Raw genomic sequence first — 144,179 nt, forward strand, 5'->3', positions numbered from 1 at the left:
GCAATGTATAACAGGCTTCAGTGTCATGATATAATGTGCTGTTGTAACTTGAGTGTTAGGTGTTAGGACATGTGTTGAGGGGCTTTTGTTTATAGAAAATGGGTTTTGCATTCCCATACAAGTCTATGGAAATGAAACACCTACATGAGGCAGGTCAAATTTAGGTCAGAAGGAGGTCAATTGCAAGTCAGCTGCACGTGTCAATTAATTCTGATCTCAGAATCGTCTCAAACTGATGTCAGACTGCTGCTATAGACAAAAGCATAACCCTCAGTGACTCTAAGGGCTCATTCATATCATGGTGCAGAGCCATCAGATTTTCTGCATTTTAGTGCTTTTCCTGTAGAAGAAACTACTGTTATCCTAGGTGCAGGGGCGGACTGACCATTTGGAAACTCGGGCACTGCCCGAGGGCCCGGGGTCAGTAGGGGGCCACATGAGATGTCCCTGGTACCTTTTTCATAGACTTTTTTGAGTTTGGGCAAGGACACAGGGGCCCCATGATCCCCTATTGCCCGGGGGCCCCATGAGCTGTCAGTTCGCCCCTGCCTAGGTGTCCATGCGCAATAGGTAGTTTAGAGGCAAAGTTTAAGCTCAGTGTTTAGAAACAGAAAAAAAACTTGTGCTTTTGAAAGCAGTTTTCTGGCAGAAAATAAATGCTAAATACTGCTAAAAGCTCTTAACTAGCACAAAAATTGCACAAAATTAGCATGTTTTTTTCTGCTAAGAGCACTGGCATTTATTTTTAAGCCAGTGTGCATGGACCCTTTTAGTGTCATGATTTAGAGTAAAAAATCAAAGTGGGATGCATTGCTACTTTTAAAGACTCAAACACAAGATTATATCTGTTAAAAAGGTTAATTTTATTAATAAGTGTTACAATATAAACCATATAAAAAGATAACATTATCACAGGAAAATGTTACAGTGTGGTACAATAATATTACAAGATATGCACCAATATACCTTCCCCTGACTTCTCCCCTATACAACTTCTATATTCTGTAAAGATACACTAATGCTATACTACCTTTTACACTAATGAGTGTCATGATATACTTTGAAAACGTATAATGTGAAGACCTGTCAACACCAAACCATATCCCTAAAAGTAGCAAATCCACGCCTATTTATGCCTGCGCAGGCCACAGATTATGACACACATTTTATTTTTAGATCAACCTGTCTATTGCTATTTAATATGTCCCTATGGGACTATTTAACCCTTGACGCCGACGTAACACAAATATGCGACCTCACAGAACTGGGCGTTTTTCATGGGGCCGCATATTTGCGTACCCGTCTTTCTGCTGGGAGAGCAGTTTCACTGAGAGCCCCAGGTCCCGTTCTAACGATCAGGGCCCGGGACTCCCAATTCCAGGTCACATAATCGCTGTGATAGCCTCTGATTGGCTATCACAGTGATCAGTCACTGTACAGCCCGGCCCCGTTATGTTTTTTTTTTCTCTATGAATGGAGGAGAGAGATACATTGTATTTAACTCCTGGCATAGAGTGAAAAATGTTTGTAAAAAAAAGATAAAGAAATATTAAAAAAGAAAAGAAAAAAAAAGAAAAAAATAGCTAGATAAAGGTTTGATCTAGTTCAGTGCCAGAGTAAGTGTTTGGGTCAAGGTCAAAAGGTCAGGGTCAAAGATCAAGATTTAAAAAAAAAAATGGTATCAGTGTCAGTTAGTGTCAGTGTGTTTTAAGTATATTAAAACAAAACAAAAAATGCGCACTAGGGTTTCTGGGCTGTACTACACGTGTACAAACAACAAATAACATACACATATATGGTATTGCTGCAATCTTCAAGAGCTGGAAACACAGCTAAATTTAAAAAAATATATTTTTTTACTATTTTGGGCCAGTTTTCCTTTGATAATAAATAAAAATCAAGAGATATCCATTACCATTTACCACCAAATGAAAGCCCAATTTGTCCTGAAAAAAAAACAAGGTATAATTCACCTGGATGTACTAAGTAGTTGTGATGATATGTATGGTTTTACTAACACATGTCAACGTTGCAAATGTGTGCTTAGGCATTTAAATTTGTTTTACCCTTAGGCATGAAGGGGTTAAGGAACATGGAGAAAAAATAAAATGCAGCTGCTGAACACAGCACTTGACCAGGTCTGAAGACTGAACTTTTTCAAAATGCCCTGAGAAAAAGGACCATGGAATTTGAACAGCTGTTCTGAACATCAGCTCCCCGTCTTTTTAACAGGATCCTGTAATTTGAATGAGCTCTAAAAACAAGTACTAAAGACTATCTTAGTCCACTAGCGTATATTTGACTCTTCTTCTGTAATACCTCAACTATGAAATGACTCAGAGGACTGTCAGGATGTCTCAGAGCCAGAACATAAATGAGCAAATGTTTTATGGGGATTTCCACAAAGAAAATTGGCTTGCTTTGGAAAATAGTTGGGCTGGTCAGCACTGTTCTCCATTGACAAAGTGGAGATAACAGTGACAACACAGGTTACGCAATATACGTGGACTTTGACACTCAGAGCATACCAGTAAACAGTATGTGACTAAGCCCCCGGTCACATCAAAGCCGATTTTGAAATCTTGCGACTTACAGTGAAGTTGCACGATTTCAAAATCGGGTGACCTGCTGATTTCAGTTGCGATTTGCAAGATATCTGGCACAGATGTTTATGCAAATCGCAACAAAAGTAGTCCATGCACTTCTTTAGAAATCGGTGTGGCTCCAACCAAGTTGGTACTGCACAGATATAACTGCTCTAATAGCAGACAATAGGGTGCGACTTGGCATGCGATTTGCAAGTCGCAGGGTATGCAAATCGCATGCCAAGTCGCACTCGAGAGTGTGAAGGGAAAAGAGATCAGCAAACATATCTTCTCCTATTGCCTAATCCTGGCTTATGTCTACAATCTGGTTCACTACCATGTGAAACACAGCTTTTCTATTGGTGTTTAACTTTGTACAGTCAAACCAACTTATCAAATCAGCAAATGCTCTGCTGTACCATTTTTTTCTTGTAAAACATCAAGATATTCTGAGGAAACTGAGCATCTCCCTTTGAGTGTAGCTTTGAAACAAGACTCATTTCAGGGATGTTAATTCTTCCCGCTCATTAGGGATGAGCTTGGGTTCAGTCTGAAACCCGAAAGGAAGCTGCAGGCCGGGCCAATCAGTTGCAGTTGAGGATTCGCAACCAAGCTGCACATAAACAAGGGCAGGGATGCTCATGACCTCATTGACCCAATATGGTCATGTGATATTTTTTGCAATATTGTACACAGGTAGTTATCACATTTGCGGTATTTAGTGCAAATACCGTATTCATGGGTAGTAAATTGAGATATATGAAACACAAATATTTCATGAGATAAACATTAGTGAATTGGCCTTATCATCTTTAAATAATGTTCCATATATTGTCTATATATATTAGCTGTAAATACCTTATTTTGGATTTGTTGTAACTTGGTCACGTGACCTTTCTCTAATTCTTCAGTGATCAATGATAAATATGTAGGTGGAGCAAATTTTGAGCATGCCATGTGTCATGCATACATCACCAGAGTGTGTTGTTACCTTTGCCCAGGTCATTCTAGCTGATTGCTGCTTTGGTGGTCACATGACGGATCCTAAAATATACATAACATTTTTTTTTAAAGTAACACATAAAATAAGTGTCCCATTTAATTAATCCACTTAAAAAAACTCTACAGTCTTCTGGCCACCTCATATGACTCTCCAACACGTCATGTGGGGCGGCCCAATGATCATGACTGACAGAGAATCCCTTTCTCTTTGCTCCGATGTATTTTCCAACCACATGACGATCGTCAGCAATCCCACATGACTTACAGAAATGCCATGAGGGGCAGATAGCTAGGAAAATTGTAGAAGTTCACAGCTTCATGTTGTTATGATTGTAGCATGAGTAGTCTGAGTGACAACACACAAGACCAGGATCGCATGCAATATTGTTGCCAATCTGCTTAGGGGGACACTGTTGAGCTGGGAGGATCACTGGGAAGTTACCAACTAATAACAGACTTTGTAAGTAAAAGAACAGCACACATAGTGAGTAGAGATGAGCTTGGGTTAGTTCCAACACCTGAAGTTAGGTGCTACTGCAGCGCAGGGGTGGACTGACAACTCATGGGGCCCCCGGGCAAGAGGGAATCATGAGGCCCCTGTGTCCTTGCCCAAACTCAAAAAAGCCTATGAAAAAAGTACCAGGGGCAACTCATGGGGCCCCCTACTGACCCCGGGCTCTCAGGCAGTGCCCGAGTTTCCATATGGTAAGTCCGCCCCTGACTGCTAGGTATTTCCCACTCTGCAGCTGTTGTATGGGAAGTGCAACATTAGATCAATGTCATAGACCTAATAAGGTCATTTGGCCAAAATAGATCAATGATGTCACCGGCATCTCTGCCCCATTGAATATACTGAACTATATGCAGCTGTGAGTCAGGGAATCTCGCACCTGCAGCTCATTTGCCCAATGATGACAGCTATCTTCTTGGTTCAAACCAAACCCAAGCTCATACTTAAAAGATAATATACTCTTAATAAAAGAAAGGTGCTGAGCTGGCCCTTTAACAGTGCAATACCAAAATCATATGTGATCTGGAGGCCTGAGCTGTGTATAAACTTTTGGAATTACATCCTAGAGGCCACATTCTTGGGGTTGCCTTTTAATTCTTGACTACCTATTAGTAATACCTCTGATATCTTGGATGGCCCCCGTTTTTGGGGTCCTTGCTATCTTTTCTAGCTTATCTCTTTTGCCCCTTGATCTTTGGGATGTTTTGTCCTTGGATTGTTTATTTCCAAAGTACTGATTAGTATGCAGCATCATTTTTAGACATTTTTCACCATGTTTCAATATTTCTCAAGGTCTCCTAAAGAAGCACTATACTGCGAAACATGTTGGGAGCAATAGGAACATCTTTTCATATTCCCTAATAGACAGAGAAGCTTCAGGCTCCATGCATACTTGGAGCAGAGAAAAATGGTGGAAAATCGCTGTATAAAAAAACACTTGTCATCCTGCCCCCAGATGATGTCAATTGTGTTGAAACATGTTGCCCGTATGCCAAACTATGCTGTGCTGCTTTGGTTTGTCTCAACCCTCTAACTGCTACATCTGCAGGAGAGCTTTTTCTGTTAAAAAACAATAGAATTACTAGCAGAATCACCAGGTGAAATTAAAAAAAGAGAGTGTATGAAAGAAAACATGCAGCCACCATGTCGAAGGATTCATATACACTGCAACTGATAAACTCACGTTCAGGAGCTTTTCTGCATTTTGTTTAGAAGCCTCTGAACTCTCTCTAATGTTTTCCTATGTATCCATGTACACATAGTCGTTTACAGTCGTTTACAGGCAGTTGAGTTTACAGTCGTCTTTTTGAACACACCAAACTAGCGTTCAGGAGTAGATTTTTATCAGCGTTTCAAATTCCAAATGCTTGTAAATGTGGCTAACCACGTTTATAAGCATTTTTTAACTTCCATATGCAGATGCTGTCCAGGGCCTTTTTTCATCATCAGAAATGCATGCACAGTGTTCTCCATGTATTCAAATGGACCCGTAACACCAGTGCAGTCAGTTCCAGGTTTTGCATGAAGGAAAAAATGGTAGAACGTGCCGCATTATGCTCATGATGGGATCCATAGTGAATACAACCAGAAAAGACAGGTAATCTCAACACATACTGCTCTCCCTGCTTCTGCTCTATTTCTCTCAAAATGTCTGAAATAGTTAAGTTTTTACTGTTTTTTAGTGCATTCTGGGCATTTTGGAAGGTCTCCTGAGGTTATCTTAAAAAACCCGCTTCTAAAGAAAATGCAAACATGGTATGCAAACGGTGCTAAACAAACTTTTTTTAACCTACGTTTTCCAGCGGTCAGTTTCCATCGTTCAGAAGAGTTTTCCAAACGTCCTGTGTACATGAACCTTAAGCAGGAGTGGACTGACAACTCATGGGGCCCCCGGGCAATAGGGAATCATGGGGCCCCTGTGTCCTCGCCCACGCCCAAAAAAACCTATGAAAAAGACAATAAAAAGGTACCAGGGGCATCTCATGGGGCCCACTACTGACCCCGGGCCCTCAGGCAGTGCCCGAGTGCTCGAATGGTCAGTCTGCCCCTGACCCTAAGAATTGGTAAATTGCAATATAATAAATGTTTGTAGGTTTAATATCGTGTTAAGAATGTTTACTGTTTTGGGGGCTAGGCAGCATTAAGTTCCTCTTTAATCATTAGAAGCACAAATGAACGTTTCGAAACCAAACATCTTCTAATAAGATTTTGATCAGACTTTCTGTGCAACTTGGACGCAGCTTTGATAAGGTTTGCATATTCTATAGGGCCAAAATCATGCTGGAATCAGACCAAAGTAGAACTGGAACCTTTTTCAAAATTGTACTGTGCTGAGTTGCATTGATGTAAACAGGCACCATTGAAAATTATGTGATTTCTATTCTCTTGCGATTCTGAGTGACTCAATTCACATCTAAAATCATACCAGTGTGAACAGGACCGTATCCAGCTCCTTTTGGCTGCCCCTGGGCCCCTGTTTGCTCCCCCCCCCTCTCTTCCCACAGCACTGTTGGGTTCCCCATTCCCCTGTACTGCCAGCTGCTGTGGGGGATGCTGTCAGGATGGAGAGCGGGGAAGGGGCCTGTAAATTTGTCTTTTACCAGCCCCTTCTTTGTCTGAATAGATTGGCACCAATCACTGACTCTGTCCATTCATTATTGAATCATAGTAAACTGTGAGAAGCAGAGAAATACACAGCAGTATGTTTCCCTAGTAAAACACACACAGCACACACAGTAAAACAGCACAGTTAACCCTTTGATCACCCCAGATGTTAACCCCTTCCTGCCCAGTGTCATTAGTACAGTGTTGGCGCTTTTTATTAGCACTGATCACTGTATTAGTGTCATTGGGATGTCATTGGCAGTTAGTCAGTTCCCCCCCAGTGTCAGAATGCCCGCCGCAGTTCCACTATAAGTCGCTGATCACCGCCATTACTAGTATAAATTTTTTTTTTATACATTCCAGTATATATACCACCATTTGTAGACGCTATAACTTTCACATAAACCCATAAATTTACACTTATTGGGATTTTCTTTAGCAAAGACATGTAATAGAAAACATTTTGGCCTAAATTTATGACATTTGATTTTTAAAATGTTTGTACTGGACATGATTTATAGCAAAAAGTAAAAAATATTGTTTTTTTTTCAAAATTGTCAGTCTTTTTTTGTTTATAGCGCAAAAAAAATAAAAAAACACACAGGTGATCAAATACCACCGAAAGAAAGCTCTGTTTGTGGGGAAAAAAGGATGTAAATTTATGTACAGTGTTGCATAACCGGGCAAATGTCAGTTAAAGTAACACAGTGCCGTATCGCAAAGAATGGCCTGGTCAGGAAGAGGGGGAAATCCTCTGGAGGCCAAGTGGTTAAAGTGTTACTAAACCCACAACAGTAAAATCACTGTGGAACTTAAAGGGTTAATCCTTTGCATTGTGTAAAAAGGCTGTTCGATTCTGTCCTCTATGATCCTCTCCTTCTTCTACTGTCCCCGACTCATGTCCTGATAGAACAAAGACTTGGGGGCAAGCTGCGCATGCTCAGTTTGGTGTGTATTGATAGTTTTTTTTCTTGGGAAAGTGCATGTGATCAGCACAGGGCCAATCAGCACTGTCCGGACATAGGGTCAGGGATTCTGCAGTCTCACGGGACAGTGAGAAGAGAATGAAAATTCCTCCTAAAAGCTTTAACCATTGCTCAGCTGAAGTCACAAGACTGTTCTAACTGCTGACGAGAAAAGATATTTAGCAGTTTATATTTACTAAAATAATTGCCCTTCCACGTTGTGTGTACTGTGGGAGACCAGATATAGTGAGCGCAGGGTCCTGGGTTTAGTTACACTTTAAGGTACAGGTATCAAACCGACGGCCCTCCAGCTGTTGTCAAACTACAAGTCCCATGAAGCATTGCAAGATTGACAGTTACAAGCAAAGGCAGAGGCATGATGGGACTTGTAGTTTCACAGCAGCTGGAGGGCCGCCAATTTGACACCCCAGCTTTAAGGCAATGATATCACCCAGCCTGAATGTTTCAATCAGCTTTGCTTCTTTTTTTAATTCTAATACATTTTGGGTTTCTCTTTCTCTGATATATATGACCCGCTCCAATATGCAATATCTGGACCTGTGTACATACTTGTTTCGTTTGCTGATTATTCTATGTATAATATACACATTCCCCCGTAGGATGTAAGATATACGATCCCATAAAATATGAAGAGTAATAATTTGATTTATTTTTGTGCATGTTATGATTTTAGTTGAAAGCATCCTATTATTAGATTAGCTTCCCTTCTTTTTTTGTTTGCTGTAAACCCCATTTATGTGGCTTCTTGTTTATGTATGTTGTCTATATTATAGTACAGGTATTATGTTGGGCAGCACAGTGGCTAAATGGTTAGCACTTTTGCATGGCAGTACTGAGGTCCTTGGTTCGAATCCCAACCATGGCACCACCTGCCTGGAGTTTGCATGTTCTCCCTGTGTGGGTTTCCTCTGGGTACTCCGGTTTCCTCCCACACTCCAAAGACACGCTGGTAGGTTAATTGGCTCCTGTCTACAAAAAACCCTAGTATATGTATGTATGAATGTGAGTTAGGGAACTTAGATTGTACGCCCCTTAAGGGTTAGGGACTGATGTGAATGTACAATATATATGTAAATTGATGGCGCTATATAAGTACCTGAAATAAATAAATATGCCATCAGTCCATGTCCCCTTTTCTCAGCAGTTACCCCTAAGCCCCCTTGTCTGGGGAGTGATATTTATTTTATTATTTATTACAGGTACATATAAAGGATACAAATGGAGAAACAGAAAAAGGGCGCACTGACCTAGTGCATTATCGTTTAAAATAATTTATTAAAGAAGCAAAAATAGGTATCATACTCACAATGGACATAATAACACAGGCATGTCAAACTGAACAAGATGTATGATCCAAACAACATCTGAGTCCATACGATGGAACCCTGGATGACCAACTTTCTAACGCGTTTCGAGGACACAACCTCTTCCTCATATAAAGCACCATCAATTTTACACAGCACTTTACATATATATTGTAGATTCACATCTGTCCACAACCCTCAAGGGGCGTACAATCTAAGGTCCCTAACTTTGGAGTGTGGGAGGAAACTGGAGTACACAGAGGCACACTGGCACAGGGAGAACATGCAAACTCTAGGCAGGTGGTGTCATGGTTGGGATTTGAACCAATGACCCTAGTACTGCCAGGCGGAAGTGCTAACCATTCAGCCACTGTGCTGCCAATGATGACAATAAAAATACACAGTGATGGCTATGTAGAGTGGAGTGATCAAGTATTCATATTGTTGAAGGCTCCTAAATTGCATTTCCATGTTGTGTGTACTGTGGGAGACCGGTTATAGTGAATGCTGGGTCCTGGGTATAGTAACACATTAAAGTAGCCTCTGGACCTGAGTAATTAATACATGTTCAGGTTTAAGGGCTGAGGTGACAACCCCATGGCAGTGTAGGTGAAAAGAAATGACTAAACTTCAGCTGTAATCATTATGGCAGCTCAGATAAGCAGACTTATCTCTTCTAATGAATTCTCAGTGACCAGCTCCTCCTGTCTTGTAAACAGTTCTGCAGAACAGGAAACACAGTTACCATTTCCTACAGGCGTGGTGGTGACACAAATAAGTGGTGACTCATACCCTGCATTGCTCAGCCTGTGCTGAAGAACCTGCTGGGACTTGTAGTTCTCCTCCAGCCTGTGGTAGTGCCCAGGAATGAGCTATTACCACTCCTGCCTGTGAGAAGAATGAGTATTGTGTACACAGCTAGCAGGACACACCCACCCACTCCTCCAATAAAGTAGAGGTCTGCGGACAACACAGGAAGAAGGACACTCTCCCTCAGCCTTTACCTATCTGCAGGCGGGGCAGCTCTGCACACTCAGCACACCTCCACTGCAGACTTGTCTCCTGGGCGGGACCTTCACTGCGCTCTCTATTGGCTACAGATCTGCGAGGTGCGGGCTCTGATTGGCTGACATCTTTCTTTTGTTCACTATGACTGCTGAGCCGCAGGACGTTTAAGTTGAGAGAAGCAGAAGTGTACGAGAGCTGACAGCTGCGGAAGGAGCAGGCGGCCGGGACACCACAGTGCACACTCATCACCGGGCGGGGCAGCCGGACTCCAGCACTCATGGATCTGGAGAATAAAGTGAAAAAGGTGAGCTCATGTCCTGTCAATGTCTTCTCTGTGACCCTGACTTCACCCTGCCTGCATGGTGCCACCCTTCACACGTGTCCTGTCAGCGGAGGAGAGCAGTCCCTGCTCTGGGGATTATTTACTATTCACTTCTGGCTGTTTTTGTCTTCATATATTTTCTGGTTTCCTTTTCAGTGGTAACAGGTCATAACAATAATATCAGTGTAAGTGTTTACATCCTGACACCTGTCTTTTGGGTTTTTATTTATTTAGAAATTTAATACAGTCGATCTCATAGAAGTTACACAGATTACAAATATATTTTTCATGAGGCTTTGAAAAAAAACTATTGTTCCCCCTTGTCTACTTATCCTACAAGTGACCTTTTTTTGTGTTTTTTTTTTTTTGTTTTGTTTCTAACACAAAAAAGGAAAAAAAAAACTTAAATTTCCTGGGATAGAGGAGACAAGGGGTTAAAAAGTGTTTCTTTTTGTTCTCTGGCAGCCTGTACTCCCTTCATTTCCTGTCTCAGAAATGCAACAGGAAGTAAGAGGAATCTCCAAAGCTAGCCATAGATCAAAATTTAATTTCCTGCTGCATTTTGATCCATCTATGGGCAGGATCCATTGATTGACTTCAGTACATCCTGCCTGGTGTGTGTGTGTGGTGTTTTTTTTTTTTTTTGATCCATGTTGCTGGCTGTAGCTGCCAGCACTGATTTATTGTATTCTGACGGTGGGGAAACCTCTTGCTGTGAACACAATAGTGCAGGAGGAGGGATTCCCCCATCAAAACTGACTGTGTTGATGGGGGAATCAAGCAATCTTCTTTACTTCAACCCATGGATGAAGCAACAAAAGTGGTGAAAGGTCTGAGGGTTAAACCGTGTCGGGGGGGAGCCTTGAGCGGTAAACCCGTATCGGGGGGGGGGGAGCCTTGAGCGGTAAACCCGTATCAGGGGGGGGGGGAGCCTTGAGCGGTAAACCCGTATCAGGGGGGGGGGGGAGCCTTGAGCGGTAAACCCGTATCAGGGGGGGGGGAGCCTTGAGCGGTAAACCCGTATCAGGGGGGGGGGAGCCTTGAGCGGTAAACCCGTATCAGGGGGGGGGGGAGCCTTGAGCGGTAAACCCGTATCGGGGGGGGGGAGCCTTGAGGGGTAAACCGTATCGGGGGGGGAGCCTTGAGGGGTAAACCGTATCGGGGGGGGAGCCTTGAGGGGTAAACCGTATCGGGGGGGGGAGCCTTGAGGGGTAAACCCGTATCGGGGGGGGAGCCTTGAGGGGTAAACCCGTATCGGGGGGGGAGCCTTGAGGGGTAAACCCGTATCGGGGGGGGAGCCTTGAGGGGTAAACCCGTATCGGGGGGGGAGCCTTAAGGGGTAAACCCGTATCGGGGGGGGGAGCCTTGAGGGGTAAACCCGTATCGGGGGGGGGAGCCTTGAGGGGTAAACCCGTATCGGGGGGGGGGGAGCCTTGAGGGGTAAACCCGTATCGGGGGGGGGGAGCCTTGAGGGGTAAACCCGTATCGGGGGGGGGGGAGCCTTGAGGGGTAAACCCGTATCGGGGGGGGGGGGGGGAGCCTTCAGGAACTTAATATGTGCAGTCTAGAGGAAAGAGAAAGGGTAGACTTGACTGAAACCTTTAAATACATCAGGGGGGTGGATAAGGTACTAGAGGGTATTTAATATGAAGCCTATATCAAGAACACGGGGACATGATCTCCAGCTAACTGGAGGGAAGTTCAAAACTAATTTTAGAAAGTATTATTGTACTGAAAGGGCAGTTGATGTGTGGTATAGACTTCTAGTAGAGGTAGTGAGTTAGTCCACAGGAAGTGGTTTCAAACATGCTTTGGAGAAACATAGATCTATATTCAGACAAAAAAGTTACCAGAAAAAACAAACAACACAAAGAAATACAAAATAGGCAGACTCGTTGGACCACTTGATCTGTCTTTTGCTATCACCTTTCTATGTTTCTATAATGTATGGGCAGCCTAACTGAGGAGTAGAAATGAGTTTGAGTGTACTTCAAACTCTTTTCCTTTTGAAATTCAAAGTTGCACTTCTTCTGCAAACACAGCCCACATGGGAACCTCGGTTGCGATTTCCAGTGCGGGCGGCGTGCCATTAGAATTAATAGCACATGCCCACGGGTACACCTTCTTCTGTGCGGGTGATGCGGCTGCACTGATTTTTGTGTGCACCACCCGCATATATGTGAACCTAGCTTTAGGGATATAGGGAAGGGATATAAGGATATCCCCTTCCTCCTTGCATACATGTGCTGTGGACTGGTGAATGATCCAGTCTGCAAATGAGTGGGCTTCTGGCATGATCTGAGTATCCTGTTGCTTTTTGGGCTGTTTTGGAACATTTTTTTCAGGCATTCTTGCATGTAATATATATATATATAATTTTTAACAATGGAAACGCTTGCTATACCCATTTTTAGGTACTCCCATTGAAGTCTTATTGGGGCCAAAACCCGCAACTCTGCCCACAAAGATGCTCCTGTACTTTTTTTGAGCTACTAGCTTCATGCAACACTATGCTTAGGTGTGAATGGGCACACTGAAAGTATTAGAAATCTTAGTGTAGTGTTGAATGTGGAAGAACTTTTTGGTGAAGCTTTAAATTGTTATTTAAATCCCTTAGGAGGCACCCCTTGATCTGGTGACTGTGGTAAAATATTCCATTTCCCATTACTGTCTGTATCTCGGTGGTAATGGTCACCAGGACACATAGTGAATCTACAAAATGGAAACATGGCCATAACATTCAGTAAGTGTGTGTGGGGGTTTTTTTTTTTTTTTTTTTTTTGTTCTTCTATGGGTCCATGCACACAGTTGTGTAAAGATCTATAAACTGAAAAATTTGCATCTGAGGTCCTCTGCTTGGACCATATTTTAGGCTGTGTGCATATAAAAGTTTGTACTAATATTTACATGTACTCTGAGTACAAGAGCTGCCTGAGTTCTAGCAATGGATAATGCTAGGGCGCAATGGCCACCTGGGTCTTCAAATAGGCTTTATTACCAGTATACATCTGTATGTATGTAAGTATTGCATGTCTACAGCATGCAGAGCACTTTTTACACAGGATCTAGCTTCTGCCAACAAGTTCTTGTGTACTAGCTGCTATATTTCCTTATGACTATGTGCATGTATCCTTAAATGAGAAGTCTGTAAGAGAAGGCACTTACTAAAGGTAACCATTTAATTAAAAAAAACAAAAGAAAAATATTTATATTCTCCTTTTTCCGTGGTCCCCTGCCGGCGATCTTGGCTCCTCATCTCCATGTGCCCCCATAGCAAGTGCTTGCTATGGGGGCACACGTGCGTGCTCACTCCTGAGCTGTATGTGTGTGTGTCTATAGACATACATAGCACAACTTGGCACCACCCCCTGTTTTCTAATCACTGCATTTGATTGACAGCTGCAGCAATGGCACCCACTACTGCCACATCCTGTGTGAAGAGAGAAAAGATCAGCCGTGCACAGTGCTGAATTGATTGAGGACTTGGGTAAGTATTTAGGGAGGTGGGAGAGGGCAGAAAGCTGTAAAACCCTTTTTACCTTAATTTGCATGAAGGTAAATACTACCTGCATTTAGGTAAAAAAAGGTGTTTGCTTTGACTGGCCATAGATGGATTTAAATTCATCCAGTTCAGCAGAGACTGGCCAATTCCACGTGTGGTCACGCCCTCTTGACATCGATCAATCTAATGATCGACTTCTTTCAGACTGGCTTGATGAAGACTTTTCTTGATCAGTGGCTGTCCTCACTGTTAGAATAAAATGACTCATCGGGGAGGATAACTTTATCCACCTTGATTGTGTGGATCTATGTCTCTCTGTATTCTGTGGCAAGGGGGCAAGTTCTATCCTTTTGGACAATCATCCACGTGTGTCAGATGCTTGGTCCTATGCTGTGAGCTGTGTTTCCAGTCTCTGGCCACCACGTCATTACTTTGTCCTGTAAAGTCCAATGGCAGGAACCGCAGTGCATGGCATGGGGCACAGGTAACTGAAATTCCTGGAAGTGTCAGATGCTGATGATTCGCCAGAAAGCCCTGGGTCTTTTGAATGTGTTTCAGAAGTAATGAAGCAGAACAGCGATCTTTCTCTGACAGCATGCTGATGCGGGATACACGATCTGAAATTGCAGCTGATTGGATGCAGCCGCTGTTCAGCCAACAGTTTCCACCCGGCTCTTTCATTTCCAGATCGAAGTATGTCATGCAGGAGGATGCCAGCAGGCTTGCCCACAGCTGGAATTTAATCAAAAACTGGACGAAATTTTGAACTGTTCATGCGTTGCCATTTGCACTTTGAATATTTCAAGTTGCTGAGCAGAAATGTGCATTACCTGTCACTTCTTGGTATACACAGTTTCAGCTCAAATAACTGGCTTGACTGATCAAGCAGCTGCACCTTTCTAGCGGTTAGGTATAGAAGTTTATTACATTTTCTAATAAAGTGTAACTAAAGGCAAAACTCTTTATTTTTCTTAATTTTGGATAGTGTAAGGTAGGGTTATAGCCCCTGTCAGTTTTTTTTGCAATCTTTCTCCTACTGGGGAGATTTCCCTTCACTTCCTGTCCAATACAGGATGGAAGGAGATGGGATTCCCTCTCTTTGGAGGGATTTCCTAGTGTGTCATCTGAACTAGTGTTGCCAATGATAACGGTTAACAGAACAGATGAGGAGAGGGTGACTCTACCTAATGGGGGCACAGACAGCCATAAAAACTGACAGGTGTTATAATCTGTCTCCACTCTATGGAAAATTAAACAAAAAGGGTTTGCCTTTAGTTACACTTTAAAACGGAGCTCCACCCAAAAGGGAAGGTTCCGCTTTAAGGCCTCATCCCCATTCTCCGTTAGACAGGTACCCGCTCCCACTTCCGCTGCGATCGCCTAGGCGATCAAAAGTGGAAGTTGTGTCGTCGCCCTCACCGTAGTCTTCTGGGACACGTTACAACTCTCAGAAAACTACAGGACCATTCACGTGCAGTGGGCACCCGGCAGTGAAGCTTCAAGCTGTCACAGCTAAGTGCCTACACTTAAAATGCCCATGCTGGGGAAAGAGGACGGCTGCACTGAAGATCCCGCTGGATTAAGGGACAGGTGAGCGTCTGTTTTTTTTTTTTTTTTTTTTTTGTTTGTTTTTAAAGCCAGCAGCTACAGTTTTTGTAGCTGCTGTGTTTTTATATTTTGATTGGGCTCAAGTTTAAGTAAAGGGAACCCAGTGCTTCCAGAGCAGTGCCATGTTGTTAGAGGGGTCTCCAGCTTCTGTAATGCCCATATTTATCAGAATATGTACATTTCTAGCTCTGATTTTCATTGTATTTAAGACACTGTAACAGTGCTGATTCAGGGTAAAGTGACCATGTCTATTGTTAGCCACCCCTATCAAGGTATACTTGCTAATCTGTGCTCCTTTTAACAAAGTGGGGTTCATGGGTATGGGGGAGCATGTTGTTCTTCCATGTGACAGTGTTTACCTAGCATAGACTCCAGTAGAAGGGAGGCAGCGAGGGAGCATGGATCAGTAAGTATACCTTTCTGGGGGATGGGCTAGGCTATCAGGTGTTGCTTTGTACTGAACTGGCAAAGTGGTACTGGGGGTTCTTTACTAAAACTGGAGCGTGTAAAATCTGGTGCAACTCTGTATAGAAACCAATCCACTTCCAGGTTTTATTGCCAAAGCTTGACTGAACAAGCTGAAGTTAGAAGCTGATTGGCTACCATGTATAGCTGTACCGGATTCGGAGTGCTCCAATTTTACTAAATCTACCCCAGTGTCTCTTTAAGAGTGTTATGCACATGTCATGGTAATGTTTTCAAAGGCTATGACATTTATTACTGTAGAGTACCATTGTCAAGTGTTTACACCACTCAACTACAAAAATAGAATCCTAAAAATGGAGAGTGAGAGAGAACAGTGGCATTACAAGAAATATGTTGACATTCAGAAATTATAATTTTTTTTAATTTTTTTTTTTTTTTACCAGGGCAAGTCTCTAGATGTATGTTTGTCCCTAGCATACAGGAACACTCCCTGCAGCTTTATATGTGGTACACATTGAACTTGAATATTACCACCTAATGCTTGTAATGTTTTAGGTGGAAGTAGTGCTGTAATTACTTATAGAAACTCTCTCCATATATTCCTTAAATCTGATCTCCAGCATTTAGTGAAGTTTAAATAGGTCATTTGTAACAAGCTGGTCCAAAAAAAGTTATCCCTTCACTACTAGATGTGCCTGTTGTGTGTGCTGTATAAGTCAAATCAACCTACCGGAAATAAATCGAGTCAGGCTGAGCACTGCTCAGCTATTCCCAAAGAGCTTTGTGTTCTATAAACGAATACAAAGCTTCATCTGAATGGCAGAATTGGAGTTTGTGATGTCATCCACTCGCTTCTCCACCTCCGCCAATCAAAGCAAGCTTTGTATTCATTCATAGAGTACAAAGCTCCCAGTGAATGGCTGAGCAGCATTTAGCCTTGATGTTGTTTCGGGAATGAGATGGGAAGTTCAAACAGAGCAACACTGACCTGCTGGAGAACATATCCATTTGTCAGAGTACATCAAACATTTGAAAAAAGATTTGACAGGCACTTTAAAAAAACGTCTGCTTAAGAGAAGCTGGTGGCAGGTTTAGGATGATGTTTTTGTTGTAGAAGGTGAGCAGGCATGTTAGAATAACATTTCTTGGCATGCTCATGTAGAAATCGCAAAGAGCTCCCGGATAGCTGTAATTATCTACAAAGGTCCTGTGTCATCGAGCTTTGGGTTTATGTTGATCGCATCAATTTGAGACACTTCTGACATAATTCAGAATTGATTGACAGGTGCATTTGGGCTGCAGTTGACCTCCTGACCTGCATTTAACTAGCTCCAGGTAGGTTTTGCAATTCCATAGACTTGATCATTATAGATGTCCAAACCCGGTCTTACACAAGCACAAATGGGCAAACCTGTCTTGGAAGTTTCCTAGAAGTATTACTGAGACCCTTACATGAGAGAATCACATTAAGTGTCCCAACTACCAACCGAGAAAGAAGTACAGGTGAAACTTGAAAAATTAGAATGTCGTGCAAAAGTTCATTTATTTCAGTAATGCAACTTAAAAGGTGAAACTAATATATGCGATAGACTCATTACATGCACACACTGCAAGATGCTTGAAGTCCAGTGTGAAGTTTCCACAGTCTGTGTTGATTTGGGGAGCCATGTCATCTGCTGGTGTTGGTCCACTGTGCTTCATTAAGTCCAGGGTCAATGCAGCCGTCAACCAGGAGATTTTCGAGCACTTCATGCTTCCTTCCGCAGATGAGCTTTATGGGGATGCTGACTTCATTTTCCAGCAGGACTTGGCACCTGCCCACACTGCCAAAAGCACCAAAACCTGGTTCAATGAACGTGGGATTACTGTACTTTTTTGGCCAGCAAACGCACCTGACCTTGGTATTGCCAAGAGAAAGATGAGACCGAACAATGCAGAAGAGCTGAAGGCCGCTATTGAAGCATCCTGGTCTTCCATAACACCTCAGCAGTGCCACAGGCTGATAGCTTCCATGCAACGCCGTATTGAGGCAGTAATTGCTGCAAAAGGGGCCCAAACCAAGTACTGAGTACATATGCATGCTTATACTTTTCAGAGGTCTGATATTGTTCTATGTACAATCCTTGTTTTATTGATTGCATGTAATCTTCTAATTTTCTGAGATTGTGGATTTGGGGTTTTCATGAGCTGTAAGCCATAATCATCACAATTATGACATCACGGCTTGAACTATCTTGCTTTGCATGTAATCAGTCTATCTCATATATTAGTTTCACCTTTTTTTTTTAAGTTGCATTCCTGAAATTAACTTTTGCATGATATTCTAATTTTTCGAGTTTCACCTGCAGTGTTTAAAAATTTTGTGGATCCTGAGCTTGGAGTTGGCCTTTAAAATCTAACTGTTGCCAAAAAAAAAATTATATTTTGGCTTGGTATGGAAGAGTTAGAACATCTATTGAGTTTCTACTGTGGCTTATGACCCTTTTTTTTTTTTTCTTTGAGATTTTCCCTCAATTTCTGCCCCTCTGATGTAAGGGAGATCCTCCAGCGATGGGATTTCCCACCTTTGAAACTTTTTTTTTTTTTCTCAATTGACAGAAAAAATATTTCCAATGAAGAACAGATGATAGATGTAGACTGGGGGTCCAACCCTTCCCCCTCTATATCCAACAAGTTCTGACTGATATTTCTTGCCCTCTAAAGCAATGCTAAGAAAAACCCTTTTTGGCTGTGAGAAGGTATTACAGTATCTCACAGAAGTGAGCACACCCCTCACATTTTTGTAAATATTTTATTATACCTTTTCATGTGACAACACTGAAGAAACGACACTTTGCTACAATGTGACGTAGTGAGTGTACAGCTTGTATAACAGTGTAAATTTGTTGCCCCCTCAAAATAACTCAACACACAGCCATTAATGTCTAAACAGCTTGCAACAAAAGTGAGTACAATCCAAAGTGAAAATGTCCAAATTGGGCCCAATTAGCAATTTATTTATTTATTTTTTTCCCTCCCCTCCCTGATATCATGTGACTCGTTATTGTTACAAGATCTCAAGTGTGAATGGGGAGCAGGTGTGTTAAATTTGGTGTTATCGCTCTCATTCTCTCATACTGGTCACTGGAAGTTCAACATGGCACCTCATGGCAAAGAACTCTCTGAGGATCTGAAAAATAGTTGTTGCTCTACAAAAATATGGCTTTGGCTACAAGAAGATTGCTAACACCCTGAAACTGAGCAGGGTGACCAAGAACATACAGCAGTTTAACAGGACAGGTTCCACTCAGAACAGGCCTCACCATGGTCGATCAATGAAGTTGCGTGCAGGTGCTCAGCGTCACTTTTGTACACTGTTATACAAGCTGTACACTCACTACTTTACATTGTCGCAAAGTGTCATTTCTTCAGTGTTGTCACATGAAAAGATATAATAAAAATATTTACAAAAATGTGAGGGGTGTACTCACTTCTGTGAAATACTGTATATGCATTACGAAGTTTCCTAAAAGATTGACTGATTTTCCATGACAGTGTGTATCATCATATAGTCGAAATGGTATTGACTTGTAAGAGAATTCTCAGCCGACAAAGACAAACGTACTAGTGTAGTAGAAGAGGAAGTATAGGGTCGGTCAGTGCTTCTGATCATGTGTTTTTTATTTTCTGTTCCATTATTTCCTTATGATAACTGTATACATTAAATGAAAATTGGATGTTGTGTTCACGACCGATACATTTTCTGGCTTGCACCCCTGGTTTTTGTCGTTCCCAAAAGTCAGAACCGGCTGTCAATAGTACTATACTAGCGATCAGATAATTATCGGCTGATTGTTCCTCATATGGAACTTTTACGTATGATTTCTTATTATACAGTATTTATATAGCGCCAATAGTTTGCTCAGCGCTGTACATTATAATGGGAGACAGTACAGTAACAATTCAATACACGAGGGGTTCAAGGGCCCTGCTCCTTGGAGCTTACAATCTAGGAGTCTCGGCACACCTTGATGTCCTGAACAAAAATACCAAGTTCACATGAAAATTTGTTGGTTTGTTAATCAAGTTTAATTGTTTGAAATTAAAGCATAGCCTCCCCCTCATTGTGGGACATGAAGCACAGAAATTTCAGGCACCTTGTCAACAGTTCCAGGTCTGTGTCTGCCTTCTCTGGCTCTCTCACTTTAGGGCTCATGCATGTGGCTGATTAAGGCTGTTCACCATCCAGATCAATGTATTTCAGAAGTGGGTATGGCCAAGTGTTTTCGATCAACCACAGACTGGAAGCCTGTACAAATAAGGAGAGGCTAATGCTGTCCATGGATGCGCACCCTAAATGAAAACTGTCTACGTCCAGGGGTGCACATTCTCCATAAAGGAGAGGTACGGCCGAAGCTCTTTTAACCAAAACCTGTGGGTTATAGGAGTGCAGATAGAACTGTACTCCTGTGACCCATAGTGAGCTAAAGCCTGCTGTCAGCTGACATCACAGAACCAGTTCAGGCTCTGTATGAATCCAAACAATGTCAGGATCCTCTCAGATGTCTGACCAGCAGCTGGCTCAGCCTCTCAGCAGCATGCTAAGAGCCTGAGCCAGCCACTCCCACCCCCTCCACAGCCCAATGCTCCAGTGAGCATTGGAGGGGCAGAGTACAGAGCGGTAACTGACAGTCACCGCTCTGTACACAGAGTGGAAGAGAGAACTGAGAGATCAGTGGTCTTTGATTGCTCAGGTCTAGGTGAATATGTAGGTTTGTTTGTAAAATACCCACGCTTCTCTGTTAACTACAGGTAATTGCCTAAATAATTTGTACAGGCTTCTTTCAGTAGCTTATCAGTTGTGTACAACAGCCGTTACAGCACTGCTTCCAAAACAAAGGGAGCTTCCCATTTAGTCAGGCACAAGTATGTTTGTGTATACCTAAAGGACTAGTGCTACAACTATTAAAATATACAGTTGTGTTCAAAATAATAGCAGTCAGACATCACTAACCTGATCAATCACTGTTTTTGGTAGAAATGATATTTCTACATGGCAAATAATTTACTAGCAGGTGTAATAGAGTAATAGAAATCCAACAGACCCAACAGTCATGACATGCATGCTGCTGATTCTGTGTAATTGAATCACTAATTGAAAGGGACATGTTCAAAATAATAGCAGTGTGAAATTCTATTAGTGAGGTCATTCATTCTTTGATAAACAGGTGGTAATTATTGCCCTTATTTAAGGAAGGAAGGCAGAAAATGTTGTACATGCTGGTTACAGTGCATTTCTCTCAGAAATTCTGAGGAAAATGGGTCGTTCCAGACCTTGTTCAGAAGAACAGCATACCTTGATTAAAAAGTTGATTGGAGATAGGAAAACGTATAAAGAAGTGCAGAACATGAGCTGCTCAGCTAAAATGATCGTAAATGCTTTAAAATGGCAACCAAAACCTGAAAGAAGTGGAAAAAAGCGAAAAACTACCATTCGAATGGATAGAAGAATAGGCAAAATAGCAAGGACTCAGCCAACAATCAGCTCCAGGAAGATCAAAGAAGGTCTGTTACCTGTGAGTACTGTTACAATTAGAAGACACCTATGTGAAGCCAAGCTATCTGCGAGAAGCCCCCGCAAAGTCCCACTGTTGAAAAAAAGACATGTGCTGAAGAGATTACAATTTGCCAAAGAGCACATTGACTGGCCTAAAGAGAAATGGCGCAACGTTTTGTGGACTGATGAAAGTAAGATTGTTCTTTTTGGGTCTAGTGGCCGGAGACAGTTTGTCAGACGACCCCCAAACACTGAATTCAAGCCACAGTACACTGTGAAGACAGTGAAGCATGGTTGTGCAAGCATTATGATATGGGGATGTTTCTCATACTACGGTGTTGGGCCTATTTATCGCATACCAGGAATCATGGATCAGTTTGAATACATCAAAATACTTGAAGAGGTCATGCTGCCTTATGCTGAAGAGGAAATGCCCTTGAAATGGGTGTTCCAACAAGACAACAACCCCAAATACAGCAGTAAACGTGCAACATCTTGGTTCCAGACCAACAAGATTGACGTTATGGAGTCGCCAGCCCAATTCCCGGATCTTAATCCAATAGAAAACTTGTGGGGTGACATCAAAAATGCAGTTTCTGAGGCAAAACCAAGAAATAGAGAAGAACTGTGGAATGTAGTCCAATCATCCTGGGCTGGAATACCTGTTCACAGGTGCCAGAAGTTGGTTGAATCCATGCAACACAGATGTACAGCAGTTCTCAGAAACAGTGCTTATACAACTAAATATTCAGTGATTCAAAGGAAAGCAAAATCTTCAAACATTTTTCAGTTTATATAGTGAATGTTTGAGTTTGTAAAGAAGAATACAAACACTGCTATTTTTTTGAACAGTCTAATATTCACTTCAATATTTTTTTTTTTTTTTTTTTTTTTTTTTTTTTTTTTTTTTTTTAGAGGAACACAAATTTTGATATATTTTTCTTCATGTTTTGATTTGGAATAGAATGTGTAGTGTTTCCAATGCATTTGTGTGTATGGAAATAAAAGCTATTAGAAGGATTTTGAACTTTATTCACTTTTTTCACCACACTGCTATTATTTTGAACACAAGTGTGTGTGTGTGTGTATGTGTATGTGTGTAAAATATATATATATATATATATATATCTCACACACAGCAGACTCATGTGAAAATAAACATTCCAAATCCTGCATTTATGCCCTGGTCCATGAGAGCATAGTTAATGGTTTTAAAGCTTGATATAGTACAGTATTTGTACATACCAGACTCTAACTCCATGGTAATCTATAAATACAACCAGTTATCTTGTAGCAAAGTGGCATTTCCTTTCACATATTAGAGTGAACTGTATATCATGAATTCTGTTCTCATGTATAATCCACTGTACACAAAATATGCTTGCTGTAATACACTGAACCAAAGTGATGTCTTGTAATCAATTCTGCATGTCTGGTCCGATATCAAACCTTGTGAAAGTGTTTGGGGGAAGACTTGTATAAGACAAAAAATCATATTCTCCCTGCAGTGGTAGGCTTGACCATATTGATATGTCCCATAAAGAAACCGGTGCAAAGAGAAAAATACAGGCTACGATTTCTGAGCTCTCCTTGCTAGAAGGACATTTGCACGCAGTGGTTACACGCAGGTGTGATTAACAACAATGCAAGGCTCTTTAAGCTGCACTCCGGGCAGATATAAAATGGGCAAATTAATGTTAGCTCTGTATTCATAAATACATTTTTGTAATACAGGCATTGTGAGCTCCTAAATTTTACTTGGGAATAGCATGGGAGAACGTGGGGTGGCACAATAATCCAGTCAGTTCTGCAAAGCAATGAGCACGATGATAGGAGAAGGAAGCAGAGTGACAAATTTGAGCTGCTGCTTTTTGTTTTACTGCCCAGTCACAGGCTGTGGTAGGGACAAGGCCTTTAAGGGTGGTATAGCAACAGCTGGCAGGTGTTCAGGAGGTGCGACTTGCTGCCTCTTGGCAGCTTTTTTTTTTTTTTTTAAATGTATTTCAGGACCTCTATGCAACTGCACGCAACGCATTTGGCTAACAGTTGTGTTGCGGCCTCATTTTCACAGACAGTGCCACCTGTCTATCTCTGCAGCCAAAACTGGGTGGACAGAAATACAAATCCTTTAGTAGGAAAAACTGGTCCCTTCTATTTATTTCATCTGTGTATTTAGCGGTTTGCCTGGGCTTGAGCTCAAAACAGCAATAATGGTTTCAAGCCACTGTAATTTGTATCTGTAGTGTCAGACTAATTTTAAAGCAGAGCTCCACCCAAAAAGGGGAAGTTCTGCTTTAAGGACTGCTCCCCATTAAGGATTGGCACCTTTTGGGGGCGGGAACCCGAATTTGACGGGTACCAGCTCCCAATTGCGGTTGGACTGCCTAGGCGATCGGAAACGGAAGGTGTCCTCCCTCCTTCCTTCCCCCGTAGTCTGGGACACGTGACAGGTCCCAGAAGACTACAGGACCATTCATGAAGCGCAGTGCTACTCGTGCATGCGCAGTGGGTGCCCGGCTGTGAAGCCGCAAGCAGTCACAGCCGGGTGCCCACACTGAAGATGCCGACCTCCAGGAATCCAGGACGGCAGGTGAAATGGGCTGCGGGGGACACTAGGGGAGTGCTAGAACGTATTATTTGTTTCCTTGTTGCAGATTTTTGCTCAGTTCTTGTCTGCTAAACCATTTTCCCCAGAACACTAAGGCCTAGTTCACTCCATACATACAGAAAAACGGATGGATACTGATGTGCAGATTTCACTTGCAGAGACATCCGTATTCATGCACAGTTCAATTTATTTATTTATTTTTTACACATTGCAGATTCCTCTGCAGAAAAAAAATCTGCATGTAGTACTAGTGTTTGTGTGAACAGGACAAATGGAGAGCAATTGGTTTTGTTGTGCCCTTGCAGAACACATGCAAAAAAACTATTGTCTCTGCACCATGGTGTGAACAAACCCAAAGTGAGGGGAAATCTCTAACGGAACCCTGGATACTGGTAACACCTGACACGGTGTCTAGTTTTCCCCACTCTGTCCAAAGTCCAAAAAAATTTTGCAGTAAAGCGAGCTTGCATTTTATTCAAAATCCGTGCAGGCTAGTATAGTGTCTTTATGATGAAAGTTTGATTTTTATATTCCATATATGGAAATATTATATTGCTTAAGCATCTAAATATTTTTCCATTAATGTTTAACTCAACTGATGTCATTGTTTGCATATTTGCAGTTGTTTTGACATGTAAATGTCATCTGTGGATGTAAATGACCTGATTTATGACCTTTCTAGAATAAATCTCTACTGTTCCTAGCCATTCACAAACCTTTTAGTAACAAGTCATCTAAAAATACATTAGCTGTCAAACTGGTTTTGAATTTAGTTACTCCAAGATTGTGTGTGTGTGTGTGTGTGTGTGTGTGTGTGTGTGTGTGTGTGTGTCAAAAAGTAGCAGATGTTTTGCAGTGTGTCCATTGGATAACCTGTTTTTGAAGTCAAGTCAACAACCTTACTTTTCTCAAGACCGTATATCCAGGAAAGTCTGCAGACATGACACAAAAGGCTAGAGACTGAGCATTTTACAAGAGAACATTAGAGACTACAGACATGATTCAAAGGATGGTCACTTTATAAGAGACTATAGGCATGATACAAATTGGTGAGAGGCAGCAGGGGAGTGTGAACATGATATGAATTGTTGGAGACTGGTTATCTGATAGTCATAGAATAGAGATCAGGGCAATAAGAAAACACAGATTAGTGTATGTAGGGGTCCCCAGTGATACAGGTTTGGCACACAGGTTGGCTTCAGTTCCTGTATCAAACTTATTTTGACCACCTGCCTACTGTTGACTTTGTGATTGGCAATGGAATGAGTAGGGATGAATTTGGGTTTAGTCCAAACTTCTGTTTTGGACCAAACCCAGAAGTAAACTGACACTGTTACCCCCCCCCCCCTTCCACTGACGCCCAATCAACTGCAACTAGGGCATTTCCCACCCAGCAGCTGCATGTATACAAGGGTGGGGGGGGGGTTGCATGGGACATCAATGTTGGTTAACAATGTCAATGACTTAATGTCATAATGGGGTTTATTTACTAAAGCTAGATAGTGCAAAATCAGGCTCTTTTCTGCATAGAAACAATCAGTTTCTTCCTCAGCTTGTCCAATTACGCTTTAGCAATAAAACCTGGAAGCTGATTGGAGAGTGCACAATCAGGCTAGTTTGTGCATAATAACCAGCTTTTAGAAAATAAACCCCATTGGGTCAATGATATCACAAATCTAACCACCCATTTTTGTGTATTTGCAGCTGTGGGATGAGAATAGTCCTGGCCACAGTTGATTTGGGTGGAAGTGCAGCTTCCTTCTGGGTTTTGTCAGAACCTAAGTTCAGGCCTAACCTGAGTTCATCAATATTGGGGAGCATGTATTATATATTTTATATTTTTCTATTTCTGTAGTTTTATAGTATCCTTTTTCTTTTAAGCAGAGAAATAAAGATGAACTTTCTATTATTTATATTTAAGCGCCCCCCCCCCCCCCCCCCCCCAAAAAAAAATTACAAAATTAGAATCTGTTTAAATTGGGTTCACGCTACTGCAATCTGATTTTCATGTAATTATATATTGCAGCTTGGATGTGGTTTGCATATTCTTTGAGGCCAAATTCGTACTGGAATCACTACAACATAGCACAGTATGATTTTAAAAAAAGTTCCTGGGCTAAGTTGCATCAATGTGATTTCCATTGTTGTGCAACTTGAATTGCATCTTAAATCACACCATTTGTAATGGAGCTTTAAACTTTGAAGGGGATCTACTAAAACTGCAGCACAGGGAATGTGATATAGCTGACCATAGTAACTAATTAGTCTCTAGGTTTTTTTTGTCAAAGCTAAATTGTACACTAAAAAAGTTAGACTCTGGCTACTATGCACAGCTGCACCAGAGTCTGTGTGCACCAATTTTACCAAATCCACCCCACCCCCCACCCCAAGATGTATACGCATATATGGCCTAAGTTTGCAAGAAACCCTTTCTTCATTTCACAGTCTTCTGATTAGAAGCTATTTTATGACTTGCTGTTTTGGTACAACATAGTAGTTTACTTGCAGACACTGTGGCTCCTTCTTTAGGAATGAATTTTGAAGTAATTGATGTTCATTGATTTCACTTAACAAGAAAATAAAGGCTAGCTATAAAGGAAATGGAGACGGTCAGGATAGCTGCTGTAGGTTCAAAGGGTTATTGTAGAGATGCAAGTTTGGGAATTGGGCATATTCTGTTTCAACACAGGAGAGCATTTGCTTTAAGTGTGGGCAAAAGGTTAGCATGGAGTTTAGCTTCTTTCCCCCTCTGTTTGCTGTTCAGAGCTCCTCACTTCATCCAAATGTACAGTTTTGTAGAACCTTGTTAGTGTGCAAAATTTTGTATCCTAGAATCCTGAGACAGGCTTCTTCACCAAGTCACAATAATTAACCCCGTCATGCAAACATATTGTCAGTCATTTATGGGAGATGTTTAGTGTAGTGCTTCCCCAAGAGGAGCCACTTGGTATGATGGGTACTCTGCCACAAAACTTTAAGATGCTTGGTCCCCACTGACACACATAGTTATACAGTAGGTTGAAGGATGCTCACACCTGTGTAACTTCAACATTGGTATGCTACCACTTTATATTCGTGCACAGAAAATGGGTCACAAGCAGCTTGATGGCAGGTTAAACAGATGTATTATAGCAAGGCATTTGAAAAGGCCAGACAAAGTAGTATGAACACCACCCTATGATATGGCATTAACTAACTGCAATAAAGTTAAATAACATTTAAGCCAGTGTAAACATTTAAGCAATATAATATTAATCCAAATTGTGTGTGTGTGTGTGTATTCCTAACAAAGGGTACCCCTGTAGGTGACTATAAAGTACTTGGTGCCTATTCGGCAGTTCTAAGCTGGCTATCGTTGGGGCCTGTATGTAAAGTGGTGCACACGATGCTGTTCTTTTTACAATTGTACACAATGGCTGATGGGCTGCTAAGTAAGGAGCAGTCTTTATTGGCATTAAGTTTGGTTGTTCTGCTCACCACTCATGGTATGCAGTGGATCCAGTTCCATACGCTTGGCAGTCAGTTGTCTCAGAAGGCTCAGTTATCACAATCAGACTCTCATTGGCTGTAGGCGCACATGGCTTGGCCTACACATGGATCCTTCAGCTCTGGTCCCAAGACCCAGCTGTGTGCAATTTAGCCATAACCCCTCTGCACCCCCCGGACCCCCCCCCCCCCCCCGTTCCCTCACAGGACGTGACAGCCTATGGCTCCTTCTGTTCTCATTGGTAAGATGAAGAGGGAAAAGAGCTGTAGCCAGGCATAGTGCTGGATAAATAGGGGTGTGTTTTGTTTTTGTTTTTTTGGGGGGGGGGTTAATGCAGGGAATGCATGAAGGTTAAAAAACACCTAGACTGTTGAACCTCTGAAGCTTTAACCACCAGGGGCTTCCTGTAGGCAGCCCACAACACGTGTGCAGGTAAGCGGGTCAGATGCAGACAGTGTGTGTTTTTGGAGCCGCTAACCAGAATACCTGTCAATGTAGGATGAGCAGATGTCTGTGCAGTTGCTGCTTCCCCATAGACCTATATGGACTGCCCACATGCAGCAGTTGACTGTAGCTGCTTAAACAAACAGCCAATTCTGGCCTACGGGCCTCAGCACCTGTGTGAATGAGACCTTCAAAATGAGTGTTTGCAGTCTGCAAGAAAAATGTTTTTTTTAATACCAGCCTGTATTGCCCTTTGTTACCAGGTCATTTTCCGTTCCAGTGCTGTGATCATTTGACTGACCATTCCGTCATCATACAACACTGTACCCATTTTGTGAGACAAATGCAGCTTAATGTGTAGATGTGAAGGGTAAATACTGTACATAGGTTTACACAGAGACCCCTTAGATCAGTTGTGTAAGAGATGGGGAGGATGAAAGTTTCTGCCGATTCGTTTATTCCCCATTTAGAAATGATTGAGGGCCGCTTCACACTATAGAAATTTAGTCTGGATGCATTTCTGCATGTGCGTTGACAGGTTTTGATCTGTTTGTGTTTTTGTTGTGTTTTTTTTTTTTTTTTTTTTTTTTTTTTGTTCACAATTCTGCTGTTCTGTTTTAGGAATTCTTGATATGAAAGAAACAAGCTGATTGCAGTTCCTGTTGTGTTACAATGTATGTACTGTATGTAGTACTGGCCTTGCTTAGCCCTAGTTGTCGTACCGTTGCAGAGAGCAATGGTGTATATACAGCCATACAAACAGACCCTTGTGTCATTTAATAACATATGTCTTTAGTACATCATATCAGCATGACAATCAGCAGATAGTTTGCCAAGATAAACCAAGCACAGCCAGACACATTAATGTTACGTTGTATGTAACTCTGCTAGAAGTTACTAAGTTGCAGATAAGCACCCCTGTGTCACTATACTACATGCACAGCAGAATTCTTTTTGTACTTTGATACATCCCAAGTACAAAACTAACTTTTTTTTTTTTTAAATTCTTTCCCCCCCCTCCCATTTTTGGTTAGCGTAAGGGAGGGCCATAATCCCTGCAAGGTTTATTTTTGCCATTTGTGTCCCACTAGGTAGATTTCCCTTGTCACCAGAACTAGTGTACTCACTGGAAGATTGGGAATATCTTTCTTTTCTCTGGTGTGAATCTCCCATGCGTTCTGACAACTATTTTAAATAGTTTAATGTATTTTTAAGTTATGGATATGGTCAGGTCTTTTGTTTTTTTCTTAGAAATTAGGTGCACTAACTCAACCTCAACCCAACCACACACACACATATATATATACACCCCCCCCCCCCCCTTTGGAAGCTCCACTGTCTTTCATATGTCTTACTTTTGTTGCTATATTAAGCTGAAGCACCCAGCCAGCTCCAGTACCTCCCCATACACTGTAGGTGGCTCCACCTCTCACTTGCATAGAGATCATCCAGTGGGGGTGTAAGCATCTGCACTGCACCCAGGGCACCTGCATCTCCCTTGAAGCCCAACTTCTGTGTTTACAAATGATAGTGGTGAACGTGAAGCAGAGAGCCTGAGCCAGTGGTGGTGGAGTTCCAGCTGAAAAAAAGACCCGGATATAATTATACGTGAGATTTTGGCAGATCTAATAGTTAATGCCTATAAGACTGGAAAGGGTTGCAATGTTTGAGACAGACTTTTAGTCCTTCTCTTCTCCTTTTTTTTTTTTTTTCCCCTCAATTGGTCAGTTTTCATATGAAGACTCGGCACTGTTGCTATTGTGTCTACAAAGTGATTGCAAACAGCAGTACTAGAACATGCTTAACAATTCTCAGACATGTGACCAATACCCTGAAGATTAAAATAAACCGTTTATGAGTTTACTACAATAAAACCACTAAACAATATTGTTTTTATGTGAGGTTACCAGAGATAAAGCCAATAGTGCTGTCAGTTTTGCAGAGGTTTTCACAGCACATGTATAGGCCTCATGCACTGATGTTTATGTATTCAGGTGTTCTAGCGTAAAACCTTTGGTGCTTTGCCAAGCCCGGAGTGCCACCTACAGCTTTGCCAAGCCCGGAGTGCCACCTACAGCTGTCCTTGCAAGTGAAAGACCATAAGATTGTAAATGCCAATGGCTTCTGCATCTGAGTTTACCTGCTCATAGAGGTTCATTTAAATGAACATTAACTGACTAATCTATGGGCTCTTTTTTTTTTTTTTTTTTTTTTTTTTTTTTTTTTTTTTTCCTCCTATTTCTGATGTAAATCTCAGAAGTTGGCCCAACTATTGTAGGCCCAAGTGATGTCATGTCTCGCCCATTCAGACAGCCTGTGCTCACAAACCCCTAAGGAAGACCAGGTGAAGATGACTTGTCAGCGGTGACAGCTCACTGCTGGAGGGCTTTGTTCTAAGGTAAGTATTTCATATGCAATTGCCTTCCAGGGGATTTTATTTATTTTTAAATTGCGGTTTACTAACACTGTAACACTCAACTATCTCTGGACTACAAAATGCATCATCCTATTTAATGCAAGAGAGGAGACAGCGGTGGGTTCTGTATCTCTGTTCTGGTGCAAAAATACTGCTATTAACTGCAGATTCACCAAGTGAAATAATTTTCAAATTTATGAAGGACTGGGTGTGCTGCAGTATATTACATTTTTGTTATTGGATTTAAATACCCTTTTTAACAGAAGGGTATTTCAATCCAAATACTGTATATGTTGTATGTTAGGAAAGTGAATTCAAAATCTCTTTAACACCATTTGAATTGTTAGGGTCTGATCTGAAGCACAAGGCATCCATAAAAGTATACATGCATAAATTGAAAGCCTTTTGTATATAGGACATTGTCAGAATATTTCCAAACTGCTACACTGTTCTAATTTGCAGCTACAAAATGTTTTTGATGAAGCCCATAAAGTTACTAAATATAAAAATCATATGTAAAACTCTATTGGAGTTGTTTATTGAAGACTTCTTTATTATGGAGATGAACACATCAGATTTTATAAACGCTTTAGGCTCTGTGTGTGTGCATGCGTGCGCATGTGTGTGTGTGAGAGAATCAAGCAAGAGAATCGCAATGGCCAGCAACTATAGTGGAAACTTTAATATAAAAATTAACCAGTAATGCTGGTTTCAAGGGCTGCTAGCCTGTTTTGACATTTTAGAAGATTGGGTGGGGGGGAATCTTCCAGGCTCTTTAGTGCACAGTAAAATTTTTGTGTTCTGGTAATGTGTGGTAAAACGTGCATTTCTTATGAATGGTTCCCCCACACATTTTTATGGTATTGGGCAATGCATCTGCACTGCAGTACACAATGAACCACATTGTGATGTCTATCCTGTTCATTCAAAATAAATAGGCCGCCTTAAAGGATAAGTTTACGTTTGGAACATGTTACACGTCCCACCTGTATTTAGAGTAAAACATGTAACATGTTCCAGCTCCTGCCTCTACTTCACACCTGCTGTCACAATTTTTAAAAACTGCATTCAGAATATTGTGAATGAACTACAACTACCATCAGTCGTTTCAGTTGATTGCTTGTAGTTCTTAATGAACTGCAAAGGCGCTGGCGACCTGTCTCCTAGTTTTGAGTCTTCCTGCAATTTAGTAACTACCTGCCTGTATGAAACATAGGCAGAGCGTGTACTTCGTCTACTCGAGTCTGGCTTTGCACCCGCGATCTGATGAGGATACAATGCTTTTGCATGCATTTTTTTTTCCTACATTGCAGCCTGTAAAAGTGATTATAATTTTTTTTTTTTATTATTATTAAAGGTGAACTTGTTCTTTTTAACTCTGCACATCTTAACGCACCATAATGAATGACTGAGGCCTTGGGGATTACCTGTTTTGTAACTTCCAGCAAAGTATATCTCCTAGATTGTAAGCTCCAAGGAGCAGGGCCCTTCTACCCCTCTGGTATTGAACTGTATTGTTGCTGTATTGTCTCCCTTTATATTGTAAAGCGCTGAGCAAACTGTTGGTGCTTTATAAATCCTGTATAATAATAATAATTCCCAGCCTACTTGTCTGTCCATGTGACACAAAACCATTTTTTCTGTTTCAGAATGCTTACTGGCTCTCAATTCTGTCCCCTACCATTCTACAGAGCCATGCTTTTTTTAGCTTGATAAATTTAAAGCTGAACTCTGGGCAAAAAAATTTCCTTGCAGTGGAGCTGTGACTGCACTGTAAGGGTTAATGGGTTAATTGCTTGTTTTTGTCTAGGGAAGATATACTTACCTGACCCTCTCTGCTCAAGACTGGTCCCTGTAGCTCCTGCACCCCTGCTTTCTAGTGATTTTGAGCAGTGGAATGTTCTGATGTCCTCGAGCATGCAGCAGGCTCCATAGACCCTGTCCTGGATGTGAGGCTGCCAGGAACAGTCCACCGCTGGATCGTGGGGGAGCGTCCTATTCTGGTGGAGCAGAGGATCAGATGAGTATACTGTAAGGCTTTCTCCTCTACCCTGGACAAGACTAGCACTTAACTCTTGCAGTGTGGGCCTGACCCCACTGCAAGGGAAAACGTGTGTGTGTTTTTGTTTTTTTTTTGTTTGTTTTTTTTTTTACCCCCTTCTGGAGTTGGACTTCAAGGCTGGCATTTCTAAGAGCTTAAACACATTACAGGGACTACATCTGCTTTAGTAAAGCCAAGAGAAATAAAAGTATGTGTGCATTTTTTTCTTTTGGTATGAGACCTTTCCAACTTGCACTGGGTTTTCCTATGTGTCTGTGCTGTCATTCTTAATCGGTGTGCTATCACTTGCCATTGCTCTTCTAATTTCCCCTCTTTGACACACAAAAAAAAACTTCCCTTAAGTGGCTGTAAACACTTGCATATACCAAGTGAAATGACTGGCCTCAGATGATCAGTCTAGGGAAGATATACTTACCTGACCCTCTCTGCTCAGGACTGGTCCCTGTAGCTCCTGTACGCCCACTCTTTAGTGCTTTTGAGCAGTGGAATGTTCTGATGTCGTCAAGCATGCAGCAGGCTCCTACATACGTTGTACCTGTTTATCTGTAGCTCTTTCCCCTACAGTCTTCCATAACACACATTTTATACAGCAGCAGAGAGCAAGGAGGTGGGGATCTGACATCACTCACTGCAGAGCTAGAGCACAGAGCTCCATGATTTGATAGCTGATTGGAGGTAAGGGACACACCCTGCTGTATACAGGTTCAGAGAAACACTAAGCTTAGTCTTTGGGTCATCTGCTGTGTGCAGGGCGTGGGTCTTGTCCATCTCACAGGAGGCTGAAGTGTTTGGTATATGCATGACTCGCTGCTAATAGATTAGCAGAGTGATGAGAGATCAGAGAAAAACCAGACTCTGTGCTTTTGGATTCAAGTTGGCACACACTATATAGTGGGATATGTTTTTAATTTCTCATGTCTGAGGTTTACAACCACTTTAACCCTTTTGATGTTGGAGCCACTTGTTTAAAAAAAAAAAAAAAAAAAAAAAATCTTTAAAAAAAATCATTTTAGGCCCAAAAATGTATGTAAAACTGAAAGCTGACACCCTAGAGAATAAACCGTAGTAGTTTCAATTTTTTTATGTCGCACGCTATTACTGCAAAGGTCTAGGAAACACAATTTCGGTCAAAAATACACTAAAAAGTTAAAATTAGGGCACAAAAACACAAATTACCCATCTTTTATAAAAGATGAGGTTGCACCAAGTAAATAGATATCTAACATGTCAAACCTGTGATGTGGTGGCAAACTTCAGTAACATATTTTCCATAGGCGACTCTTTAAAAGCCCCATATAGTTCATCAGTTTAGGGTTACAGAGGAGGTCTGATGCTAGAAACATTGCTCTCTTTCCAGCATGCATAGTGATATGCAAGATGTGTATCGCAAACAACTTTTTTGTGTGTGTTTTTAGGGTCATATGTGGGGGGAAGCTTCAAATATTTATGGGGGGGGGGGATTTTATGCGCTTGGGCGTGACTTTAATATTTTACTTTTTTTTTTTTTTTTTTTTTTTTTTTTTTCCTGTCCTCTGATGATTTATTGGTGACCAGTTTTCTTTAATGAGACATCCGGGGCCTCGAAGACCCTGCATATCTCCCCTGTGCACCACTAAATGTAATGCAAAGCAGACGTGTGTGTCTCTTCCAGGTCGGCAGCAAGAAGGGGAGGAGAGGGGATGTGTGTCCTTAGCTCCCCTCCCCCTACCTGGAGGCACCCACTATGCCAGTCCTGGGCTCTTAGATGGGCAACTGGAGCCCGGGATACAATATGGGGGGGCGCACACGTTACCAAGAGTGTGTGGAAGCAATCCGGAGGAGCTGGACTGCTTCTTCTGATACTGAGGAGTCTGCTTGTCAGGTATACAGATGCTCTGTGGCTGCAGCCACAGGGAGTGTGTGTAAAAGCCGCCTGTACATTGTACAGATTTGACAGCAAAAGGGTTAAATCAAAAGTTTTTGTACTGCAGGTTACAATTATTTTGATTCAGCCAGTAAAGCTCTCCAGACAAAGTGACAATCAGAGGGTGAAGACAAACCCTTTACGGCTGGCAGGGGTGCTTAAAATGGCCAGCTTTTATCAATTTACTGTATGTAAACCTTTTTATGCCAAGAGGAAAAAGCTGTTGTAACTGCTAATAAAGTGTTAGCTGGAGCTCAGTTTCAGTGTTAACCAAGCTCATGTAAATTTTCTAGTTTACCACTACCCTCTTCTCAGACTAACCATGCTACTATACAAGTGTCTGCTTTACTACTTCATCCAGAATCCAGACACCCCAAGGCCAGCCATAGATGGATCGAAATTCAGCTTGTTCAACTGGAAGTGGCCAAATTTCAAACCATCTATGGGCAGCTGCGATGGTGCTGCACATGTGGTCAAACAAAGGCTAAGATGGCAGCTTCCTTGGCTGAAATTATTAGGTGGGTTTAGTTCCGCATTAGGAAATGATGACCGAGTATTCTTTTTATGGCTTTGTTTATACAATCTTATCTGTAAGCGAAACATATAGCCTCAACAATGGAGACACTCTAAAGCTCTAGCAGTAGTTATGCATTTTAAAATAAAAGGAAAAAGTTGGGATGGGCATAACCATGAACAGAGAGAAGGCCTAACTTGAGGCTCTCAGTTCTCTTATTAATTAGACCAGGATAGCAGGAATCGGGTTTCTTGACATAGTATACAGCTTTCATGTATCTCCAACCGAGCTCTTGGATCTTAAATTGCATTTTCCCTAGTCTGGGCTTTTTAAGAGTATGCACCACAGTGAGGAGTGGGGCAACTTCCACATTGGTTCTTCCCCTTTTTTTTTTTTTTTATTTATATATCAAAAAGTCATCTTTTGGATTTTCACAAAGCACAATCTCTATATTAAGCAGCTTCTCAATCTGAAACTGGCAAAGAAGGTGCACATTGGAAGGACCGACAATTTGAATTTCTGGGATTTCTTTGTTCTACCTAAGGCAGATGTTGTAACCGCTAATGTGTTTGGATGAATTGGACTCCAGACACATTCCCTTTTTATCTTTCTTTAAAAGGTTTACAGCAGCCCATAGATTGAAGGAAAGAAAATTGCACAATCACAGGTGGAAGGAAAGAATATTACTTGATTTTCCCCATCAACACACTTCCACCGGCATTGATCTTATGAAAAAAATCAGTCTGGTTCTGCATTTTATTGGTCAGTCTAATCCACCTACCCATAGATGGATCGAATCTCGGCCAGTCCCTGCTGAACCAGCCAAGATTCGATCCATCTATGGCAGGCTGACATATAGAGCAAACTGTCATATTGAAGAAATGGATAGTTTGCAAATGGGGAAAGTATACTTTTAAATATCTCTGACATATAGACTCCATTTCACTGCCTTAATAGTATTAGAATTTACTTTCAAAAACTATTTTAATACCACCAATAAATCAGTGACAATGTAATATTATCCTTTATCTGGTGCTGTATATCAAAAACCGAATGTTATGCAAGAAATGCTTTACAAGACCTCCTCCCCCTTTTTTTTTTCTCTAATGGCTTTGCCTATGTTTACTCGATCTCTATATAAAACCATTTAATGTACAGCATGCTGCATGAATCGACCTTTACAACTCTTGTTCTTGTCTCCTGTCTTTTAATAATCCATTGTATTAGGCTCAGGAACCTGGAAAATGTAAAAGATAGGGTTATGTATATTTATCACTGTGTATTTTTCTTTTGACAGATGACTTTAGGTCATGAAGAAGGAGCTGGAGCACCTTGCTTAAAATGTAAGGATAAATGTGAGGGTTTTGAGCTTCACTTTTGGAGGTAAGTGTTTCTTCCCCTATAAATTTGTTTAACTGGATAATCGGGTAATCTATCCATCCTTTGACATAGACATGCCACATGAAGCGACATGATCCATAAGTAAAACTGAAATGGTATTACTTGTATTAGCTATAATTAATGTACTATTCCTTCAGAATGGATTTTCAGCTACTTTTAAATAACAGAAAGAGTGGTGGAAGATTAGCTCTTTTGCTGCTGTCTGTGGTCTCATTTGGGAGATATCCCTTCCTCACACCTCCTATCCCAGTGACAGCATTGTCACCAAGATGGCAAGGGAAGGAACCTCTCCCCAGCAATAAAAACCTATATAAAAAGTGTTTTTGGCTTGAGTTTTTACTTTTAAGCTGGTACTACTACATGGATAGCATTTGATTTTTGTTTTTTTTTTCCTGATCTGCAAGTTGAGGAAAGTTTTATTACTTCTAGTGAGAAACATAACAAGATAACAAAAAATAGTCTGCACCATGTGAGGGAAAAAAATGTATAAACAAATATCTGGAAGGGGGAAAGCTGCTGTCGCTAAAACCTAGAAAGTTCTCAAAATATAACCTATAAATGGTGATTGCACTGTTCCCTTTTATTAAACCCAGCAATATAATAGATTATTATTTTGGTTACTAAAGGTAGACAGACGTCTAAGATTTTTAATTATCTGAACGCTGTACCCAACAAGACTTTAGGACAGACCGTTGTCTCCTTAGGAGGTACAGAATCAGTTGCCAGTCTTGAGACCTTGTCTAACAGACTAAAGCAAAATGAACATTAGGGTTATTGCTTTTACTTTCTCTTCTTATTGAGAAAAGGAATTAAAGTTCTGGTTTTGCAAAGATTGTTTTGACCACTTTCTCCCTATAGTAGCAGTAAGTTGTTAATTTCTCATTCAGGCATGGTTACATAGTTAGTCTGACTGAAAAAAAGACAAAAGTCCATCCAGTTCAACCATTTAAAAAAAAAAAAAAAAAGTTTTAATCCTAAACCAACAGTTGATCCAGAGAAAGGCAAAAAACCTAGCAAAGCATGAACCAGTTTGCTCCTGCAGGGGAAAAAAATTGCTTCCTGATCCCCCAAGATTTAATCGGATATTCCCTGGAACAATTTTACCTATAAATGTTAGTATCCAGTTATATTCTGTGTATCTAAGAACGAAACCAGGCCTTTTTTTTTTTTTTTTTTTTTTTTTTATAGCAATCCAATGAGCTAGCTAGTCTATTCCACATTTTCACAGCTGGTACTGTGAAGAAACCTTTCTGTGTTTTTACAGATTAAATTTCTTTTCCTCCAGACGTAGAATACCCCCTTGTCCTCTGTGATGACCTCAGGGTGAATAGCTCTACACCGGGTTTACTGTATGAACCACTGATGTATTTATACATGTTGATCATTTCCCCCCTTATTCTCCTCTTCTTGAGCGAATACATTCAGTTCCTCTAATCTTTTCTCATAGCGGAGCTCCTCCATGCCTCTTATCAGTTTGGTTGCCCTTCTCTGTTCTTTCTCCAGTTCCCCAATGTTATTTGTGAATTGGTGCCCAAAATTGAACTGCATATTCCATGGTATTGGTCATTGCATGAGCAGCAGGATCACTGTTTATAGCTTCCTTTTACTTTTAAATATGTTAATATAATATTCAGCAAATTGGCTACCTAATGTCTTACTGAACTACTGAAAGACATCATAAGGGTTACTGGAAGAGACTCTTGACATTATTAACCCAACTAGATTGTAAACTCCAAGGAGCAGGGCCCTCTAATCCCTCTTGTATTGTTACTGTACTATCTCCCTCCATAATGTAAAGCGCTGAGCAAACTGTCGGCGCTATATAAGTCCTGTATAATAAGTAGGCATTACTCTTATTCATACACTAAAAGTCAGTGTTGCCAACAGACTTGATAAAAGGGGGATACGCCCCCAAAACACTTATCGTCCCGGCAGCCCCCTATGTAAAGTGTAGGAGTGACCCATGATTCACTCTGTCAGAGGGATATCTGTATACCTTTTTTTCCTCAGAACCCGGGGAGGGATTGGTAGATGTCAGGAGCCGGGAGTGCTCTGTCTTTCGAGCCTGCTGGTTGAGTACAGAGGAAGGATTCTGCTGGCGTTTACCAGGCTGTGTCCCTGGTCAACACAATATCCATATGTCCATGACAGGATATAAAGGTGCACACCCCTGCTGGGGTCATGTGAGTGCATACAGTATTTGTTTTTTATTCCTCTTTTATTGCATTAGTGGTATGTTTCCCTTATGTTCCCAATATGTTAAACTGTGAAAATTGTACCATTTTAAGAAAAAAAAATTGTAATTTGCTTATTCTGGAATTGATTATAGCAAAATATCTAAAAAAAAAAAAAAAAAAAAAGTTGGGACAGGGCAAAAAAAGCTAGCAACGTAAGCAGTACTAACAAGAGCTGGAAGAACAGTTTGCAACTAATTGGGTTAATTGGCAATGGGTCAGTAACATGATTGGCTATGCAAAGGGTGAGTCAGAGGTTCACCAATCTGTGAAAAGCTGCATCTAAAAATTGTTGAACAATATCAAAATAATGTTCAAAATAAAATTGCAAAAACTTTCAATATCTTCATCTACAGTACATAATATCATCATCATCCCTTTGCACAAGAGACAAGACCAAAAGGCAATATTAGTTGCCCATGATCTTCAGGCCCTCAGATGGCACTGCATTAAACGCAGGCATGTTTCTATGATGGACATCACTGCATGGGCTCAGGAATAATTTTAAAAATCACACGGTTCACTGTGCCATCCAAAAATGCAAGCTAAGGCTCGAACTGAACATGACCCAGAAATGCTGTTGTCTTCTCTGGGCCAAAGCTCATTAAAAATGGTCTGTGTTTTCAGTGGTCAGACAAATCAAAATTTGACATTTTTGGCAGCCATGGGTGCCACATCCTCCAGACTAAAAAGGAGAGTAACCTTCCAGGTTGTTATCAGCACTCAGTTCAAAAGCCTGCATGCTCTGTTGATCCATTAGTGTGTATGGAATAGGCAGCTTGCAGATCTGGAAAGGCACCATTCAAGCTGAAAGATATATCCAGGTTTTTGAGAAGCATATACCCCCATCTAGATAACTGTGGGTGGTGGTTGTATGTGTGGTTTTTAGTTTGTTTTGTTTTTTTATAAATTGGTATTTTTTTTCTTTAAACATTTTTGTTTTTTCTATTGTGAATAAAATCTAAGTTTTGTATCCTTGTGTTCGTTTTTATGTAGATTTAACACCGCATCCCAGCTTTTTTGGAATTGGGTTTGCAAATATACAATTATCCCCCTCCCCACCCCTGGCCTGTTGATTGAATAACAAGAGCATCATCACACCAGAAAAACCTTTTGTGTTTTTACTTCTGTTATCTTCTTCTGTCAGCATGTTCCAGTCAGCATATGCGAATGCAGAAGTGTCCAATGGGAATCCACCTGTCGCATCGGATGAAAACGGACAGGTTGTCCATTTTCATCCGACCGCCCATTGAGGAGAACCAGAAACTCTCTGCAGCAGTGGAACAGACAGAGCTGTCATCCGCTTGCTCAGCGGATAGATCCCCCGATGAGCAAGCGAATCTGCTAAACAGGTCCGCATCGTGTGAAAAGGACCCTCATAATTAGCCCGGTTTGGCAGGGACCAGCTGAATTTCAATCCATCTATGGGCAGACTGGTTGTACAGAATGTGAACATGGGGGTGGGGGGGAGAATAAATTTTATGGTCTGCCTTAATTCTGCCCGTCCCTCTTGCAGTTGGAATGCTGCTGTGCACAGCATGACAGGTGTGTGTGTGTGTGTGTGTGTGTGTGTTTTAATGCTTTTGCTAGCTCTATGTAAAAATACATATACAGTTGCAAGAAAAAGTATGTGAACCCCTTGGGATTACGTGGAGTTTTGCATGAATTTGGCATAAAATGTGCTCTGAACGTCATCTAAGTCACAACAATAGAAGAACACAGTCTGCTGAACATAATACTACACAAACATTAGATGTTGCCATGGTTTAATTGCACATAACATGTAAACATTCACAGTGCAGGGAGGAAAAAGTATGTGAACCTTTTGGGCTTAATAACTGGTTGACCCTCCTTTTGGCAGCAATAACCTCAACAAAACGTTTCCTGTAGTTGCAGATCAGACCTGCACAATGATCTGGAGTAATTTTGGACCACTCCTCTTCACAAAACTGTTTCAGTGTAGCAATATTCTTGGGATGTCTGGTGTGAATCACTCTCTTAAGGTCATGCCACAGCATTTCAATCTAGTTGAGGTCAGGACTCTGACTGGGCCACTCCAGAAGGCGTATTCTGTGCTGTTGCAGCCATTGTTTTGTTGAATTACTTGTATGCTTTGGGTCATTGTCCTGTTGCATCACCTATCCTCTGCGGAGCTTCAGTTGGCGGACAGATGGTCGTACGTTTTCCTGCAAAATGTCTTGATAAACTCTGGAATTCATTTTCCCATCAATGACAACAATCCGTCCAGACCCTGAGGCAGCAAAGCAGCCCCAAACCATGATGCTCCCTCCTCCATGTTTTACAGTGGGGATGAGGTTTTGATGTTTGTGTGCTGTGCCTTTTTTTTCTCCACACATAGTGTTGTGTGTTCTTCCCAAACAACTCAATCTTGGTTTCATCTGTAAACAGTATATTTTGCCAGTAGTGCTGTGGAACATCCAGGTGCTCTTTTGCAAACTTCAAACGTGCTGCAATATTCTTTTTGGACAGCAATGGCTTCCTCCGTGGTGTCCTCCCATGTACTCCATTCTTGTTTAATGTTTTCCTTATTGTAGATGTGTCAACAAAAATGTTAGCATGTGCCAGAGATTTCTGTAGGTCTTTAGCTGACACTCTGGGATTCTTCTTTACCTCATGCAGCATTCTGCGCTGTGCTCTTGCAGTCATTTTTACAGGACGACCACGCCTAGGGAGAGTAGCAACAGTGCTAAACTTTCTCCATCTGTAGACAGTCTGTCTTACTGTGGACACATGAACATCAAGGCTTTTGGAGATACATTTGTAACCCTTTCCAGCTTCATGCAAGTCAACAATTCTTGATCGTAGGTCTTCTGAGAGCTCTTTTCTGCGAGGCATGGTTCACATCAGACAGTGCTTCTTGAAACCAGTAAACCCAAAACAGGTGTGTTTTTTTTAAGGGCAGGACAGCTGTCAGCAACATATCCAATATCATCACACTGATTGGAGTCAAGGTTGGCTCACTCCTGGCTCCAATTAGCTCTGGGAGAAGTCATTAAACTAGGGCCTCACATACTTTTTCCTCCCTGCACTGTGAATGTTTACATGTTATGTGCAATTAAACCGTGGCAACATCTAATGTTCGTGCTCATTTTATGCCCAATTCATGCAAAACTCCACGTAATCCCAAGGGGTTCACATACTTTTTCTTGCAACTGTAGTTATTTTTAAAGGAATGCACAACTGCATAAATTATGCCTGGAGTTCGACTTTTATTGTATGTCTGATGAAAAATTTAGCTGTTCTCCCTGTGTGTTACTATACTTTAGAAAGTGGTCTGGATTAAACATAACTAGAAAAGGTTTTCTGAAAAAGGCAAAAAATGCCATTTAATGTGATTTGCAATAAAACAGGTATTCACATTGATAGCATTTATACAGCTAGGTGAAAATACTGCATATATAGTCCATAGGATGACACTGAAAGTGAAACATTTTGACTTTCCTTTATAGCTGTTCTATCAACTTCTCCTCCTCTTCCCCCCCCCCCCTTCTTTTTTTTGTTTTCTTTTTTTTGTTTTTTATTCTTTAAAAGTAAGTCTTTATCCAGATTCATTGGTTTACATTAGCATTTTTGATGCATCTTTCTGTATTTCTAGTTTATCAAGGTTTTTGGAACATACCTGAATTGCAAGAACCCTTTCATTGAATAATGTTGAATTAATTATTGGTGTAAATTGCTAATTTCACAACCTTTCACTGATTCTTACTGACAGTTGCCTCTTTCTGACAGATCAGCTGAGAAATAGACAGCTGGGCACACTAGTAGCCAGACAAGAGAATACCTTGAATTTTGTGCAGCTAGTGGGGAGTACCAAAGGATAGCAACATAATTTCATATGACCGTTTTTCATACTAAATTATATTTACAGACTTTTGAAGTTAGGTTTGATTTCTGCAGTTTCCCTTTTTAACATGCCTGTAACTGAAAACTGAGATTTGATTTAAGATGTTAGAAATTAATGAGCATCTAAGAGCTCTTCTGGATCCTTTCTGTATACATAGAGATAAGTGGACCAGATGGTCTTCAGCCATTAATTTCAGAGTTTTGAACATAAGTAAATTCAGCATTCATTAGATTAGGACTTGTAGAGGAATATTTTTATTTTCCTGGCCTCTCCGTTTAAAGGAAAAGTAGTGCTCAATTTAAGTCCCTTGCAAGTAACCGTGGTATTGATTCTGCTCTTTACATCTGAATGTGAAGCAAATTAAATGTAGTGTTCTAGGTGTAGCATTCTGCTTTGAATCTGGGAATAAATAGAAATATTAGTAAAAACCGGTTTTGCACACCTTGTTTTATAAGTAGGGCTGCCAATTAGGGGAGTACCACCAGGCCTGTAGGGGGCCTGGGCACACAGGGGGGACCCGGACAGCAGTGGGATTGGTGCGGCGGGACGGAAGGAAAAGTACAGAACAATGCACTGTCTGTGTCTCTTCTTCCTAGCAGCTGAAAGCTCGTTTCTCCCCATCTCCCTTCCTGCTGGCTTTCAGCTTCTGGAGGGAGAGACACAGTGCATCGTTCTGTAATTGTCCTGCCGCACCAATCCCTGTGTTTTTACTATGCTTCAGTTTATGAAGGAGCAGGAGCCTCTGTCTCCTGTTCATTCATCTTCAGTGTAGCTGAGGACACAGAGAAAGGAACTGAAGAATGTGTGCCCTCAATGCCTTTCTCTGTCTCAAAGGTGAGATGTCAGGAATCCCTAATATTTCATCCAAGCTCCCCCACAACAGCGTTGTAAAAAAAGTAAACAATGTAAGAAAAAAGTATATATTAAATTTTTGTAAAAAAATTTTTTAAATTGGGGGGGGGGGGGGGGGGGAGAAGATTTTAAAGAGTTATCACTTTTGTAATTCTGAAGGGGGGCAGTCAGGTAGTACAGGACCCCATGATTTATAACGACAGCCCTGTTCATAAGCATCATTTGAGGAAGACTCAAGCTAACAAAGGTAATGCGCAAACCTCCTTCAATATACAGTATTTGAGTGTGTTTCATACACATTGTTAATGCTATTTTTTTTTTTTTACCAATTTGTATATGTACAGTATGTATAAATGAAGACTGATCTGTGGTGAGATGACAAAATGGCAAGCTTATAGCAATATTGTCCAATTGTTAGGACTGTCATACCCCGAAACAAGTCTAATTTTCTTTCTGTGATCAAAGAGACTGGTAACTTGATCCTTGATAAGTGTACATTGTATTGCAGACTTCATATTCTGGTTCTGTAATGCTATTTGTAGGTTGGATTTGGAAATATAGCTATGCTATTGGGCTTTTTAGCTTGTTTATTGTATGCATTTTGCCTCCAAACTAAACCATAAACCTTCAAGTGATATTAAACCCAAAAGCAAACATTTTATTATTTCATGTCTTACCGTTTCTCAGATGTGATAGTTGCATTCATCTTTACATCAGTTAGAGAGGGGACAACCCATTTAACACAAGCAGAGGTGCTTACAATAATCGGCTTTATTTACGGTATATAAAATCTTTTAATCCTGAAAAGAAAAAAACTGCTGGAACTGATTATGAAATATTAGCTGGAGTTTGGCTAGTGTATTTAAATCTGCTAGTATATCTACCAACTCCCCTCTCCCCAGATTGACAATGCTGCTGTCTAAAAGTGCCCCCTGTGCCCATTCTGTTTTTACCTGCTGTTCTAGTTAGTAACACACCACCTGTATTGGATAAAAAAGCCTAGGAGAAGAAAACTGATGTTGCCACCACACCTGATGATTGGTAAGCTGCAATATATAAAATTTTTGGGTTTAATATTGCTTTCAGTTTAGCAGAGAACATCAGACCCAATTTTTGGACAAAAATATTATTGCAGTCACCAGTAAAGCATTAGCAATATCTAATCTACAATAGGTGGTTCTACATTTTGCCATCCTATATGTTCTACTGTAGTCATTGTTTTTGGGATTATGAATATGGTGTAAACTCTACCCACTTATTAAGTTTTTATATCTTGATCATTTTTAAGTGTGTTAACTAATGTATTTGAAACTTCTAGAAAAATATGCAGAAATTGCAAATGTGGACAAGAAGAACATGAGGTTGGATCAAATAATGAAGATGACCATAAAGTTGGCAAACTATTTGAAGATACAAAGTATACAACCCTCATCGCAAAGTTGAAAAGTGATGGAATTCCCACTTATAAGCGGAATGTGATGATTTTGACTAATCCTGTGGCAGCAAAGAAAGATGTTTCCATCAGCACTGTGACTTATGAATGGGCACCCCCAGTACAGAACCAAACCCTGGTGAGCAGGGATGTTTTCCAGTTGAAAAAAATATACTTGCTTAACCCCTTCCCACCAACTGTATGCATTACAGAAATTGTCTTTATACATGGGCCTCATGTGTATCTGTGTCACTGAGAGCCCCTGGTCCCATAATGATGTGGGAAGCAGGAGGCCAAATTCCTGATCTGATTGCTGTGATAACCTCTAATTAGCTATCGCAGTAATCAGGCACTGTATAGCCCACCCCTGTGTGTGGTTTGGTATTTTTTTGGGAGGTGTTGTGTTTTTTGTGTTTTTTGAACAAGCTGATGGTTGGTCAGGGACCAGTATATTTTGGGTGGGATAAAAATCTTTTTAAAATGAGTATCGGTGACCGTTATGGTCACCGGTGTGTTTAGGTAAGAGCACACATTTTTGAGATATATATTATTATTATTATTATATATATATATATATATATATATATATATATATATATATATATATATATAATTTTTTTTTTTTTTTTTTTTTTTTCCTGGGCTATACTTCAGGTACAAACAACAAATCTATACATATTTGGTATTGCTGCGATAATTAGGAGCAGAAGTTATTTTGGATTATTTTTTGGCAGTAGGTTATGGTAATAGAGAGAGGAAAAAAAATGTAGCTGTATATTTCTTGCTATTTTGTGACCATTTTGTTTTGATAAAGCGAAAATAAATCGGGAGCTATCCATTGCCATATACCATCAATTACCAATTTTCGTCCTGAAAAAAATGGTATATTTTACCTGGATACACGAAGTAGTTGCAATGATATATGCAGCTTTGTTGACACGTCAAAGTTGCAAAACTGGGTTCAGGCATTAGGGTTTGGCTTTATCCTCCTTCATGAAGGGGATAAAGCACTTTTTTTTTTTTTTTTTTTTTTTTTTTTTTTAATATAAATTTAAAAATCTAAAGTTACTGAGAGCTTGTTCACACCACCATGAGTTGTTTCATTTAATTGCTTAAATCAATAATGCATAATGTATGTACAAAACTGTTGTTAATCATGTACCCTGTTCACATCTTACAGGTGCAGTGGTACATGTTGCATTATTAAAGCAACATGCCTGTTTTTTTATGTAGTGCAAATCCCCACATTGCAGAGTGTTGCAATGTGCTGCTGTGCATAGAGTTCAATTAAATGTAATTTTGTGACATTTCAATAACATTAAAGGGAATAAACAGTGCCTGGCCTTGACCTCCCCTACACAACAGACATCAAACCACAGGCATTTAGGCCTGCAGGCTGGTGTGCTTTGGATAAGGTGATTAACCGTTTCAAAATGCAATTTGAGCACACCCTTTTTGAGCATACCCATTTTTAATGAAGATGGGACAGGACAGAGTAGAAGGCGGGGGATAATAGTGTTGGGTGTGGTTAGATATTGCTAACCATAGGAGGGGATTAGTTAAATAAACCTGGGCTTACAATGCTGTGGGTCAGGAATACATGATGCACAGGAGAGGTCAGTAAGTCATAATTTAGAATGCCATATGCCCAGCACCCTATGTCAAAGAGACTTCCAATCCAAAACCACTCCTAGCCTTGAATTATACTCATAAATACCTTGCATTGGCTGGTCATGTTTAATCCTTGCAAATTATGCTGCAGTTGTAGAATTCTTGGGCAACAGTGGATAATCATGACCTAACGTGGGCAACAAATAGGTAATTGTGACAATATGCATTCTTAAAAGAGAAGTGGATTGGTCAGGTTTGAGGAGGTAGGTAGGTTAGCCATGAGGTGGTAGATGGACAGGTTGGGTATTGGGGTGTGGGTAAACAGGTTGGGTAAGAGTGAGAAGATGTATAGGGTGTTTGTCAGATCAGTGTCAGCAGATGGCTAAGGGTGTGGTTGGGTGAGATGAATCAACAGGCAACCAAACTAAAGCTGATTTTCAGTAAGTTGGCAGTTTTTTTTTTTTGTTTTTTTTTACTGGGGACGCTTTTTATCTGGAGACCTCTGGTCACCCTACTTTTTCACTCCTTACCTATTTTACCTATTTGTGTGCATGAAAGCAGAATCCTGACCTCAGGGAGCTTCATAATGGTTTGAGAAGTGGCTATCTCAATATTACGGAGTTGCATAGAGTGCAAGGGATTGTGAAGCAAGCATTATTACCCCTGTAAGATAATGTTCCCAATAAAGGATTACTACTATATACTCCGTTTTTACTGCTCAATATACTAGTTCCCTTGTTTGGTATGTTGCATAATAGGGAAAAAAAAATCTTGCCCCACAAATCCCTGCATACTTATGGAATAAAGATCCAGATGCATATTTCTCCCTGGTAAGTTCAATTGCTATGTCCACCCCAGTGAAGCTGATTTTGTGAAGATATGTTCATCACTATAAAAGTAAAGTGCAGCGCTAAAGAAAACAAAAAACAAAATAAAATAAAATAAACGCACATAAAGTCAATAAAAATAAAAATAAGTCCGCAAAAATATGAGGGAGGGGGGAAGGGGAAGGCCCTAGGCCAAAAAAAAGTCTCAAAAAAAAAAAAGGACGACTTCAAATGCCCATATACACTGATCAAAGATGTATATACTGCGGTAGAGATGGAGTTTGAAGATGTAGTCAGGGAACAGAGGTAGATGCAATCCCCGGATCAGTGAAGATCCCCAGATCAAGGAGACAAACGTTCCACAAGACAGCAAGGAAGCAGTCACAGCTCCACCAAAGAGAAACACCACTCCTTCACTTCATATCAGCGGCATCTAGGAGGAGATACTCCTCATAAAAAGAAAAGCCCATGGTGAGGTACATTTAAAAAGCATTTATTAAATAAAACAGGATGCATCCAGAGTATATATGAAAATGCACACCGCTAGTAAATAAACATGAAAACTAGCAATGGAGGCGGAACAGGACTAACCGTCCTGTCAGATGTAGTGGCCGCCGGAGCTCCCCAGTGCTCCGACGGCGGTTCCCAGGAGGAACCTGCGCACGCCTTGACGCCACGCCGTCGGAGCACTGGGGAGCTCCGGCGGCCACTACATCTGACAGGACGGTTAGTCCTGTTCCGCCTCCATTGCTAGTTTTCATGTTTATTTACTAGCGGTGTGCATTTTCATATATACTCTGGATGCATCCTGTTTTATTTAATAAATGCTTTTTAAATGTACCTCACCATGGGCTTTTCTTTTTATGAGGAGTATCTCCTCCTAGATGCCGCTGATATGAAGTGAAGGAGTGGTGTTTCTCTTTGGTGGAGCTGTGACTGCTTCCTTGCTGTCTTGTGGAACGTTTGTCTCCTTGATCTGGGGATCTTCACTGATCCGGGGATTGCATCTACCTCTGTTCCCTGACTACATCTTCAAACTCCATCTCTACCGCAGTATATACATCTTTGATCAGTGTATATGGGCATTTGAAGTCGTCCTTCTTTTTTTTTTTTGAGACTTTTTTTTTGGCCTAGGGCCTTCCCCTTCCCCCCTCCCTCATATTTTTGCGGACTTATTTTTATTTTTATTGACTTTATGTGCGTTTATTTTATTTTGTTTTTTGTTTTCTTTAGCGCTGCACTTTACTTTTATATTTATGTGAGGAATTTTTTGGTTGTCCTATGTGTTTCAGCTGCTCGTCCTTTAAAGCGCTCACTTATTTTCTTTGATTTATATGTTCATCACTGTTTTCTAATTGCCGTTCAGTATAATACTTTGGGAGACGGTGTCCACAGTTAGTGTTATACCATTTCTGCAAAAGTGCAAATGGGGAGCATGACATGAATAGATTTCGATGTAGAGTTCAGAACGCACAAACTTCTGTCTACTACGAAATCTAATATATGTCATTTTGGTGAAGATAAACTCCCAATACATTTTTAAGGAACATTGCTGAGCATGTGTGAAAGGCTTATCTACAAAATGAATCAATCAGATTCAGACTATTCCTTGTTGAAAAATGATAATACTCATGTTATTGAATATGCATTTTCTTTGCTTTTTGTCATAGTTTATGGTTTTTGTTGGTGTATTTGTCATGGAGATGCCATTCGTTCTTTAAATTTGCTTTTGCATGTTCTAGGCCAGGCGTTACATGGAACTGATTCCAAAAGACAAACAACCTGTAGCTGGTTCAGAAGGAGCCCAGTACAGAAAGAAACAGCTGGCTAAACAGCTGCCTGCTCATGATCAGGATCCTTCCAAGTGCCATGAGTTGTCTCCTAATGAGGTGAAGCAGATGGAGCAGTTTGTGAAGAAATACAAAGATGAAGTCCTTGGTGTGGGAGATGTCAAGTTGCCCAAAGACGTAGAGGCACAGGCAGGTGACAAGGGCAAGCCTGACAGTGGGGCCCGGAGCACCCTCACAACTGTCAAGGGGCCAGAAAACAAGGCAGCTACACCACAAGGATCTGCCTACGTGAGTACAATGTGAATAAAGCATGTTTAATGTTTTGTTTCTTTGCTTCACATGCACTAAAACTAACATGGAAGTCTTATTTTGTTTTTACAGAAGTGCCATGTATGAATATTGGGTTTTTAGTGTGTGTGTGTGTGTGTGTGTGTGTGTGTGTTTAAATGTATTTTGTTTACTTACAAAAGTACACTCATCTCTTTTGAAAATTTCAAGAATGCCATATCTTCTCTTCAGTAAAATAAATTGGCTGCTGTTACAGTATTGGTTCTTCTGTTGGCAGTCTCTGAGTGCATTTCATCCCCCCACCCGCCAACCCCAGCGTGGATATATCATCATGCATTGTCAAATCCCTTATTTAAGATGTCCATTGGAAGAGGCTGGTATGTTTTAGCGGAACGATATACTGACCTTTGCAAAGGCTGTGTCCGGTCCTGACTGCAGAGGGTACAATTTTTATTGTGACATTTTGGAAATCTACTGGGGGGGGGGAGAAGAGTGTGTATGTTGGTTTTTGATTGGGTTTTGTGGGGGTTTTTTTGCAGTACAGAGATCTAATAGAGTGCATGGGTAGTAATTAGTTTCAGAAAGTCCCTTTTCATTCTGATTTGCACTCAGAAATATTAATGAAACCTAATGATTAAAAAGCCCAAAATCTAGCTTGAGTTGTAAGAAAACCTACAATTTTCAAAACTGATGACCTTTTTTGAAAATGATTGAAAATTTTAGTGTTCAGCCTCCGATATCTGATCAGATCAGAAGGTTAGTTGCAGTGGGTCTGTATTTGATTACCCCCCTCCAGTAAGCAATTCATAAATTGTGAACGGGCTAGTGATTTCTAAATCCATGCCTTGCTTTACTTATTGTTGCACTGGAAAAGTATTTATACTATTAGTCAAAAATCCTTTTCTTAACTGCTTTTTTTTTTTTTTTTTAATTTATTACTTTTTATTTCCTGTATTTTTAAACCTTTTATTCTTTCTGTAACCGAAGTAATGTTGGTATGATTCTTATGGTATACAGTATGTAAACTCCAATGATTTATTTAACTGCTGATATTTTTTTCTCCTGACCAGACAGTGGTCCTGTTTCATATTTTCTATCCAGCTAAATCCTAGAAAAAAAACATGACATATTTTATAGTTTGTGGTTAGATTTGTGTCACGTAGTATTTATATCGCCACTTGCAAAATTTATAGAAGTGGAAAGTATGTTGTTGGACTAAAACAGAAATATGTGAAGTCCAAATAACCGATTAAGTTATCCTTCCTTTGAAATGAATAAATGACCTACAGAGTTTCGGTATTCCAGTAAAGAACATGAGAAGAAACATACCACGCAGAGCTCTGAACAGAAAAGATTTTTGCACAACTGTTGGTAATATTTGAGCTACTGATTTCACTTTGAAGTATTTGATGAACATGTTCTGCAGCAGCATCTATAGAAAGGCACACCAGCTATAGGCAGATTTCACTTACTTGTATGTCAGCCTCAAGCCATCTCTGCTTTTGCACCCCTGAACCACAGAGCTATGGTACATGAATGCTGTGCAAGTACTGAAAGGTTTATATCCTATTTTTTTTCCCCTTGATATGTTACAAAGCAGAGGCACAAATTAAAGGTAAAAGTAACATCTGTCCCATCCTAAACTTTGCCCTTTCTTTTTCCCTTTTTCACAGCCCCAATTCCAAAAAAAGTTGGGACGCTATGTAAAAGCTGCAGAAAAACAGAATGCAATGATTTCCAGATTTCGTAAACCGATCTTTTATTCAGACTAAAATCGAAAATTTATCAAATGTTTCAATTGAGAAAATTGTTTCATTTTAAGAAACATTTTAGTAATTTTTTTAAATTGATGGCACCAACAGATCTCAAAAGTTGGAAAAGGGCTACAAAAAGCTGGCAAAGCACAACCTCGATATCAAAAAAGTTGCGTTTTGGGAGTGTATGTTGCTGTAAAATCTGGACACCTATTTTCAGCGTTGAATGACTGACGATATGTAAATTCCTCCTCGTCCTCGTCCTCGTCCTCCTCGTCCTCGTCCTCGTGATCTTTTACTCTTGTGAACGCTCAAGCAGCAATAATTGTTCATTTGTGACAGTGAAAGATCACACAGTGTTGCAGCTGTGTACATAGCTCAGCCTATGGGTCACACAACGCTCTAGCCCTGTGTGAGCTTTTATGAATGAAGAAGCAATGTCAGGATGATGCCATATATCACACAGGCCAACAAGGCTGATTGTTAATAAAACAAAGTTCACCCAGTGCTGTAGCTCTGTGTGATCCATTGTCTGGGCTGTGTATATGTAAAGTTAGCCACTGATGGAGATACAGCTGGCTGTATGATCTTTTGTGAATAGCAGCACCTCCTAATCCATCTTCCTTCCACTGGCATTGTTGAATGGGGAGAGGGAAACCTGTCCAACCATGCTGCTTCAAAGCTTAGGGACCGATTTTGGAACAGAACCAAACACTTTTTCCCCTGGGTAATTAAATAACATTAACATTTTTAATGATGGTTTGTCATACACTCTTAGGCACAAATCCCTGAAAACTGATGCCAATGCAGCAGAATCACAACCTGACTGCTTCTGATTCCCATAATTTGTGACTTGAACTAGTAGGTTCAATAGAAGTCTATGGTGCTACTATTCCAGGGACTGATTCCGTTTACATAATGACAGGGATTGGAAGCACAGTGCCCAGGAACCAGAAACCACTTTGGTTTTGCTGTACTGGCATCAGCCTTTTCTTTGAAAGAACGGGGCAGAGATAAGTATTACATTACACTAAAGCAGTCCATAGATGTTGTTTTTTATTTTTGTTCAAACCACTCGGTTGAATACAAAAAAAAAAAAAATTACACTCCCCCCCCCCCCCCCCCCCCCATATCCACACATTCAAGGTTGATGGGGGGAATCCCCCTCCCTGCAAAGCTATTTTTACAACTGAAAGACTAGACTAGCAGCGCTGATCAAGATTGACTTCTGTACAAGCACCCTGCCCATATATAGATTGAAATTCAGCTGGGCCCTGATGAATTGGCTGAATTTTGATCCATGTATGATCAGCTTTACTTGCTGCAGTCCTTTCCAGTGAAACTTTGGCATTCTCCTCCTCCCCTTTTTTTTTTTTTTTTCTTTTTTTTTTCTTTTTCTTTTTCAATGTGCAGCTTTCATTGAAATGGCTACTGGTAATCCTACCATGAAGTTCTGTGTGCAGGCATTTCTATGTTAAACTGACAAAACTCTGTCCTTGTCTCTCAGTTGTGCTCCTGTGTTTGTCATTCAATCAAATGGACTTCTGATGGGAGAAAACAAAAGATGGAAAAATTTTATTTTTTAAATGGCAAATATGATAGTGCTTCAGCATACTGTCCTAAATGTCATTTAACAGGTTGTACACAGTAAATGATTAGGTGGTCATACGTGTAGGTACAATTAAAGCAGTCTATCAAAGCATGCTTGCATTGCTCCGCATGTGTTAGGTCAGTGAAGGTGTGGGCTTGCTCTAGGCGAGAATGCTCTAAAAATATATATTAAGGGAATATCTGAATGTTGAAAAAATGAATGAAAGAACCCCTGCGCTTAGATGACCCTAATAGTAATAAAAGCTGCTAACACCTACTATGTACCAATATACCATAAACTAAAAAACTATGAAAATGGTGCAGCGCTGCTAATATTCATTAAGACAATGCATACGAAGCAAATAAAACACCACAAGTGAATCAACCCCCTTAGTGACAGCATAAATAGCATATATCAATCACTGGTGTCAAGGTGCAAATTGACACACACTTAGTAAGTGACTAAGGGGTGATAAACAGTCCAATATGAGCACACAGGTGAGGAACTCTTCACACGTGGATGTGTCATACGTGCCACAGGAATCCCAAAACAATCTGAGTGCCCCCTCACCTCCTTGCAATGACCTCAAGGGCCAACCAGCTTTCAACAGATAGTCAGGCAATCTCCTGTTGATCCCTTCAGTATGACCGGAATGATGGTAACTTTAGCCAGACCTCTTCCACCGCTCTAACGACACCTCTATCGTCCACTCAGAGACATAAACCAAACCGGCTCCATAGTGCAATATATCCAATTTATTAAATAAAAAACAAAATACCCACTTACATGTAGGCAAACGACCGCACACAGTAATCGGCTGTCCTCCTGACATGCGGCTTCATGGAGTCCCAATATGGCGCGGACGCTGGAAGTGACGTCACCGCGTCCCGGAATAGACTATGAACGTTTAATATCTGAATGTTGTTTTTGCAGGTTCTTGTAGATTGAGTTGTTATGATCTTTGCTTATGGCTAGTCATACATGGCTCTGTAACAGTGCATTCATAAAGTATTCAGATCCCCTTCACTTTTTTTCAATTTTGGTATGTTGCATACTTGATACTACAGTTTGTTTTTAGATTTAAATTTTTTTTTTCTCATTAATCTACACTCGGTTCCACATAATGACAAAGTGAAAACAGAATTTTAGAAATCTTTGCAAATTTAATGAAAAAGGAAAAACTAAAATATCACATTTTGGCAGAAGTATTCAAACCCTTTGAAATGTTAGTTTAGATGCCTACCATTTTTTAATTGTTGCTGAAATGTTTCTAAACCTTAATTGGAGTGCGTTTTTTAAATTAAACTGATTTGGAGAGGATTTAGAAAAGGCACACTCTATATACTGTAAAAGGCCTCACAGCTGACTATGCATACTATATCTGAGCAAAAGCCAATTGATCAAAGGAATTGCCTGCAGAGCTCAGACAAAAACATTTCTGTTGAATTGAAGGTTCCCAAGAGCACAGTGGCCTCCATAATTCCCAAATGGAAGCAGCTTGGCACAACCGGGACTTTTCTGAGAGCTGGTCACCTCGTTCAATTGAGCAAATGGGGGAGGAGGGCCTTAGTAAGAGGTGACCAAGAACCAGATGGTCACTCTGAGCTCCAGAGATCCTATGTGGAGATGGGACAAAGTTCCAGAAGGACAACCATCACTGCAGACCTCCACCGATCTAGGCTTTATGCCAAAATGACTAGACTTTTCCAAAAACTCCAAGTGGGCTTTCATGTGTTTTTGCACTGAGGAGAGGCATCCATCTAATCACTCTGCCATAAAACCTAGGTCGGTGGAGGTCTGCGGTGATGGTTTCCTTCTGGAAGTTTGTCCCAACTCCAAACAGAATCTTTGGAGCTCAGTTAGAGTGACAATCTGGTTCTTTGTCACCTCTTACTAAGGCTGGCCATACACTATACAATTTTTGTTTAAGAATTTTGCTTTAGATATACCAAAAAAATATAATATGAGGTTAAACCTAAACAACGCTTTCAATTGTATCCAATTAGACAGGCCCTTGCATTATATAGTTGAAGGTAAATCTAGAGGAAATTGGACAGAAAATTGTATAGTGTACGGCCAGCCTTAGGTCCTTACCTGATTGCTCAATTTGGCCAAGTGGCTTGCTCTTGGAAGAATCCTGGTTATGGCAAACTTCTTCCAGTTTAAGAATTATGGAGGCCACTGTGCTCTTGGTAACCTTCAGTGCAGCAGAATTTTCTTGTAGCCTTCTCCAAATCTGTGCCTTGCAATATTCCTGTGTCTGAGCTCCTCAGGCAGTTCCCTTTTTTTGGCCACGTGGTTTTTGCTGTAATACAGTGTTCACTGAACAAGGGCCCCGAGGGGGGCCCACTGTGCTCTGACAGACACTGCACCCATGGATGATACATGTCAGGGGCAGTGTTGAAACTACCAGAAGGGCCAATAGGGGGGTACCACTGGTCCTCCTGTGTGTCTCTCCCTGCAGCAGCTGAAAGCTGGTTTCTCTCTCCCACAGACCCAGAGCATCATTCTGTAATTGCCCCTCTGCTTCCTCTGCAGTGTCTGCACTGATCTCCTCTGCTGACGTGTGCCCAGCACTGCATGTAGAGCCTTGTTGGCTTCTGTATGGAGGAGAAGCAGGGCCCTGAGAGGGGCTTTCAAACGTCCAGCACTGAAGGCGATTCTTTGGACAAGAAAGGAGGCTGCTGGCTGCAGAGGGATGAGGAGTAGATGGGGAAGGAAGGGTGTTTCTATGTGCAAAGGAGTGAGAGGAGCAGATCAGCTGAGCACTGAGAGCTTGGGGGGAGCTTGAGATATTCTAGGCTAGGTGCAGGGGGGGGGGCGGGGGGTCTAGGTGCAGAGGGATGAGCTGTGGATGAGGGTGGTGTTCTAGGTGCAGAGGGGTGAGCTGTGGATGGGGGGATGTTCTAGGTGCACATACTACCCATCGCCATACACTCCTCTCCCAGCACATATTATTTACTGCCATACACTCCATAGTCCCTCTCCCTGCACATACTACCCAACGCCATAAACTCTGCACTGTACATTCCCTATTTAACATAATCACTTTCTGCACTATGTAAGTCATATTGGACTCTAACCACACCCCCTTTAAGCAACACCCAATATTTAGGGCAATTTACGCCACACGCCCCTTTTTTGTAGTGGTGTGCTCTGTGCCACATTTCTATTTTTCTCTATCACTAGGGCCCACTAATTTCATGATATGCCCTTCGTCTGGCCCCATTCGAAAGATGTAACTCTACAATTGTAGGCCGCTATACCTGCATCTATTCCTAATTTTTTTTTTTTTGTTTGTTTTTTTTTTTTGTTTTCTTGTGACAGACTCCTTTTTGGATGTACCCATCATAACAGATTTTGTGTGTGGTGTTTTTTTTGTTTTCTGTTTTTTTTTTTTTTTGTTTTGTTTTTTTTTTTCTTCACACTTTTCCAATAGGTGTGTTCATTAGTTGCCATCTCATTACTTTACATGTGATTGTAAGAACTCTTTTTTTTTTTTTTTTTCCCCCTTATCTGTTGTAGTTATTGTGCAAGACAGCTATTTTAAAGCATTCATTTACAACGCATATTCCAAATTCTTTTTCCATAATTTATGGTGCACCATTACGAAATCGGTGCTCGCACCCACTTTTTAAACTCCATCCTAAGCACCATTAAAACCTCTTCCCATGCATTGATCTTGTCGCTGTGAATATATTTGCCTGTGTTTACAGGTTGTTGATCTGTCCATGTGTAGCAGCCCCCGCAGAGTGCTTGTTTGTGTTTATTTTCTTTCGCTGATCCAGACTTCAGTCATGCCTGGAAAGGATTGTGTGTCGCAGAACATCCTCATTACTCGCCAAACTTCATTAGAAGCAAATCTCCAGTTATGGGAATATCTTGCTTTGTAAGCAACTGCCACGACTGAAGCAATTTTTCCATCTGAGGCGTTCCTCTGGCTGGACAATGGGATGTTTGTGACTACAAGGAAGAGTTAAAAGATTGAGAGGGCGAAGTATGCATGGTGACCCCAGCTCACAATTGGTTTGCTAATTAGCATTTTATTGTTGCGTAGGGAGGGAGTGTTGAGACATTGAGAACTCCTGTGAAAATAGCTGTGCTATGCCTGCTTAATTCCTGTAGCAAGCTTGAGTCCTCTAAATCACAGCAGGATTAGGAAGTGTCCCAGGAGAGCTCATCGATGGTCCATGTCACTGTGTGCATGGCATTTTGGAGCTGTGAAACATGTAGGTTGCAGAACAACATGTGTTGCTGCTGGCACAGTATCAAATATGTTTTAGAATGCTTTTATAGCCTTGTTTCTTTATTTAAAGCCTTATGGTTACCTGTATACTATTTTATATTAGAAGCAATGCGGTCTCCATGAAAACTATTATTTGCAAGATGTTTTTGTTGCTATAATTTACATTATCACTGTTGTCCACAGTATTGCTTCAAGTGCAAGGAGAACATGAGGGAGGGTGATCCTGCCGTGTATGCAGAGCGGGCTGGCTATGACAAGCTTTGGCATCCTTCTTGTTTTGTCTGCAACACCTGCAACGAACTCCTAGTTGACATGATCTACTTCTGGAAAAAGGGGAAGCTATACTGTGGTCGCCATTACTGCGACAGTGAGAAGCCACGCTGTGCAGGCTGTGATGAGGTAACATCCTTTTGATAGTAATATTACAACTCACCTATTTTTTTTTATTCATGTTGGTAAATATTTATTGAAGTTTTGCTAGTGCTTTGAACTTCAACAACGCAGTTAAAAGAATTCTCTTTGTTTACAATGCCTCTTAAATTGGCTTGGTATGTTACATTTTCTAAATTGAATTCATATCTAGTTCTATGTGTATATATATATGTATGTATATGTGTGTATATATGTATATATGTGTGTGTATATATATATATATATATATATATATATATATATATATATATATAATATATATTTATTTTTTTTGTGAATCTTGCATCATATTCACATTTTTGATTTAAAATGTATTGCGCTACTTTGCTAGTTTTGTTTGTTCATCTGTTGTAACCAATTAAACACACTTTTTTTTTTTTTTTTTTTTGACTACAAAGATCTGGGTTAAGGGGGAAAGATCATGCTGTAATAAACTAAAACAAGTGCAGCACAACAACCTTATAATATTTTTTGCAATTTAAACATACATCCTAATCAGTGTCTACTTTGTGCGCGCATGAGAAAAAGTACATACAAAGTTCCATTCTCATACATTTACAAATAAAATGTCCAAGTGATACAAGTCTTGTATGTTCTAATTAGTTTCTCTTCACTGTTGCTACTCCAATTCATAAATCCCACTTGTGCCGATCCTTATCACCTGTGGAGTGATCCTCCACCTTCCACTCAAGCCACTTGCCTCTAAGTCTGACCCACTTATAAGTTAGGTCAAAATGTGCCTAGCCCTGTAAATTGGGCTAATGCGCTTTCCAACACCAGATCTATCGATCTTCTCCCAGGTATATTCCTGCAATCTCCGCTAAAAAAAAAAAAAAAAATTTGCTCTTGTAGTACAGTATATTTCATATAATCCCATATTTAAAAAAACAACTGCCAGAAATGCACTTACAAATATAGTGCACTAAATCCTGTACGGTAATTGCCTCTTTAAAACCTCAGTTGCCCCCTTAAAGTAAAACATCAGCATAGTTGCATGTACTTAGACATCACTTCCAGTTTCACCTCGTGTGATGTCACATGACCACACCCCTGCCATGTTTCGTCACTCCACTGCGACTTCCTCAAAGATTGAAAATTTAGGTAGCTACTCCAGCGCAGTCCCACCACATGACAAGGCAGGCCTGGTCCCCGGTGTGCACAGCTTATACCGTTGCACTGAAAAAAAGTTGTTGTTTTTTTGTTTTGTTTTTCAGCGCAGTGTGAGGCAGTCTACTGCCTCTCATTGTGGCACAGCTAATAGAACTGTATTGAAATGTCACAGGTAACATTTCATAGTGTTTTTTTTTTTTAAATTAAAAAAACAAAAAAAAACTCTATTCAAATATATAGACCTGTGCTTGAGAAAATTGTGATATATGGTAAAGTGTAAACATATAGCAGCTGAAGCCCTGATACCAGGCAGTAAACAATAATATATACATAATCATCTGTGCTGATCCTGCTGGGCCACACAGCTCCACGCACAAGCCACTGCGTTGTAACTGTATGTTGTATCTGAAAGACACAGCTTTATTTCTCAGTTTACAGAAAAAAAAATTGCCACAATAAATTTAATGCAAGTTGTTTAACTGTTAATATGTATTAATGGTATGGTTGTATATTTGTATAGGTTTACTATGCTTGGGCTATGTGTTATATAGTCTCAGACCTTTTAGTTTCACTCCTGTCCTTTGGTTTAAAAAAAAAAAAAAAAGGGAGTGAAACTAAAGGTCAGAGACTAAAATGATATAGTGGCCATCTTCTTTTTTTTTTTTTTCACAAAATGCAGGCTGTGATTACATTTTTTTTTGCCCTGCATTTTTATGAAATACCAAGCCGCATGGAAGGGGGGCAGAGACATGACACTAGCACTGACTTTGGCCTGGGGCAGAAATACAAGGGAAACTGCTAAAAACTAAGAGTAGCTTCTTCTTCTAGCGGTTTGAAGAAAACGTAAGTGACTACATGGTAAAGAGTAAGCACATACTTAGCACTGTACAGCTTAGTGTAACTGTATGTAGAGATAGTATTTATTGAAGCATATCATATAAGCAAGTACAGTATTTCTTAAATTTTTCTAAATTTGTTTTTTGAATACATTTTTATAGTTGTTGATGCAAGCATAGGCCCCAAACATTATTACAGTCCTGAGATTTTTGAAGCGGGTGGCAGTGGCAAATATAATTATGATAACCACACAGTCTTAGATGGAACTTTAAAAAAAAAAAAAAGTTGAATCTACTCTATAGAATTTGGTACATTTGTTCTTATACTTTTATTATAGAAAAAAATCCCAAGAAAGGCTATACAAAGCTAGTTGTTAGAGCAACTGAACCTCCTAACTGAAAAATGCAATTCTTTGAAAGAAAAGCTGGTATAAAGAGACTGCAAAGTACAAACCTGAATGCTAATTTGATTGACATTCTATGTAGACAGCAATGTTCAGGAAGTACTGTGTGTGTGCACGCACTTGTTTTCCATTCCTATTTATTCCTGCATGTGAAAAGGCATACATTGAGTAGCCCTTCTAAGGCAGATATATATACTCAACAGGAAAATTGTGAGCTGTTCCAGGTTCTGCCATTGAGTAATCTCAGAGCACTTACAGGAAATTTTAGATACAGCAATTCTGTAAAATTATGTATAGTTTAGACTGGGACTGCTGCCCTGTTACCAGCAGCTACTTTGAAAAATAACTTTAGAATGTGCTGTATAAGGCACCGTAAAATTATTTGTGTGTAAATGTTTTTTTTTTTTAAAACTGTTTTTTGCCATACTTCACCAAACAATATGCAAAAAAAACACCTATTTATTTCAGGTACTTATATAGCGCCGTCTGTTTACGCAGCGCTTTACATATATATTGTACATTCACATCAGTCCCTGACCCTCCAGGAGTGTACAATCTAAGGTCCCTAACTTATATTCATACATACACATACTAGGGCCAATTTAGACAGGAGCCAATTAACCTACCAGCATGTCTTTGGAGTGTGGGAGGAAACTGGAGTACCCGGAGAAAACCCACACAGGCCAGGGAGAACATGCAAACTCCAGGCACCTATTCGAATAGTCCTTTTTTTTTTTTTTTTTTTTTTTTTTTTTTTCCTTACATTTCTGGTCTGATTTTCAATGTAAAGTATGTTTCCTGGCACTTGTGGGAAGAATGATGTAGTCTTTTAGTAGAATTTAAACTGTATATATGTAAAATTTAAAAAAAGATTTTTTAGTATTCTCAGTAATTTATAATCTCCACAATCTGTGTTTTGCAAAGATGCAGCTTGTGTAAAAATATCTTTAATGTAAATTTAATGGCAGCAAGTATTTTTAAATAGTGTTTAATGGTAATGTTTAAAAATTATTATCTTAAGCTTATTTGTATATAAAAATGTAATTTTTATGCTGTTACTTGACTGTCATTTTCATCATCCATGTATTTTTCTTTACTAGCCACTAGATGGCAGGTTTAATTATTTTGAAAATAGTGCTGTAGCGACACCTAGTGCTTTGATTTAAAAAAGCACAAAGGAAGAAGCAACAATTAGGTCTCCTTAAAACACAATGTTCTGTAATTTTAAATATTTTTATTTTTTATTTCCTAAGCTGATTTTCAGCAATGAATACACTCAAGCGGAAGGACAAAACTGGCATCTGAAGCATTTTTGTTGCTTTGATTGTGATTGTGTCTTGGCTGGTGAAATTTATGTCATGGTGAATGACAAGCCAGTGTGCAAGCCTTGCTATGTGAAGAACCATGCAGTGGTAAGACCCTTCAGGATTTCTACAGCTGTCATTTCTGCTGCTTCCTTTTCACTGCTTTCCTATTGCATATATCATGCATATTTCTATAATTTTTTTTATATACAGTATTCATTTTATAATTTATTTAACTGAAAATAGTCCTTTCCTGACAGAGAACCCAGTTAGTAAGTTTAGATTGGAAAAGCCATGGCATTGGAGGAAAAAAAGATTCTATTTAATCTCTCCCTCAGTCTCATAGATCATAGTATTGTATTATACATACAACATCAAGCTTTAAAGTGGAACTCTAGTCTATATCTAGCTAAACCTGCTCCCACCCCCCTTCTAATGCCTCTTCTACCTATCCTGTAGAAGAATGGTGATTTATACATTCCTATTCTCATGGAGCTTCAGTCCAGTTACATGATCTCTCCAGCAACTAGCTTCAGGGGTAAGGAGAGAACATGGACAATGGATGGAATGCCTGGGCAGTGATGTCACCTATAGGGTTGCTATGGGGCATCGGTTGTTGGCTGTCCCTCCTGTCCTCAGAAGCTGCCACTGGGGGCCAATCACATGACTGGACCAGAACTCTGAGAATGGCTAAGTGTAAGCATCTTCCTTCTACAGGGTAGTTAGAATAGGAGCTTGGTGGAATCAGATTGAGCTTGGTTAGACATAAACTGGAATTCCACTTTACCTAAGGACTGGCATTTTTATATTTTATTATACTCCTACCCAGACCTGAACCTACTATTATCATGTGGTGCTCATCCTCTAAGTTTACTAGTTGCATAATTGTTCTGGTTCATTAAAACAAGACCAGCTGTTGAATGACAACCAGGGAGCTAGAGCCTTACAAAGCAAGTAGTGATCGCTTATTGATATGACAAGTGGCCTACGGTGTGCCCAGATAGGGGTGTGGTGTTTTTTTTGGTTTTTGGTTTTTTTCACACAGAACATTTTAATTATCTAACTTTCAAGAAATTAGAAATCTACTATAGTAAAATGATGCTCTCAGGGTCATCACCTCTTTGCTCACACCTTGCCCGTTCTTTCTGCTAGACTGCCTTTAGCTGCCACTTGCTGGTAAAATATATAGGTTTGTTAAACTGTACCACTCTATTCACATCAATGGCTTTGAATAGTTTGACTTCATTGGCTTGTGAAAATACCTGTACATGAAGTAGTTTGAAGCAGCTGGGGATTTACACTAGATCCATTCAAGCATTTACATTTTTTTGACATAATAATAAATGAGCCCTCATTGATCTCTGTAGCTGCAGTCATTTTGGAACAATTTAATTCTCAAATTTCATCACGGAAGCACTGAAGTTTTTGTCTAGGTCAGCTCACTCAATGGACTAGTCACCAGTAGTGATTCAGCAGCTTTCTAATCTCTAATGTAAATACACTGCATGTCTGCTGGGATAGGGGGAGCTGAGCTGCTGAGAAATACTTGGGATAACTTCTTGTTACAACAGGTTAATTTTAATTTAAAATAAAGTTATACTCACCTGCTCTGTGCAATAGTATTGTAGAGAGCAGCCCCAATGCTTCTCGCCTCAGGCCCCCTGCTAGAGACTCTTGGCTCTGCCTTTTTGTTTGTACATAGCAAGCTGTTTGCTCACTCCTGAGTTGTCTGTCTATGGAGCCACACTTCTGCTGTGAACAGCAACAGAAGACTATGGGACCAGTCACAAAGTGCAGTCCTACTCACGCATGGGCAGTGGGCACCCAGCAGTAAAGCCGCAAGCTGTCATAACCAAGTGCCCACACTGAAGATGCTGCCAGCAGGGACACGGATAGCCAATGAACCCAGCCAGTGTGAGGACACTGCAGGATCAAGGGACAAGTAAATGCCTGTTTTTTGTTTTGTTTTTTCAAGTCCGCAGCTATAGTGTTTTTTTTTTTTTTTTGTTTTTTTTTTTTTTGTTTTTTTTTTGTGGTTTTTTTTTTGTTTGGTTTTTGTTTGGTTTTTTTTGTTTTTTTGACTGGACCTCCGCTTTAAGAATATGTACAGTTGTACCCATACGTTTAAGTATCTCGATCAGTTTGTACAATGGTAACCATCATTGCTGTACCAGTGCCACAATACAGCCCTCTTACAATATGCCAAACACCTAGAGAAGACTCAAAACTTCTGGAACAAAACCAGTTGGAGTGACAAGACCAGGATTGAACTTTGGCACAACCATAAACACTGTTAAGAGAGGAGTCAGTAAGCCCTTTAACACAAAGTACACCACCCCTACTGTGAAGCATTTGCAGTGAACTACACTGCATCTGAGCACAACAAACCAAAACCGCTATTTAATTCATTTTTAATATTCAAAGCAAACTCCCCCATCCATGTCACCATGCCTTATTTTGCTGAGAAATCACTTTGAAAAACATCCCCTAGCATATCTGGCTGCAGTAATAAGGGCAGTAACATTTACTTCCTGGAATCCATCTTCCCTTAGTTTAGCATGCAGGTAGCAGGGTGTGCTTGGCTAAGAAAACCCCTCCTCCACTCCCTGAAGACTCCTGGGATGTATGAAATCATTTGCTTAGGCATGCAGGAGGTAACCAAATAAAGTTTAAAAAAAAAACATTTAAAGCAAGTAAATATATACTTTCCTATCTATTTTATGAATGCCAGTAGCATGAGGATTAAACAAATTCAGTGTTGATCGGGAGAGTAAAGTTCTGCTTTAAGTGGGTCTCTGAAGTTCCAGGGTTCTGTGAACTACAGCCCAGAAAAAATTGTCAAAATTGATGGCAAAATGAACGCAGCATATTATCTGAAATAATGGAGAAAAGTTTTGCATTCAGCATCCCTGATACTGTGCATGTGGTGCTGTTGGGCTTCCCAGCATGACAATGATCCAAAACCATAAGGTTAGTTTAGATTTTTAATGTTTTTTGAAGTGGCATTACAGTCTCCTGACCTCAACATCATTGAGCCAAGTAAAGAAGATCTCAAACATGCAATTCATGCTAGATAACAAAAGAAATCACAGGATGTGGATTTTGTGCTAAGAGTAGGCAGCTTTACCTGCATGAACCCGCTATGGTTTGTGGTTAATGGTTGTGCTACTGTGTAATGCCTAACATTTTTAAATGTTGATTTTGCTCAGTCACACATGTTTTCTTAAAGTGGTTCTAAAGTCTGGCTTACCAGCACTGTGTGGGTCTTTGGATGCACACAGCCCAGATCAGGAGCTCACCCACATGGGTGCCACCTTGGCACACTGCTTGCTGATGGAGCACTGGAGGAAGGAGTGCAGAGTGCCAGCGGAGTACTCTAGAAAAGGAAGTAAGAGACACCCCTGTACAATAGCATTGCACAGAGAAGGCTAGGATAACATATTTTAAATTGTAAAATCTATTTTTTTTTTGATCACTTTGAATGATTTTCATCAAATTCTCCCAAGAGTATGTAAACCTATGAGCACAGCTGTAAATGCTTGACTGTTCATAGCCTGACCACAGGTTGTAAAGTGGAAAGGTTTCTCACTACTGGCTTACCTTGTCATGTTTTGTACTGTTTCCCTGTGTGGAGGTGGAGATCTCTGATAAGCCAGGGCTGTGCTTCCTCACATCAGAGCCTTTAGTAAGGAGAACAGTGAGAAGAACAGTAGTGAAATCTGCAAATCTCACTCTATCACGAAAAAAACGGTCAGTGGTATTGACACTGCAGATATACAGTACTATACAGCTATGAGGCTACCTAGGATGTGGCTTGCAATTTTATTTTTTTTTTTTTTTCCCCGGAAGGATTTCAAGACAAACGGCTCCCCCTCTTCCTCTTCTCCTTCTTTCTTTTTCCCTCTTCTTCTTTTTCTTTTTTTTAATGGTACTTCTTAGGCACAATCAACATTTCTAAATGTTCCTTATGATATAACAATTCTTTGCTTTCTGGTTTTTATTTCCACTTTGAACTTAGACCAAGGATTTAGAAATGTTTTAAAGTATAATTGAACAATTATGTTCCCTTTTTTCTAATGTGTCTTTTTATTTAAACTTTGCTTTAGACATGCCAGGGCTGTCACAATGCTATTGATCCTGAAGTTCAACGTGTGAGCTACAGTGGATTCCATTGGCATGCCACGCAAGAATGCTTCTTGTGTTCATGCTGCAGCAAGTGCCTGATTGGTCAAAAGTTCATGCCAATTGAGGGGATGGTGTTCTGCTCTGTCGAGTGCAAGAAGAAAATGGCATCCTAGAAAAGAAAATGGTGGAAAATATTCACATCTATGATGAATCTTGCAGTTGCAGCTAATTTAAAGCGTACATTTCATATTAAAAAAAAAAAAAAAAAAGTTATGCATTTAACAATGAATGTAAGGGGGGGGAAAAAAAATCACCCAAGGGCTCTGTCAGAAATGACAAACAGATTTTAATGCAGGTGTTTTAAATTCAGAACCACAACTTATGCAGAAATCGTCACATATTGTAGTACTGAAAATGTTTTTCTATATCCTACCAGTCTGCTTTATATCTGATTACTAGTTCCATGGCTATAGCACTTTATTGTTGAACAGGGATTACCACCAACAGCCCTGTTTTGAAAATGCTGTCTGCAGTGCGATTGCTGGGTAACCTTGATTATTTGTTGAAATGTCATTGGTGGCCCACAACGTATTGCTCAAAATGTTGTAATTCCTATTGGTCTGCTAGAAAAAAAAATCCCTAAGAGATGTATTTATAATTCAGTGTGACATGCATCAACCATTCACATGTGGTTAAACATTCACTTTAATTTAAGACTCCTGCACTAGGCACATTCATCTGCAGTGAATATTTGGTGATTGTCACATTCACTACTTATATTCCCCTTTTTAGTCTCTTACATCCCCAGTGAATTTTAGTCTGGACCTTGACGCTCTACAAACAAATTTATCACCAAAGATACCTACACATGTCAAAAGCAGATTGAGGTTCTTGTTTAGTTTTGAATCGAATGCAGAGACTGTACAATGTGTCTGGCACATACAGTACCTGTTGGAAAGGGATTGTATAACAAAAAAGCATTATGAATGTAAAATTCTTTGCATAAAAATCAGGACCATTCAAGCTCATGAACTGTCAGAAAAGAATACAGAGTGGTCTTGCAATATTTTGGTTATATTTTACATGCCATGTGGGGGTACAATGTCTTAAATATTTATCAAAACAAAGAAACTGAATGTAAAGTTTGTGTATATGAATGTTTCTAGCATTACGATGGTCACAAACCCCATATGCATGAGGCAGAGCACTGAAATACTCTTTTTCATACATTAACCAGCATTTTGGGTAATCTGTCCCCCTCCCTTCCCCCCCCCCCTCCCCCCCCCCTTAAGACTGCCTTTTTATACTCCTTTTTTTTTTTTTTATGCCTTTATACCAAAAAGGTACATGCAGCATTTTTGACAGCACACAGCAATGATTGCTAGCATGTTCTGCGCATTTTGCTGCAATGCATTTGTATTGGAAGGCACACTAGGGTGCTCTTTAGAATGACACTGCATCACACTGATGTGAATAACACACTTTTCCATGTATTCCAAATGGTCAGTCCACCCCTGATTGTGGTAATGTATGCATTACCGCAGCACAACAGTGTGAACGGGACCTAAAACTGATCCCCAGGCACATACACGCATCACTGTTATTAAATGTTCTTTTTAAATACAATTTGTACAAGTACAGAAATATATATTTTCATCTTTTTAGGTTTCTGTGTGCCTTTGCACAGTAATACTAGTATCTACTGCTTGTCATCTTGTGGTCTGGACAGTGTCTATAGACTGAGTTGCCATCCCTTCATTATCCAGTAAGGTAGCTAGCCTAGAACCTAGACTAGGCTGTATTGCCTCTCTCTAATCGACAAAAGTGAGACGATCGACCTGTGCCTGGACAAGAAACAAAAAAGCCAGTTTTGGGCAGCCCTTCACTTTTTTTTTTCTTCACCAGGTTTCATGTCATTGGGAAGAACCCCTTCAGTATTACCGTAGTTGATGCAGAGAATGGCAAATGTAGTTGACAAGGTTGAAATTTAGAATCTGTGCTAATAATGCCAGCAAGCCGCTAAAGAGATCGCATTGTGTACACAAAGGAAAAGCTGTGTATAACAATGACCAGAGAGCTTCATGTCATAGGCCATAACCGCTATGCATATGTGGGAAATAAAGGGGTTCTTTGCACAAATGTTTGTTTTGATTAACATTACCTTGAATATAAACCTGTTAGGTAGAAATAGGCTCCATCTGTACTGCACCTCCAGTTATTGTGAATGGGACTCTTCCAAGTCAGATTGATTGTTTGGGGATATGCTGCCAAACAACCAGCATCTATTCAGTTTCATTACAGCATATTAGAAATGTTTGCAGGTTTGAATTCCGACAAATCTAAAGGTTTCAAGTGGCCAAAAATTGTAAAGTTTTTTTTTGTTTTCAGATTTGTGTATTTACTGCTCTTTAGTAATACTGTGGTTACCAAAATGTTCAATTTGTGTTTTTTTATAATGCCTAAAGTCAGGGGCAGACTGACAATTTGGAAACTCGGGCACTGCCCGAGGGCCCAGGGTCAGTAGGGGGCCCCATGAGATGCCCCTGGTACCTTTTTCATAGGCTTTTTTGAGTTTGGGCAAGGACACAGGGCCCCCATGATCCCCTATTGTCTGGGGGCCCCATGAGTTGTCAGTCCGCCCCTGCCTAAAGTACATTTTACATTCCTTTTTGTAGTACAGTGCTAACTATTTTTTCTTCTGGTCTTTCTGTGGAAGAACATATTCTTAGACCATATCCTACAAATCCATAAAATACTATTGGTGGAAATTGCAGTATTTCTCATTAGCCAGAAGTTGGTGCATAGCATAAAACCCTAGCTTTGTGTTTTGGAAAATTGAAATTAAACAGACTAGACATGCAGTTTTAATAAATAATTGAAGGTACAAGGAAGGCTTTGGCAAAGCAGATTTCACTTAACTGAAGCCAGGCCAGTACAAGATGAATCTTATTTGGTCATTGTGTAGGAGGTAATGTTTGAGTGATAGTAACAATTTCTTGTTTGCCAGAGCAACCAGCCAGAGTCATTGTCATGCCTGGACTGAAAAAAAAAAAAAGACCGATTTTTGAAGCGTTTTGGTTTCCATGGGCAACCATAAGTTTTTGCTGATGGCCCACTTTTTCTACATCAGCTGTTAGGTTTATTTTGACAGCAAACTAATACAAGGTGCAGTTAATCTGGGCTATAAATCATCAAAGTTGTTTTTGAAATTTCGAGGAAGTGGCATGCTTCCTGCTGGTGTATGAATCCATTGTATGTTTCAGTAGGTCACTGCTGTAATGGAAACCACACAGTCTTTGCTGTTTTACCAGTTGTAACTATGCAGATTCCAGCTAAGCCTTATGAATTCTTCTGTTGATGTTTTAATGCACTTCTTTCAGCAATTAAAAAGAAAACAAAAAGGATTTTGTTATCAGTGTGTGTGCCTGTACATTACATATTACAGTGATCTTTGCTGACTTTCATTTCACAAAGTTCCTGCAGAGGGAGATCATTTCAAAGATTTGTTAACCTTTTAGAAGATTTCCTTCAAATGAAAATGTATTTTTAGCAGCTCTCTGCATCTTGTAGAGCACTACATCTGCTTGGATAGTATAAAACTACATAGTCTGACTTACGAACAAAATGAAGCTGTTTTACACATGAATCAATACAATTTGGGAGTTCATTCTAGTACTGCACTGCAAAGCAGGTTATTTACAGATATTTATATAGCAGGTTAGTGTGTATACACATATGAATGCACAATATGTAAATTGTCAGTGATATAGAGATATATATATATATATATATATATATATATATATATACAGTTGTGGCCAAAATTATTCAACCCCCACTGAAATTGAGTGTTTTGGCCAGTTTGACATTGCTTTTGATCATTCAGTCATCTTGCTTACATTTACATTAAAGAGGCACTTGTAGGTCAGACAAATATAACATAACAGTTATAATGAAATAACCACAAATGTCTTTTCTGTGCTCACAGCATTATCAGTTTTATTCAACCCCCAAGTGACATTCAATCTTAGTACTTAGTACAGCATCCTTTTACAGTTATAACAGCTTTTAAACGTGAAGCATAGCTTGACACAAGTGTCTTGCAGCGATCTACGGGTATCTTCGCCCATTCTTCATGGGCAAAGGCCTCCAGTTCAGTCACATTCTTAGGCTTGCGCACTGCAACTGCTTTCTTTAAGTCCCACCAGAGGTTCTCAATCGGATTTAAGTCTGGTGACTGCGATGGCCACTCCAAAATGTTCCAGCCTTTCCTCTGCAACCATGCTCTAGTGGACTTGGAGGTATGCTTGGGATCATTGTCCTGTTGAAAGGTCCAACGTCTCCCAAGCCTCAGGTGTGTGACGGACTGCATCACGTTTCCATCCAATATCTCCTGGTACTGAAGAGAATTCATGGTACCTTGCACACGCTGAAGCTTCCCTGTACCTGCAGAAGCAAAACAGCCCCAAAGCATGATTGACCCTCCACCATGCTTCACAGTAGGCAAGGTGTTCTTTTCATCATAGGCCTTGTTCTTCCTCCTCCAAACATAGCGTTGATCCATGGGCCCAAACAGTTCTAATTTTGTTTCATCAGTCCACAGAACACTATCCCACAACTTTTGTGGTTTGTCCACATGGCTTTTGGCATACTGCAGTCGACTCTTCTTATTCTTTGGAGACAGCAAGGGGGTACGCCTGGGAGTTCTGGCACGGAGGCCTTCATTACGCAGTGTGCGTCTTATTGTCTGGGCTGAAACTTCTGTACCCACATCTGACAAATCTTTTCTCAGTTCCTCAGCAGTCACACGGGGACTTCTCTCCACTCTACGCTTCAGGTAGCGCACAGCAGTCGAAGTCAGCATCTTCTTTCTGCCACGACCAGGTAGCGTTTCAACAGTGCCCTTTGCCTTGAATTTGCGAATGATGCTTCCTAAGGTGTCTCTTGGTATGTTTAACATCTTTGCAATCTTCTTATAGCCATTGCCCTTCCTGTGAAGAGAAATCACCTCTTCTCTTGTCTTCCTGGACCATTCTCTTGCCTTCACCATGTTTGTAACCACACCAGTAAATGTCTAGAAGGAGCTGAGTATCACAGTCATTTTAAAGCTGCCTAATTGGTGCTTATTATGCTTGATTGCTGCTCGGTGACATCCACAGGTGTTTTCAATACCTGATGGAAAGCACCTGTATGAACCTCTGTTCTTCAGAGTGGTAGTCTTTAAGGGGTTGAATAATTGTGGCAATGAAGAAACCACATAAGAACCATTTACTACTGTATTACATAAACAATTGATGTCATTTTAGTTGCATTTGGGTAGTTACAACGTCCTTGTAGGATTTGATTCTGAATACAATTCCAAATGTACACTATAGTCCCTAAACCCCTTTACAGCATTGGGGGTTGAATAATTTTGGACACAACTGTATATAAGTCCTGCCCTCAAGGAACTTGCACTCTGTGGTCCCTAACATGCATGCATGATATTGTGCTTCCTACCTAACTGAATGTAATAGGCCACTACTGTTTGTGTGGTGGTGTTTTTTTTTTTGTTTTTTGTTTTTTTTCCCCCTTTCTGCACATCTCATTAGTGTGTGAAGTTCCATATCATCTGTCATAGTTGACATTCTACAATTGCATTTGAAAGGATATGGTGGTTGGCAGAAACCTGGTTATACTAATGTTCCTCATGCATGATTAGGTTTTCAAAGGGAAAATGGCTTCATTGTATTCATTGTTACACAGTAAATGTACAGTATCTCACAGAAGTGAGTACACCCTCACATTTGTGTAAATATTTTATTATATCTTGTGACAACACTGAAGAAATGACACTTTGCTACAATGTAAAGTAGTGAGTGTACTTCTTGTATAACAGTGTAAATTTGCTGTCTCCTCAAAATAACTCAACACACAGCCATTAAGGTCTAAACCGCTGGCAACAAAAGTGAGTACACCCCTAAGTGCAAATGTCCAAATTGGGCCCAAAGTGTCAATATTTTGTGTGGCCACCATTATTTTCCAGCACTGTTTTAACCTTCTTGGGAATGGAGTTCACCAGAGCTTCACAGGTTGCCACTGGAGTCCTCTTCCACTCCTCTATGATGACATCACGGAGCTGGTGGATGTTAGAGATCTTGCGCTGCTCCACCTTCTGTTTGAGAATGCCGCACAGATGCTCAATAGGGTTTAGGTCTGGAGACATGCTTGGCCAGTCCATCACCTTTACCGTCAGCTTCCTAAGCAAGGCAGTGGTAGACTTGGAGGTGTGTTTGGGGTCATTCTGTTGGAATACTGCCCTGAGGCCCAGTCTTTGAAGGGAGGGGATCATGCTCTGCTTCAGTATGTCACAGTACATGTTGGCATTCATGGTTCCCTCAATGAACTGTAGCGCCCCAGTGCCGGCAGCACTCGTACAGCCCCAGACCATTACACTCCCACCACCATGCTTGACTGTAGGCAAGACACACTTGTCTTTGTACTCCTTACCTGGTTACCGGCATACACGCTTGACACCATCTTAACCAAATCCATTTATCTTGGTCTCATCAGACCACAGGACATGGTTTCAGGAATCCATGTCCTTAGTCTGCTTGTCTTCAGCAAACTGTTTGCAGGCTTTCTTGTGCATCATCCATAGAAGAGGCTTCCTTCTGGGACGACAACCATGCAGAGCAATTTGATGCAGTTTGCGGTGTATGGTCTGAGCACTGACAGGCTGACCTCCCGCCCCTTCAACCTTGGCAGCACTCCTATGTCTATTTCCCAAAGACAACCTCTGGATATGATGCTGAGCACATGCACTCAACTTTTTTGGTTGACCATGGTGAGTGCTTTTCTGAGTGGATCCTGTCCTGTTAAACCGCTGTATGTCTTGGCCACTGTGCTACAGCTCAGTCTCAGGGTCTTGGCAATCTCCTTATATAGAGCAACAATTCTTTTTTTTTTTTTCCAGATCTTCGGAGTTATTTGCCATGAGGTGCCATGTTGAACTTCCAGTGACCAGTATAAGAGAATGAGAGCGATAACACCAAATTTAACACACCTGCTCCCCATTCACACTTGAGATCTTGTAACACTAATGAGTCACATGACACCAGGGATGAAAAATGGCTAATTGGGCCCAATTTGGACATTTTCACTTAGGGGTGTACTCGCTTTTGCTGCCAGCGGTTTAGATATTAATGACTGTGTGAGTTTTTTTGAGGGGACAGCAAATTTACACTGTTATACAATCTGTACACTCACTACTTTACATTGTAGCAAAGTGACATTTCTTCAGTGTTGTCACATGAAAAGATGGAATAAAATATTTAAAAAATGTAAGGGGTGTACTAACTTCTGGGAGATACTGTATATGTTCCAACAATGAGCATTCATTTGTTTGATAAATGCTGGCTTTTCCTGTAGTGCATTAACCCCATTGTTTATCAAATCTTACTTCAAACTGGCCTGTGTATGCACAGCGTTAGAGTTAATAGCATAGACTGTTCACTTAGCCTTCCAAATAAGGTGAAGCTGTATTTACTTTACTTTAACCACGTGCAAGTGAATTTAAAAAAACAAAATTGGGTTTTTGGTTGCACATGATTGGATGATTGTAGTGAATACAGATTCACTGCTTTCACTAAACTGCCAGCACTTTGCAAAGTAAGCATGCTACATTCATTTAGTAAATCAAACTCCTTATTTGCACATTACGAGGAAGTTTTCTGTAAATTGTCAAAAGTAATTTATTGTGATACTTTTAACCACTTGCCCTCCTGAGGATTTACCCCCCCCCCCCCTTCCTGAGCAGGCCATTTTTTGCGTTACGGAGCTGAATTATTTTAACTGACAATTGCGCCATCAAGCAACGCTCCACCCAAATGAAATTTACATCCTCTTTTTCTCCCCACGAATTGAGTTTTCTTTCAGTGGTATTTGATCGCCTGTGCATTTTTTATTTTTTGTGCTATAAAAAAAGACAATTTTGAGGAAAAAAAACAATATTTTTTACTTTTTGCTATTAAACATGTCCAGTAAAAAAATCAAATTTAGGCCAAAATATATTGTGCTACATCTTTGCTAAAAGAAAAAAATCCCAATACGTGTAAATTAATTGGTTTATGTGAAAGTTATAGTTTACAAATTGTGGTATAGATACTGGAATTTTTTTATTTTTTACTAGTAATGACATTGATCAGTGACTTATAGCGGGACTGCGGCGGGCAAGGGGGTTAACAGGAGGGCTGCTCAAAGAGTTAACTGTGTGCTGTTTTACTTGTGTCTGTGTGTGTGTGTGCTTCACTGTAATCGCACTGCTTTGGATGGCTATGCTGTGCACAGCCATCCAAAGCAGTGTGCACGAGCTAACGGAGGAGAACTGTATTGTTTACATATAGTTCTCTTCCCTGTCGAAGATGCTCTGCAATCACCGGGTGACTGTCAGTAATTGACAGCTGCAAATGGCGGCATGGGTAGGGTGCGCCCCCTACCTGGAAATGCAAAAGCTCGTGTATATATACATGATTTTGTGCACCCATGCTGCCCTGTAGCAGTATATCTACTATAGTGTGGTCGGGAAGCGGATAATACCGGTACCTTTTTTTTTTTTTTTTTTTGTGTCTATCTTTTGCATTTTGCCTCTTTGTATTAAAATGCCTGGACCACTGTTTCCTAAATGTGGGAGAGCATTTTGAAATGGCCTACCCTTTTGTGCTCCGGCGCACAATTGGACACAGCAGATCACAAATTGAAGGTCTCAGGGATCACACTTGTAAACAAAGGCTGCATTTTGCAGTAAACACTCTGTTTGCTGTCACACACTGATCAGCTGTGAGCCAAAACAAATACTGTTATCACACTAGTATATTTTACACTGCATTAGTGCCAGCAACTGTTTCTGATCATTGGTCATATCATTCAATGTCAGCAGAGCCAATGCAGCCAGTTACAGTGTCACTGATCACTAGCCACACCAGTCATTGTGTCACCAGACCAGTGCAAGTCAGGAACAGGGTTCCTGTTCACCACCGCATCAGTCCCAGTGTTACCAGACTAGTGCAGCCAGCAACAGTGTTCCTGATTGTCACCACACTTGTGCCAGTGTCACCAGACCAATGCAGCCAACAACCATGTTCCTGATCACCACACCAATCCCAGTGTCATCAGAACGGTGTAAGCCAGCAACAGTGTTCCTGATCACTAGCCACACCAGAGCGACTAAAACTAGCAACAGTGTTCCTGATTATCACTGCACTAGTGCCAGTGTCATCAGATCAGTGCAGCCAGCAACTGGGTTTTGTATAGCTAGCTACAGTAGCCTCAGTGTCACCAGAGCTAGTGTGGGCCAGCAATAGTTTATCTGAGCACTGCGATGCCAGTCCCAGTGTCACCAGAGCATTGTAAGACAGAAACATTGTTCCTGATCTCTAGCCACACCATTCATGTGTCACCAGAGCAGTGTAAGCCAGAAACTATGTTCCTGATCACCACCAAACCATGGTCAGCATTGCCTGAGCAGTGCCAGCAACAGTGCTCTGATAGCTACCACCACTAGTGATACCAGTGCCAATGTTAGCCAGATCAGTATCTCCAGAACCAGTGCAGTTAGCAACAGTGTTCTGATCACTGACACAGTACCATGTCTCCAGGACCAGTGTAAGCCAGCAACAGTGTCCTGATTGCTAGCCACACCAGTGCCATTGTAAACCAGCAAAAGTGTCCAGTCACTGCCATGCCAGTACATTGTCACCAGAGCCAATGTAAGCAAGTAACAATGTTTTGATCACTAGCCACACCAGTGCCAGTGTCACCAGAACCAGTGAAGATAGCAATACTCCTGATCACCACCACATCAGTACAGTGTCACCAGTGCCAAAGTGTCTAGATTACCAACCAGCACCAGTAGCAGCTTCCTCGAATACCAGTACAACCACTGCCAATATCTGACCAAAAATGTACACTAGTCAAGAGTACTTTCAAATTCTGAGTGAATCTCACTGTGCGGTCTCCTCGCTGTTCTCATCACAGTATGAACCTGAAGAAAGCAGCTCTTCAATAACTGCCACCTCAAATTCAGTGGATAAAGGGGTTTCTGCTAAGTTTGGTGTACATAGTCAACAAGAAGCGAACATTCTACTGAATTGCAAGCAGGCAAGCACCAACAATACAATACATCCTGGTGAATAATGTAATAGGTAGTCAGGAAATTAGATACAGCGAGGTTTATTTACTAAAGCTCACGAGTGCAAAATTGGGTTTACTTCTGCACAGAAACCAATCCGCTTTTAGACTCAGCTTGTTGTATTAAGCTTTGGCAATAAAACCTGGAAGCTGATTGGCTTCTATGCAGAAGTGAGCCTGATTTCAAACTCAGCTTTAGTAAATAAACCCCATAATTTATATCCCTTGAAAGCCTGAAAGTACTCCTTTAGATTTTGGGTCCCTGTGTGTGGCAAAGCTGCAAAAAAGTCTCACACCTGTAGAATCCTCATAATCAGAAGATGTAAAAGAATATGTTTTGAGTTGCAATTGTAAGTATGCCTATGCTGAGTGTGAGAAATTGTTAAAATGACAATTTTGTTGAAAAGGCAACATTTTAATTTCATAATTTTCCAAAAAATTGTGGCAAACAATTACAACCTCAAAATACTCATCATGCCTCTTCCTAAAGGGCTTGGAGTGTCCACTTTCCAAAAACGGGGGCTTTGAGGGATATATTTACTGTCCTGGCATTTTAAGGCCACATGCAATGAGTTAGGCAGTTAGAAGACTGGGGTTGATAAGTTTCAAATATACAGCATATACCATAGTTGGTATACTGCAGTGAGGAACAGAAGTATTTGAACACCCTGCGATTTTGCAAGTTCTCCCACTTAGAAATCATGGAGGGGTCTGAAATTCACATTGTAGGTGCATTCCCACTCTGAGAGACAGAATTTAAAAAAAAATTCAGGAAATCACATTGTATGATTTTTAAAGAATTTATTTGTCTTGCACTGCTGAACATAAGTATTTGAACACCTAAGAAACAGCAAGAATTCTGGCTCTCAAAGACCTGTTACTGTGCCTTTTAAAAAGTCCACCTCTACTCCACTCATTAATCTAACTTAATAGCAACTGTCTGAGCTCTTTAAAGACACCTGTCCACCCCACAGTCAGTCAGACGCCAACTACTTCCATGGGCAAGACGAAAGAGCTGTCAAAAGACACCAGAGACAAAATTGTGGACCTCCACAAGGCTGGAAAGGGCTACGGGGCAATTGCCAAGCAGCTTGGTGAAAATAGATCAACTGTTGGAGCAATTGTTAGAAAATGGAAGAGGCTAAAGACGACTGTCAATCTCCCTCGGACTGGGGCTCCATGCAAGATCTCACCTCGTGGGGTATCACTGATGATAAGAAAGGTGAGGAATCGGCCCAGAACTACAAGGGAGGAGCTGGTCAATGACATGAAGACAGCTGGGACCACAGTTTCAAAGGTCACTGTCGGTAGAACACTACGCCGTCATGGTTTCAAATCATGCATTGCACGGAAGGTTTCCCTGCTCAAGTCATCACATGTCCAGGCCCATCTGTAGTTTGCCAATGACCATCTGGATGATCCAGAGGAGGCATGGGAGAAAGTCATGTGGTCAGATGAGACCAAAGTAGAACTTTTTGCTCTAAACTTCACTTGTGTTTGGAGGAAAAAGGATGAGTTGCATCCCAAGAACACCATCCCTACTGTGAAGCATGGGGGTGGTAACATCATGCTTTGGGGGTGCTTTTCTGCGAAGGGGACAGGATGACTGCACTGTATTAGGGAGAGGATGAATGGGGCCATTTATTTTGAGATTTTGAGCAATAACCTTCTTCCCTCAGTCAGAGCATTGAAGATGGGTCATGGCTGGGTCTTCCAACATGATAATGACCCGAAGCACACAGCCAGGATAACCAAGGAGTGGCTCCATAAGAAGCATATCAAGGTTCTGGAGTGGCCTAGCCAGTCTCCAGACCTAAATCCAATCCAGAACATCTTTGGAGGGAGCTGAAACTCCGTGTTGCTCAGCGACAGCCCCAAAACCTGACAGATCTAGAGGAGATCTGTGTGGAGGAGTGGGCCAAAATCCCTGTTGCAGTGTGTGCAAACCTGGTCAAGAGCTACAGGAAACATTTGACCTCTGTAATTGCAAACAAAGGCTTCTGTACCAAATATTAACACTGATTTTCTCAGGTGTTCAAATACTTATGTTCATCAGTGCAAGACAAATACATTCTTTAAAAATCATACAATGTGATTTCCTGTATTTTTTTTTTAATTCTGTCTCTCAGAGTGGGAATGCACCTACAATGTGAATTTCAGACCCCTCCATGATTTCTAAGTGGGTGAACTTGCAAAATCACAGGGTGTTCAAATACTTCTGTTCCTCACTGTATATAACTTCACACAGTCAAAATACCAAATTTGTTTTTTCAAAATTTTAAGTCTTTTTTTTCTTTTTATAGTAAAAAATTAAAACCCAGCAGTGATTAAATGCCACCAAAAGAAAGCCTTATCTATCTTAAAAATGATATAAAAATCATTTGGATACAGTGTTGTGTGACTAAGTAATTGTCAGCTGAAATATAACAGTAATATAAACTAAAAAATGACCTGGACAGGAAGGGGGTTTCACATGCTGATCCTAAAGTGGATAAACTGTTGCAGATATCTGACCGATTATTGCACTGTAATATAAATGACAATGAATACTAAAAACCTTGATTGTTCATGCAGTACAGTAAAGTTTGTCACCCTAGGACAGGAAGTGTGCTACTGATGGGAACAGTAGGTGAAAATAAAGGGGGGGGGGAGAAACAACTTATGCAGCTACCACATCTAAGGACTGGAAAGCTGTAATTATTTTTTTCCCTCTTATTAATACCAAGGTATTTTTTATTTCCCACTGACCACTACTTTTTTTTCCACCCTCTGACCACTGATGCTGGGACCTTTTTAACGCTTTCCACTGATGTCTGAGCTTTTATTTCCACACAATAAAGCCAGGACATTTCTCTCCTACTGACCACTGGTGGGGCATTTTGGTGTTCACCTTCGGTAGAAGAAAAGAGAGGTTCACCCCAGTCAGCAGACTGCCTAAAAATTCTAGGAAAATCTGCAATGACAATGTGATCTCCAGCCGACAGTGACAGGATTGTTCTTGCTCTAAGGAGCAACAGGTGATTGAGTAAGAAACACCAATGTAATCATAGAACAAATAGTTCCTAAAAAAATAAACAAGTATGTGATGTAATTTTCATTGTCATTTTTGCATATTTTTGTGTTTTTTTGTTTTTTATACACTAGAAAAAAATGCAAGGTATACTTTTCATGTTGAGGTCATGTGGCCTGGTATGATTCTGGAGGGGGCTGCATGATTGTTGGTCAGTCAGGCTGCATGCTTGTATAAGGATCTATTATGTAGTTTACATTCACCCCCAGGCTGTTTTTGTGTGTGTTTTTTTTTGTTTTTTTTTGTCTTTTACCCCTGGTTCACACTAGCCTGCGGGTGTGGGAATCGATTGAGAGTAGTTCAACAATGCCGTATAACAAGGATTATTCCCTGGTTGTCCACATGCCTTATTTTTTTCTGAAAATATTAGTTGATCATAGGTATATTATTATTGGTATATGTATATTATTGGATTGTTTCATACTCCTTTGGGATTACACCAGGGTGCTGATTTCCAGCAGTGAGCAGATAAAATGTTTTTTTTACTCTATCCCTCTTTTAAGGCTTAATTTCTATAAATCCAACAATGTAGTGTAACTGATTGAGCTGCACATAGTTCTTGTTGCTTACTGCTGCTTTGAGATCTATAGGATTATAAGGAGAGTTGGTCAAGTGACTTTGACAGACCTAATGAGTGGGCCTTCTTAGCAGGTTTTTTTCCTTGTGCTGTGGGCAAGACTTTCATGAGTACTTCATGGTAGTATATATAGATCCCTGCTTTTTCAACCCCATTAATACCCTGATTTTATTTATTAGGCTACATTCACACTTGGCAAATTTGAATTATGGTAATTCTGCCCATGATTCTAAATTGCACTACAGTCATGGCAAAACGCATCACGCATGTATTCGTTCTTAAATGCAAATGCGGTCAGATTTTGCTATTGGCTTGTGACAGAATCACATGGCAATCATGGCAAAATGCATTGGGCGGAGCTATTGCCCAAAATAAGCTTCTGCTCCTTTTCTGGCAACATGCTTTGCATGACGCATTTTGCTGTGATTGCCACCCCATTCTGTCATGCGACAAGCACTGAAAGATTGCACTGCAATTGAGGTGCCATTTACACTGAAGGTAGTTCCTAATGAGGGCTGTATGTTTGGGGGTCATTGTCCTACTGCAGCATAAATGTGGGGCCAATCACACATCTCCCTGATGGTATGGCTTGACAGATAAGTATCTGCCTGTATTTCTCAGCATTGAGGACACCATTGATCCTGGCCAAATCTACAACTCCATTTGTGGAAATGCAGCTGCAAACTTGCACCTTAACCATGCTTCTGCACAGTTGCCTGCAGACACTCATTATGTTACCACTTTTCAGCCCCTCACAAACTGCCTCCCGTTACAGCCAAATATTTCACATTTTGACTCGCATTTGAGCCTCCGCTGCCATTTTTCTGCACCCCAGTTCCTACAACCCCTGGCAAAAAATATGGAATCGCAACTCTTGGAAAATGTTCATTCAATTGTCTAGTTTTTTTTTTCTACACAATTAAACACAGACATGCCTCAAAACTATTTTCATTTAACATTCCAACCTTCTGGCTTAAGGAAACACTTAAAAAAAAAATTTAAAAAAGAAAGAAAACTGTAGTCAGTTGCAACTGTTTTTGCAGATCAAGCAGAGGAAAAAAATATGGAATCAATAAATTCTGAGGAAAATATTGAATCATGAAAAAACAACCACTGCAGTATACCACAAGTACTTTGTTGCACCAGCTTTTGGACTTTATAAAAGCTTGAATTCTCTGACGCATGGATTTAACTATCGACAAACAGTATTGTTCATCAGTCCGGCTCCAACTTTCCATTATTGCAATTGCCAGATCAGCTTTGCAGGTTGGAGCCTTGCCATGGACCATTTTCTATTGTAGTTTTTCAACTGGATTGAGGTCTGGACTATTTTCAGGCCTAGTCATTGACATTATGGGGTTTATTTACTAAAGCTGGAGAGTCCAAAATCAGACTCCCTTCTGCATAGAAACCAATCAGCTTCCAGGTTTCATTGCCAAAGCTTCATTGAACAAGCTGAGGTTAGAAGCTGATTGGTTTCTATGCAGAAGGGAGTCTGATTTTGGACTCTCCAGCTTTAGTAAATAAACCCCTATATGTCTCTCTTGAAGGAAAGTTTTCACGGCTTTTGCCCTATGGCAAGATGCGGTATCATCCTGAAAATTGATGTCATCATCACCAAACATCCTTTCAATTGATGGAATAAGAAAAGTGTCCAAAATCTCTATAAAATTATGCATTTATTGAAGATTTAATGGCTGTCATCTTCCCCGTACCTTTACCTGACATGCAACTCCATATCATGAATGATTGTGGAAATTTGCATGATTTCTTCAGGCAGTCGTCTTTATATATTTCATTGGAGCGGCACCAAACAAAAGTTTCAACATCATCACCCTGCCCAATGCAGATTCGTGATTGATTACTGAATATCACTTTCATCCAGTCATCCACAGTCCATGATTGCTTTTCTTTAGCCCACTGTAACCATTTTTTGTGTGCTTTATGTCAACCAGCTGGTACCATTCAAGTCGGTAAGCTTTCCTTAAAAATTAGGAACAATGGTCTGGCTATAACAAGGCTAAGTTCTGTGAGGATTCTAGGATGTAAGCCATCTGGTCCTGGTGATATATTCACAAGTTTTTCTAGTTTTTTTTTTGTCTCTATCACCTACAAGGGGATATTCAATAGCCTGTTATTATCATTAATGTCTTATTTATTATACCCCTCCTTTTCACTCATATAAACTGAGAAGAAGAATATATTTAATACTTTTTGCCTTTCACTTGTAACCAACTTGCCCTGGTCATCCTTTATGGGGCCATTATGTTCCGACATTGACTTTTTTCTATTAATATATTTGAAAATCATTTTGGGATTTTTTTATGTCCTCCACATGGTGCCTTTGGTAATCTACTTTAGCTGCCCTGATCTTGCATTTTTTGTTGCATTCTTTGTAGTTTTGGAATGCTGACGCTGACACTTTGGCCTTATATTTTTTTTTGTAATTTATATGCCTTTTTACATTAGCATTTATCCACCCAGGTTTGATTTAAAGCACCCCCACTTCTCTTCGATATTCTTTGTCTGAAGAATTTGATCCAATTTAATGTCATGTAGTATGGAGTACAGCTTAGTAAAGTTGGCGGTTTTGAAATTTTGTGTTCTTATCGGCAAACATAATTACCCCCTAACTTTGTGAGCACTAAGATATCCCTTAATCCCACATCTGCAATCAGCTCTCTATTGTTTGCAATTAGTAGGTCCAGTAGACATTATTTCTAGTTGGGGCTTCCACCATTTGACATATGAAATTATCCTTCATTACATTCAAGCAATGACAATCCTTTGAGTGTGCAGTTCCATCTACCAAATCAATATCAAGATAATTGAAATCCTCACGATCATAACATTACCATACCCCCACAATTCGTTTGCCATTAGTTTTGTCCCTTTGAAGCTCCAGTCACAAGGACTTGTCATTAGCTCTGTTAGCAATGTCATCCCTCATATACAGTATCAAATAACTTTTGACATACAGGCACATCCCTCCCCTTCTTCTACCTACATTGTCCTTCCTATACAGGGAGTAGCCCTGAACAGTTGCAAGCCAGTCATGTAAGCTGTCAAATCAGTTTTCTGATATCCCAAAATGTCATAATCCTCATCATGCAGCAGAAGTACTTCCATTGTATTAACCAGACTTCTAGCATTTGTGTACATGTCTTTTAATTTTGTGCCAGTACACATTCATTTATCTTTGTTCACTCTTACATAGTTACATAGTTAGTCTGGCTGAAAAAAGACCAAAGTCCATCTAGTTCAATCATAGAAAAAAAGTTCTAATCCTATACCCACAGTTGCTCCAGAGGTCTTAGGTTGCAGTAAGATTCATCCAGCTTATGAGTACTGGTTCTGGGTACTTTAGTTGCTCTAGCACCTTGTTTGAGTCCCCTACCCCAGCTTTGCCTACATCTGCACACTCTGGCCCTTGCTTGCTACATGGTATACATTTCACTGATTTCCCCCACATTCTAGTTTAAAAGTTCCTCCAATTTTCTGGCCATCCTCTCCATCTTACACCAGTTTATTTGCTACAAGTTTAACTCTCTAGGTCCTGCTGCCTCCCTGGTGTAGCTCAAGGTACAGGCAATATTTCTGAGAATAATACATTGGAAGCTCCTTTCTTTAGCACCTTTAATCTCTGAAATCATTTTTAAGGAAGCTCCATCTTTCTTTATTTGATATTTGTACCACTGTGTACCATCACAGCTGGGTCCTCCTCTCCCAACAATCTGTTCACTGGATCTGCAATATGCCAAATCCAAGTGCCTGTCAAACAACATACTGTTCAGCAATCATGGTCCTTGTGACAGACTCCCTACCACCAATATCTGTCTATCCTTGCCTATAAATTTGCCCCCATCCTTACTGGAGTAGTCATTCCCCTGGCAGATAAGGCAGGTAGATTGCTCTAGCACTGCCACTCATGAGTTGATATCCCCAACGTCATGCAACTGGGAGTATTCATTAGGATGTATCAGCTCAGGATTAGCTTCCCTAACACTCTTCTCTCTACTCCACTTTCTAACTGTAACCCAACTACCTATTGCTGATATGCAAAAAGATACCTCCTGTGCTCAGAGACCCTGTGATGATCGCGACGTCAGACCTCCACCCTTCTCATCAAACTCATGACCGAAGGACTAGTCAATCTAAAGCCGTGATGTCACGTGTGAAACAATGCCATACCCAGCTGCGCCCTGCACAACGATTTTCCAGCTCACTGGACCTCAAATCGATGTACCGGCAGCCTGAGCGTGATTGTTACTGGGTCAGGTTAATTATGCAATTAACCCTTCACACTGCCACCACCTCCTTTTTGTACAGAGAAAGAGGAAACTCGGCAATATCAGCAATAACACTATGATGGTTAGGTAATTGTCTGTATACCACTGTCGCCGCAGACAGGTTATACAGAGGATTAAACAAACACAGTAGCTTTCTTCAGTGGCATGAATTCGTAAGTTGCATTAAGGAACTTTAGAAACAGTTCAACATTTTCAAAAAGAAAGATTTATTACTAAAAGGTCAAAAGGGTGCAATAAAAATATTTACAGAAAAAAGATGTAACCAATATATATATAAATACACAGAGAGCAATAACGCAGCAAAGAGGTAACAGAAAGAAGTTTAGAGAGGTAGAGTACTTGCCAAAAGTCCTGGGTTAAGCAGATCAAGTTTCAGAGCAAAAGGGCACCGTCTCCCAAGTTGGTGCTGATGGTAAAAGGAAGGATTCTTCAACTTTCACTCTTAGGCCTGACAGCCTATTTTGTAGTACCCCAGTAGGGGGTGCCTCTGAAGCCAAGGACCAATAACTCATTTGGGGAGGGGATGTCTAGGCAGAGACCCAAGCTAGAACCAAAATCTCTCCTAGCTTATATTTTGCTTCATAACTTTTCCTAGGCACAAGTAAAATTCCACCCACGGGTAGATTAATATGCAGACATATCTGCGGAACGGTTAGATATGAAATATGAAATACATACTTGGATGGTTCAAGAGATGTAATTTTCTGCTTTCCTATATATTCCAGCCAAGGAGTGTGACATATCAAACGGTTTGCCTTCTCGTGACCAATCTGAAGATATGCCTGGTTTTTTTGCAAGTCTCTCATATTCCAAGATATGAGACATAGGGGGAAAATGGATTTTAAAAGTGGTGTCTAGTTTATGACTCCTCTGGAATGTCTTTGAACTCAGGGGAAGGCTTGGGTTATACTTTTACGAGGTGCCAGATTGCACAGTTTCTTAGACAGCCCAGCACCCACCTCAGAGAGGTTTTATAGCTCGGAGCTCGCTGCTGTGCTCTGGCCTGCCTGTGACACCTCCAACACACACCGACTACATGTCACTGTGGATCTCAGAGAGGGAGGAGGATGTGGAAAGATATATTTGTACAAGATGGATGATCCTTTGCCAAAATGGAGGTTAGAGAAAAATGGTTGAACCGCTTCCATCTCTGTGGGTACGATTGCTACAGACCCAGATCAGGAATTAGTGGACTGACCATCCTTAGCGAAACATCCACCAAATGATCAAAAGCAGTGCAGCTCTTTTGGAAGGCTGGGAAAGCCTAGGACAATACTGCAAAAAAGAAGAAAAAAAGGCACACTAGGCTTGCGCATTACATCAGCGACAAGAAATTTATTGAAGAACAAAACAGATGTATACTCACAAACGTCACAATTTCATAAGCATGTGCTATCCAATACTAAACAATCAGACCAGAGTCATGCGCAAGTGAAGGAAGATCCTGAAAAATGACTGACACATTTTGAAGGGAGATCCCTTCTTCCTCTGCAACACATCAGCCAGTTTTTTTTATTCTTTTTTACCTATCGCTGGTGTCTGCACCTCTGTATCACCATTCTCCTCTATACTGGCCCCAGCCAGCACATGACAGGTAGGGTCTAAACTCCTATCCAGGTTGTTGAGGCTTTGCAGTGTTGCCAGCTGATTCTTCAGATCGAGGATCTGGGCTTCCAAACAAACATTTGCTTACACCTTGCACCCCTGTATTCACCCCTAAAAGGTTGTTCAAAAAATGAATACATGTACCAAAATGTACCCACTAACGTAACAGGGAATGCTTCATATGTTTCTATTTAAAACTTTTTAAATGTATTTTATTCTCTTTTATTGTGCGCACTATTCATTTGCCCTAAACTGTTTGAGACTGTAAAAGTAAGTACTCTGTACTCACAATGCCCCTCAGAAACACACAGTACCACTTTTACTCTCAGTGCCCTCTCGGTACTCACTGCTTATCAATATTAAAAATGCTCCTCAGTACTCACTTCTCTCCTCAGCACTCACAGTGCCCCCTCAGTACTCACAGCATTCCACAGTATTCACAGCGCCCCCATTACTCATGGTACTCCTCAGTACTTACTGTGCCCCCAGTACCCACAATACTTCTACCCACAGTACTAAATACTCCCAGTACCGCCAATACTTGGTGTCCCAGTAGTTCTCAGTACTCACAGTGCCCCCAGTGCTCATCAGTACTCACAAGTAATCCTCAGAACTCACAATGCCCCCAGTACTCATAGATCCCCCCCAGTGCTTACATTACTTACGATACTCCTTAGCACTCACTGTGCCCCAAGTACTCCTTGTTTCGCACATTATGTAAACTAGCCCTTATTTCACTGCAGGTGTGTCTACATTTTACGTGGTATTTTCCCTGGCCATTATTATTTTGTAATTCACGCACCCTCTGTACTTCTTTAATGATAGCTGTGCTTTGGCCACATGATTGCTACCAGGCTAGTTAATAAAGTAATTGAACTTAATATCAATTGATCTTTATAAAGTAGTATAGGCTCAGTGCAGCCATAATGCTGCTTCATAAAAACACCTCATTATGGCTTTATTTAAAAAGTTTGAAATTCTTGTAAAAGAAAACAAAATTAAGATACCAACAAATATTAATGTAGTTTTGAATAAAATATCAAACAATCTGTCCAAACAACAGGAGTTCTTTGCCACTATCAGTTGTGCGCACCTGCATGTTCTTGAAGTGCAGGCAGATTTTTTTCAAACACGGCACTTATTTTCATCTCCTTTGTTAAATAAGGGCTATTGAAGTCAATCTTTTATAGAAAGGGAAAAAAACTGTAATTAGGCGTTTAATATTCTTTTTCTGTGCTTTTACCTTCACTTTTTTTTTTAGGTATAAGACAGGGACTCTTTCATTTTCTTAGAGACGTACAGACACTGATGCACTCCAAGGCAAGTGTATTTGAACTACACTGATTGGTTTTTTTATACTTGAGAAAAATTTATATATTTCAGTGCTGCACACAGTTTTGTATTTGTAAAATGTGATGTTTAGTCCACATAGTCTTCTACTTTTTCTGTTTTCATCTTCGCTCTACGATTTGTAGAGGCTGAATCAGGCAGCCATTTCTACTCATACATTGAAAAATGTCCTTGGTAAACTGAGATGGAATGCCTGCTATGCTCCAGAGTGGTGCAGGTTCACTCTAAGTTCATGTCTTATGAAGATGATGTATTTAACTGTAACCTGATTAACTGCCATCCAGTTTAAGTGTTTTTCAAACTAATGGTGTAGCAAAATTAAACACAGGAGATAAGCTCACATACCTAACTGGGTGTTAAGAGTGATCCACGGACTGTACTGCAATTTTAAAATACATTCTATATTATGATATAATGATTTCTATAGTATAATTTACCCATAACAGTTGGCTTTTAGCACACCATTAGTTAAAGTGCATACAACTAAGGAGGCTGGATCTCGAAATCTCAATAAACCTGACTTAAAACTTAACATATATTTATATGTTCAATAAATGATGTTTAATGGATCATCTGATACAAGTTTATACAGGCATCTGTATGCATTGTCAATTGTATGTATCTATAATTATATCAGTATATGATCATTTAAAGATATAAAGTTTCAGGTTGTTTCTGGTAAACGTAGTGGGTAAGTAGTTTGAAAGTGACATATCATGGAATACAGCTGCCCAGGGACCTGCCACCTGTGCGCCTCCATATCTTGGACAGCTGATAAGTAAAAGTAAGTTATACTACAGCTACATTATGAAGTATCATAGGGTGGTAATCAATCAGTAGGACTCAAATTTATAAATAAGAAAATGCTTGCTGCCAAACATAGGAGGTTATATGTCATGGATGGCAACAGCAAGAAATACTTCCAAGGCTACAGGTAGCAATGCCAAATAATCATTGGTGCATAATTCACCTTATATTTCATATGCAGGATCTGTTTGGTTGATTGGGTCTTCTGGCCTTTGCCTCAACTTTGTGAATAACCTCAGCCCCTAAGGCACACCTGGTTGATTGAAAATTGCTGCACTTATAAGAACACCACTATGGAAACCTTGTAACTTGACTGCGAATTAGTACCAGAAAATAGACACAAGAACTTTTAGTGGTAAATTAACTCAATGTATTGGCACCGCTTAGAGTAAATGGTGGTTTCATCATAAAACAGCATACAGAAGGTAGGTTCAGAAACACTCTGCTAGATAATGTAATAACTATGCAAAATAACATAGAGTATAGCTCTGTACCACTAGACTGGATTCAACACAAAGCAGCAAAGCCAGCAATAGGTAATGCATATACGCATTACCTGCTATGTGAATAGCAATACTATAACTAGTCTAGAGTGCACTCGAGGAGGAGGTCTAGGATATGGTGCAATATCCCCTGAGAGATACCTCTTAGCATAAGCAACAGGTAAATGTCTCTGTGTAGCAGCAGGAGTCCTAACTCCTCAGCCAGCTAGCGTTGGGGCCAGCTTAAACTGTTGGTGCACGAGAACAATCCCAGTCCAACTTGTAGGCAGCCAATAAGGCTACTAAATGGTTGTAGGGTCAGTTCCTAAAGGGCTCAGCAAATAATAAATCTTCACAGCAGCAGCTCATCATTCCCAGCAATACTGCAGATCACTATCCATTTACACACAGCAATTAGTACATTCTTTGCTCTGCACCCAGGTGACTCTGTCGGCACCCCTGCACTCTGTGCTCTGAATCCTACTTCGGCCACCGATATGCAGTGGTAATGGTGCACGCTGGACAGTGATGTGCACTCTTCAGTCTCCCAAGAAGTCCTGCAAAGTCCAGGAGAATGCAGCTCGTTCCCCTCCTCCCAGCAATCTCTTCTCCAGTGAATGTAGTTCAAAATTCCCACAGTGCATTGCTGCCTGATTAATTCTATTGAACTCTTCCTGGTAAGTAGTTCCCTCCTCTTGCTGAAACAAGACCAGTTCAAGCTACAAAGAACAGCTGCAGCCAGTGTTCCTTTTACTCTCATTCTTAGCCAAGCACCTGGCTGCACATATTACATGCAACACGCATAATTTAGAAGCAAGAAATGATTCCTTCCATAACAAGATGAATCCAAGAATTACAAGAAATCTCAAAACCATTGACCATCTTCCCCCCTCTGGAATAAAACTTCCAGCCTCAGCTGTTTCACTTTTACCTGATGCATTACTTTGGTTCTCCTCCCCATTCATTTATGAAACCTAGATTGCTATCCCTATATATGCAAATGCAATTTTAATTATTGCGTGGCAAATACTATAGTGAACATCTCATAGTGCTTTCATTTGTGTGGACACAGTAAATACTACAAGATCCCTATGCTCATAGACAGAAACAAATATTTCTATCCAGATTGTAAGTCCAGCCAAAAGCAGTGTCCCCGGCAATGTAACCGGCAGATGCCGGCATCTGTCATCTGGGTTCCGTTCCCTGCGATGTCGGGACGTACGGGGGACGGAACTGGCGGGAAATTTGAAAATGACAAAAAGTGACATTCACTAAATACACTACAATCACATAGTAAAACATTACTGTATCAAACCATTTCACATACATTTTGTCCCGAGTGCTTTGTCCTGTGCCCTGCCTGCATTTTTACTGTTCTTTCTGCCTGGTAACTGAGAAACGTCCCTTTAGGTCAAAATCGGTTTTAGACCGGCTAGAGAACAGCGATAGTAAATCAGAACTACTTGCAGAATTGAGTGATGATTTGTGGGGAAATTTGTCATCAGACACTGAAAACGATTTTGTGACTTTGCTTGGTGATGTGCAAACTTTTCAAGAGTTTGATTATAATATTGAATTAAATTTATTATTATATTATTATTATTTTTTATGATTATTTATTAAATTATAATTTATGATTTCGTGTTTCAAATTTTATCATACCCATGATGTTTACTAGACTCTTCACTCAATTCTGCTCAGACAGATTTCAGGGAGTTATTCCTAAAAATTACAGGCCTACAATAAAAAAAATACATATTTCCATGCAAAAAAATGTACCGCTTTGAGCACAGAAATATGGACATAATCAGACCGCTAGGGAGGTTAAAGGTGAATATTATAGCAAATTTGGTTTTGTTATTTTATATTTTAATGGGGTATTTAGTGTTATATTTTTAGTTTTGGCTGGAGATCTGCTTTGCTTTACTAAAAGAACAGAGGACATCTATTTAACAAAGTGGATGTTCACTTTAAAAAATGTATGCTCATTTTGTAAAGTGAATAATAGTAAAAAAAATGTGAACCTATGTTCTCTTTGAACACCAAATCCTTTGCAAGGGAAATTAAAACAAACAGTTGCTTTACACTGAATGGGTTTGCTTTAACATTGTCACAACAAATACATAGAAGCATTTACTATAGATATCATTTCACTTATTAGGCAGTCTCTGATTGTAGGAGGTCTCAGATAACTATATTTTCATAGAATTTTAATTAATTATGCATTTGGAAACATGTTTCCACTCTACTTTCTTGGTGGTAAATATTCCTGGGGGACCCATTGACATGTTGTATTTGTATTTTTATTAGGAGACAGAATACATAATTTAATTGTTTTCACACAGATGTTATGTTCTAGTGTTCCTATCCCAACTCTTCAAATGCTTTGAAGTTGGGAATAAAATGCTGTGTGTTTTAAGAAGAGCAAGAGACTATCCCTAAACAAAGTATGCGATCCTACCTCTGTTAGTACTAAGCTCCATAGTACACATTCCAGACAAATGATTCATTGAGGAAACTTTTAACACTGCCAAATACAGGAAGGAGAGGGGTTATGTTTTAAGAAACTGTAGGTGGAACAATGACCGGGTACCCTTTTTCAATTAGAAATTATTTTAGTGAAAGCATTATGAATATTGCATTGATTACTCACAGCTTACAAATACAGTCAGGTCCATAAATATTGGGACATCGACACAATTCTAACATTTTTGGCTCTATACACCACCACAATGGATTTGAAATTAAATGAACAAGATGTGCTTTAACTGCAGGCTGTCAGCTTTAATTTGAAGGTATTTACATCCAAATCAGGTGAACAGTGTAGGAATTACAACAGTTTGAATATGTGCCTCCCACTTGTTAAGGGTCCAAAAGTAATGAGACAGAATAATAATCATAAATTAAACTTTCACTTTTTAAAACTTGGTTGCAAATCCTTTGCAGTCAAATACAGCCTGAAGTCTGGAACGCATAGACATCACCAGACGCTGGGTTTCATCCCTGGTGATGCTCTGCCAGGCCTCTACTGCAACTGTCTTCATTTCCTGCTTGTTCTTGGGGCATTTTCCCTTCAGTTTTGTCTTCAGCAAGTGAAATGCATGCTCAATCAGATTCAGGTCAGATGATTGACTTGGCCATTGCATAACATTCCACTTCTTTCCCTTAAAAAACTCTTTGGTTGCTTTTGCAGTATGCTTTGGGTCATTGTCCATCTGCACTGTGAAGCGGCGTCCAATGAGTTCTGAAGCATTTGGCTGAATATGAGCAGATAATATTGCCTGAAACACTTCAGAATTCATCCTGCTGCTTTTGTCAGCAGTCACATCATCAATAAATACAAGAGAACCAGTTCCATTGGCAGCCATACTTGCCCACGCCATGACACTACCACCACCATGCTTCACTGATGAGGTGGTATGCTTAGGATCATGAGCAGTTCCTTTCCTTCTCCATACTCTTCTCTTCCCATCACTCTGGTACAAGTTGATCTTGGTCTCATCAGTCCATAGGATGTTGTTCCAGAACTGTGAAGGCTTTTTTAGATGTGGTTTGGCAAACTCTAATCTGGCCTTCCTGTTTTTGAGGCTCACCAATGGTTTACATCTTGTGGTGAACCCTCTGTATTCACTCTGGTGAAGTCGTCTCTTGATTGTTGACTTTGACACACATACACCTACCTCCTGGAGAGTGTTCTTGATCTGGCCAACTGTTGTGAAGGGTGTTTTCTTCACCAGGGAAAGAATTCTTCCACCACAGTTGTTTTCCAAGGTTTTCCGGGTCTTTTGGTGTTGCTGAGCTCACCAGTGCGTTCCTTCTTTTTAAGAATGTTCCAAACAGTTGTTTTGGCCACGCCTAATGTTTTTGCTATCTCTCTGATGGGTTTGTTTTGTTTTTTCAGCCTAATGATGGCTTGCTTCACTGATAGTGACAGCTCTTTTAATCTCATCTTGAGAGTTGACAGCAACAGATTCCAAATGCAAATAGCACACTTGAAATGAACTCTGGACCTTTTATCTGCTCATTGTAATTGGGATAATGAGGGAATAACACACACCTGGCCATGAAACAGCTGAGAAGCCAATTGTCCCATTGCTTTTGGTCCCTTAACAAGTGGGAGGCACATATGCAAACTGTTGTAATTACTACACCGTTCACCTGATTTGGATGCTCACCATTTTGACCACAACCTGTCTTAACAATTAGCAAAACATTAACAGATCTGACTTATTCAGAAAGGTTTTACCAGCTAAGACAGAACAGCAGATATGAGCTTGAACATTCTGCAATCCAATCTATATCCAAACATTAACATCATACTCCAATTAGCTGTAGGCCAGGTCTTTCCCTGTACTGCGGCACATGTAAACAAAGGGGCAAGGTGTTGGTGATGTCAGTGCCCCTTTACGGACAATGGAATTGGCTAAATATGGGCATGTGTCCATGTAAGGGCACTGAGCTAACCAACATCCCGCCCCTTTGTTTATATGTGCTTTGGTGTGGGGGCAGACGCAGAAAAAATCTGATTAGAGTAAATAATGTGATGCTCCGATAAAGATGAATTTGGATAATGCCCAAGCATCTGTCATCGTTGCTTTTATTGTATTGGATACGTAATAGTAGTGAATCAAAAACAACCAGACGTCCTGAAAATTCTTAAATATTTTGTCTCTCAGCTATGTGGCTTCCTTAATTTGCCCAGAGGGCTTTCGTCAACAACATTATGACCTCCGAAATTCAGAATTCTTTAAATACCTACAAATCAGGCACTTTTTTACCACAAGCTATCCCTTAGGTGTGGGGAACTCGGGCCTGGTATTTGAGCAGATGTGAAATTCCACATCCAGGGATAGAGGCACCATCTGTAAAATATACACTGCTCAAAAAAATAGTATAGGATCAAGTCAATTAAACTTATTGATCTGGTCAGTTAAGTAGCAGAGGGGGTTGTTAATCTTTCAGCTGCTTTGGTGTTAATGAAATTAATAACAAGCGCACTAGATGGGCAATAATGAGACCCACAAAACAGGAATGGTTTTACAGGTGGAGGCCACGGACATTTTTCCCCTAGTCATCTTTTCTGATGGTTTTTCACCAGTTTTGCATTTTGCATTTGGCTAGGGTCAGTGTCACTACTGGTAGCATGAGGCGATACCTGGACCCTACAGAGGTTGCACAAGCAGTTCAAGGGCCAGAAAGTTTGCTGTGTCTCCCAGAACAGTCTCAAGAGCATGGAGGAGTTTCCAGGAGACAGGCAGTTACTCTAGGAGAGCTGGATAGGGCTGTAGAAGGTCCTAACCCATCAGCAGGAGTGGTATCTGCTCCTTTGTGCAACGAGGAAGAGGATGAGCACTGCTAGAGCCCTACAAAATGACCTCCAGAAGGCCACTGGTGTGAATGTCTCTGACCAAACAATCAGAAACAGACTTCACAAGGGTGGCCTGAGGGCCCAACGTCCTCTAGTAGTCCCTGTGCTCACTGCCCGACACCATGGAGCTCAATTGGAATTTGCCATTGAATACCAGAATTGGCAGATCTGCTTTTCACAGATGAGAGCAGGTTTACCCTGAGCACATGTGACAGACGTGAAAGGGTCTGGAGAAGCCGTGGAGAACATTATGCTGCCTGTAACATCATCAGCATGACCATTTTGTTGGATGGTCAGTGATGGTCTGGGGAGGCATATCCATGAAGGGACACACAGACCTCTACAGGCTAGACAATGGCACCCTGACTGCCATTAAGTATTGGGATGAAGTCCTTGGGCCCATTGTCAGACCCTACTTTGGTACAGTGGGTCCTGGGTTCCTCCTGGTGCACGACAATACCCGGCTTCATGTGGTGAGAGTATGCAGGCAGTTCCTGGAGGATGAAGGAATTGATACCATTGAATGGCCCCAGAGCTCACCTGACCTAAATTCAATAGAACACCTCTGGGATATCATGTTTTGGTCCATCCAACGCCACAAGGTTGTAGCTCAGATTGTCCAGGAGCTGTGATGCCCTGGTCTAGATCTGGGAGGAAATACTTCTGGACACCATCCATCTTCTCATTAGAAGCATGCCCTGACATTGTCAGGCATGCATACAAGCACGTGGGGGCCATACAAACTGCTGAGTACCATTTTGAGTTGCTGCAATTAAATTTCAGCAAAATGGACTTTCCTGCTGCATCATTTTTTCACTTTGATTTTTGGGTTGTCTTTGAATTCAGTCGTCTGTAGTTTGATAATTTTCATTTCCATCAAACGATGGGGCATCCTTATGTTCCTAACACATTACCCAGTCCATATCAGTATAAATATCCAGCATGATAATTTTCCCCATTGAGATCTGATGTGTTTTCAAAGTGTTCCTTTAATTTTTTTGAGCAGTGTATAAGCTACTTAAATACAGTCTCCCAGCTAAATCCTTTGCAATGCTAAACTGGGAAGCTGAAACTGGTCAAGACTTTTCAGCTGAGGATTGATTTGAGATGCTTTCCAATATTATTATTATTATTATACAGGATTTATATAGCGCCAACAGTTTGCTCAGCATTTTCCAATATAACGGGACACAATACAGCAACAATACAGTTCACTACAAGAGAGTTAGGAGGGCCCTGCTCCTTGGCGCGTTCAATCTAAGAGCACAGGAGCACTCGTTCCATTGCTATAAAAGAAACTGTGGTTAAACTACACAATAGATGGTATTATACCCATGTTATATTACACAAAATATATGCTCTAGTCCCAGAATCATGCTTTAGGGACTGTCCCGACAGGGGGACATATCTTCATATATTCTGGATCTGTAAAACCCTTAAAAGGGATTCTATAGGCTTAATTTTATAAAGAAATAATAACAAACATTCCTATGCTTACCTACTTTGTGCTGTTGTTTTACACAGAGCAGCCCGGATACTCCTCTTCTTGGGTCCCCGCCTGCACTCCTGGCCCCTCCCTTCTGTAGGTTTCCCTCTCAGCAAGCAGATTGCTATGGGGGCACCAATGTTCTGTGTATCCATTCACACACGGAGCTGTGACTTGGCCCTGCCCCATCTCCTCTCATTGGCTTACTGTCTGTGATTGACAGCAGTGAGAGCCAATGGCTCCTGCTTCTGTCTCAGCCAATGAGAACAGAGAGTCCCAGGATAGCCAAAACTCCAGTTCACATTGCTGGATCAAGAGGGGGCTTAGGTGAGGATTAGGGGGGGCTGGGAGGGGGATGCTGCACAGAGAAGGTTTTTTTCCTTCATGCATAGAAACTTGAGTCTTTACAACCACTTAACCTCATTGGCAAAGCTCTTCTACTACAGTAGCTCGGATCACAGGTGTACCTTTGACCCTTACCTATTCCATGTGCTTGCTCTGTGCTGATCTACCGGAGGTGTCACCCCCCTGTCAAAAACTGTCATACACGTTGTTTACTGCCATCCATTGGGCTATAGCCTTGAACTGGCACTCCCCTTACGTTCCCTGGTCCCAGGCTGTACAATGTATGAAGGCAGTTAAGTTAATGGAAAGGATTCACCACACTATTATGTATAATATGCATATTTTCCATTATAAATGGTCGTCCTGGTCCACTTACTGAAAGTCAGCTCAAATTATAATAATGATCAGCTCACTAGCTGTACTTTGTACCAAACCTCTGTATTTACAGTATTGATCTAGTATTATTTTCATTTGTTTGCAAGAATAGGAGGCTAACTTTTCTATTGCTCCAGAGAGGTCACACTGGATGAGGCAGCGGTAACTGGGCAAGTGATCTGCAGGCAGGTGGGACACCCTCCACTCTCAGAATCAGCATGCAGCCTATCAGCCTACAGCTTCTTCAGGTAACTCAGCTCCTATAGGGAGCCTCTTATCAATTGCAACCAGAGAACTCCAGTTCCAGATGCGTGCCCTCCACCCCCACGCCCTCAGGCCTAGGATCTTCTCAGTTGTTTACATGTGTTACCAGAGCTACCATGAACCCCACTGAGAGACATACCGCTTATGAAGATAATGGCGAGCAGCTGTCTGTGTTCTGAAGTAGTGATTCTCTGCAAGATTTCCTGTTGTCATAGTCTTATAGAACTATTTTTATGCAGCCATATGTTACTGAATGAGCCACATAGACATTTCTGTAAATATTTCATATTTCTGCAGCTTTCATAATCTGTTTTAGATTAAACTGCAGTGTATGCATGCTGCTTGTCATTGTGACCGGGTTTTGTATAATTGCTATTAACTTTGCAGCTGCTTAATAAACTGCAAGTACATTTACTTTCTGTCTGATCATGTGGCCAATTATCCATCCTGTTACAGGTCCCAGAGCTAAAAACGCCTGCTTTAGGTTTGATTTGCTAAGGGATTGGTACATTTTGCTTAAAATCTGTGAACCTGAGTCCAATTAAAGTCTATGGGGTGCGAATTTTGTTGTTAAATTTTAGCTATTTTTAGAACTAATAAGCAAACTACTGTAAAAACACATGGAAGGCTGGGCACTGACATGGGCGACTTGTACCATTGCAAACAACAACAAAATACCTACTTAAAAAAAACAAACAAACATACAGTGAGAGGTTCTTTTCGTGTGGCTTCCCCTTGACTACTGTAACAGATAGCAATTGGCGAGTATTTCAATGGGGTTGTCCTTGTTCTTGCTGATGTAAAACTGTCTGTTTCATACCTGGTAGTGGAGCCTGACTTGATGAGGAAGTCCTCTCTTACACCTTCGGCTCGAGACCTTCTGGTAAGGTGACAAGAGCGTAGAGTGGCATGAACGCCTGTTCGTAATTTCCAGGAGTTGGTGCAGGAAAGTGGCTAGTGTGTCCATAGAGTCAAGCTGCACAGCAGGGACAACGAATGGTGACTGGTACTTGACAGGACTAGCAAGGTGGCTGACAGGAAAACAGTAGTCTCTGGCTGGACATAGTTGAACAACAGTAGGTACTAGATTGACAGATGGAAGATCAGCAGGCATTTGACTGGTGGGTGGATATTAGCAGGCACTTGGTTGGCGAATGGCTGATCAGTGGGCACCTGGTTGGCAGGTGACAGCAGGTTAGCAGGGTCAGGCTAGCTAGGTAACTGATGGTTCGGATCAGGTACAAGTAGTAGACATGAGAGTAGTCAGAGTTCAGGCCGGAGTCAACAAAAAGACAAGTCAGGGCAATGCAGAAGGCAGGAACAGAGACCAGGGAAAGGCCGTGGTCAGAGCAGGTGGAGTTCAGGAGTAGTCAGCAATGGATAAGCAAACACAAGAGCAGGTCACAGGTTGCACGGAAAATGCTGTAGACCAGACAACAAAGAACCGGACCAGCAGCTCAATTTAAATAGCCTGTTTGGTGCTAGTAATAGTGAGAGGCATGCATGCATGTGCTCAATCCCACGCCTATATGCACAGCCGTTTGCCAGCCTGCGCTTCTGCACCTGTTTGCACTCCACAGTGCCATATTGTGAATGGACAAGCCTTCCCTGTCACTATCCTAATGCTGGCCAATTTCTGTTAGGCTCTCTTTAAGAATTAGGAGATTGCAGATGATACAGCAGTGACCAGTAGCTGAACAGTGAGGTAGAATCAGCTAAAATGCCATAGAGAAAAAAAGAGTACAGGCAGGTGTTTATTGCATGAAATAAGAGACTGCAGATGACATAAGAGTCAAGTAATTTTTGTAAAAAAATTTTAAATAGTAAGGTGATGCCAAAAGGGCACAGGCCTGGGTTTTACTACAAGAATTAAGGACAGTTCTAGTCAAGGATAACAAGCCTAACTGGTGTTTGCCTTTTTTTATCTATGAGGATGAGGGTAGTGATGTGCTGAATATGACTGACATAATGTGAAGTGATTTAGGTGCAGGTTGTTCCTGACTTTTTAATCATTTCCTGCTGAGCCAGTAGCAAATGACAGCCGAGCAGGACTCTCATCGACCTGGTTGGGCTTTACATGACATCTTCCTGGATCGTGCCTCACGCGTGCCCGTGGGGCCATGCTGTGGTGAGATCTGTCACCGGCTGTGACCCGTTGCCAGTACCATCTGACTTCTGTGATCAATCACAGGTGGCTACATGCCAATTGTAAACAATGGATGGCTTCCTTTCATGCCATCCGTTGTATACAATTGTGTCGCTAGCTATGATTGGCCCAGTCTGTACCATGTGATTACTGTGACCAATCACAGCTAGCGACACAATTGTATACAGCTAATACAGCTAATCACATGATACAGATGTGACCAATCACAGCCCATCTGTGTCATGTGATTAGCTGTATTAGCTGTATACAATTGTGTCACTAGCTGTGATTGGTCACGGTAATCACATGGTACAGACTGGGCCAATCACAGCCCATCTGTGTCATGTGATTAGCTGTGGCCAATCACAGCTAATCACAACAAACAAAACTGAAATTCTTTGCTATAAGCAATCATCAAAAAAAAATACAGATCGCTTCCCCAGAGTAGAAAAATGTTACTTTGGTAACATTATAATACTCTGGTCACAGTGTGTTATGAAAAAAAAAAAATTAAAAACCCAGTGGTGATTAAATACGAACCAAAAGAATGCTCTAGTTGTGTGAACAAGAATTTAAAAAAGTTAGTTTGGGTACAGCGTTGCTTGACCGCGCAATTGTCATTCAAAGTGCAAAAGCGTTGAAAGCTGAAAATTGGCCTGGGCAGGAAGGGGGTAAACGTGCCCAGCATTGAAGTGGGTAAACAATACAATAGCCTGCAGTAAACAACTGGCAGCTTGATGAACAGTAACAAGTTATGCAACTCAACATTGAGAAACCCCATCAACATTAAATAATAATGAAAAAGTCCACAACAGAAAGAAAACCCCAAAATACTACCCCTGAAACAAAAGCCCAAGAAAGGACTTATAGCACGAATTCACAAAAAATCTCCAGTGTTGTCGCCCCAAGCCCATGGTATCGGCGAACCTGAACCTCATCCCTACTTATGGGTAATCTGGTCATCATAACCTCCTGCACATGAGACAAGCATTAGCCAGAGTATGTGGGGTCCGCCTTTATTGGTAACTAAAGCAGTCTCGTTTGACACTTGTTTGGCAGTGGCATGGCTTAGCAATTAACTCAGGCCCCAGTAACAAAGTAAAATACAATCACAGAGTGAACAGAAGAATATTCTGGGTAAAGGTGTATTAGTATATATTCCATGGTGTATGATTTTAGGCAACATTTTTAGCTGAAAACATTAAAATGAAGCATGGGTTCACTTTAAGGCTGTACATAAGTTCTGTATCTACGTTGTTTTACAAGTATTATAATTACATGCCAAAGTAAATGTGCTTTTCGCCATCAGATTCAAAGGTTACCCTGCAGACAGTTCCTACTTGATAATAGTGAAAACATGTAAGTTTTGTCCTGACTTTGATTAAGTTATTTTCAACAGCTATGCTGGATGTGAGGTGAGGTCTTTTGAGATCTTTGAAGACTGTCCAAAAACATAAATTATGGTAATGACTAATGCTAGCCAAATGGATGGAAATTATATATTCCTGGGAGGATGGGGGGGGGATGTCGAACCAAGCAGATACACAAAGAAAATACTAATAATGAGAAAAGCAGACAGTTAATGTCACCTAATTGATCTGAATTTAAGACATTATTGGTTCTATGGTTACCATTCTGCAGCATGTGCCTTGTCATGTTTAGTCTTTTGATTGGCTTCTTCACCTGAACTGACTTTAAAATTACTAGAAGGACACTACTGGGCTGAATTATCCACTCATTTCTAATATCTGTTGGGGCATTAATAGCAGATCCCTCAGCTATACAAAAATCCCCTTTTGCAGTAAGAACAGTCTCACTCTTCCTTCTGAGTACTACATAAGGCAGAATTAAAATATCTATGGCCCTTTTCCTCTTCCCGTTGTGCCCTACTCTCCCTTTTTTTTTTTTTTTTCTTTTTTTTTAGTGACTTTCCTGTGTAACCACAATTTTCCTCATTGATTTCCTAATCAACAGGGAATTCTTTATCAAAATAGTTTTCTCAGTTGGTTGCCTGAGATCCTTGGTGGGATCTCTAGTCCCCTGTCTGAGATCTTTGGATGGCCCGTGTGTCCATGTGACCCGTATAGTTGGTTACCTGTATTCAGATCATTGCCATTTCAGCTGGTCGGGGCTACACAGTACCATGCACCTGATTTAATTTTGTTATTACCTATCTCGGTTTCTACCATGCTGATGTTTGTTTACCTCCACCTGGCTACTCTTCTTTCTCTCCTCCGAGCTACCCACCATCATCCTTGGAGACTTCAACATCCCTATCAACATCAATAACCCGGCTACATCTCAACTCCTCCACTTAACCTCTTCTTTTGCACTCGCACAGTGTATACAGTCCACCACCCACTCCGACGGGAACACCCTGGACCTTGTTTTCTCTCACCTCTGCACTCCCCACAACCTCACAAACACCCCCTTTCCTATCTCTGATCACAACCTCATTACCTTCTCTGTCTCCTCGTCCCCAAACACCTACCCCTCCAAACGTCAAACTATCACCAGCCGAAGCCTCCGCAACTTGAACCCTGCCCCTTTCCACTCTGCAGCTGACCAACTTTATGACACTATCCTTCCCCTATTCCTGCCCTGACCTGGCCACTACTGTTTATAACAACCCGCTATCAGCCGCTCTAGACTCCTTAGCACCCCTAACTACACAAAGCATTGGACCCCGACCGCTTCAACCCTGGCAGACTAACCATACCAAAAATCTCAAACGACGCTGGAGCGACTATGGCGCAAAACCGGATCCCAACAAGAGTTCACCCAATATAAATCTGCCTTCCTCACCTACACTTCCTCCTTTCATGCTGCCAAGCAAGCCTACTTTGTTAACCTCATTAATACCCTCTCCTCCAGTCCTCACCGGCTCTTCTCTACTTTTAACTCTCTACTCTCTCCGCCCCCACCTCCGCCCAGTACCTCACTCACCGCCAACGAGATTGCTAACCACTTCAAAAACAAGATCGAATTCGTAGGGACATCGCCACTGCTCAGACTTCCACCTCACCTAGCATCCCTCACACGAAAAAACCCTCAACACTCCTCTCCTTCGACCTCGCCACTGCCCTGACTTCCACCCCACCTAGCATTCCTCACACTAAAACCCCCTCAACACTCTACTCCTTCGACCTTGCTACCACTGAAGAGGTCACTAAGGTCTTCCCTGAAGCCCGCCTCACCAGCTGCCCCACCACCTGCCCCCTTGACCCTGTCCCCTCACAACTCCTACGATCACCCTCTTCCTCCATCCTACGCTCCCTCACTCACATCTTAATCTCACCCTCTCTACTGGCGCATTCCCCTCCCCTCTGAAGCACGCACACATCACTCCCATATTTAAAAAAACCCTCCCTAGATCCCACCGACCTGAACAACCTTAGACCCATCTCCCTGCTGCCATTTACATCCAAACTCCTTGAGCGCTTAGTCTATAATCACACACCTCACCGACAACAACCTCCTTGATCCCCTACAGCCTGGCTTCCATCCCCTACACTCCACCGAAACTGCCCTACTCAAACTCACCAATGACCTGCTAACCGCCAAAGCTAATGGCCACTATTCAGTGCTCCTACTCCTCGACCTCTCCCCATCTTTCGACGCAGTTGACCACCCCCTCCTCCTAAAAAAAACTACACTCTCTTGGCCTCAGAGACTCCGCTCTCTCCTGGCTCTCTTCCTATCTATCACAGCGCTCCTTCAGTGTTACCTATAACGCTTCCACCTCCCCTTCATTCCCCCTCTCTGTTGGGGTCCCTCAAAGTTCTGTACTCGGCCCCTTTTCTTCTCCATCTACACCTCCTCCCTTGGCCAACTGATACACTCTCATGGCTTCAACTACCATCTCTATGCCGACGACACGCAAATCTATATCTCTACCCCTCTCCTTACCCCTTCAGTCTCCGCCCGTATCACAAGCCTACTGAACAACACATCGGATTGGATGTCACTCCACTTCCTCAAACTAAATCTTTCCAAAACCGAGCTCCTAGTTTTCCCCCCAGCCTGCGCCCCCCCCCCCCGACTTCTCCATCACGACCAGCAACGCCACCATCAGTCCCACCCCGCAAGCCAGAGCTCTAGGTGTCATCCTAGACTCCAATCTGTCTTTCCAGCCCCAGGTCCAATCGCTGACAAACTCATGTAGACTCCACCTCCGCAACATCTCTATAATAGGTCTGTTCCTAACCCCGGAAACTACTAAGCAACTCATTCACTCCCTTATTATATCATGACTTGACTACTGTAACTCCCTTCTCACCGGCTTACCTTAACGCAGGCTATCCCCACTTCAGTCTATCCTGAATACTGCGGCCAGACTCATCCACCTTACTAACCGCTCCGTATCTGCCACCCCCCTCTGCGAATCCCTCCACTGGCTTCCGATTGACCAACGGATAAAATTCAAAATGCTAACATTGACATACAAAACTGTTCATAACACTGCCCCAAACTACATCACCGATCTGATATCCAAATACCACCCCAAAAGTGCACTCTCCGCTCCTCACTAGACCTCCTACTCTCTAGTTCCCTGGTCTCCTCCTCCCATGCCCGTCTCCAGGACTTCTCCAGGTCTTCCCCATCCTCTGGAACTCCCTACCCCAATCCATCAGACTATCACCTACTCTCCTCTCCTTTAGGCGCACCCTGAAAACCCATCTCGTCAGGGAAGCCTACCCCGCCCTCAGCTAATTGCCGATCTCCTCCATTCTTCCTACCACTCCATCCCCCACAGCTATTTCCTCCTGTACCACTATCCCCTCCCTCCTAGATTGTAAGCTCCAAGGAGCAGGGCCCTCGAACCACTCGTGTATTGAATCGTATTGTTACTGTACTGTCTCGTATACTGTCTCCCATTATAATGTACAGTGCTGAGCAAACTGTTGGCGCTATATAAATCCTGTATAATAATAATAATAATAATACCTGATTATTGGTTATGTTTGCCGTTATATTGCCACTTCTGTGTAGCTTCTGTGTACTTTATATTGCACGTTTTTTGGCTACTCTGCAAAAATTTATAAGTAAAGGAATTACAAAAAATATATATCTATGGCTGAAACATTTTTTGCTATTTGGGGCTCCATTAGAGAGATGTTCCTCACTTTTAGTTCTCTGGAAAAATTGCAACAGGGAAATGTACAACACAAAGCTGACTTGGGTTCTATCATTCCCCTACTTTACTTTACCTTTTTACTTCTGTGTCACTGCTTGAGAGTTCCCTTCACTTCCTGTCTGATGAAAAGGCTGTCCCCTCCACAAGACATCGCTGGGTATCCAAGATGGCTACTGAGGTTCTTATATTGGGCCTTTGAATGGTGGGAGTTGAGCTGAGTTCTGGGGTGGGAGATCTTAACACCCAGGTTGGCCAAAAATGAAGGTCCCTCCAAGTTGTACGAAAATGAATTGAAGATTAACAAATATTCTTGCAGTTTTGACACTTTTGTTAGTTTTATCACCTTTTCTCATTGGCAGGTTTACTTTAAGGAGCAGTGGGTTACAGCTGCAGTTCCAAGTTTCCACATAACTAGTAAATGTTCCTTCTGCTGCAAAGAAGTCTTAGCAATACTTGTGGGACTGATTAAAAAACTGGCAGAAAGAAAACTGAAGATGTGTCTCTCAGAAACCAACTGGATTTTTGGCTTTAATGTTCACATTGAAGACTTGAAAGTAAAACCTTGCAGCAGCTGGAAAGGTTGCTCTAAGAAACAGTCCTGATTTTCATTTGCTCCTATTTTAATAGCTTAGCACTGTGGTTACTAAACCCTCTAATCATAGAAATGTTCATCTCAAAAGAGTGAGAGGGATCATTTTATTTTTTTAATTTAATGCTGTGACTTATCCTATTATGCTTTCATTTCCTAAACTTTTCCAGCAAATTATTGATGTCAAACAGAATGAAGGTTCCTCGCCAATTCTTTTTTTATTGTAGTAAATATTTTAGCAGCATATTGACTACCATATCCTTGTAAGCCACTTGTATCACCATCACACCTAAATAATATTTGCTTATATTTTTCTCTCTCTGAAACGATTTGAGGCACACTTCCTGGAACCATAACTTTATTGCTTATACCTCTCAAAACACGAGAAAGTCAGAAACTTTTGTAAGTCTGATTTTAGCAATGTCCAGGATGAGAATGGCTAATTCTGAAGTAAACTTTATTCTCAGTTTCCACATTTTTCCAGACAGCAGAATCATTACTTAAATATGCAAGTGTATGCCAGATTCCAACAGAGATTGACTTTAAAATATGTCATGTTGCTTATGAGTAGAAACGTTACAGCTGAATTAGAAATGTTAATTTCTTGATTGAATTTATGTCCTTGCTAATGATGCACAGTGAAGATATACTTATACATGTTGGAAACAGAAAATTATGTTAAGCCTATGCCTATGTTGTGCAGCAATTATTTATAAAAGGACTAACCAGCTAGATGTGTTTTGACTACATGGCATGACGTTATGCAAGAATATAGTTAGATTGAAAAAGCATGTTAAAAGGTGCTTTACTGGCGGGGGTCCTGAAATGGTAAAAGACTTTCCAACCACCATCCATACAATAGGCAGTTGTCACTGCTTTATTTATGCTAAACCCCTATTAAAGAAAATTACTGCAAAGAAGATAATGTGGTTGTCAGAATTTTCTTCAGATGTTTTAGTATAGCTGGTGGGTTGTTTCTGCAGTCTGCTGTCCTAATTGTCCTATATCCAGGACATCCAGCTCTAGTCCAGCAACTACCCCTGGATGTTCTTTTTTCAGACTTATATTTATAAAGAATTCACATGTATATTATGTGTTTAAATGGCTTATTGGTTTCTCAGGAATCCATCTTGAGCAAGGATTGGTGCGGGGGATCCTGGAGTAGAGTCTGGTGGGTTTTGGCACAAGATTAATAATTTGTAAGTCTCTGGAGGAGACACTGGGTGGAATTCTACTGCCTTGAGTTAAGTAGTGTATTTCTAGGTTGTTTTTAACACCCTCTTACACTATACATTTTTCAGCAAAACAAATAACAATGACATTGTCCAGAAAGGAAACACAGACAGCATCCCCTTATATTAGTTATACATTGAGAAGTGATCAGTACAGAAGTTCCCCCCTTCATTGTCAATCATATGATACAAAGCAAATGAGTCCATATAGCACTAAGGCAAGCTCTTGTGGCTGTAGCCAGAGCTTATGCTTGAGAAGGGAGCGCGCTTTTGCCTTCTAGTGGCCTCGCGCATGCTCTGAAACGCGCGGTCTCCCCTACATCATCACGCCGACGTTGCGCTCCAGGGCGCACTCCAAACACCATCTTCCGAGACTTACACATGCCGGCCGGCTTTTCGTGTACATCCAGAGTCTCCTGCAGCACGAACCAGCTATTACAGCTTGGACTCAGCCATGTCTTCTATTTTATATACCAAAGCATTCTTTTATCCCTTCACCATGTGAGTGTTTTTTACATTGTTCCGCAATAAATGTTTTACATACTACACTTAGAGGCGCTTTTTTTCTCCTTTTTGTATCTTCACCCAGAGCCTGCTACAGCCACAAGAGCTTACCCTAGTGCTATATGGATTAATTTGCATTGTATCATGATATTGGACTTTATTATAAACTTCTCCTGTATCCCCTGGTATTAGGATTTGAGGAATCTGCATGCACTGACTTTTTGTTTCATTGTCAATCATAGAAGTGCACCCAGACAATGGTTGTCAGTAGAGGAGTGCCCACTTTCATAGGTGGTCAGTGATGAAATTACCCCTTATGTTGGGAAAAGCACTGTCTTCCTCCAAAGCATATTCCAGCATGATTTTTTTTCTTTTCCATTGTTTCTGTAGTAAGAAACTATCTTTATTACAATATTTAAACGTAGAATGGGACAAAGAAGAGTGGGGAACAGGTTGGCTTTCATTGCAGCAAAGGCAGTGTGTTGTCATCCAAACAGGAAGTTAGTAACACACTGGATTTCTGGAAGATGAACAGATAATCCTCTGCAGTGTTGCAGTGTTTTTAAATGGAAAAAACACGGAGAGTTGTAATGTGCAAAGATGTACTTAATATGTTTGTTTTAAATTTGCCCTGATATAAAATGTAAAACTTAATCTGATCTTAACATTTAACCTTCACGTATGCCTTGCCTAAGCACTAACACTTAATCTAGAATGTGGCCTCTAAAATCTAAATGTACCTAATGCGAATGTATATAACTGCGCTCAGTGCCAAAAACAAATAATTGAAAATTCAAACTAAACAATAAATAGTGAAAAATGTATGTAATTGCAGATATTGCCCACATCGCACGGTCCGCTCCTCCCAAGACATCTTGCTCTCTAACTCCCTCGTTACCTCCTCCCACACTTGCCTCCAGGACTTCTCCAGAGCCTCTCCCATCCTCTGGAACTCCCAACTGCAGTATGTCTGGTCAGCCCCACCCTGTCTGCCTTTAGGCTATCTTTAAAAACTTACTTATTCAGGGAAGACTACCCCACTGCCACCTAAGAACTGTACTTGAGCCACCTCCATCAGAACATCACCTACACCTTTTGTACCACCTCCCCCTTCCTTTAGAGTGTAAGCTCCATGAGCAGGGCCTTCCTATTCCTTCTGTACTGAAATGTATTGTAATTGTACCATCTCCCTTATATTGTAAGGTGCTATATAAATCCTGAGTAATAATAATAATAGCTGCACTCAAAAGTACAAAAATACATGTACTCAAATTCTCTCCTTCTTATTTGATCTGCTGCATACTTGGTCAAAACAGTAAGACTCCAGATAGTGTGATACCATACAGCAGTTTATTAAAATGATTAAAATACACTTACAAAACCAACAGTATTTGCAAGCTTTGAAATCGTAAACTCCGCTGGTGCCAACTCCAGACAAGCGCAGGCAGGGGTGAACTGACCATTTGGAAACTCAGGCACTGCCCGAGGGCCCGGGGTCAGTAGGGGGCCCCATGAGATGCCCCTGGTACCTTTTTCATAGGCTTTTTTGAATTCAGGCAAGGACACAGGGGCCACATGATCCCCTATTGCCCGGGGGCCCCATGAGTTGTCAGTTCGCCCCTGGGCGCAGTTGATGTCAGCACAATCTCCCTAAGTTTATCTAAACCCAAAAGAAAAACATTTATATATTGCAGTTTACTAGTCCTTAAATGTAGTGCCTTGGTCCTCCAGACCACCCAATACACATCCCCATGTTTGTGCAGAAAATCTGTACCTCTGTCAGCTTGTCTCTTTCCTTTAGCTCCCTGCTGCTCCATCTCTCACAGGCTCAGGTCTTGATCTGTCCTAGCCTGGATAGCACAGTGCAGACACGCACCTCTCTTCTCCCTTGTAACACACACTGTCTCCCAGGAGGGTAGAGCCCTAAACTCTAATATTGTCTCTCCTAAAAAGCCAGCATTCACCTGTGCCATCAGTGTCCTGTTTTCTGCAAAACCTGGCCTAGACTGCCATTTTACACAGTGGCATGGCCTTGCCCTGCCACACGATATGGAAGCAGCATTTTCAGCCTAGGCCAGGACTACAAAGACTTCCCCTTTTTTCTGGAACATAAAAGGCAGGAGTTCTGTAGTCTACAGAGACAGCTGGGAAAAATGTAACTAAAAACAGTCAGAACACAGTACAGAGCACAGGAGTTTTCTGCGGATTCAATTTCAGTCAATTGACCAAGTATTTTCTCCCTTTTTAATACTTTTAACATTTAAGTGAGAATATTCATTAAGGTTCATTGAATTCGATGAATGCTCATTAATAGTATTTACAGATCCTTTAACTCTTTTCCCCACGAATTTAACACTAACCTAGCCCCTCACCTAAATCCTTGAAAACAACAAGCCCCAGCCTGCATGCTTTCCTTATAGTTACATAGTTAGTCTGGCTGAAAAAAGACAAAAGTCCAGTTCAACCATGAAAAAAAAAAAAAAAAAAAGTTATAATCTTATACCCACAGTTGATCCAGTGGAAGGCAAAAAAAACCCAGCAAAGCATGATCCAATTTGCTCCTGCTTGGAAAAAAATTCCTTCCTGATCCCCCAAGATGCAATTCCCTGGATCAACTTTACCTATAAATGTTAGTATCCAGTTATATTCTGTGTATCTAAGAAACAATCCAGGCCTTTTTTAAAGCAATCCACTGAGCTGGCCAGAACCAACTCTTGAGGGAGTCTATTCCACATTTTCACAGCTCTCACTATGAAGAAACCTTTCCGTGTTTGGAGATTACATTTCTTTTCCTACAGACGTAAAGAGTGCCCGGAGGAAAAGAAGGACCTTATGAAGGACCACACTTAGGGGGTAGCAGCACAAAGCAAAAATGTCAGTGAAAACCTCAGATCCAGCAATCACTAGTCCTTGGCAACAATGTGAGTAACGTGTAGCAAATTGCAGCTGTTAGTAAAACCTGACATGTCTCTGACACCATCAGGACAGGACTTCCAGGCAAAATCTTTGCTGTAGAAAAGGATCACTTGAGCCATGCATTGATTGCTTATTAATATGAAAATTACAGTGGCATGTCAGCAGCTTTGGATGACTCTGGAGCTAAGGTCATACAGTGTTTTTGCAATTGTAATCATGCAGCACTATGTCTGTGCAAAACCTTCTAGATCTCATCCCAAAGTGGAACAGACTCTGGATACGCTGCCACATTTCCTCCAAAGTACTAACCTCTTTCCAGTGGCCCAGCGGCTACTGCCTCTCTACCTAATCCTTTTATTAATCATAGTAAAAAAGCCAGATCAATGCGTTGTGAAAACTGATGGCCTTTTTGTGTGACTAAGAAGATCTCAAGATTTAAAGCATCAGAACAGCATAGCATGATGTCTAGGGAAATGTTTATGCCATCCTTAACCACTTGCCCTCTTGAGGATTTATCCCCCTTGATCACCAGGCCATTTTTTGTGTTATGGCGCTGCGTTACTTTAACTGACAATCGCGCAGTCATGCAACGCTGCACCCAAATGAAATTTATGTTCTTTTTTTCCCACAAATTGAGCTTTGTTTTTGTGATATTTGATTGCCTATACGTTTTTTAATGTTTGTGCTATAAAAAAAAAAAGACTGACAATTTTTAGAAAAAAAAAACAATATTTTTGACTTGTTATTAAACATGTCCAGTAAAAAAATTTAAAAAATCAAATTTCGTCATAAATTTAGGCCAAAATGTATTGTGCTACATGTCTTTGCTAACAAAAATTCCAATACGTGTAAATTAATTGGTTTGTGTGAAAGTTATAGCATTTACAAATGGCGGTATATATACTGGGAATTTTTTTTTTTAAATTTTTACTAGTAATGGCGGCAATCAGCATCTTATAGCGGGACTGCAGAACTACGGCGGACACTAGGGGGAACTCACTTGGTGTCACTGACATGCCCAGTGACACTAATACAGAGTTCAGGGCTAAACAAAAAGCACTGACACTGTACTAATGGCAAGGGGCAGGAAGGGGTTAACATGAGGGGCGATCAAAGGGTTAACTGTGTGCTGGGTATGTTTTACTATGGGGCGGTGTCTGTGTGCTTCACTGTAAGCGCACTGCTTTGGATGGCTGTGCTGTGCACAGCCATCCAAAGCAGTGTGCGCGAGCTGACAGGGAGGAGAACTGTTAGTAAACAAAACAGTTCTCCTCCCCGTCAGAAATCCTCGGTAATCCCCAGGCGCCGGCAAGTAATCACCGGCTGGGACCCAGTGATTGACAGCCACGGCCATGAATGGTGGCGTGGGTAGGGCATGTGTGCACCTCGCGCATGTCCCCTACCCAGAAATGTGAAATCACGTATATATAGGTGATTTTGCACACCCGTGCCTCCCTGTAGCAGTATGTCTGCTATAGGGTGGTCGGGAAGCAGTTAATCATTATTATTATCATACAGGATTTATATAGCACCAGCAATTCGTGCAGTTCTTTACAAAATGAAGACAGACAGTTACAATACAATTCAATACAGGAGGAATCAGGGGGCCTCTGATTTTTAGAGATTAAAACCTAAATGTACAATCTATTTTTATTTCTAAACATATCTGAATACAGCTCTGTGTTGAATTATTTCTTTCTATAATGTTGTAACAAAGCTAAAAACACATAGAAAACATTGGCAAGAGATACAAGTATCTAGATACTGACTTTGGACCGAAACTAATTTATAATATAAATCATAATATGAATTATAATTTAGATTATCAATTAGAAATAATAAAGTTCATAGAATAAGAAGCTTACAAACACCTTTTTATCATCCTTACAAGCAATAAATACATTAAGGAACATGTTTGCATCAAAGGAAAAAAAACATCAATCAGGTGTATCAGATAAACATATTATATTTGAGCAATGTCGAATCTTAAGGGAATATTCTACCAATGTCATTAAAATGTTGCTGATTTAAACACTGTTGTAAACGTTTACATAAAAAAATAATTAATTATATATTGTTATATACTGGTTATGGAAATATTCAGCAGGAAAAAACCCATGAACTGGAACTATGCCTTTGTCTATACACATTACCGAGTATTGTACGGTTCTTCCTGTGCTTTTAACTGCACACAATAGTTTATCTTAAAAAAAATGAGTATTTCCTGCAAATTGGATTGTAATTAACACATGGCAAATCAGAAGGAAATTCCTAAAACACATTTAACATGTGTAATACAACTTGGATCTTAAATTTGTGCTTGACGTTTGACATTTTTCAGAAACAGCTATTTGTGTAGAGTAGAATGTCCTTAGTAGTCATTGTGTATAATCATTATAAAATAAACATCTCAGAGCTTGCCTCACTTACCTGCATGTCTGTGTTAGCTTTACTGCCAATTTGGCATACCCTGGGTCACAACTATTTTAAAAGTCCCCTATGAAAAAAGGGGAATTGGACTTGATGCCTATCTCTGCTCCTGCTCCATTTAGTTAATTTAAAAAAATGTGTGATATACAAACTTTGTTGGGTTTCTTAACTTTACACAACCACTCTGTGTATAGTGTATTTGTATATATATATATATATATATATATATATATTACATTTTGCGTGCTGAGATCTCAAGTAAGAAGAATTAGTGAATTATACTTTTTCGTTGCCCAATCTGCAGTGAATCATACAACACATGAATTTCACTTTCTTAGAGTCCTGAATTGTGTGATTTGCCACAGATCTTACAGATTTACATACAGAATAATGAATAAGTATTGAATCTGCTATTCTCACTATTCAATTATGTCTAGTCTCAAGTTTTTTTACCACTTCACTATTCTCCTTAAATCTGGTTTAAGTGGTTTTGTTCAAGTGTAAACAAAATCAAGCCTGTAAAATATATATACCGTATACTGTATATTTTGATTTAGATTTCTTTTTAAATATATTTATGTGTGTGTGTTAGGAATATCTTCAGATTATATTTTTGAATGAATATATTAAATTCTGATATGACAATACAGTAAGTATACCTAGAGGTTTAAATCTACCCCATCCCCATTCTAAGCCTATTCTACCTACCCTGTAAAAGGAAAGATACTTACCTATTCTGAAGTCGCTCTGGTCCGATCACATGATCTCTCCAGCACAGCTTCAAGTGATAGTAAAGGCCTTTTTTTTTCTTTTAAACAACAAACACATCATACTTACCTGTTCTCTGCAGTGGTTTTGCACAGAGCAGCCTGGATCTTCCTATTATCAGGTCCCCCACCAGCGCTCCTGGCCCCTCCCTCCTGTAGGGTGTCCCTACAGCAAGCAGCTTGCAATGGGGGCACCTGCTGCTCCATGTGTCCATTCACACATGGAGCCATGGCTTGGCCCTGCCCCCTCTCTCTTCTCATTGGTTCACTGGTTGTGATTGAGAGCAGCAGGAGCCAATGTCCATTCACACATGGAGCCGTGGCTTGGCCCTGCCCCCTCTCTCTTCTCATTGGTTCACTGGTTGTGATTGAGAGCCAATGGCTCCTGCTGCTGTCTCAGCCAATGAGGAGAGGGAGTCCCAGGATTGCTGAGGCTCTAGTGCACATTGCTGGATGGAAAGGGGGCTTAGGTGAGTATTGGGGGGACTTGGTGGGATGCTGCACAGAGAAGGTTTTTTATCTTCATGCATAGAATGCATGAAGGTAAAAAACCTTGATGTCTTTGATCACCTGGTTACCAGATTTTTTTCATTTTGCATCTATAATGTTGGTCCCGCTGAGGCTGCTCCCAGGAGTATTGCTGTTGTTATTACTGTTGAAATCTTTCTATAAACTTGCTCTGATTTGAATGTTACCCATTACGTCAGTTTGTGTTGTGCTCTTTTGGATTTTTTGTAAAATTCATATAATGTGCCTTTTTATGTATGTCATTATTGGCCTTAATAAACATTTTCATCAAAACCTTGAGCCTTTACAATCACTTTCAGCTTCAACAACGGCTGCAGAGCCTGTGCAATGGGCTTACTATGCAGCTTTCTGTTACTTACAAATTGGCTTATCGTATGTACTGTCCAGCACCTCAGGATATGCACAGCCAAAAGGGAAGCCAAGGGTACCAGGACAGCGACAACCAAAGGAAATGTTCCAGGGGTGCAGCCCTCCTCAGACGGGGAAATCAGCCACTGGATAGAGAGAAAACAGGTGGCGCACACACCTAGTGCATTATCCAAGGTTTATTGTAGGAGTGAAAGAATAATAAAAACATACTCACAGACGAAGCATGTATCTAAAAAGCATGGAAAAATGACAATGGCCATAATGGCAGGCAAGGTGTTCTCACTGTCAGTGCGGTCAAATGGCTGACGCGTTTCGGGGACGAATCCCTTTCCTCAGAGCTGATGACCAGCCTCTGATGCTGATGTATGATGAATGGAAAGTAAGAGCCTTGCTGTTGATGCCTGAGGCTGACATAGATTGATATAGACAGAGCACTGTGTTATATGTTACATACTGCACAGTGTACAGAACAGTTTAAAGCGAAACCACCTCTTTGTGCACCTCGATAATTTCAGCACACCTCACCATGCACCCCAGTTCACTCAGGACATGTAGTCCACCTTAGTGCTCCAATTAGTGGATCAGTAAGCAGACATTTTTCAAGCTGTAAACCAATCCAATCCTTATTTTTCCAGGCACATTTATAACCTGCTGTCATTGCTGACCCTGCTCTCATTAAACTTTGCAATAGCAGAGGTGGTGTTGGTGGGGCATATACAGTGTTATACATATATTACTCAGCTTTTCAGTGGGTGGTAAAAATTTTAGTCTTGTTTCTATTTATAGTTTGTAATTAGATATATACAATTGGCAGTGCAATGAGATACAGAACTCACTCAGTGACATAATCTGGCAATCTTTATACTTAATACAATAAAATATAGAACAGCAAAAAAGGAATGTGATAGCCACATCAAACATTAATCTAAAGCAAGCCTTGAAATAATAACTCACATTGGGTGCTCAATGAAAATGCTTTTACTATACTTGCCTTTAGCAAACATCAATGTTAGGGAGCTCTTTCCCAAATCTATTGTTATGTCATAAAACCAATAAACCTTTGCCAAATCTGCATACATTAACAATTTTTGGATCGAATATTGACCTAATGTCAGATTAATATTTTCCGTCACCCAATTAGATTTAAATTTGAAATTATTTAGTATTAGAATGAAGCACATTCAGGAAACGTTAGTATAGGGACTTAGCAAAAATGAGGAGCTTTGACGAGGCTGAGGTGCTTGAATATTTTGGCCATATGGTAATAAATTGGTGATAATTTAATCATGTACATATTTCTTGAAATAAGGCAAGTCCATGTTCTAGATAAAGAGATTAGTAGGTTTTTTGCACTTTGCAGGAATAGCCAGGGCTTTTTCATTTTTCATCTCAGAGTGGTTTACAACCACTGTAATCTTAGTATCTTGTGTCCAAATACCCTTTGTTACTTCCTTGGATTCTCTTTACTGCTGTATATCTCGTTTAAAATTATACTAAACCCAAGACCCTACATTCACTATATCTGGTCTCCCACAGCACACAGAAAATGGAAGTGCAATTATTTTAGTAAATTTAAACTGCTAAATACCTTTTCTCATCAGAAGTTACAGCAGTCTTGTGGCTTCTATCAGTGTCCAGCAGAGCATTGGTCAAAGTTGTAGGAGGAGTTTCCATTCTCCTCTCACTGTCATTTGAGACTGCAAGACCCCTGACCCTCTGTCTGGACAGCAGTGATTGGCCCTGTGCTGATAACATGCACCCTCCCAAGAAAAAAAAACTCTCTAGCAATGCACACCAAACTGAGCATGTGCAGCTTGTCCGTTCTGTTCCAGGAGGATGCAAAACCCCTGGCCAGGGGCATGTGCAAAAGAGCTATGGGTTCAGTCTGCCTTATCATGGTGAACATTTGAACAAGGGGAGGGGCAGAGAAGTCAGGATCAAACAGCATTTTTACACAAAGCAAAGGATTAACCTTTAGGTTCCACAATGAGTATAACAAGCATGTTTTACTGCATATACAGACTGATTTTACTGTTGTAGGTTTAGTAACACTTTAATGATATGATTATAACATTTTGGGGCCTAGTTATAAAAAGGCTGTTACGTTTTTCAGTTTTGTAGTTAAAAGTTCCACTTCCCAGGTCTTTTTTTGCTCTATTTATAAAGGTCATCTTTATATCTAGATGACAGAGATAAAAAAAATTGTGACCTGACAAAATGTAGGGTTAAATATATGATGTTTTACTTTAAGGTACAAAGGTAAAGTCTGGCTAGATTCAAAGTGAAATTGCACTTCAGTGTGTAGAGCCTCAATCCAAAGCATCTAGTGCAATTTCTGTCTGCTCTCTCTTTCCTTTGCTATCGGCTTGAGTCACTTTTGACAGCTAATCTCATTACTGGGTAATCCTGCAAAATGGCCACATCCCCCCAGCACATGCAGGTGATTGACTGCCTCAGCTGTGCATGTTTCCCTATGATACTGTGTGGGAGGGTGTCTTTTCCTTCCACTCAGGTCTCAGATTACACTCAGCTCTGTGCTGTACAGTATATGACAGCAGATACCTGCTCCCTATGTTCTTGAAGCTTATAAATAGCCTCTGATGTGTGAACTTTGCATGGCTGTAAAGAAGAGAGGGCTGCAGATAAACACATACAGCTCATGCAGAAGGATTTATCTGTGTGTATCTGAGGCTAGTCATTTTAGTGGGTATATGTAAGAGTTTACAACCAATTTAAAGCTGATCTTCAAACAAATGTAAAGCATATGCATAGCTAAAGCTTTTTTAATAAGGTAGGGAACAGAATGTTTCCATTGGAAGGTTTTGCTACAACTCTTGAGGTAGCAACCATACAAATTTGGATTGCACTTCAAATGTTGTCCCATTGTCACTGGTTACCAGGGCACTTACAGGGGGGAATCTACCTAGTGGGGCACAAAGAAAGTAATAATTCTTCCCTTATCTACCCAAAACTAGTAAACAGTTTTTGATACACTTTAATTTAAATTATTTAATTGCCTTAGATGGAAACATTCTGTAGGATAATGTACCCCATTAAAGAAACATTACAGGGCTTCTCTTTACAACTTGCACAACGTGGAAACTTGCACAGCTTTACATGGACAACATCTTACTGGTCTATTTTAAATTATGACACCCAAACTCAAGATATTCAGTAGATACACTCTCCTGTAGAGAATATCTAAATTTACAGAAATCTATATAGCCTGTCCTTGAAATTTGCTACATTAGGTAGCTTTGGTCACACCTCTTTCAGTTCTCAGTTGGTCAGACATCAACAGCTTTTAAATGAACAGTAATACCCAGGGGCGGACTGACCATTTGGAAATTGAGGCACTGCCTGAGGGCCCGGGGTCAGTAGGGGGCCCCATGAGATGCCCCCTGGTACCTTTTTCATAGGCTTTTTTGAGTTTGGGCAAGGACACAGGGGCCCCATGATCCCCTATTGCCCGGGGGCCCCATGAGTTGTCAGTCCGCCTCTGGTTGTGTGTAAAATAAATTAAATTACTTTTAAAGGATTACAATTGCAAAGATGTTTTGTGATCTCTGTCCAAAAAAGAGAACCCATGAGTTGTCAGTCCGCCCCTGGTAACACCTGTTATACTGGACAACCTTTGACATTTCTGATAGGCCTCAATATATTTAAGGTCAACTACTGATGCTGACAAAAAAGCAGTTCCTGAAGGAAAAGCACAGGTTAACTGAGTTGGTCCTGAAAACTTCAAAAGGTAAGTTCCAAACAGTCACTAAGCCATGTCAGCGTTAATATATTTTCACAGAGTATCATGTAAAATATATTTATACATTTTTTTCAACCTGCATTTTTCTCTTTTCTTTTGTGCAGAAGATTTTAAGCTTCCCTTGATATAATATGGGTTAAAACAAAAAAAACTGTAATCTAAAAACGTAGATATATTTTTACTCCAGCCTAGTGTCAATAATAAAATACGGCCTTCCAAATCCATAATGTATTATAGGTTACAGCCAGTATTAGTATCAGGAACTTTGTCAAGTACAAGTTAAAATAACAATTTTGTGCTAATATACACAGGAGTGGGAAGAGTTCCAACCCTTTCTTTGAACTTCATATGATAGGAAGTCTATCTGTACTGTTTGGGGAAAAAAATAGCAGTGCCAGTTATTGTTTTGTCACACCTGCAGAATGAAACTTGTGTCAGTTAAAAAAAAAAACATTTTTTAAAGGAAAGAACATGCTATCTTCCAGTGGTTACGATGATTCACAGTGAAAATAACTCTGGAGTAATCTTCCCGAAATGATCGTATCGTAGTTCAGAACACACCCAGGCATCCCTGCTCTTGTTATTTTATGCTCTAGAACATATTTTATATTAACACTTGAATATTAGAAAAGGAATTCAAACCTTCAACAACATTTGCAATTGCATGTCTGCAGAACTGTACATGACTTAAATGCTGCATTAAGATTTTACAGAGGTATTGATAATGTATGTATTTAAATACGTTAAACTCAGAAACCCAGCCAAGTTAAATCTGGTATGTTGCTAGTATTCATAAGCGATCATGTTGATGGGTGTTCTTTAAAATGCATATATTTCAATGTCAGATGCAGTGTTTGACAGAAAAAAAAGGTTGCATTTGACTTGCTTTGCCAACAGTTCAAACTCATCTCAATAGGACATGCTGTATCCAAAAAAAAGAGCAGAGCAACACAGAGCAGGTCAAATGTAGTCTCCGAAATGCCATGTACATTATACTGCTCAAATAAAGTCACATACTGTAGTTACATAGTTAGTCAGGCTGAAAAAAAGACAAGAGTCCATTAAGTTGAACCATTTAAAAGAAAAAGTTATAATCCTATACCCACAGTTAATCCAGAGGAAGGCAAAAAAAACCAGCAAAGCATGATCCAATTTGCTCCTGCAGGGAAAAAAATTCCTTCTTCATCCCCCAAGAGGCAATCGGATGTTCCCTGGATCAACTTTACCTATAAATGTTAGTATTCAATTATGTTTCGTGTATCTAAGAAAGAATACAGGCCTTTTTTGAAGCAATCCACGGAGCTGGGCAGAACCAAGTCAATGGCATTTTGACCTGTTTCAAATGCGTGTCAAAGGCAAGAAAACAACACCTGCCAACATAAACCCTAAGACCCCTGGACAAGTCCCCTGCACTATCCCCAACCCTCTTTACACACAGACAAATATCTGCTGCATATAGCATCCCCAATATAAATGGGGTATCCCTACTGAATACGTATGACCTGTCCTATATATCAATGAATTACAGAACATACTGTAGTTAAGGGTCAAAGTGTATTTTTTTAATCCACTCAGTAGAGAATTAATGATTCTATATAGCTATACAGCAGCCTTTGTTGTTCCCTAAACTCTCTCTGGTTCACAGTATCCAACTGAAGGCAGCCAGCAAATATTCCCTCCACTTCCAATTCGGATAGTGTCAAGAGCAATTGGGTATAAAATTGCATATCCTAGTGCTTGTGATGCAGGAACTGATGAAGGTACTCAGAACCTGAATCCATTTGGTTTTAAGAAAAAAAATCAGGAGCATGCTTTGAGTATAATAAATAATGCCTCCTAATGCCCCCTCCTCTGTACTACTGTTTCTAACTCTAGAATCTATAACAGCTTCTTTTCTGCCAATGGTTGCAAAGAGAATGCTGACTCCCACTGCATCCTTAGCAATCAGTGATGTGATCTAGACACATTCTTTCATTGGCCAGGAGTTCCTGACCATGCTAACAAAGGGGTGGAGATAGCATGACATCACTGGCCAAATATGGCAACATGGCAATATTTGGGGAATGACATTGACTAAATATGGCCACTATATGGCCATGGCAATATTTAGACAATGGTGTCAACCAGAAGATCTTTATTTACATTAAGCATCTAGACCCCAGGAAATGTCGGTCAGCACTAGTCTGTGACAGGATGCAATGTGTGTGTTTTTTTCTTTCAGTGGGTGCCAAGCATTGTTCATAGATTTTGATGTGGACTTGCATGGATATACATCGTATGGCTTTTTTTTTTAAAGAACGTGTCAACAGCTGTGTAAATGTCTTTATTTATGTTACTTTGTGTGTGTTACCCCTTACTCATTCGCCTGGGGGGTATCTTCTGTAGTTGACTTCTTATTGTAAAAGGAGGATTCCAAATTTCAATATGCCTACCACCCACAGACATACACAACCAGGGGTGTGGGGTCCCCCTTGACATCCATACTAGACCCTCATCAAAGACAAGTTATGGCATGTATTCTTAGGGAGAACACCACAAGATGTTTTTGTGCAGGGATCCCCTTATAGCATTTATATTAGATCCTCATCTAGGATAAGTGTCTATAGATAAGGGGAATCCCTGGTCCTTTATTTGCAAACAGAAATAAAGTGTTCAGAGCTGTAATTTGACAGCCATTTAAACAGTATTTTTTTTTTGTACATATCAGTGTTGCTGTAGTATTTTGTATACATTGGACAAATGTGACATTTCACAGACAGGTTAGGAGACTCCCTCAGGTATGGTATTTAAAATGGTAGTAAACTACAACCTTTCAAAAAAAAAAAAAAAACAAGCTGCAAGACAATGGCTTAATGTGCTAGTATGCATCGCATATTAGCACATTATGTGAAATGTACCTTAAAATTGAAGCCATCCAGCAGCGTGCAGTCACTGCTGACAGGTCTTCCATCTTCACCTGGTCTTTCTTCCGGGTTTGCTCGCTCTGGCGTCTTGAATGGCCGAGCCGTGATGATGTTGCTCCCTCACATGCGTGCGGGGACTGCTACATCACTCCCTGTTAGCTGAGTGGATCCAATTCTTCTGACAGCAGAGGATCTTGGGACCTGTAGTCCTATAGCCAATACATACTGTATTTCTGAGTGCTGATTGAACTACAACTACCAGAGAGCTTGCGAACCAGAGGGACGTTTGGAGAGCAGATATATTCTACAGCAAGGGGCTGGCTCGCTCTCTTGGAGCAGGATTCAGTGCTGAACACAAGGGTACTACTGCTCTTCTCCAGAGTCAGATTGTTAGCCTACTGTTGCAGGACTCTTCACAGCAATGACATCGATCACCGCACTGGGATAGCATCAGCTTCTCTGCTTTTGGACTGTCACTGTCCAGCCTTAACACAGACATCTCTGCTTGCCACACTGCCCATCAGGCAGTAACTCTGGGAAGAACTCTCATTCCTAGGAGGTCGTGCTATCCATAGGATTGGTGAGTGGGCAGATGCCCAACCTGTTTCTGTCATCACGCTTGAGACACTGCATGCAGACACCTTTACATCTTCGTTACCAGGAGACTTTACTTTGAGCATTTACCACAGCCTATCTGTTTAACTTCCTTGAATTACCAGTGTTCATTATTGTTTATGGGTCCCACCATTGATGGCAGAAGAAAACAGACACCACCACATCAAGGACTTTAAACATCACAGGACTCAAGTTGCAATCTCAAGCTAAAGGGACCTTGTCTCTTCTAAGGCCATTGTTATTCAAATTAGGATACTTATATCTATTTAAGTAGGAGTATATATTTACATACATTTTCTACATCCGCCATTGTGATGGCGGTGGCCAGGAGGAAGCTGATAAGTCAACAGGTCTTACTGCTGGTGTTGCAGTCTGGTCTGGTGGTTGAAGCTCATTTCACATGGCTCTATAATTTGTTAAACATTGCCAATTGATTATTCACATTTTACCAGTGTTCTATTTTATTGCATTAACTGGTATGGTATATATGCTAAATCCATTATTCTTGTGGTCTACTCTTTTGAACAAGTCTAATATAGAGGTATTACTAAAGAATTGTGTCTCTTGCTTTATTATCCTATACCAGCCATTCTCAACATTTTCAATACAGAGGAACCCTTGAAATAACTTTCCAGATTCAGGGAACCCCTGCTAAAAATTACTATATCTACAACTCATGATATGTTAGTATGATGGTCAGTGGGAAGAATGCTCCATACACTTGTGGTCGTTGGGAAGAATTACCCCCTTATATATAGCTAAAAAGTTAAATTGGGTCAGTAGGAACTTATCTGAGAGACAGAAATTGCTTATTGCTTAAGGAACCCCTAGCAACCTCTGGAGGAACACTGGGGCTCCATGGAACCCAGGCTGAGAAATCCTGTCCAATACTGTTGAAATATGTCTGAACCCACAGTGTCAGAGGTGTGGGGGGCTTGCAAGGGTAGGGCAACCACTGGGGACAAGTGGTCCCTGTGAAGGTAGCGCTACAGTAGTTTAGCAAAAGAAAAAAGGCCCACAACGGGATTTAAGAGTGCATTTCTGTAGATCAAGCATTGTTTTGCTAAAGGATATGTAAACCCAACATTTCATATTCCTGATATGTGCCTGCTGTACCATATTTGTATGGAAAAAGCATCCTGTTCTCTTTGTATTGCTTCCTTTATGTAAAATCTCTGGTGTTCCTGCCAGTTCCTCTGCTTTCCCATTAAAAACTGATCACACTACACAAGAGAACACACTGTTGTCAGTTCTCTAGCTCTCCTCCAATGATCAGACCTATTCTAATATGCACAGCCATTTACTGGGAAGATCAGTGTAATGCTGTTTCTCCTCCCCTAGCTCTTATGCAGCTGAGAACAGAGGGAATGTGATCAGTTCTAAAATGTGAACAAAGGTATTTATAATGTTTTTTATGTGCTGTCTTTCATTTCTATTTTAAACTGAATAGATTGTTTTACAAGGTGGGGGTTTACAATTACTTTAAAGAGATGAAACTTGGGAAAGGTGCATGTATTGCAGATATCCACTGCATATGTTTTTTTTTTTTCATCTTGACATACACTTTAAAGAACCCTATCGAGTTGTCTGGCATTTGGACATAGCAAAAGGACAATATTCGCTTTAAAAACACAGCAGCATCAATTTATCATATCACACTATGCTTTATCCTCTAAAATATGAAAAATTACAGCAATGGGTACATTCGTAGTTTTTTACTGAACCTATTTTTAGGTAAATGCGTTGCATACATTTGGGTTAAATTACTCTGAATTCTGGTCAGCTTTTACAATGCTATATTTGTTTAAATAGACCCGATAAGTACTTACATTTTACATCACTTTTAATGTGAAAATGAAATTCTCTCTGTGAAAATGACTTTAAGAGGTTAGGAATCCCCCTGCACAGTGACATAAAAAAAAGATGCTGTACAGAATGAATCATTGCCCTACACTGCAGTGTTTGTATATGTTTTAGTGTATCCAGGCAAAGACTTTCAACTTTCCATCCTACAGTTCGAGCTGTAGTTTCCTGAATGCCAGCCAGGAAAGTTTGTGTAGATTTGGCAGAGTTGCTGTGGGAAGCCTAGTTCAAGAGTAGCTTGAGTGCTAAAACAGAGACTTTCTTATAAAGACAGAGCACTGCAACTCCTTCCTTTGTTTCAGTGTAAAAAAATAAATGGTTAGAGAGATTAATATCAAAGCCTATTGTACAAGCTTAAGGTTTCCATTACTCTAACACCATTTTGGCAAATGTAATCTGATAGCTTCAGCTGCAAAACCAATTAGTGGCTGTTCTTAATATATCTATATACTAATGCTTCAACAATTCTGTATTTTGTAGTTTGGCTGGAAGCCACTTACTTCTGCTCTCTTGAGAAGGGTCTGAAAAATTAAGATAACAAAATGACTTCATATTTCTTTCAATAATAAAACAAGGCCAGCTTCCTTCATTTATTAATTGAAAGACGTCAAGGTCCACGTGGTACATGTGAATTCATAAAATAATGTTGTTATCTTTCTACATGCCAGATACTTGCAAGGAATGCAAGGAGGAGGAATACATTTTGAACTTTGGATTAGTTCGACAAAATGATAACAACTTGTTGTATATAAAGGAATTTTTTTAAGTATGTGGTCATTTCACAGCTTACAAGTGACCTGTGAAGTATTTTTCATCATCAAATGCTTTGCATTTTGTCACTACAAACGTTAAAGATTTATGACCTTGTATTTTTGTGTGTAAGTCCCCTTTCAAACAGGGTGGACTCTGTTTAGATCAGTAGGGGTCAGCAGACTTTTCCTCTTAGAGCAGAGCAGAGCAGACACTGACAGACACCACTCTACTCTAGTGACTGGCAAGAGAAAATGGAATCTGCTGTCCATTTACACCCGACTGTCCTCCGATCCACCTAGATGGAGGGGAATAGATCCTCTTCCATTTTTTTAGCAGAATGGATCAGTTTGGAGGTTGTCGGGAATAAACAGATACATGTCTGTTTACATCCGCTGATCCATAGGGGTGAATGGAGGGTCCGATCAGGTCCGCCTGGAAAACTGACAGGCAGATCTTATCAGACCCATTGTGTGAAATGTGTCTAACTGTGATATATTTAAGCAGTTTGAGAAATATAGCTGGTCATTGGAGTATATAGGGAGCAGTCTGTATGTCTACAGATGATGGGGAATTCATATGGGTGTCTGGAGGTCATTCAGGAGCATTTCCTCTAAGGGTACCAAGGGAACTCCTCACTCAATTACAGTTCACAATTATTACTTCAGGTGGTATTACACTATCTGGCCAGAGGCTGCATTGCACCTTTTTATATCATTCCCTTTACAGAAGCATCTTCTTCTCCATTTTTCAGCGGGTGACATGGTCTGTTCCTATCTGTCCCAACATGTGACTCTGAAGCATTTCCAGAAAGTATTGTTGAGCAAGAACTTCACCAGCTTGTCTTGCAACTCCATTCCTCTACTGTTAACTATTTTCTGCCCTTGCGCATATAGGTAAGCCATCATACTTCACCACTTTGCAAGCATTGCACACCTTGACTCCAGGCTCAGTCCCTGAGAGGGTCCTGCTTTGCAGTGGGCACCAATATGATACATGAAGTACAAACTGTTCCCCCACTACCAGGACTTCCGTCAACCGCCACCATGAGCTTCTCCTTCTAGTACTCTTCCACCACATTTATACATAACCCCAGTGGTTGACTAGGTTACACTTGTTACAGTACAACAAACTCTTCTTCATATCCCAAAGGGTTAAATGTAGTTTCACTGTCAGTTCCCAGTTCTTTGTTATACACCATGACTGCACATTATTGAACACCTGGATCTACTTTTCCCCTGCAAAAGACAACAACAACCTCTCCTTTGAACAAAGATTCCATTTACTGAACAGTAATGTAATTTACACTTTAGGTAGATCTTGTCATCATGCCATCAAGAGACCGTCTTAGCTCATTTTCTGCTCACCAATTGGTGGATGGTTCTTTAAATAGTTTATTTGCTGTAACACACTTTGTCACATGCCATGAAGGGGTCCTGTGAGGCTTCAAAATGTTGCTTCTGATGTAACAATGTGATCATTGAATAAAGCTTTGGACCCACTTTGGAGATTCATGGTGTGATGGAGATATTCCTTTGTTTTGACTGCAAAACACTCAGTAATGCTCTTTGTAGACATCATTTACTGTAAGTACAACATTGATCATATCATATAACAGGAAAAAAAAAATCTAACTGGTATGGCCAATACAAGGTAGTTTTGTCATGTGTTTGAAACATTTTACAAGAAACTGTCCAAAAAGAAAGGAACCCAAACAATAGTTCTGGCAACGCTTGTAGCAATCATGCACACAGAGATGGATGCGAACCTCCATTTTGGCAAAGGCCTCCATCTTCTATCATTTTCTACTCCTAAATCAGTTTTCCTCATCCCCCCTCCCTCTCTGTTGAGTGACATGTGGTCTGATTGATGCAGAGTTCAAAAGGCAACAGGCCCCAGTGGGAGAGCTCCATGGCTATAAAACCCCAGCCGAGCTGGTGCCTAGATGCCTGTTAGCTTCACAATCTGGGATATCGTAAAACCATAAACCAAGTCCTTCACTGAGTTCAAAGACATTCCAGATAAGCCATAAAACGGACTCACATTTAAACATCCATTTTCACCTATGATTACATATCTTGGATAATGAAAGACTTACACAAACATGGAGCACATATTCGGATGGCTCACTTTAATACAAATCACTTGATATATTACATCCCCTAGCTGAGATCAACAGGAGAGCAGAAAATAATATCTCCTTAACCATCCCAGCAGGTATCTCATATTTCATATGTAGATGTTCAACCGAATATTCTGCATATTAATCTACTAGTGGATAGAATGTTATATGTATCCAGGGTAAGTTATGAACTGTAATATAAGCTAGGAGGGATTTTTGGTCATAGCTTGGGTCTCCGCCTGCCACACCCGCCCAAATGAGGCGATTGGTTCTCTGCTTCAGGGAGACACCCTGCTGAGTTCCTAGTTAAAGGCTGTGATGCTTGAAGGTAAGCTAAGCTGAGTTGAGCTAAGTTGAAGATTCTCCCTTGTAACATCGGAACCAACTCTGGGATACGGCCCTTTTGCTCTGAAACCTGATCTGCTTAACCCAGGCAAGTACTTTATCTATCTAAATTCCTTTCTGTTATCTCTTTGCTGTGCTATTGTTCTCTGTATATTTATATATATTGGCTACATCTTTTTCTGTAAATATTTTTATTGCACCCTTTTGACCTTTTAGTAATAAATCTTACTTTCTGAAAGTGTTGAACTGTTTCTAAAGCTCTTTAATGCAAACTAAAGAACCCCTGCCTCTGAAAAGCGCTACTGTGTGTGTGTTTTAAACTTCGGTATATCGCTGCCTGCGGTGACAGTGGTATACCGACACTTATGCAAACATCATTATTATTATTATTATACAGTATTTATATAGCACCAAAGGGTATGCTCAGCGCTGTACAGTAGCAAGGGGGACAGAACATGAGACAAGACAGTAACAAAACAGTACACAAGGGGTTCGAGGGCCCTGCTCTTTCGAGCTTACAATCTAGGAGGGAGGGGACGGTGATACAGGAGTAGATGGCTGTGGGGGATGGAGTGGTGGGCGGAGTGGAGGTGGTTGTTAGGTGAGGTCAGGTGTTAGGTGAGGTTGGGGTAGGCTTCCCTGAAGAGGAGGATTTTCAGGGTGCGCCTGAAGGTGAGGAGGGTGGGTGACAGTCTGATGGATTGGGGTAGGGAGTTCCAGAGGATGGGGGAAGTCCTAGAGAAGTCCCGCAATCGGGCATGGGAGGAGGAGACCAGGGAGCTAGAGAGTAGGAGGTCCTGTGAGGAGCGGAGGGCACGGGTAGGGTAGTATTTGGGTATCAGGTCAGTTATGTAGTTTGGGGCGGCGTGAATGGCTTTGTAGGTCAGGGTTAGCAGTTTGAATTTGATGCGTTGGGCAATCGGGAGCCAGTGAAGGGATTGGCAGAGGGGGGAGGCAGATGTGGAGCGGTTGGTGAGGTGGATGAGTCTAGCCACTATAGTGTTATTGCTGATATTGCCGAGTTTCCTCTTTCTCTGTACAAAAAGGAGGTGGTGGCAGTGTGAAGGGTTAACTGCATAATTAACCTGACCCAGTAACAATCGCTCTCAGGCTGCGGAACATAGGTTGCCGTCCATTAGCTGTAAAATCTTTGTGCAGGGTGCAGCTGAGCATGGCATTGTTATGCACATGACAGCGCGGTTTTAGATTGGCTAGTCCTTCGGTCACGAGTTTGCGACCGTCACAATGCTGACCTTATTTCAACCATAGTAAGTGTTCGATGTTTTAAGAGTAGAGAAAAATTAATGAGACCAGTCCAGTTTAATAGAGATTTCATTCTTCTTAATCATCCTTCCATAAGTTACAGATAGAATAAGTAAACACTGCTGACAGTTGGTAAGATATGTAAACTTTTCTCATAAGTTTCTCTTGTTGTAGCAAGATTTCTGTTTCCTTGGAAACAGTTTCTAAATTAACTGAAGAGAATGTGTAGCCTGCAGCAAGTAAGCTCCACCACAGTTTAGGAACTTTTCCAAGAAGATGCAGATTATTTACTTGGAAAGTGGCATAACAAACAAAAGGAAAACAGACGAGCGTCTGTACTCTGATTCAAACAAGGCGATCGTGCATCACATTCAGTTTAGATACATTTTAAAGAGCTAACTATTCTAGAACTGCATATTATATTTAGTATAAGGTTATCTCTGTGATGTTTTTGGTGAAGGTTAAAGAACAGAATATTACTTCACCAATGGATGAATTTGTATGCATTTGTGGCTGTTCGTGTGTAGGTGGAGCAGAATAAGATGGAGGACAACAGTGGACAATAAGAGATAAATATAATGAGTCAGAGATACCATGTGTAAACTATGCAGCTGAACAGTGGCTCTCTGTGACAAAAGTCGGCCATAGATGGTTCTTATCTCAGCCAGTTCAGCAAGGACCGGCCAAGATTCAAGTTTAGTCAGGCTGATTGTATCCAGTTCAATTGTTGTACGACTTGGGTACAACCACCTTACTGGATTTTTCAAGCAGTGATTGTCAGTGGCTATAGCCTCTAGCAATAATCACTGTGCTCTCCTGGCAGGGACGGCTCCCCCCCCCCATGGTCTCCTGTGCCCCCCCCCATCCCTGCCAGGAGAACCAATAGCTTTGCAGAAGTGATTCCCCCATCAACATTGATTGTGTTGATGGTAAATTGAGTGATTTTCTTTCCTGCAACCCATGTTGCAGGAAAAAGAAAATTGCATTGTCTGTCCAGCTTTAGGGAACAATTTTACTAGATGTGGTTCAGATGGGTGCTGGAACTCCTACTACTATCACATACTTTGATACAGCTCACTTCTAGTTCCAGTTGTAAATAGATACACGGCAAATACTGTAAGTGTGTTTTTACATATCTAGGAGGTGAATGCGAGGCCAAAAATTGGTCTTGAACAGGCACCCCTTGGGGACTCTGTCTGTCATTCCTCATGAACATACCATTGGAATTATTATTTGGCATGCAAATGCAAATCTTAAATATTGCAAACACTCTTTCACCACATGTGTACAGTGCCTGTGCCTTCTGATTTACTAAAAAGGTTGTGGTCAGTGAACACGGTAAACTGGCATTGCATGCTCCTACCAAAATTATCATTCCAGTAGCTTTTTCTCTCATCTTCAAGTCTTTTTTTTTTATATCTTTTAGTATGAAGGATAAAAACAAGACAATTATTACAATAGTCTTCTTCACTCCTTCATGTAATTTTTTTTTCTTTTGCACTCTACAAAGTTTTCATCATGCTTGGTGGATTTTTAAGTCTTTTTTGGTGAAATATTTGAACGAATGTACTTTTTATCTACAGGCTTACCTAAGTGAAGAATGTACATTGTAGATTTTTCTTCTTTCATATTTGTCTTGTTCAATTGCAACAGTATGTTGTGGTCATGTTAGTGTACACAGAGGTCTTACACTAATGTGTTAATACAGTTTATTCTTTCATTGCCTCCTAGATATTGGAAACCTCTCTGTAATTCCACTTTTGAAGATTATTCTTGTTCCCCTCCAGGCTGTGCACTCAGAGGTCTAACATTATGCCCTGCCGTAATGTACCCATTTGTCTAAGTATGTCTGTGTGTATCAGTGCACCTAAATGTATGCAGTGGAAGATCTGCTGCTCTCTGCTCAAGCTACAACAGGGCATTAATTCACTGAGTTCTGTGCAATCTCTGGTGGGTGTGCCTCTTCACTGGAATTCAGGTGCTAATTCTTATCTTCATTCTGTGCTTGCTGCTGGCTGTTTTTTTTATTCTGATTTAGACTTGATGCTTTAGATATTTCTTAAAGTGGTTGGAAAGGCTCAAGGTTTTTTACTTTTATGCATTCTATGCGTGAATGTAAAAAACCTTCTGTGTTTAGCAGCCCCCCCAGAAACCCCTAATACTTACCTGAGCCCCATCATTATCCAGTAATGTGCACGAGAACCTTGTCTGTCCCGGGCCTCAGCCTCCTAATTGGCTGAGACAGCAGCGTGAGCCACTGAGTCTGCTGCTGCCAATCACAGCCAGTGAGCCAATGAGGAGACAGAGGGGACAGGGCTGAGTCATGGCTCTGTGTGTGAAAGGACACATGGAGCAGCGGCTCAGGAGCACACCTGCTTGGATGCCCCCATAGCAAGCTGCTTGCTATAGGGGCACCTGACAGGAAGGAGGGGCTAGGAGCGCCAGAGAGGGACCCAAGAAGAGGAGGATCCAGGCTGCTCTGTGCAAAACCATTGCACAGAGCAGGTAAATTAGACATTAATATCATATGTCAGTGTCACGCACAAAAGATTAATTACACTGGCTGCTTTTTCCCTGTCTTATTTCTCTATGTAGTTTATTGCTCTCATGCCCACCCCAGGTGAGGATCTGGAGCCCCTATTTTAGGTCCCTAAATAAGAACTAAAAAAAAATGCACTAGGGCTCTGTTAGATGTTATAAAACAGAGCAGCTAGCACAATAGATAATAAGCACAAAGCATAATAAACTTCACAAAACAATAGTGCAGTGATAAATTAAAATGTATGTGCAATACAATAGTGCAATGCAAGTATATCAAATTCTTATGTGTCTGTCACGTACCTGGTTGGGGAGCCTGACATGGAGAGGAGGGTGTCCTCTTATCACTCCCGCTCGGGACTTCTGATAGGGTAAACAGATGGCACCGAGCCAGGAGAGGCACAAGTGCCTGGCGGGTCTGAGGTGACAGCCGGCAGGTGATGACTCGGAAGACCAGGATGCAGGTCAGTTGCGGATGTAGGTGAACGGGTGCAGCAGCAGGAAGGTATGGCGGAGATTTGGACAACTGTGGGCAGCTTGCAGCCAGAGATAGTCACAGGCAGGAGAGGGTGCAGCGTCAGTCAAGCCGGGTCAGGATCAATTGGGCAGATCAAGTACAGGGAGCAGGCAAGCGGATAGTCAAGGGATGAGCCGGGTCAGTGTAGGCGGAGTTCAATCGTGGTCAAGTCAAATCAGGTAGGCAATAGAATCAGGATACAAGGTAACAAGCACAGAACGTAGTAGACCAGAAGGCATAGGTTTAAGTGCAGCAGGGGTTTAAATAGCCAGCCTGGCGATGAGCGTGCATGCCATCGCACGCAACCACGTGCACATGCACACGCGCACTTGTACGGCTGATGGGCACCCAGCATCAGCGCATAGATGTGCGCCGATGCAAAGCTTCCTTACCCTGACAGTGTCGCTACAAATTGAAAAAATAATAAAAAGGAACCCAAATGTGAAGCCAAAAACTGTGAACTTGTGAATTCAGTGGTTCTTCGATTTTGAGAGAAATGACAGATGTGGATACCAAACACCACCAAACCTCTTAATGAAAAACCACACAGCATCTCGGTGTACAACAGAGGTAGACTTACCAGAATCATATGACCTCAAATTAGGAGTGGTCAACTAGTGCTTGTGTATCAATCCAAGATATCCAACTTTCCTCAAAACCACATGTCAAATGATGGTTCTGCTGTGTTATGATAGATCGCTATGCATATATACTCAGATGGACATAGTATCATGAAAAAGAAAAAGACATGTTCCCTATGGTGTAATCCTTATTAAAACACCAATTTAATGTAGTAAATGCACTTACAATGAAAAGATGACAACCAGGCACTCCTTATCATATAATCAACTTATATTCCAGAATCCAAGATGGATTTCGTATGCGTAATGGTGCGTATTCTGTCACTGCCCTTCTAGTTTTAGGTTCCTGCCTGGGCTTCTCCCCCTCATCTTGGGTAAGCTTATGCTGGTCACCCTTTATTGATATGGTTAATATCTAAACAAATTTATGTACTTTGTTCATATTGGTAATTTTGTTTATATTTTGTTGTAGACAATTTTAAGCTCACATTCTTCCTAGACAATAGTCGCGACTCATGTAAAGGATCAGCTACAGTTCCTTTCCATATTTATCTCAATCTGGAAGCCATCTTTAGTTGTTGAACAGTTACCAATATCATTTGGGAAATTGATGTGACTCAATAGGAGCCTTACCTAATGTGTATTTTTAGTTTTTCTTATGTTAGTGATCTGTTTTTAAAAATATGTATGTAATAAAAGAACTATTTTTGGTACATAAAAAAAAAACTGTGTTAACTTGTTCATTTGGCACAGAGAAAAGTCCAGAAATTGAGGCTTGTCCACTTTTTTTCGGTTTTGTCATAAAGTTTGGGTTGAACTCATGGTCAACATGAAACTTTATTCTCCATATACCAATCAAACCCATTTTTAAAGTTAGCTGTTCCAAAGATTAAGCATTAGGGCTGAGTAAATTGCACATAGTTCTGTTTGCAAGAGGTTTGCAGAACCTTCTAAACCCTAACATAGTGCCAAACATAGTGCTTACTCTTTAAAAATCTATGGGAGCCAAATATTATTTCTTTCTTGCCTTTTTTTAGGCCAGTTTGCTAGCTTTTGTAAAAAAGGCCATGGGAAGCTGGGCACTGCCATGGATGACATGTAGCAATGCAAAAAATACCATTCTGTGGAAAGAGGGTCTGTAATGGGGCTTAACCCCATAACACGGTAACATATATGCAGCTTCCAGAAAGTGGGATTTAAACCTGGGCATCACATATATGTGTTGGTGTGTTTGTGCTAGATGTGTGCCACATGGCACACTCTTAGCATAGAGACTGGGCTCTCACCACTGATAGGGAACCGGTACTTCCAGTTCCCAGTCACCTGATAGCTGTGACAGTCTCTGAATGGCTATCAGTGTGCAATGTGCCCCTGTGTTTTCTTTCTCTTCTGAATGGAGTGAAAGATATGTTGTAGGAGAGAAAGATGTAAACAAATAAAAGTGTGTAAAAAAAAAATAAATGTAACAACATTAAGAAAAAATAGCTAGATCAAGGTTTGATCTAGGTAAGTGTCAGGGTTAGCGTCAGGATCAAGACAAGCTGCTTAATGACAGATCCCTACCAGCTTCTGTTTTTTGAATAAATGGGTTGGGGATCCTGGGTGATATCATTCAACTAATATGGTCATAACCATATTTAACCAATGACATCACCAAGCATTCCCAGATGGCTTCTGTATGTAACATACAAAGGGGGGGGGGAATGGATATGGGAATCTGGAAGCCCCCTTTAGAATACTGAAAATTCCAACAACGTGAAAAAGTTCTTTCTTAGGAGAAATAAAAAATGAAAAACAAACCAATATAAATCAACTGAAATATATCCAACATTGTCCAGTAATCCACTTGAATCACAGTAACCCACCAACGTAATGACTCGCATGTCCAATGAGCTTTACCCACTGCTACTCCAGTCACAAATGACAGATTCCCCAGCCAACTGCTGCACAAAAGTAGAGTTACTCTTTAAGCTTTAAATTTGCACAATAATGGAGTAGTTCCCCTTGTGTACAACACTTAACACATCCCATAATGTAGGTTCTGAATCCTTATGAAGTTTTATAATTGCTGACTTCAGGTGCGCAGTAGTCACTGCTTCTACAGACTCATAGGCCTCAGTGCATTGGGGATCTGCATCAGCAACAGGAAAGGTTGGGGTGATCCAGAGAGTAATGCATGTCGAATGAGGACCAGGTAACCTGCATCCACTGTCTTTTCCAGGAGTATAAGTGAAGCACTTCACTTTTACTGATGTTTTCTTACTTCTGTCTTTGGCCGTCCATGAGGTGAGAGTGTTTATGGCATCTTGACTCTGCCTAAATGGGAGCTGTGACAGGCCCAACCAGGACAGGGGCTTTTGGAGGGGACTAGGGGCTAGTCTTCTACCCATTGATTATGGCCCATGGAGGACACTGGGGTTTTTGTCTGCTTCATCTGCTCAGAGCATGAAAAAGAACTCGGGTCAGCCTCTGATCACATGGAAGGAGAGGATCAGTCCACTGATGCTGGATAATAATGTGATGAATGGTAAGAGCAAGACTTGGCTTAATTCTCTGCATAAAGACAATAAATCTTCCCTTCTTGAGTGGATGGAAAGATGTAATATGGTGGCCCTCATACGGACTGGGTTGGAGAAGCTCCTCTAATTGGGACAGAAATATTTTCAACAATCGCCCTCAAGAAATCTATGAAGATAAATGAATTCCACTTTTCAGACTGTTGGAATATTGTATGAGTTTTGACTTATGATGGACAGATTATACAAGTGAAAGCAAACATCTGAAAGACAGCATGTGTAATGTACTTTGTGTATTCAGGGGTGAGTTTGTTACCGGGCTGTCTGCAGTGGGCTCCCTGACTAATCGAGGCTGATCTGGGTGCCTGTTGATTAGCTTACTGTTAATTAGGTCACTGTTAGTTGTTGGCTTACTCTTTAACATTTGCACTGTTTAGGGTAATGTGATCAAGCTCTTACCTAATCAGTGTGGGGATGTTTATCTCAATGTGTAATATTTGTTTTATTGTTCATGTGGGGGCACTGCCCTATTTCTGGAGTTTATAAAAACCTGTGTTTTCTGTCCAATAAATAGTTCCAATTTGGCATCTAAGCTAGTCTTGTCTAGTCTTGGGTGCAATGCCTAGTTATAATACCTTGGTCCTGTGCCCCAGTGGTGAGGAAGCCGTTCTCTGACAGAATCACCCAATCTGGGTGGCAGGCGTTCCGTCATAGGAGTGTCCTCTGCTTTTTTGTCACATGGTCACAGGTAGCATGTATCTGTTCACATTAGACATGCCCCCCTTCTCCAATCCCCCCCCCCCACAAAAAAAAATCAAGGGTTTTTCAGGCTGTTTTTTTCTCCAGAATCTCGCTAAGCAGGGATGCCAGGAACTTCCCAAACTTGCCTTTTGGCACAGTCTTACATAGTTGCTGCTCTGTAGTGCACATACAACAGTATATTTGAAATCTGGATCAGATTCCTTTTGACTTCAATATAACTTTTGGGTCTGAAATTCTGAATTTCAGAGGTTTGCACATTTTTAGAAAGTTAGGGAGAACCACAATTGATCAAAACTTTCAGAAGTTTGCTCATCTCTACTGGCTGGGAGACAAGAGATTAGAAGGCCTGCAGCCAAACTTGAAGTCCTTCGGAGAAAGTGAAATTGTATATAACTCCAGCTATCTATATGTCAGGATCTACTAATCATTTCTCATGCTGTTTTCACTGAAGGTATATTCTGCATATTTTTTTTCACCATCATATGCTTGGCTTATATTGCCAGAGTTTGTGACAGGTTTACTCCAAGCTTTTCATGTTTATATATATCTAAAAAGCTAAATTACAACATTTGCAAACAAATAAAATAAGTGTATCTTGTGGCATGTACAGAATTTCTCAGAATAATCTAAATAACCTTTGGCACATAAAGCATGCCAGCTGCATTACATTTGCCAGCCCTCTTGCATATTTTCATTATGAATCAGAGTCAGAAAAGCCTGTTTGTTTCCTTATTAGGATTAGACTGCACACAATTGTTTTTAAAGTATACATAAAAGCTATAATACATTTGTTCTCTTCATCAACATTATTGCATATCAGTAATGGCATTTTAACCTCTTCCCAACCACCCTATAACAGAACTTCTGCTACAGGGCTGCAGACAGGGCTGCAGGGCTGCGCAAAATGACGTGTGTATATATATATATATATGTGATTGTGTATTTACGGGTAGGGGGCATGCATCCTAGCCACGCCGCCATTGTCGGCTACAGCTGTTGATCAATGGGTCCCAGCCGGAGATTCCCCGCCAGCACCCGGCGGTCGCCGAAGAACACTGAGAGGGGAGAGGTCTGTATGTAAACAACACAGATCTCTCCCCTGTCAGCACCAACATGCTGCTTTGTATTGCTCTGCATAGCCCTTATATATAATACAGACAAAAAAACAGTGCAGCGCTAAACAAAGATGATATTGTGCAGGACTAAAAAATACATAATTATTTGTGATAATAATAATAAATCAATAATAAATATAAGTGATAGCAGATATAAGTGGAAAAAGCACTATGGTTGACGTAATAAAATAAGTGAAGCTGTGAAAGTCTTAAAGCAAAAAGTGTTCATAAGATGGTCTGACATACACAGGTCAGAATACAGTGTTGCAAACAAGTCCTATTGCACAGGTGGAGCCAGATTATTCCATGTGACTTTTATCCATGCGGGTGATTAATAAAAATGCGCACTCGCCAGATGCGCATAATTAAAGTGCAATGTGTTGAACGGTATATTAACCAAGGATCTGCAGGAAGCCGCCTTTATATGGACCAGACAAACAGCATGGGAAGAGACTCCCTCCTCTGGATATGAGACTGCTCTGCAACCGTAACACTACTGGGGTCCTGGGAATCTTTAGCTCAATAAAGAGCCAAAAAAGAAGGTGCTCATAGTGTAGTATTATTCCAATTTATTGAGTAAAAAAGTTATAAATAAACCTTCCACATGGAATGAAGCAAAAAACATTTTTATGCTTGGATTTTTTTTGCTTCATTCCATGTGGAAGGTTTATTAATAACTTTTTTACTCAATAAACTTATAACTTATAACTTTTCAACATATTGCTCTTTAAATATGCGCATCTGGTGAGTGCGCATTTTTATCAATTCTATGAACCTGGCTGACTTGTTTTATGGACCTTTCTGCCCCTGACACTGCACAGTTACCTGTCAGGGAAGCCCACATTTCCAGCTCCTTATATGTGAAAACATAGGGAGGGGTGTATGTCACCCATCCATCAATAATATAAAATCTTTTTTTGATGTTGGAGAATGTAACTACTGCAGTGTCGTTACCACTGCCATAAAGCCATAAGGGGGAAATTGCCCCCAGGGGCCCCCTGACAGAAGAGGCCCCCCAGCTCCAGACTTCCTTCATTAAGAAAAGTAATAATTTTATAATTAGGTTTATTATTAAAAAATTAACAAAGTGTGTGTGGGTGTCCAGATACAGAACAGTTAAGCCACCTTCAGAGGCAAAGAGGGATGAGGGCTTCTGGCTTCTTTGATGTATGATTTGCCAGTTTCAATTACCTGTGTAATGTGTATTCTTAGGCCTTATTCACACAGTCATAAAAATATGCCTATACAAGTGTTTTTTTTGTTGCGGATCTGATCACAGCTACATTGTTTTCAATGGAGCCATTCACACAGGTGCATAAACATGAGCTGCTTTCCGCAACATAGAATCCAAAAATCTGCATCTAAGAACATGCGATTTATGTGCTGACGCATATAAACACTTGTATATGTATTTGTATACAATAAAATTAAGTCTAAATAAAGGGAAAAATAAATTATCAGAAAACAAGTTATGTACACATACTTATCTTTACGCTTCTTTACTTGTTTAAACAAATCTATACGCAAGTATTTTACTGAGCATTACGCAGGGACTTTTCTCCTAGAAAACATGTAATAACATCAGTAAATTTTTTACAGCCGTGTGAATGAAGCCTTACAGTCAAATAAATTAAGAGAAAAAAATTACACATGCCCTCTTCGGAACCTAACTTTTCTAGAACAAATGTGGTTTATCATTAATTTCAGTACACTTTTTTATTTGTCATATAGTTTAATTTCTATGTTGAGGGGTTCCTGAATTTGCGGTGCCCCAGACACCCCGAGGTCTAAATCCAGCACTGAACTGCTGACTTTTTTTTTGTTTATCTCACAAGACATTATTGGTGAGATAACTGAGCTTGAGTTCATGAGTCTGTATTCCTACAATGACCAATATGAGGTGCTCCCACTGTACCGGATATGCAATATGAGGTTTTGGAACTCCCAAGATGGCCAGGAACACTGTAAGAGATACCAAATGCAGGTATTCAGCAAGAATGACCAGATCAGTGGGCTGTACCTTAAGAAATCAGTAACCAGGCTGAATAAAGTTGAATTAAGTTTATTACCATAACTATCATTTATCCAACACCAGCACCAATGAACCATAAACAAAGTTAAGTGACAAAGTAAACATGATCATGCAGCAACCCAAACAACAACCTAATTATGAACAAATGGAGGGAGAGAACATGAGCGGGGCAAGGTCAGGACTGGGACAAGAAACAAGAGAAGCAAAGCAGGATATGGGGTACCGGGAGCAGGTCACAGGAACAAGGCACAGGACCAGGTACAAGAACAAGGCACCGGATCAGACAGGGAAGCGGCTTACTAGAAAAATTTAGTCAAGGGTGGATTTAAATGCCTTCCAGCAGCCAGCCAGGATAAGCTGGCTGCTGGGAGACACCTGCTGGTGGCCATTAGGACTGCGGGAACAACAGTGCCACCAGCAGGTGACTCAGGTACTGACACAAGTCCTGACAGACAAAAAACCTCTCAGGTGGACTGAAACAGAGTCAGACTGTATAGCAAGGATGTACTGATAAGTATTCAAGACTTATAAGAAGCCAAGGGGAGATGATCCAATATTTCAATTAAGACTTTTGAGTGGACAGACCCTTAAACATGTACTCCTATTTTAACTGTGTATGCTGTAGAGCATCCAGGACAATAGTGTTTAGATCCCAAGAAGTTTTGCAGCCTGGCTTTAAGATTTCAATAAATATAGTTCATTCTTAGGCCTTGTACACATGATGAGAATATTGGACGAATGATCGACCTTTCTTTTTGCATGCTAGTCTCATATCGAAAACGAACAGGTTACTAAAGCTATGAAAATTATCCTTAGACAGAATACAACTTCATAAATGACATAATGTATTATATTGTAATGTCTTCTTTTGTTTCCAAGCATGCACGGTCTTGGCAACTTGATTTTTTTTATACAAATACTATAATTACACGAAAATCATTTGTTCTGTTATCTTACCAGAAAAATGTATGTGCTTGTCCCTTCTGACATTTTTTCATCAACTGGCATGATCGGCTCTCAAAAGATGTGTACTAACAAACAGATTATCGGACGGTCGCTCTGAAAATGTTTTTTTGGTCCAATTTTTTGATTGTGTGTACTAGGCATTAGTCATTGATTACTTCATATTCACAAAATAAGTTTTATTTTGCACACAAACTATTGACTTCAACAGTTGAAAGAGGGTGAATGTTATAGGCACAAAAATTCCAGGCTGTTGAGCATTGTTTGCAATAATTGGGCAATTTATAATATATCAAGAGGCGCTAATGGTTGATTTTGGTTGTCAAAGAAACATACACTTAAATAAGGAGATTTTTGCCTGTTTGATCATTTCCCTGTGAACAGGTCCTGCCCTTCACTCCTTTATTTGGAAAACTAAAGGCTAATAAGTACCAAGCATGCACCACTGTCACCATAGATACATATTGAGGTAGATCCTGCCAATTCAATAACTCACTTAGTGATGGACAGGAATCACCCTATCTCCATTCCCAGGAAGATAGCTGATTGTCTATGGCCATCCTGAGCATACAGGCCACAGATCTCACAACAGACTTGATAAAATATTTCTATATTTGGTTTCACAAGTATTCACAAATTAGCTGGATACTTGTGATAAATTGTAATAATCCTAGTCAGTAAAAAATAATCACATCTAAATATGGATTATTGGTTTTGTAGGTCTGTTAAATATGTGTTATTTTTTAAAAATTGTGCTACAAAATAATTAGCAAGTAAAACAAGCCTAAACTGGCTAATTCCCTAGATGGTATCAAAGGCATTTAATAGGCTTTAAGTATGCACATGTTGTTCATGTATAATTACAACTGCAGCATCTTCTGAAGATTGTTTTGATCTCCATGTGGAAGCTACAGACTGCAGTGAAAGATTTGATCAGGTAATCACTCTGAAAGGTACCTGATCAAATGATGGGCATAGTTAACCCTTGTGCTGCCACAACAAAGCAGTGACAAACTATATCTGAAAAGTGAAAGAACAAAAACAAAGCCATGTCTTTGTTAGTGGCCACATAATGGCCATGGGTTTGTTTTCAAATAACCCTGCAGTTACTGTAGTAGTGATCTGGATGGTGTGTAGCCACAAGATCAGAATTAAAAGATCAAATATGTGTGTGTCACTTTGTGCTGCAATTTAGGGCTATTTCTCCAATACACATACATTTTTGGCTAGAAATAGTAATTTTTTTTTTCTATTACATCAACATCATCCTAGGCTGGTCTGTCAATTAAAACTATTGCACTGGAAAATGCTTAATATGTAGAAATATAAAACACATGTGCTTGTGCCCTGACCATACAGCACTAACATATGTATCAAAACCTACACATATTTGGGGTTCCTGTACTCAAGACAAAATATTTGCAATTGTATTACAAAATCTGCTATTCATTAAACAAACTAAAACTACAATTGTTGCCCATTTTTCTGCTTATAATAAAACTATGTTCAGTGTCTTTTTAAAAACAATTTCCAAATGAAAGGCCCATATGTGCTAAAAAAATAAAACTAGTGTTTGTTTTGTGCAAAGTGGTTAAAAAGTTATTAGTGACTAAATTGATTCATGGTAAAACATTAAAATTTGGTCTGGTCATGAAGTGGAGATAAAGGACAAAGAGGTGTATTATAACAAAACTTGCATAGAGAAAAATATAGAGGCATCTATTGCTGACCTAGTATGTTGAAAATTGTTTCATGGTAAAATTTTAAAATTTGGTCTGGTCCAAAGGTTTTGATTACCCTGGGACTCAATGGGTTAAGGCAGTGTTGTATATATGTATTTCATTGTTTATTTTGCACAAGGCAAATAAAGAATACTATATCCAATATTTAATATTTACATGATAAAGATTTTTTTAAAGAGTGATGAGCAAATCTGCTTGAGATCAATTCAAGGTTTGGCAACCACATGCAAAGCAGAGTAGAGCCCTCTGGCGGGACCCCCGAACACATGCTCTGGGATGGCTGCTCGGCAAGCCCAAATTCTGGTTTGCTGACCCTTCATCCCAGAGCATCAGAGTGGATAGAGCCAGTGCCGGATGAAGCAAGCGGCTGTGGAGGGTGCAGGAGCTGAATAAGTCAATTCTTCCTCAAAAGCCATTTTTACAGGATTTTGTGAGAGCCTACAACCTTCCAGGGTATGTTTTTCAAATGTGAATAGAGATAAAGGACAAAGAGGTGTATTATACCAAAACTTGCATAGAGAAAAATATAGAGGCATCTATTGCTGACCTAGCATGTCTTTTGTATCCAGATCAACATAGCATGACTGTGCTATGGCTCCTTTAATAGTGAAGCCTATAATTCAGAATGGTAACTGTGCTAACAATGCAGGGTTCACAATGTCCTCACTGTGAAATTCCACAAAGGGATGGCTCTCCAACACAGCTTTTTACCAGTCATTCCTATTAGGTGTAGGTAAATATTTACTTTTAATTTCATGTTACCTATTCAAACATAAAGTGAGTATTCTTTGATAAATGAAAGAAAGTGCATTTGATAACAGTTGTTAGGAATAACTTTAAATTGCTATGATAAATCACAAATTGAAATAGTTGTAGTGTATATTAAAATAAACTCTTTTTTATCTGTTACATGAATTCAAATAAACTCCCACAGCATGTTTATCACCTGTTTTAAAGTTTGAGCCTTTATAAACAGATTCTTCACTTTTCATCTTTAATTTGTGGGCATATATGGAAAGATCTCTTATTAATACTGAAACCAGATAGAAGTTTGACCTACGTGTAAATGGTTGCTCTACACAAAAATCTACCTTGTTATTTTCTTTTGGCAAAATATACAGGGAAATGACAGCTCCCTTTCCCGTGGGTGGAGGGTAAAAATGCTTCAAAAGACCCATTAGTAATGGACAACTGTTGGTATCTGAATCTCTACTCCTAGGATGATACAATAGTAAAGCCACTTTTTATTCCCTCTCTGTAAGGGAATTCCTGTGAGACGGCTGGCTAATAGAAATGCGTAAGTGCACAGCAATCTCCGCAGAATAGTGACCAGGAGTGCGCACAAGCACGCGAACACACACAGTGAATATTGGCACCAGACAGACTATTTAAAGGATGCTTCTGCCTGTGCTTAGTGCTGACTGGTCTTCAGCTGTTTTCCTGTGTCCTGCTGTATTCTTGTATGATCCCCTTGCTGCTGACCAGGCTTGTTCCTGACCTGATTTCAGATTCCGCTCCTGCCTTGTTGCTAGTTCCTGTTCTCGGCTCTGTTCCTGACTTTGGCTTGCTTATGATTTGGTCCCTTACTGCTTGCCCGTTGATTACTTTGGCTATTCCTGTGACCTTGCCCCCTGTCAACTATACCAGCTATGCACACCATAAACTGTTCCTGCTTCAAGTCAGCTGGTAGATCTGACACGTCACTTATCCTGATCCTGTTGTGCAAGCGGACTGCCCCTTTAACCCAGGTGGGATTCCGAAACATCACTACATTCCTGAATCGGTGGTTCGCCAGTCTCTTCAGGACTCCAACTGCAAGCTCTTCAGACAACACCTGCTGGCACTTCTGTTTCACTGGTCCCTCGGCACCCTCTGTTCCACTTCCAGCGGGGTAAAGGCTAGTGACACAAGTGAGGCCGACCTCGTCATTTCATTCTCCTATCAGGTACGTGACAGTCTTGCTTAGTCACTTCTATTCTTTTAAACCAATCAGACTATTTTGCTAAGGACATGAAATGTTAATCAGTAAAAAATGAATCTTATTGACATACAGTATGTGTTCTTCAACTCACCTGTTTTACTTTACATAAAAACATAAGCCAATTGAACTGTTATAAAGTAAGGAAATCTCTAAGTTCCACCTCTCCAAAATTACAGCAACGAAAAGGCTGCTTAGAGAATGCCCCAATGTATCCAGCAGATCACATTCGGTTTAATGCATTTTTAGGATTATTCTATAAACAGAACAAATGGAATAGGAATATACAACAGTTGGTGATCCTTATCAATCAATCTTATTTCATGCTTAAAAGAGAAAAAAGGAAAATCTTTTTCCCATTTATACTTACCTAGGTGGATGCAGCATCAGTCTGGTGCTGCATCTGTTCCCTGCCAGCTCTACATGTGAGAATTCAGTGACCACATGACCACTGATCGCTGAGTTTTCACAGCTGCTCTGAGCAGAGAGCAGCGACTGTCAGTCACCGCTGTCTGCTCTGCTCCCCCCCACATACACACACACTCACTGGGGCACTGGACTGTGGAGGAGGGGGAAGTGACTAGCTCAGGCTCTCATTGGCTCGCTGAAAGGCTGAGCCAGGTGCCACTCCAGACTCCAACTTTAAAGTCGGGATCTTTCCCCAGCTTGGACTGGCTGAGTGACATCAGCTGACAAAGGAGCTTTGGCCCGCTATCAGCTTAAAACAGGTTACAGGAGTGCAGAACGAACTGAACTCCTGTGATCCACAGGAGAAGTACAACCTAAAAAGCTTTGGCTGTACTTCTACTTTAAAGCAGAATTTCGCTCCCTTAATCAACAATGACTATTTTTAATATTTTTAATCCTTCAAGTGGAAGGGGAAGTTCTGCTTTAAGGGCTGGTCCCCCACTCCCTATTAAGGATTGGCACCTTTGTGGAGGGAGGGGGAGCAGGTAACAGAAAGTGACGATTGCGATCGTCTAGGCGATCGGAAGGAGAAGTTGTGCTCCCCCCCTTCCTCCCCCTAGTCTTATGGGACCATTCACATTCACGCTACTCATGCATGCGCAGTGGGCACCCAGCTGTGAAGCAGCAAGTTATCACGGCCGGGTGCCCACACTGAAGATGCCAGCTCCGGGAACACCTGGCGGCTGGTGAAACTGCCTGTGTGTTTGCTCCACAGTAGCCTGCATGCATTATTTCTGTACTTATGAACATGGGGATTTTTCATGTGCCTAAAGACCAATATATAATTAAAATAAGTTACAGCTTTATTTATACATTAAAATACAATTAAAAACCATATCTCTAATGTCGCCATATCAGTTGTATTATACACATCATATAAGACTTGGAGGATCGATGTATTTCACACACAAATTGCTTCCTCAATGAACAGACATCACAATAAATTCAATACACCATAAAAGCCGCAGAAGGGACAATATCATGATAATAATTCATGTAAAGGAACATATCAGGTCTAACCCATTGTACCCTAGGGAAGGGTGTATTGAATATATTATGATGTCTGTTCATTATAGATTCGCTGTTACCATCCATATCTAAAGGTGACACAAGAAAGTAAATCCCGAGGAAGCAATTTTTGTGTGAAACACGTCAATTCACCAAGTCTTATATGATGTGTACCATACAATTGATATTGTGACTTTAGTGATATGGTTTTGAATTGTATTTTCCTTTCAATTATTTTTATTGAAAAGTTTTAAGAAATGCAGCTTGTGACCACTGTCAGGTTTACAGATAGAGGCAAAAAGTCAATGGCTTGCGAGTCTAAAGCAGTCGTACATCAAATAGAAAGGTTGTAGCAAATGACAAAGCAGTTGGCATGTCAAAAAGTACAATAATCATATTACAACAAAGAAACATTATGGACAATAAGAAAAGAATCCATGTGCCTATACCAGGGAGACAGGTTTTGATGAGATGTCAATGTATAAAATTCACTATACAAAAATAAAACAAAGGAGTACATAAGGACAAATCGTCCCTACGGAAGAGAGTGGTTTGAATTGGATTTTAATGTATAAATAAAATATAAAAATAGCTGAAACTTATTTTAATTATATATTGGTTTGGTGGCACATGAAAAATCCCCATATTCCAGTCTTCCTGTTTAGTTTACAGGAAGACTTAGTTTACAGTCTTCCTGTAAACTAAATTCAATGGTTTAGTATCAAACGATTTGATACTAAGCCTGTGAAAACCACGTTTATAATACGATGGGGAAATTTAATAAAGCTGCAGCACCACTTTTCTGGCATTAATCCCTCTTCTTAATGTATTGCGCCAAATTTGTGAAGTATTGGCGACACTTTTGGTTCCAACAGGGACTCGTGCACCAAATTCAGGCAGTTCTAAAATGACTTCTTTCACATTGTGGAGCATTGAATGCGCCAAATTTAAAGTAAAATACCAACTGTTTGTATTTATGAAAGTGGATCTAATAAAGAACAACTCTCTTTTGGTGTATGGAGAAAACTGTCACAGAAAGATTCTGCTGTCTTGCATGTGTTTTAAAAGTGGCACAACATGCTCCAAATTCAAGTACAAGTTTCAGACAGGTGCATGATTTTGGCACATTCTGCACCACTTTTGGAATGCATGAGACACTTTAGCAAAATCTGCCTATGCCAGTTTTAATGAATCCCAGAGTATGTCTGCTTATCATTCTGCTGGAAGGTAATAGTCAAGCTTCTTCCTGCTTCCTCCTCTTACCTTCCCTACTGACTTTTTATGGGTTGTACAACCTCATTCACAAGTAAGAAGGCTTTAGAGGCAGGAAAGGGTGGGACCAAGCATTTAACTTTAGATGCCAATAGCTTCATATCTGCTGATCATTTTGACTGAAGGTAGCAATTGACCTTGTAACTGCAAATTTCTCCCAAGCTAACCTATTGTTTTTAATGGGTTAGACAGCCTCAATGACAAGTAGGGAGATGTCAGGAATATCATGACAGCCATCAGCCTAATGTGCCTGTTTACATGCGTGCACTTATTTATGGGCATAAAAGCCTAACTACAAAGCTGATGGTGCGAACGTAGTGTTGGCATGCAAGTATGTCATCTGGTGCCAAGCAGGTTATTTAAACCAGCCTTCTTTCTTTACTTTGGTGCCCCCAATACTGAAACTTATACTGACATTTTATTGGCTGGCTTCCACCTGACCTGCTTTCGAATATACCTTGTCTGCCTATGTTTGCTGCACATCTCCATTACTGACCACAGCCTGGACTTCTGACCAAGATTCTGCCCATCAACCTTGTACCTCTTGCCTGCATGTTGCCAGCCCGTACTTGTTTCTGAAACTGATCCTGCTTATGATTTGGTGCATTCTTGCTCAGCTGTTACTGGTTATGAATAACTGAGCATAACCACCAACGATACCCTTGCTCATCTGACACCAGCTCTCTCAAGATCCATTCTTTAATCTCTACACCCTGGGACATATCCCTTCCCCCATTGCCCCTGCAGACCCTATCTTAACTACCAGGGTTGCTCAGATGGGAACTGTGCAAGAGGCCACTCTCATGATCGTCATTAGAGATGAGCGAATCGAACCAGGCGAAGTGGAATTTGATTCGAATTTCAGGAAAAATTCGATTCGCGTCGAATCCGAATATTAGCCTACTTCGGGTGCGCGAATCAGATTTTTCCCGATCAGCCGGCAAAAGTGTCCCTGCAGAGAGCTCCGCTATTTCTGACAGTTCTCTGACAGTTCCTTCACATGTACAGCGGTTGAAACATTGTATCTATTTGTTTCCATTTAGGATACAGATGTTTTTATTCGGAAACAGATACAATGTTTCAACCGCTGTAAATATGAAAGTCAGAGAACTGTCAGAAATAGAGGAACTCTGCAGATACACTTTTTGCCAGTTTGGAATTATTCTTATTTTCATCCTACTTCTTCTTCTTCTTCTTCTTCTTCATCCTCATCCTCAGAAGAGGATGAGGATGAAGAAGAAGAAGAAGAAGAAGAAGTAGGATGAAAATAAGAAGAATTCCAAGCCGGCAAAAAGTGTATCTGCAGAGCTCC

The 144,179-nt window shown here is 40.6% G+C and overlaps 1 protein-coding gene across 1 annotated transcript; it reads left to right on the top strand.

The window, feature by feature from the left end:
- Window positions 1-9,996: 9,996 nt before the first annotated feature.
- On the top strand, window positions 9,997-68,334 carry TES (testin LIM domain protein). The gene is made up of 7 exons (XM_089672079.1): window positions 9,997-10,304; window positions 36,126-36,211; window positions 44,499-44,751; window positions 48,793-49,128; window positions 56,903-57,118; window positions 60,755-60,913; window positions 64,912-68,334. The coding sequence occupies exons 1-7, from the start codon at window positions 10,278-10,280 to the stop codon at window positions 65,101-65,103; spliced, it is 1,269 nt and encodes a 422-aa protein (XP_089528205.1). The 5' UTR covers window positions 9,997-10,277; the 3' UTR covers window positions 65,104-68,334.
- The last annotated feature ends 75,845 nt before the right edge of the window (window positions 68,335-144,179 follow it).

Source organism: Staurois parvus, unplaced genomic scaffold (genome assembly GCF_062004578.1).
Source record: "Staurois parvus isolate SC_StPar_1 unplaced genomic scaffold, SC_StPar_1.0 ptg000120l, whole genome shotgun sequence".
In the NCBI taxonomy this organism is placed as follows: domain Eukaryota; kingdom Metazoa; phylum Chordata; class Amphibia; order Anura; family Ranidae; genus Staurois; species Staurois parvus.

Coding starts and splice junctions, on each gene's coding strand:
- TES (XM_089672079.1), top strand. CDS start 10,278: ATGGATCTGGAGAATAAAGTGAAAAAG. Junction 10,305..36,125: donor TGGAGAATAAAGTGAAAAAG/GTGAGCTCATGT, acceptor TTCTTTTGACAG/ATGACTTTAGGTCATGAAGA. Junction 49,129..56,902: donor CACCACAAGGATCTGCCTAC/GTGAGTACAATG, acceptor TGTTGTCCACAG/TATTGCTTCAAGTGCAAGGA.